Source organism: Enhydra lutris, unplaced genomic scaffold, assembly GCF_002288905.1.
Source record: "Enhydra lutris kenyoni isolate GAN:26980312 unplaced genomic scaffold, ASM228890v2 scaffoldscaffold35, whole genome shotgun sequence".
Classification (NCBI taxonomy): domain Eukaryota; kingdom Metazoa; phylum Chordata; class Mammalia; order Carnivora; family Mustelidae; genus Enhydra; species Enhydra lutris.
In genome coordinates this window covers 9,796,813-9,940,991 of record NW_019154119.1, presented here as the reverse complement: position 1 = coordinate 9,940,991, position 144,179 = coordinate 9,796,813, and the positions used below count along the sequence as shown (strand labels likewise).

At 39.3% G+C, this 144,179-nt stretch overlaps 3 protein-coding genes across 5 annotated transcripts in view; 2 read left to right on the top strand and 1 right to left on the bottom strand.

Annotated features, from left to right (window-relative positions):
* LOC111154133 (visinin like 1) overlaps nt 1-16,965 on the top strand; it is a 101,410-nt gene extending 84,445 nt beyond the window's left edge. The window contains exons 3-4 of one of the 2 annotated variants that reach the window (XM_022513541.1): nt 14,172-14,387; nt 15,976-16,965. In XM_022513541.1, the coding sequence (XP_022369249.1) occupies nt 14,172-14,387; nt 15,976-16,173 (414 nt within the window). In that variant the 3' untranslated portion in view covers nt 16,174-16,965. The remainder of the gene's footprint in view (nt 1-14,171; nt 14,388-15,975) is intronic. The other variant, XM_022513542.1, reaches the window with a different exon arrangement.
* A 7,596-nt stretch (nt 16,966-24,561) lies between these two features.
* On the bottom strand, nt 24,562-99,747 carry LOC111154051 (structural maintenance of chromosomes 6). Of its 2 annotated transcripts, none has more exons than XM_022513406.1 (27): nt 99,582-99,747; nt 91,396-91,538; nt 89,600-89,717; nt 87,174-87,279; nt 79,939-80,075; nt 79,261-79,322; nt 75,511-75,591; nt 73,961-74,062; nt 69,743-69,862; nt 69,546-69,644; nt 66,393-66,539; nt 66,027-66,115; nt 65,685-65,849; nt 65,088-65,266; nt 63,741-63,945; nt 60,154-60,268; nt 58,785-58,945; nt 54,082-54,217; nt 52,924-53,004; nt 51,670-51,840; nt 41,088-41,225; nt 40,013-40,158; nt 35,586-35,711; nt 32,367-32,472; nt 29,191-29,343; nt 25,842-25,939; nt 24,562-25,072 (listed from the first exon to the last, which is right to left on the bottom strand). In XM_022513406.1, exons 2-27 carry the CDS (start codon nt 91,531-91,533, stop codon nt 24,958-24,960), a joined length of 3,294 nt encoding a protein of 1,097 aa, XP_022369114.1. In that variant the 5' UTR covers nt 91,534-91,538; nt 99,582-99,747; the 3' UTR covers nt 24,562-24,957. The 2 variants fall into 2 exon arrangements, with proteins under 2 accessions (XP_022369114.1, XP_022369115.1); XM_022513407.1 differs by lacking the exon at nt 99,582-99,747 and adding an exon at nt 92,509-92,538 and having other exon boundaries at nt 24,693-25,072.
* Nucleotides 99,748-100,205: 458 nt separating this feature from the next.
* LOC111154107 (GEN1, Holliday junction 5' flap endonuclease) lies at nt 100,206-131,623 on the top strand. Its single transcript, XM_022513495.1, has 14 exons — nt 100,206-100,321; nt 107,698-107,873; nt 108,546-108,732; nt 112,842-113,018; nt 114,628-114,738; nt 117,000-117,073; nt 119,961-120,049; nt 121,946-122,096; nt 122,403-122,439; nt 122,531-122,611; nt 123,641-123,771; nt 125,286-125,347; nt 127,021-127,161; nt 127,901-131,623. Exons 2-14 carry the CDS (start codon nt 107,713-107,715, stop codon nt 129,220-129,222), a joined length of 2,724 nt encoding a protein of 907 aa, XP_022369203.1. The 5' UTR covers nt 100,206-100,321; nt 107,698-107,712; the 3' UTR covers nt 129,223-131,623.
* Nucleotides 131,624-144,179: the final 12,556 nt, after the last annotated feature.

Genomic DNA, 144,179 nt, shown 5'->3' with positions numbered 1-144,179 from the left:
GGCGGGACCAACAGTCCCAGCCCTGGCTGGTGGTGGCTTCCTGGGCTGCCTTGCATCGCTCATGAACCTTGGGCGTGCTTCTGTGTCTGCCACCCTAAGCTGGTGGAAATCTCGAGCTACAGTTTACACTTTTCTGCATCCTCTTCAACACCTAGCCCAGCACCCGGCGCGTAGTGGGTGCATACAATAGGTGATTATTGACTAATCAATCAATATATTTTTCCCAAGAAAGAATAAAAGAAAATCATTTCCTTTAAATGAATTTTTTTTAAGATTTTATTTATTTATTTGACAGAGATCACAAATAAGCAGAGAGGCAGGCAGAGAGAGAGGAGGAAGAAGGCTCCCCGCTAAGCAGAGAGCCCGATGCGGGGCTCCATCCCAGGACCCTGGGATCATGACCTGAGCCGAAGGCAGAGGCTTTAATCCACTGAGCCACCCAGGTGCCCCCAAAATCATTTCCTTTACTTGCATCTTTATAGTGTCCCTCAGTCTTCATAGTCTTGGTGCATGGAGAACACAGCCTTGCCACAACACAAAGTAGTAATAGCAGTAATAATATGGCATCTTTCATTAGCTGAGAGCCTACTATGTGCAGGAGTTATTACACACATAGCATCTTAATCCTAGAGCATCATTCGTGGGTCCATCCAGATAGAGAGTGCCCGCTGCTCCCAGAGGCTCCTCTCCTTTTTGGCGGAACTGGTAGCCCGTCCTGGGCATACTGGGCATCCTTTCCAGCCCAGCAACTATTCTCACCCCCAGCTCCTTCTTCATATGAATAAACTAAGGCTTTGAAAAAGATTACAAGCCGTCCCACATCTAGTAAACTGCAGAAGTGGTCTTCAATCCCAGGGCCCCCCCCACAAGCACAATCTCACACGCCAACACGGCCCCCACACTTCCCTACGCGATGTACTTCCTTTCTGTCTTGAGCCGCTGCACCCACACCTTTCCCTGTACCTCCAGTGGCAGAGATGGGAGTACATGGAACTGGCATAATTGGGAAGCAGTTATAGATACGGCAGTCCTGGGGGACAGTAACAAATTTGGGGAACCATCTCATAATAGGTTGGCAGATTTCTCCTTTCCAGGAAACGGAGGGCGCATCTTCTGAGGCAGTGGCCCAGAATGCGTTCATTTCTTACAAACTCCCGCTTCTGCGATAGAGCGCGTCCCTTGCTCAGGCTGCTCTTGCTGCCGCTCCCTGGGCTGTGGACGGCTCCCTCTCTAGTGGCCTCTGGCGTGCTGGTAGGGTTCTTATTAAGACAGCCTGGCTGAGCATTCGCGTCGTCACCACGACATTGCGAAGCGAGTCAGGTGGAGGGTAAAATGGGAATCGATTTTGAACAGATCACTTCATTCCGGGAGGAGTGGGAGAGATGAAACATCCAGTTTCACGACCAGTTGCAAAATCTGCTCTACTCATGTTAGTTGGAGTAATTGAAGGGATACCAGGCCAGGGGTGTCTTTCCAGTTTTCCCCCATATCAACCAGGCTTCCACCAAGCACCTGCAAAGATCCTCACCCCCCTTGTCTGGTTTCAAAAATGAGCTCCTTTTTAAATGGATAAAACAGTCTTCGCTCTCATCAAACGGATTGCCTTTAAATGGAAATTCATGACCATTCCCAGAGTGTAATTTACTATTGGTGACCTCCTATTTTGTAACACACGTTAATGGTGGACTGATTTATGTGGGTGGCTCAAGATTAATCAGCCAATGAAGTGCTGGAGGGAATCCCTGCCCCAAATCAAGATGTCATTGATCCAATTTGTAATGTGAATTGGGTATTGGACAGAAATAAAGAGTTCATTTGATTTTTTTAAAGTCTGAGTAACCAGTGAGTATCTGTCAGGCTCTATGAAACTTGCAATAGGAATAGAGATAGAAATATGATAAAGGGATAGAAATGGAGATAAATACAGAGATAAGGAGACAGAGCTACAGAGACAGAGATAGGGAGAGATGTTATAGAGATATAGGTTACCTATAGATATAGAGACAGACACAAGGAGGTAGTGATACAGATACATAGATATTGATACTGATGCATACATATATAGATGGAGATAATACTCGCCCTTCAAAGTTTGATCCTGTAATTAAGACATACCGACACAAGGGGGCGATATGATCAGCTCTTTAGTTGATAAATGAATGCCAAATAATGCAAGGATCGTCCACTTGTCAAGTTCATTATTAATTAATTCTTCTTCTTTTTTTTTTTTTGAGATTTCACTTCCAGAATCGGAAAAATAAATAAAATAGTATATCTAAAAGGAATTTTGAAGCTCATCTGATTTGTGCCCTCATTTTACATCATTTATAGGAAAATGGAAGTCTTAAGAAGCAAAAGGGCTTGACTTTAGTCACACACAGACACCTTGTCATTCAACCCAGCACGTTGCTTCCTTTATCCATCCAAAGCATTTATAGAGCACCTACAGTATTCCAGGTCCTAATTTGATATAATGAAATGCAAAGCATATTTCCCTTAAAGTAGAGATGATATAGGCTGTTGGTGATAATTCTAAAACAAAAGAGACCTAAAGATGAGTGAGGAGTCTGGATTTCTGCTGCTTGAGTGATGTTTTTCTATATATATATAAAAAAAAAGTGACAGAACTTCTCTAAGAGCTCATGACCTTCTTGTGGCCATGTAACAAGGTCAAAATGCACACAGAGAGACCTGGTCTAGGACATAAGCAAAAATTGCTTCCCCTACCCCAAGAGGCAGAAACCCCCTTCTCTAGAAATTTAGTTCAGGACGAATTTTCTTCTCAAATAGCTGTAGTTCTACAAGAACCAGGAGTTAATAGTGGTTGCCTTGTAGGAAAGTCTGGAGCCCCGAGGGAGAGAGCCAGGGGTGCAGAAAATTGATGTTGTTGCCCAACGGCTAGTGAAGAGTCAGCTCTGAGGGGGGCAGGGGGCATGGGGTGGGTGTGTTTGAGCCCCCCCACCCCAAGAGAGCCCCCATGTGGAAGGCAGCTCCGGCTCTGGGACAGAGACCAGCTCTTCTGTTTCACTCCGATTTTTTGTTGCCTCTCTTCACCCTCCCTCCTGCCCCCTCGGAGCTCAGCATAGAGCCTGACACCAACTAGGCTTTTGTGAGTATCTGTTCAATGAAGACGCTGGCAGAAAACAGCTTTTGGACTCCCCATTTCTAATTAAGAAGAAGCATCTCTCTCCTCTTCCTGTGCACGTGACAGGTACGTGCCCGGCTCCGGGATGATTCACACCGTCATGAATCACCAGCTAAAGTCTTAATGGCAGCGACAGGCCTTAAGGCCAAACGGCGAGCCTCCTTTAGCACAGCTGACTTCAGACAATCTTCAGAACACATTTCAGCCCTCTGACCGGTCACCGTGTGCGTTCACTGCTGTCTCCTCTGGCTTGAAAGACGCCTGCTGTGCTGAGTCGCTCGGTCGTCCGACAGACATTTACTGAGCAACTCCGGTGTGCCTGGCCCCATATGAGGCACCAGGGGTTTTAGTGGTGGGGAAAAGCAGGCCATTCCCTGCCCTGGTTAGCTTACAGTCCACAAGGGGAGAAAGGCATCAACCAAGCAGTCCCATGAACACAGAAGGATGGTCACCAAGGGCGGGACTCGGTGCTGTGCACGCCTGTAAGGGAGGGCTCCGACCTAGGCTCAGAGAAGGCTTTCCTGAGGAAGCAAAGATTGAATCAAGGTCTGAGAAGCAACAAGGGTTGACTAGGCGGGGGCAGGAAAGGAGCATTCCTGATGAAGGGAGTAAGGGGACTGCGGCCAGAGGGCACAGCAAGGCCCCAGGCAGAGGAAGGGTCAGGGAGCAGAGGACTGGACTGCACCTGGGAAGGCTCGGAGGCCTGGGGAGAATTTTGTTCCTTCTGAGAATGGTTAGACGGGACTGGTGGGTACGGGAAGTGGACACGAAGAAGCGGACGTGAGAGGTTCCCTCTGGAGCTATGGGGAGGAGGGACCGCAGAGCCCTGAGGGTGGGTGTGGGGGACAAAGAACGTGGGCCAGTGAGGAAACGGGGATCCTATTCCTGGTGAGGTTGCACAAGTGTGAAGAGTCTGAGGCTGAAACCAAGTACCAAGTTAATCCTCAGGGGCCCCAGCTTGGCCTGCAGCCCGAGATGTGTGTGCTGAGAGCCCATCACCTGGGTGGGGGGGGGGGTGCTGTACATCCGGGCTATGAGAGGCATCATGGTAGCCTTGGGGTAAGGGGAGGAGGGAGCCTCCAACACCCACTGTCCCAACCCCATGCGGCCTCAGGTACCTTCCACATCTGTCATCTCCAGTAAATCTCACAACAGTCCTTCATACTTGGAATTAATTCCTGTTGCCCCATTTGGTGGATGAGGAAACTAAGGCTCAGATGGGTTAACAGATTCAGCCACCACACAGGGTTTGCCTCCTGCCTCTGCCTCTCATTAGCCTCGGGGTTGTCCTTTCTTTCAGGGACCAAGTGGAGGTCCAGGAGGATTAATGGAAATCTTCGGGCTTGGCTGGCACCTCTCCCTCCCTCCACAGCAGCACCCGCCACAGAACCAGGCCCATAGCCACCATCGGCCTGCCCTGGGTGTGGCTCTGTTGGGCTGAGCAATCCCACCAGGGATCCCCATACTGGGAAGGCAGGGATGAGTGTGGACCTGTGTGAAGGCCCTGGTGGGGGTTCCACTTCCCACGGGCCTGCTGCGGCCCAGCCCGGCTGAAGAGAACAGAGATGGGAAGGCCGGGCTCCTGTGAACACAGCGCAAGGCAGGAGGAGCACTGTGTGGGGAGGAAGGGCCCACTCGACCGGTGAGGATTCCTCAGACAGAGCCTGTTTGCCTGGCCTGTCACAGGCCCCCGCCCTTAGTGGTTTAACCTTAGGCAGTTAGTGAACTCAGAGTAATGACCCTCGAGTCAACTTGTTGAAGCAGCAGCTGAGGGAGCACAGACAAAAGGCCTTCTTGGGGCTTTGCTCCCTGATAGACACTCATGAAGCGGGAGCTGCGGCATTAATGACAGGGCCTGAAGAGGGGGCCACTGAGCCAAGGTGTCCACAGGAGACTAGAAGCTTCTGGCCAGTTCCAGCAGAGGTGAGGGCAGAGAAACCCTGAGGTACAGTAGCCCTATTTCGGATGCCGGGGTAGGGGGGGAGATGAAGAAGACGCTATGCTTGGGGAGGGGATTGTGTTTGTGGGTTCATTAGCCAAAGAACATAGGCTTGACATTTGAGAACAAAGGTAAACAGAATTGATGTGAGTCAGGACGTTTTTAAAGGGACGGTGTTCTGTGAGGGATTGGATGGCAGACTTCTCCAAGCCCGTGAGCCATGGAGCCTCCAAGAATACTCTTCTGTTCTTTGATCCCATCATGAGCTCTATTTCAGGCAGACTAATGGGCACAAATCTATTCTGAGTTCTGAGGGCTGCTCAGCATCGGCTGGGAGCTGGGCCTTGGGCAAAGTGCTGGAGAGAGTCTGTCCTCCTGGGCAGCCTTGCCGTCACCCCTCTTGACCCAGCCCATCAGCTGTCACAGTGGGCCAAGGCCCTGCTGTGCAAACCTCCCTCAACCTGAAGGTCGGTTGGGGCAACCTCTAGGAGACCTGCAGCCTCCATTAACTTGAGGCAGGCCCCAGTGGCTGCGGCACGAGGGAGAGGTTCTCATGGGAAATGTTATAACGTTTTCTCTGCACTCGGTACAACTTCTGGAAGGATGAGACGTACAGGCAGCAAGATAGTGCAAAGGGCTGGAGCGGGAGGCGCAGAGGGAGGATTACATGAGGGGACGGAAGCACTGTGTCTTCAGGCCATTTCTTAACACAGCCACCGAACCACCGAACAGCCTTCTGTGCCAGGTGGGGCTCCGGGCTTGCAGAAGCCAATGACAACATGCCGAGTCAGCACGAGGTGTCTGGGGTTTATTCACCACATATTTAGAAAAAAAAAATAGTCGCAACTGAACAGGTTATTGAAAACATGGAAACGCAGAGCTTCAGCCCTCTATCTGTAGTGTAGGGAAAAGCTCCTGCTAGCTTTGGAACAAGCTGGTATATTGGTGCAAAGTCTCCTATTATCTTCCTGAGGAGAGACCAAGTCCTCAAGCTTTTCCTGGGGTTTTCTCTTGTATGTTGGATGATTCAGAGTAGGGATGGGTGGTGCAGTTGGATACAATCTAGGTGAAACCCCAGGAAGTTTCGGTCTCTGAGACCGTTCCTGAGCTATGATGAACAACAATGCATTGACAGGAGACGGCATATTAGGGTGCAGGGAGAGGAACACATGGAAAATTTCTGTTTAAGTTTCAAGCTCATCAGATCATCCCCATCACTCATTTGATACATAGTAACTGCTCAATAAACGTTGAGTTAAAGAATGAATGAGTCATAAAAAATATATATCCTTTTTAGCAATTTTTATGTAGTACATACATGCTGCCAGAAGGTGGCGATAAATGCCCACCACAGAAGACGGCGGACCTTGGAAGGCAGCAAAGAATTACATAACGTAACAAATACATTCACTTCATCAAATGTGGATTTAGGTTTATTGCCTCAGTTTGACAAAGAGAAACAGCGGGATGAAGCAGAAATGACCAGACAGATCCGTATGCAAATCCTACCTCTGTCACATTCTGCCAGGAACCTGGGGCAAATGCCTGGACATTTCAAGCTCGCTTCCTTGACCACAGTGCGTGGTTTAGGGTGGCCAGTGTTGCTATAAGAACTGAATGAATTAACACACATGAGAAGTACTAGGACTGAGCCCATTCTAGTGCTGTGTGATAATCATCAAAGCGTTCCAACAAATGCTGAGACAGATGAAAATCTGTCCCTAACTTTCTACCTTCTGTTTTGTATGTTCGTATTCTGAAAAGGAGTGTCCATTTCTCACTGCTCGTCTGCATAACCTTGCAGCAGACTGACACAGTGGGAAGAGAATTAACTTAAGGGTTTGCTGGACCTTTCCAAGTCCACATTTCCTTGTCTGTGAAATGGAGCTGAGGATGACTGCTTGACAAGGGTATTGTGAGAACTAACGACGTAGCATAGATCATAGAACTCCATACAGAAGCTGGTGTGTGCACGCGGTTTTCTAAATTGACAGGTTAATTAAACACTATTACAACATTCATTCTCTGGTTACACCAGTAACACTTCAAGGGTTACTTTCCCCACTGTCCTCAATGCTGTGTCTTTTAAAAATTTTATTCCCAGCACCTATGTCAGTGGTACCTACCTACAGTAGGTACTATTTTGAACAGGGTGGTTATTGAGTATCTTTATAATCACGAGAAGTTCTGGTGGACAGAGCTGGTTAGATTATGATACATGTCCAATGAGTGGGGTCTGTTTTCAGCAGCAGTGTTCGATCACCTCGTCACTCGGAACTTGGCACTGCAAGTGTCTCTCTCATGTGCTCACTCAACAAGGTCGTGTTTAGTCCCCGCCATCTGAGACCTGTGCTCTGTGTTATGGAAGCAATGGTGAGCAAACAAGGCTTTACCTTCCAGGAATTTACAGTTCAATAGCTGATGTTAAATAAATAATCCCCCTAAGAAATAGGAATGACAGATGGTGCTGAACCTCTGCCCTAAAAACCCGCCTCTCTATCACCAAGTCAAAGTGAAAGAGAACCAAACCATCTCTTTGGGTTGTCCTGGGCATTCTAGGAGATCGTGAATGCATAGTCAGTAGTAACTGTGCGGTACGGTTATTAGAAGGACAGTGCCAGAAAGAAATCGGTTCACTCGTTCATTCGCTAAGTCATTCCGGAGCACTTGCTATGTCGAGATTCGGTCAGAAATCAAATAGTGTAGCCGCCAAAGCTCTCTGTGCTCACAGAGTTTACATTTCTCACAGAGGAAGAAAGAGGATGAATAAATAATTGAAATATGTTGGATGGTCATCAGCTTTTTGGAGAAAAGTGAAGGGGGACAGGGAATTCTGGGAAAGGGAGAGCTGACATTTTAATGAGTCGGGTGCCATGGTTTTCATCACTGTTGAGTTGTGGAAACCCCTCTTCCCTCCCAGGCGCATGAAAGCATTTAGTTAATGCAGCAGCCCCATTCCACAGATGGAAGAGGGACACAAGGACAAATCCACAGATGGGGAGACCACAGACCCCGCGCTCGCTGGAGCCCTGCAGCTCCTCCTCGGGAGACGCTAAGCATAACTGTGGGGTGCAGGGGGAGCAAACCGTCCTTGTCCTCGCAGAACTCTCCTGCCAGGAGGGACACAGCAGGAACAGACCGACTGTGGTTGAAGGCAGACACCCCTGGGAACACAGTCGGGGCACAGAGGCAGAAAGCAAAGGAATGAGAGAGATGGACGTGCAGGTTGGGGCACTCACGAAGGGCCACGGACAGCAGGGTGAGAAGCTCAGACTTCAGCTTCACGAGCCTCTGGAGAGCTGGGCCCCAAGCAGGACACGAGTACCGAAGGCAGGTAGTGGGTCAGATACGGACGCTCTCAAAGAGCAAGCGAAGGAGTTCAGGTTTGATTCCACTGGGGGTTTCTGTAAGAGAAATGCGCAGTCTGAGCCATGTTAGGGGAAAGTCAGAGCTGCTCTGGGTGCTGGACCCAGAGGAGACCCGAGGCAGGAGGGAATTAGGGGACTGTAGCCAGGATCCCATGGGAGACGATCAGCCTCCGGCTGAGGCGGAAGAGAGAGAAGAGGGTAAGCTATATTTAATCCTCCCAAAGGAAAGTCGACTAGGGAGATCACGGGGGAGAGAAGAAGAGGAGGTCTTGACCCACTGGACTTCACGGAAGGGCCACCACAGTATGAGGAGAAGGAGATGTCGTCTGGGCCCGTGCTCCGTGGTGCCGGACGGGGCCCAGGGAGCTTCCCCGTGACACAGCTCTGAAGACAGACAGCCTTGCTGTCTCTGACTGGCCTCTGCTGAAAGCCCGAGGGAGGGGTCTGGTCTCCCCCCACCAGACCCTCAGGAAAAAGATGCAGCCCTTTGTTGCAGCAGCTCCCCACAATGTGATGGCCGGTACAAGGGCAGTCCTTGTTCCCAGGCTTCCCGGGAGGGAGAGTCAATAGGAAAGAAGATGTGCGGCCCAGAAAACCTATCTCAGGAGCTTCCAGAAATCAGTGCAGGCAAATTCCATGGGGCAGATGCACGCTTCTCCTGCTTGTCATTCAGCAGGAAGGGAGCAGGAATGGGGAGATTTTCCTGTGGGTCTCATGCTACACTCGGTGGGCCGGGTGCTCCCCCCACCACAGGCCAGCAACATGGAGAGCCCGTGTTCTCAGGACACAGCTGGGGCAAAGGATTGTCCCTATGATAAGGCAGGGACAGATTAAGGTGTAGTCTGGAGGTCAGAGTCTCACCAGCAGGCCAGAAGTAGCCAGGGGTAGAAGGCCCTTCCTGCCCCCACCTTCTGTCAGTCGCCCACTCCTAAGTTGGAGGCCCAAGTGTCAGAGCAAAAGGGCTGTGGGCTGACACAGGGGGAGTCCTAGACCTGAGGAAGGGGACTCCAGAGAACCCTGAAGAAACTGTCTCTGGTCAACCATCCCCCACACGGGAACCTGGGGGACCAGCCTGGTCATCTCCACCCGAGAGATGCCTTGTCCAACTGGGGCTGATGGTGCCATTGTCGCCCTTAGACTTGAGTCTAGGGTTCTGCTGGCCAGCCCCTGCCGCAGACTCCGCTCCACCCCCAAACCCTGCCCTCCGAAGCGGAGCCTTCTCCCAGGCACCCTCAGGAAGGCAGGCTGCCCCCAGGTGCCAAACCAGACAGATGTGGCCTCCAAGAGCCACCCGACCCGGTGCCACCAGTGCCAGAAGGACGTAGTACCTGGATTCAGTCAGCTGACCGTCTGCAGCTGCTTCCCAGGTGGCTTATTCCTGTCACTGGAGAAGCAGGATATACTGGATATAATAAAATTTTTCACCTAAAGTAGAAACACTAAGTGTGTATATACCTAGGCATAAAACAGAAACTAGAAATTTATCAAAGACTGGCTAAATTCAACCATCTAATACAGTTTCCAAAGTTTCTCACAATGAGGTGTATCTTCTTTCAAACAAATGGCTACGGAATGAATATTTGTGTCCCTCCCCAAATTCATATGTTGAAACTGTATCCCCAAGGTGATGGTTATTAGGAGATGGGACTGTGCAAGGAGTTAGGTCGTGAAGGTGGAGCCCTCATGAATGGGATTAGTGCCCTTAGACAAAAGACCCCACAGGGGCACCTGGGTGGCTTGGTCGGTTCAGCGTGTGATTCCTGATTTCGGTTCAGGTCATGATCTCAGGGTGGTGAGATCCAGCCTCACTGTCAGGCTCCGTGCTGGGCGCGGTGTCTGCTTAAGATCCTAGGGTTCTCTCCCCCTCTCTGCCTGACCTACCACCACCACCCCCCAAAAAAAGAAGGAATAAGGGACCCCATAGTTTCCTTGCTTTCTATGAGGACAAAGCAAGAATTTAGCAGTGTGCAACCCGAAAGAGGGCCTTCACCAGAGAGTGTCCCCGCTGATACCGTGATCCTGGACTTTATCCTCCAGAACTGTGGAAATAAACTTCTGTTTATAAACCACCCAGTCTGGGACACTTCGATACAGCAGGCTGGACGGACTAAGACACAAGTGGAATTATGTATCATAATTGTGTGTTATGTATTATGTATTATATAGACACACATAAATATATATATGACTTTTCAACCTCAAAGTTTTTTTTATTATATAGACTTATAGGTTATTAGTGCCACTGAGAATTATTTCCACATCAACATGTAATACAGTTATTCAAGCAACATACATTGAATTTAAAAAATAAAACAGTATACATTTCAAGCAACAATACGCAAAAAATACTTGTACTCCTCAGGGACTATCATAGTCCAGAAGTGAATAAGAGCTCAAGACCCTGATTTCTTCCAGAAGACACTGAAGAGTGTAGTTTCATTTTTCTGTGATGATCCATCCAGAGGTGAATCATTTCATCAAAAGAAGGGGTACTCCCCTGATTAGAAAAGCTCCTAGCTCTCAGAACATGACAGGGTGAGTTTTCTAAAGGGAACAAATCGCACCCCGCCCCCCCATATGTGAGGGCTCCTGAGCACACGCTCAGTTCTTCTGAGGTAAACATGTTGGCTATAAAAGTCAGTCAATAGCCCTTCCACAGGGCACATGTAACTTTTATAGCTCAATCGATTTTTTCCTCAAGAATTTTCAGATCTACATTAATTTTTAATATACTGGCCTAAAGTTCCCTGCTATTTTTAGATGAAACTATCTGACATCCCTTCCCTTTAAAGCTCCCTATGAGAAATAAAATAGTTAAAGCATTTCACAGCCAGAAACCCACCCAGATGGAGAAAAACACCCAGTGGTCTGAAGTCACTGTCTATAGCAAGCTTGGTGGACACAAGGCACTGAGAGATGGGAAGGTGCCGAGGGCTCCCTGTGCTGTGCTCGGAGGCCATTTCACCGCCCAAGACTCCTGACCAGGGGGCAGATGGCCACATCCGCAGAGAGGAGAAAGGGGTGAAGGACATTCGTGCACAAGGCACTTGGGATGTGGTGGTATAGTAAGAAATAAGTACTTGGTCTCGGCTCCCAGTTCCTGACACCGGAGCTTCTAAGACGCTTGGACTTTCTGGAAGGATAACAGTGCCTTCTGTATGCTAATGAGATGTCCCGTGGCTGGGGGCCCTTTGGTAGCTTCCGGATGGGAGCTGGTCAGAAGATAGAAGGAGGCATGGTTAGAGGACTGGAACTTGTAGCTCCACCCCCTGGCCTCTGGGGAGCGGAGAAGGGCTGGAGATGGAATTAAATCATCATTAGCCAGTGATTTAATCAACCATGGGTAAGTAATGAGACTTCTGATAAAACCCTTCAACTACAGGTTTGAGGAGCTCCCCAGTTGGGGGGTGCACACTGAGGTGCTGTTAGGGTGGTGATCCCAGAGAGGGCTCTGTGTACCCTCCCTGCGCCTTCCCCTGCACCCCGCCCTATCCGTCTTTTCCAATAGGCTGTTCTTGAGTTGTGTCCTTTAAAATAAACCGATAATAGTAAGTAAATTGTCTTCCTTAATTCTGTGAGTTCTTCTAGCAAATTACTGAAGAAAGGCCTTGTGGGTCCCCCCAACTTTCTATCAGGTCTATCAGAAATATCCAGGACTGGCCACTGGCATCTGAAGTGGGGGGCAGTCTTGTGGGACTGAGCCCTTTACCTGTAGGGGTCTGCACGGACTCCCCCCATTCAGAGTCACAATGGAACTGAATTCAGTTGGACCAGGTTAATGTCCAGAAAATCGGAGTTGTTAGGAAGGAATAATCAAAAACCAAACCCAATCAAAACAAACCCCACACATTTGGTGTCAGAAGTAGCGTAAGTTTAAAAACATTCAGGGCACATGTGAATCAAACTTACCTCTTCAGAAACTGTCAAGGTCAAAACTGTGCAGTTCAAAACTCAGCGCCTGCTAGCCTGTCCTCAGGTGCCCAAGGTTCTAATGTCATTACGGGGTGGGGTGGGGAAACAGGCTGAGCCAGTAGAAGAGGATGGGAGCCTTTCCCTCCTAATGTTCCATTTGAAACCAATCCCGCAGTCTTGAAGGGTGGGAACGTCTTGTCCCCTCCACCGTCCTAATTCTCATCAGTTCTGCCTTGGGTTCCCCCAATAACTGTGAATTCCTGGAGCCTGGGGACCATGAGGTGTTGATCTCTGGTTTCCCAGTACCGAAGATGGGGCCTGGCCCCAAAAAGTCCTCAGTGGATTTTGACCAATCATGAAAAATGAAGGATAGAAGTTAACATGCTCAGGGGATGAGGGAACAAAGGAGAAACTTGTCCTCCATAGCCTCAGAAAAATGTCATTCGATTAAAAGAGAAGTGGTTGTCAAATCCTTCTTTTCTGAGATTAGTGAAATAATTGTTGTCTCAAGCCACTCCGTTTTGGCGGGATTTTTTTTACCCAGCAATAGTAAGCACGACAGATCTTGGGGTCCAGAAGTGGGTGCTACTGAGATGCGGACCTCGGTCCGCTCCCCCCACTGCACGGCTTGTCCCTTCTCTGGCTCCCACTATGGGATCCGCAGGTGGAAACACGCATTTCATTTCTGCACAGAAATGTTCCACCTTCCATGGTGCTTCTAAGTATGGGAGGTGTGGGCAGCAAGGCCCAGGGCAGGAGGCACAGAGAGAAACGTGCGCTGAGGGCCCCCAGAGGGAGCGAGCCCCAGGTGGGCACGAAGCAGTCCCACTGTAGGGAGGCTGGCTGGCCTGTCCCAGCAACCAGGGACAAAACTTGGGAAGGAGCAGGGATACCCGTCACATCCTCAGACACCTGCTGTGGTCTTTGTATTTGCCCGATGGATTCTTCCAGAAACCTGTTCATCCCCTCTCTGCCTTAAAACAGCACGTGGTTTGTTTTTGCTTCTGGTTTGGGGTTTGAGGCTTGTTCGTTTTCTCCCCTCTACCTAGAGAATGTCCTTTAGCGTCTCTGGGGCAGCCGGAGGGGCAGCTGTGTGTGACGGGCCCAGACTCCCGTCCTGTTCGCAGGCAGAGCCACCGCCTCATTCTCTGCGGTCTCCTCCTCTAGGGTCTGCTCTTCCTTTTCCTCCGTGTCCATTCTTTGTCTCCAGCGGCACTCTGGCCAACTGTTGGCTCTGAAAAGAAACCTCTTTATAGCTCTCAGAAATAAACCCAGTCATGTTCTATTTTTAATGGGTTTTAAATGTCTGTTCTACAAAAGAAAAGTCCTTGTAGAAAAGAAGCGAGCCGCTGGAGCCTCACCCGGGGAGAGGAGTGTGGGCGGGCCATGGGGAGCCGGGGGCAGAGAAAACCAGATCTGGGCAACCTCGCGCTGGCCTCACCGGGCAGCGAACCTAGAGGTCCCAAGGGAGGCAGAGGAAACTCAGGGAGCACCACCCTGCCTGGGGATGGAAGTCGGCTACCTGCCTCAGTCCCTGTCCTTGTGGGAGAGGGGGCAGGGAAGCCCTGCCAACACGAAGGCCACATGTCCCCAGCCTCCTCCACAGGAAATAGCCCGATGGACGCCTGCCCTCGGCCTTGAGCACCGGCCACCCCGCTGTCCGGGCGGGAGGCCTGCGGGCCACACCTGCTTCCCCAGCTGCCTGGCTCCGCGGCACCGCGCAGAGGCCGTCCAGGCTTTCCCGGACCCCACCGGGCCCTGAGGTTTGGGGCCTCCCACCCCCTGAACCCGTGCCTTCTGCTTACAGTTCTTCCCTTACGGGGACGCCTCCAAGTTCGCCCAGCACGCCTTCCGAACCTTCGACAAGAACGGCGACGGCACCATAGACTTCCGAGAGTTCATCTGCGCCCTGTCCATCACCTCGAGGGGCAGCTTCGAGCAGAAGCTGAACTGGGCCTTCAACATGTACGACCTGGACGGCGACGGCAAGATCACGCGGGTGGAGATGCTGGAGATCATAGAGGTGGGGGGGGGGGGGGGGGGGGGGGGGGGGGGGGGGGCCCGGGGGCCGGGGGGGGGCCAGGACCCTGGGGGCTGGGGTTGAGGGGTGGGGGCGAGGGTGGGAGGCCTGGGCAGGGCACAGAGGAGGGGGTGAGTGGGGTGATCATGGGGGAACCTGGGTGGCAGGGGCGGGGAGGGGGATCCTTGGGGCGGGGTCGGGCCGACTGGGCTTCAGTGGACCTCGCGGTGTTGCTGGACTTCGGGACCAGGGCGGGACAGTTTGGGCTAGGACCAGGGCTGCAGGGCACAGAAGACAGACCCCCATGAGGAAGCTGGGGTGGGCCCTAGGCTGCGGCGACTTCTTTTCTTCCCTGCCTAGAGCCCAGGTAGTTGCGTGCCAGGCCTTGATTTCACCTCACCCCGGTCCCCCGTCCCCTGCCTCAGCGCCGCGCTGGGAAAAGTCACAGATCCAAGCCGCTGGGCCCTGACGCTGGGCGCAGAGGATATTGGCAGACTCAGTGCTTCTGCCCTTGACTTAGATCTGCTCTGCTGGGTGTTCCCCTCTTCCTCAAACAAGCTTTCCCCTGGTGGGCATCTTGGCTCCTCTAACAGGCATCTTAAAAAGCTTTATTGAGTTATAATTTGCAGACCATAAATTCACCCATTTTAATTGTAAAACTAAATGATTTTTAGTAAATTTACCAAAGTATGCAGTCATCACCATAATCCAATTTTGGAACATTTTCATTCCCCCAGGAAGGCCCCTCCTGCCACCTGCCAGTTCCTAATACAGACTCAGAAGAATCCACTCTTCTTTGTCTGTAGGGATTTGTGTCTCTGGACATATCATATAAACACAACCATACAATGTAAATATATGGTCTTTCTGTCTGGCTTTTTTTTTTTTTTAATTTTAGGATTTATCAGTATTTCATTCCTTTTTTCCCCTAAAATAGTATCCAGCTGCACAGATCTGGCTTATTGTTCACCTGCCTATCAGGTAGCGAGCGCTGGTGTTGCTTCCACTCCTTGGTCGTTCTTAATAATGCTGCTAGGAACGTTTTCCTACAGGCCTTGGTAGAGGTGGGCAATAGAAAGTTGTTTCTATTTAGGAAATTCCCACATTGAGAATTACTTGTTTATGGTTAATTGAACTGGATAGACGAATTCTTTAACTTACGAAAGAACAGAGTCCCTGATCCACAGATCTGCCCACACCATCTTCTTTCTGGGCTAAGTGTTACTGGTCCACCTTGCTTGATTGTCTTAGCCAACTGTAAGTTCATTACGACAGTTGGGACCCCATTTTCTGTTTTCCTAAATCCGCAAGGACCAGTGCACTTCAAACCCAGAATGTTTAAAACTGAGCTCATTTTCCTCCTGAATCTTCTCATCTATTACTCTTGCTCCTACCACTTTTCTCCCCACTCCCTCCAGTCAGAAGCTTGGGAGTCGGATGAAATTCTTTTATGCCCTATTAGTCACAAGACTCACACATATTTGGTCATATCACCATCTTATTTAAAATGATTTCGGAGTCCTTTGAAGTAAATTTAAATTCTTTATCAGATCGCGGGAGACCTTTATGCTCTGTTTCTGGTTTTCCCAAGGCTATCTATAAGATGGTAGGCACCGTGATCATGATGAAAATGAACGAGGACGGCCTCACCCCTGAACAGCGAGTAGACAAGATTTTCAGCAAGATGGATAAGAACAAAGATGACCAGATTACACTGGATGAATTCAAAGAAGCTGCAAAGAGCGACCCTTCCATTGTATTACTTCTGCAGTGCGACATTCAGAAATGAGCTGAGATCAGTGCTATGGACTGCACAGAAGTCTCAATGTTCCATTCAGTCTGCAGCTATACACACACACACACACACACACACACACACACATGCACACGCACACACGCACACAGATATTGCTTGGACTACCTATCAATGGACTTGCTTCTTGTGTTTGAAACACTTGTGTGCATGAGAATGTCATTTGCTAATGAATTTTAAAAGCATATATTATAAAACAACCTGCCACAATGTGATATGTGTAACATCATTTCCTAAAACCCCTTCTCCCCTCAAGCCTGGGCAGAAATGTGCTGCAAAGAGTTCTATGGTTTCTTGTTCATGTTTTGCTAATGCTCGTGTCTCCTTGATTACATGTTAGTAGCACTGAGCCCCCCATGGTAATGTAACTTAATATAGGCTGTGTCTCCATTCTCCCGTAAAATAGTACTGGACAGGCCCACGGCGGGGCCTCGGTTCCTCTGGGTGGTCCACACTCAAGAGCCTGTGTTACCAGTGAACATAAATGTGCTACATTTGCATGCCTTTTAGGTTTGCCTTAATTCTTACCTCATTTGCATTCTATCAATCTGGAAAGAGCTATGTTGGAATTAATGCAGTATAAAACTTAAAAATCCTGCTAACTGACTCATTAATTAAGTATATCTATCTCTATATACATATACACAAAGATATTATTTATTGAAAGTAAAAAAAAAAAAAAAGCTGGATGTGTATTGATTTCTGCTTGGATTTTCAAAGGCTTCCAAAGAGGTGGCAATAGATGTCCCAAATAAATTTATAACATTTGACTTTTTCCTTCAATTCTTATTTCATAATTCTAAATCTGAAAGGGACGTTCATAATTATCAAGGGTCAGCTAGCAATGACTTACCAAATTTACCTTGAAATACACATCTTTGGAATTCAGAGAATTAACCACCACAAAAGGGGAAAAAAAATACAACTTTCCAACTCTTCATCCTGGCCCTCAAAAGAGGGATAATTAACGTGGTATGTAAAGTTTCAATAAAATATAAAACTTGTTTGTTCTCAAAAAATGCTCATCGTATAAAATTAAGTTTCATCTCGATGTGCCTGGGTGCTAGAAACACGTCACCTTCTTCAGGGGCTGTGGAGGACATGCCGCCAGCTGAGATGTGTCCTCCCAAAGCACCTGTGGGAAAGAACACTTCTGTCTTTCCAAGTTAGAAGTATACTAGTTGTTTTAATTTTTTTTCTTTTTTTTAGAGAGAGAGTGGGGAGGGGCAGAGGGAGAGAGAGAATCTGAAGCAGACTCCATGCCGAGTCCCGAGCCCAACGTGGGGATCGATCTCATAACCCTGAGATCATGACCTGAGCCGAAACCAAGAGTTGGACACTTAACTGACTGAGCCACCCGGGCATCCTGCTAATTGTTATTTTTAATGATCGGACAAAATTCTGACCCTTTTGAGCCTGAGGAAGGCAGGCAGAAAAGATTCCCTCAAGAAGTCTAAGGACAGGTTGGTATTTTCAGAACACGTCTAGAGAAGCTCAGGTTTTTTCTACAGTGCTGTGCAACAGAACTTTCTATGATGATGGAAAGGTGTATGTCTGCACTAGCTATGTGTAGCTATTGAACACTTCAATATGGCTAGTGTGACTGAGGAACTGAATTTTTCATTTTAACAAATTAAAATTTAGGGCTCCTGGGTGGCTTAGTCGGTTTAATGTCCGACTCTAGATTACGGCTCAGGTCATGATCTCAGGGTCATGACAATGAGCCCCACGTTGGGCTCTGCACTTAGCAGGGAGTCTGCTTAAGATCCTCTCTCTCCCACTTCCTCTGCCCCTCCCCCACCCCCTAAAAATAATAAATGATAATTTTAATTTAACTTGTCACATGTAGCCAATAGCTATAGTATAGTATATATACTATATACATACTATATATGACTATACTATAGTATAGTCAGACAGGGCAGTGCTATCACTTTTTATTGAGTGTTTTTTTTTTTTTTTCCTAAATACTCTTCACTGTCTTAGGATCATTAACTAAGACCAGAGCCCAGGGCCTAATGATTCCATGCATCCACTCAACAAGAGGCTGGGAGCAAGCACATCTCCCTACAGACACTCAGGACACCGACGGTACCTGAATCACTGATGGAACTGTCCCAAGGGTACTAGAATGTCCTTCCCCCACCCCCACCCCCATGCTTGGTGAGTCCAACGTGGGGGCAGGGAGAGATGGGAGAGCTTCGGGGCCTCTGGATGTTCCCTGCCCCTAAGTGAGGCGGGTGGGGGGTGAGGAGCTAGGGAGGCTCCTTGGAGTGGTACTTAGTTAAGTCAGACTCTGACACTGCGTTCATAGCAGATCTTCACTGGTCACCTACTGGGCACCCAACACTGTCCTTATGGGGAAGACAGACAATAACCAAACATCACACACATACTACACACACACACACACACACACACACACACACACACACACGACCACCTGTGAGAACAGTGAAGAACCACAAGCTCAGAAGGATGGGGAGTGATGGGATGTAGCAGTGGCGATTTGTGATAGAGTGGTTAGATGGGATTTGAAGTAAGACCTGAATGAAGGAAGTGAGTATTGAGGGCAATTATGGGTCCAACAGACTGACTAGTTCTTCTTCCTTTTTTTTTTTTTTAAAGATAGATTTTATTTCAGAGAGAGAGAGAATGCACACGAGTGGGGTAAGGGACAGAAGGAGAGAGAATCTTCAAGCAGACTCCCCGTTGAGCTTGGAGCCTGAGAAGGGCTATTTCCCACAGCCCAGGAGATCCCAACCTAAGCTGAAGCCAAGAGTTGGATGCTCAACCAACTGAGCCTCCCAGTGCTGCTCCCCCCCGCCACTAGTTCTTTTCATAAATAAAATGTGAAGACTGGGCCAGCAGGTGAGCACAACACTGGTAGGATAGACGGGTACCAGGAGGCTGACGAGCTGTCCAGGCACTTGGCTAGAATAAGGGGGCATGTGCCCTGAGAGGCGGCACTCCCACTTCTGGGAATACTGCCCCAAAAGGCTTTCCCAGAGGGTCATGAGAGGATGAGTTCCAAGATGTCTGTGTCAGCTCTTTGTGGGAACTGCAGGCAATCTGGTGGTTCACTACTAGAGGACTAGGTAAGTACAACGTGGCCGTGAACCTTCTGTGTACTACACGCTAGCCAGAGGCAAGAGACTGACGCACACACAGCAACATGGACGTAACTTTTTATTTTTTTAAAGATTTTATTTATTTATTTGAGAGAGGGAGTGAGATAGAGAGAGAGAGAGAGAGCTTGAGAGAGGGGAGGGCCAGAGGGAGAGGGAGAAGCAGACTCCCTGCCGAGCCAGGAGCCCTACTCGGGACTTGACCCCAGGACCTGGAGATCATGACCTGAGCCGAAGGCCGACAGTTAACCGACTGAGCCACCCAGCGCCCCAGACAAAACTCTCTTAAATGCCGAACGGGGAAAATAGAAACAAAATCTTATGCACAGTATAATATATACAAATGAAAAACTCGTTCTCACAGGAAGAACACCAGAGTTGTGTAAAAGGAAAGGAACCGTCACATCAGAATCGTTTCTAGGGGTGGGTGGTGGAGTAATGGACGCGGTTCAGTTGCTGGTGCTCCACAGTAACTGCTCGCCAAAACGTCGTGGCTACAAACAGAAACAATCATTTTGTTACTTCCCTGGTCTCTGAGGGTCAGTAGTTTGTGAGCGGTTGGCGTGGGTGATTGTGGCTCCAGGTCTGGAGCAGCCGGGGTCTGGCCGGCCTCTTTCTTCCTGTGGTCTCAGGTCTCCTCCCCCCGGCCCAGTCTGTGCTTCTTCACAGGATGGTGGCCTTAGCATACACGACTTTTTTTTTTTTTTTTAAGATTTGACTGAGAGAGGAAGTGTGTGTGTGCACAAGCAGGGGGAGCAGCAGGCAGAGGGAGAGGGAGAAGCAGGCTCCCCGATGAACAGAAAGCCCTACACGGGGCTCCCGGATCCCAGGACACTGGCATCACAACCCGAGTGGAAGGCAGACCCCCAACCGGCTGAGCCACCCAGGCGCCCCGGCGCTCACGACGTTCACGGTGATTCAGACTCCGGCACAAGTACTCCAGCAGAGAGGTTGGAGTTCTCATAGATTTTTCTGACCTGACCTCAGAAGTCGGGAAGTATCACTTCCACAGCATTTTATTGATGGCAAGACAGTCACAGACCCATCCATATTCAAGGGAGTTAGATTCCAGTCTTGCTTTTTACAAGGGAATCCTATTGTTGGAAGACTTCGTATTTCCTGTAACTCACTCATTCAGGAGTCTCTGGATGTACAACGCGGAATTCTTTCTTAAAGAGGCCCGATGAGGGCGCCTGGGTGGCTCAGTGGGTTAAGCCGCTGCCTTCGGCTCAGGTCATGATCTCAGGGTCCTGGGATTGAGTCTCGCATCGGGCTCTCTGCTCAGCAGGGAGCCTGCTTCCCTCTCTCTCTCTCTGCCTGCCTCTCTGTCTACTTGTGATCTCTCTCTGTCAAATAAATAAATAAAATCTTAAAAAAAAATAAAAGAGGCCAGATGATTATTTCCTCCACTTGGCTGGAACGCACGTCAACAGGTAAAACACATGCTTAAACAGATGTCTTCAGAGAGCCTAAAGGCAAAGGATGGGTAGGGGAATAGCAAGAAACTGATAGTTAAAGAGCTCTAAATAAAATAACATGCGTTCCCTGAGGTCCTTTTTAAAAAATATTTTATTTATTTATTTGACAGACAGACATCACAAGTAGGCAGAGAGGCAGGCAGAGAGAGAGGAGGAAGCAGGTTCCCCGTGGAGCAGAGCCTAATGTGGGGCTTGATCCCAGGACCCTGGGATCATGACCTGAGCCGAAGGCAGAGGCTTAACTCACTGAGCCACCCAGGTGCCCCACTTTTTTTTGTTTTTTGTTTTTGTTTTTCCTTGTAAGCAATTAAGCTTCTCCAATATTTTGGGCACAGAATTCGGGTTTTCCCCAGCATCTTGCTGGTGAAATGTAGTTTCCAAATTCTTCAAGTCATGTTATTGTTTTCCATTCTTACACTCACCAGTGTGACGTTATGCACCAAGTACCAGTGCCCTTGCCCCCACCTCCGCATCTTCCCTGTGAACGGCACACTCATTCTTACACTTTTTGGGCCCCTAAACAATTACCCTTGATTTCTCCTCCCTCCTCCCTCCATAGTATTCCCAGCAAATCCCACTGCCTCATTTCCCACTTGAACGCTTCTACCTCCTTTACTTCGGCCCAAGTCACCATGACCTCTTACCTGGACCACTGCCAAAGCTTGCTCTCGTTGGTCAGACTCCAATCCTAACCTAGTCTCACAGCCCCCAGAGATTATTCGAGTGTGTTGACTAGACCAGGTCTGGAAAACTTACTAGATGTCAAATGATCCTGCTTCCTTCTGCCTGACTCTGCACCTCATCCCCTCTGCTCGCTGAGCTCTGCCAACATGGGCCTCACGACCCCTGGGCATGAAGTCCATTCTCACTTACGGCCTCCGTCCTCGTGTCCTCTGCTTGGAACCCTTGCCCAGGTCTTCCCACAGCTCGTTCTCTCGCTCATTTCAGCTCTGCTTAGATATTCACTTCTACAAAGTCTTCCCTCGACACTGCTGAGACACCATCCCCTCCGCTCAACTCCGCGCCCTGCTGTATCACACACAGCAATTACTGTTCTCGAGAATTATAGACAGTAGATGCTTCCCTGAACTAGACTGAGCTCCCCGAGGGCGGATTTGGTATTACTCACAGTAGTACTCCCCGTGCTTTAAACTGTTGCAAGGGCGAACATGGCAGGAACTTTCATCATTTTTGAATGAATTAATTATCTACATTCCTATACTTGAGAAAGTCAGGCAGCAACAGCTTTCTTAGGCGTGCTGATTGATGAATATTCTCAGGCCCCGTTAGTTTCTGTGGAATCTATCCAGATGCCTTAGCCAAAATGCAATACGTTAGGTGTCAACATTATAATGAAGAAAACATCATTTGCTGACTCAAAGAAATAGCTAATTTATATCCACATAACTTTACCACTCTCTAAAGAACAAAAGCTGTTCCTATTAAATAATATATTTTTTAAAGATTTTATTTATTTATTTGGCAGACAGAATTCACAGTAGGCAGAGAGGCAGAGAGAGAGGGGGAAGCAGGCTCCCCGCTGAGCAGAGAGCCCGATGCGGGGCTCGATCCCAGGACCCTGGAATCATGACCTGAGCCGAAGGCAGAGGCTTTAACCAGATACTGAGCCACCCAGGCGCCCTTAAATAATATTTTGATGTATCTTTCCGTACACAGTCACTTAGTTCAAGTCATGAGGTATCAGTTACTGTTTAAACTTTTAGAACTCTAAATTTCAAACCAATTCTCTGGAAAATCTGAGTTGGTCAAAGTATAGGCATCTTTGTTGATGTATATGAAACAGTCCTAAATCTAACCAGCTCGTCACAGACTCGGGTCATGATAACCCGGACTAATTCACGGGAAATCTGGATCACTTGGTCTCCAGCACGGCTGGCGACACTTCTGATCCAGCCCGAGTCCCAGACAAGTTACTTACCCAGAATTGAAGCATTTTGGTCTCTGGACATCTTGAAGACGTGTGAGGTGAAGTGGGGAAGGCAGGGGCGGGGGCGGGCAGGAAGCAGCACTTGAGGATGGGATGGAGAGAAGTGAAAATACTGAAGAAAAAAGAAGGCAGTGCCTGAATCTTTAGTGTTGATTAAAGGTTTGAGTAACTCTATTTCTATCTTGGTTTATTACAACTCATCACATTTGTCATTTTGAGAACGATCTTAATCATGTCCACCCCACGGATTTGGGAAGGTAGGACTGAAGAGGCCGAGGGAACAGGTGTCCCTTGTTTCCTGGGATCTCATCACTCAGCTCAGTCCTGACTAAACCAGGGGCCGGCAAACCCCTGCATGATGTCGTGAAGTCACTCAATACATACACATTTCAAGTTTTATTTCTAGAAGTTGCACATATTAAAAAAAAAAAAAAACAAGAAACCCTTTTCTTCTTTTACTCTAATTAGTGTTATTATTAATTAGAACATCAGTTGAAGATATTTTCACTTATGATAGTTGAAACCAAAACTTTGTGAGGCTAAAGCAATGAATCATCTTCGACTCTTCACAAAAGGTGTTCGGATACCTGAGGATTGTTATTTTCGATTCTGTATTCAGAATTGTAATGTTCAAAAACTATCACAAAGATTCAGACACTAAAATTACTTAGCTAATATGCATTTGGTATATTCTATTTCATTCTTTATTTGAAAAAGCACATGTATGCTAAATAATAGTTTTGATACAAATTATAAACATACCTTTACAAGGTCAGACTTCACATGGGTATGGGAGGTGTTTATTAACTTTCAGCATACATTACCTCTTTCTGTAAATTTTTAATTAGGAAAAGCACAGATTTTGGGGCTTCTCATTTGCCAACTGATCTCACTTTAAGGTTTATCAGATTCCCCTAGCCTACTAAAATAAAAAACAAAATCCGGTTTTTCTTAGTAACAATAGAAGTGCTGCTGCTTTTACAATACTGCTTTTTTTTTCTTAAAATGTTTCCTTTTCAATTACATAAATATTTATTGCTAGCAATGCAGGGAATGCTTCTTGGATAGCCAAGTCTGTCTTTTAAAAATTTAGCACTTACCCTAGTATCAAAGAGAACATAGGCGGGTGGGAGTCTTATTCATGCCTTCTTTAAAAAAAAAAAAAGTCAATAAATACCATTTCCTACAATATGCTATATTTTATCATTCTAAGAAGTACACTCAACTCTACAATCAGGATGTATCTTTAATGATACGGATGTCAGCTCACCATCAGCACGTTGGCCTCTGGCTCTGCGCTGCTTTCCCGCTCCAGGGGGAGCCCCAGTTTTCCCAGCCCTTCTCCACAGCCTGGGTCCTCTCAGCTGAGCCCGAGCTGAGCCAAGAGTGCTGGCCCATGAACAGGGGTTTGAAACTGGGCAAGCAGGTCAGGGTGTGGTGCTGTGTCACAATCCCACTGTGACAAGGGTTAGACGCTTAGTTGGGTGGACGCGAGTTAAAGGACTGAGAAAGGCTCCGGGTCAGAGCGCTGGTGCTCTGGTGCTCCTTCTGAGTGCCATAGAGACAGCATCCGAAATTTGAATGAAATATGATCATTAAAAGCACAGCCCAAATCCACAGTTGTATCTCTAATGATACGAAATGACCTGTGCAGGAATTCTGAGCTGTTTTATAGTCCTGTGCGGGTCCCTCATAATTATAAGCAAAACAGACAATAAATCCACTGCAGACTGGTCCCTGTCCATGACTACCTGTGCACCCCCCACCTGCAATGAGAATGTGATATTCTGGAAAACAAAACTAAATATAATCAGGTGCTCAAACTTTTATTGTAATTCTTACAAAATACCATAGAAATGAACCCAAACTCAACAGATATGTACATGTACATATGTACAAAATTTTACTTCTGAAAAGCAATCTATAAAAGTAGATGGTTAAAAAAAAACCAAACTTAAAAAAAGATTTAAAACCAGTACTATGAAATTAATTTCCTCAAAGTAAAGTAACAGAAATTCTAAATTGCTTGTTAGAGTAGCCTTTCTAGAATTATTTACACATTTTATTGGGGCCAGATATATAAAGGAGTTTCTTTTATTGCAGATTATCTCCAGTTTCATTTTATTTCATCAAATACTCCTGAATCTGTTTCCCTTTACAAATCCTTCAACATGAGGACATGGTGCAGGGCACAGGAAGTTACAGATCAACTTCGGTCTTCTTCTTCCTCTTGACCCACAGGTCGGAAGGGCAATGTAGTTTGTCCTCTTTCAGGGTCAGACATTCGAAGGATTCTAATCAGTTTGCTTGACGGAAGTGAACTAGAGGAAGCAAAATTAATTACTCAGATTACTAGGAAAATTTTTTCACATTAAAAAAATTCTACTGCTGACTATCTGGAGTTCTAGGAGAAATATAATTTGCAATAAAGAAATAATTTGTTTTCATTTTGAAAAATTAACTTCCTGCTAAATGCTGTGGGCTTTCAGTTTAGAAGAAAAAGAAAAAGAGATTTATACCCCAGCTATTTCTAATTCTTATTCTTGTCTAGCCAGGAAGCAGTTACCTCACTATTCTCCATCATTAACTTCATAAATTTCAATCCCCATGGGGTCAAGTGACCACATTAGAGGCAGTGACACAATGCCTGACACCTTGTACATCACATCCACAACCCCTGCTGACTGGCTACAGAACAGAGTTCTTTAGTTAGAAAGACTAGTAGCAGTAAGTCACCAGGAGAAGAGCCAAGACTAGGGAAATTATGAATTGTGTCTTTAGTCTAAACAGAATTACCAAAATTACTTTAATAGATGGTCATAACCACAAAGGAACAGAGTCAAATTAGAAATAGTAACAATTCAATAATCATATTCACATCAACTTGCTTCTGTTATGGAAGGGAGATAACACAAACAAAATTTTTAATATTTAAAAAGATAAAATTATCTTAAATCTCCTGACATTGGAACTGATTTTTCTTTCTATTGTTTTATATATTTGCCTTTAAAAACTTGAGATTACAAGAGATTTATTTCTTCCTCTTATATACTTGATTTATATATTCACAGAAGAATTTTCTGAAGTTACCTCATGCTCTGAGGGGTGAGCAAGATGAACTGTCTGAAACGCTGGGAATCTGCCATCTTGAGTATCATGTCCATCGCAATCCTCCGGTTGACCATGTCCTGTAGAACAAAGTTAGGATCGCTGCTGCATCAGTCATGTTCCTGCAAAAGCAGCGTTCTGCTCGCCACTCGACAAAACCCCCACACTTTTGTCCAGGATCGGGTACTACCTTACGTGGGATGCCAAACTATCCATCCAGGGAAAGATAATATCCAGAACTATTAGGGGAAAATAACTGAATGTACGTATCTTCCAGGTAATTTCTACAGTCAAGTTTATTTGTAGATACAGCTCCCTCCCTCAAATACACTTAGCAATTAAAATAACCTGCAAATATTCCAAAGACAAAATGTTAGAGAATGAATCTAATTTGTACAGTAATAATAATTAATCCCTCAGGAGAACAATATCAAGTGACAGCTATAAAGTTACTAAATTCTCTCAAAATTCCCCTCAACAATTAGGATGTTTTAAAACCTCTGTCCCTACCCCATCACTTCTACAATGCGTAGTGTGAACCTATTTATTTATTTATTTAAAGATTTCATTTATTTGACACGGAGAGAGAGAGAGAGAGCGCGTGCACAAGCACAAGCAGCAGGAGCGGCAGAGTGAGAGCGAGAAACAGGCTCCCAGCTGTGCAGGGAGCCCGACTCAGGGCTCGATCCCACGCCCCTGGGATCATGACCTGAGCTGAAGGCAGACGCTTAACGGACTGAGCCACCCAGGCGCCCTGAACCAATTTAAATTTATAAACCAGTTCCTCGACTCAATCTTTAAAGTAAGTTAAATAGCATTTTTTATCAGTGTATATAAAAACAATGCTTCATTGTAACAGGTTTTGAAAACTAAAACTGTGGGCTTAAGTCTTCTGAGTTTAAATAACAGTGAAAGAAAACAAATCAAAGTATCTTGAAAACAAAAAGTTGAAAACATAACCAAATGTGTTTACAGGCATATATTTTTAAAGGTCTGTTTGAAACTGTCTGTGGAGGACGGCATGGGCTTCAGGACACACGGTTTTGGAGGCAGACCAGCATCCTGGTTACACTGCTCAGTGGCTTGGATTACATAATTCCTTCCCTCCGGCATATCTGTAAAGCAATCTCACTTAAAGTTAACAAAAATAACGAGAGGTGGCACAAGCAGATGCTGTCCTTTCACAACATTGCCCTGGGGAGGCCTATCATTTAATAACAAAGCTGCCACACCACCAAAATATACGCATTTGTTTCTGATTGGTTTTCAGAACTTGGGTACATTTTTCTCAGTTAATTCCAGTGAGGCAAAATGCCATTCTGATTAAGAACCTCTAAGTTTCTGAAAGAGAAGGAAGTTATCAGAATTAAATCTGACAAATAAGATGGGTGATAAGACTGCAAAATGGCATTTCAAACAAAATGAGCGCCTGGTAAGAACAAGTCCTCTTCTGTGGTTTGTGGATTAGTTCTGAAACCAGTTCTCAGAGAATTTCTAACCAATTGCAGCAACGTTATCGCAGGGGAAAAATGACACTGAAGGATGGATTATACAAAAGTCAGAGGTATAAAGTCCATGAATGAGCACTTTATGAGTATTTATTATGGACTAGGCATCAGGCAGGTAGAAATATCATCAAGACATAGTTGGTAACGTCAGGATGAAAATGTGTAAGATACGTAATAGTAAAATGTATATAATATAAAATTATATAAAATTACATAATAATACATTTTATATTATAAAATATAAAAATAATAGTATGAATTGGTGTGGGGTGGTGCCAAGGGAGCTCTGAGAGGTTCTTAAATCCTGCCTGGTGGTCGCAGAGGCTGTATAAAGGTCACATCCGAACCAAGTCTGGAAAGAGGAGTGGGATTCTGACAAACACAAAGAAGGGCACAAAAGGCAGGGACACAGTGTTTGGAAAATCACAAGTAGCTCAGGATGGCCCCAGAAGTAGGGGCATGTAGCACCTCGGTTACCCAAAGAAGTAAACATTATTCATCCCAGATAAGATAATTCACCACCACAGAGTTCTAAACAAGCAAGTAACCATGATCAGATTCATTTTAGAAATATAAACCTGGAAAAACAGTGAGGGAGGGACCACAGAAGAAGGAAGATTAAAGTCTGGGAGTCTGGATAGGAGGCGGTAATGACAGACAGGGTGAGGAGACAGAGCCAAGCTAACGGGAAGGAGCAGAGACTTGGAAGGTCAGACATGATGGGCAAGTAAAAAGGAAGGAAGGATCACAGATACATCAGAGTTCTGGCAGTGAGAGGTAACCACGTAGGAAACAGCAATTTGCCAGCAATCAAAGTAGGGGATTCAGGAAAAGGAAGAGGCTCTGAGTGGAAGACTTGCAGAATTCTGAGGCACGGTTGTGCCTGATGATGTCTAGCAGTGGCTGGGCATATAGGTCTGGAGCGCAAGAGAGGTGTCAGGAGGAGACACTCAGATTTGCTGGTATCTAGATGTAGGTGGTAGTGTTGGAGACTCTGTGTGTGTGTTTAGTGTGTAGGCGTAGGTAGGGTATGGTATCCCGGAAAATGAACAACAGTATAAAAAACCGAGAGGACCTCACACATTTAAGGGGAATGGCATTTGGGGAGGCAGCTTGGAACACAAAAGACCAGAAAAGAGAAGAGCAGAAACTGGCAAGAAGACACATTATAGGAAATGGAGGATATGTCTCAGGTACCAAATACTTCAAAGAATTAAAATAATACTAAAAGTTCATTGATGATCCTCGCTAAGCAAGTTTTGCTGGAGTATCATAGTCTAAACCCAGATTACAGTGGGTTTAGGAAAGAATAAGTCATGAAGAAGTACACAGCACGGTTAAGAGCTGGCTGGTGAGGCCTCACGCTCCCTCCGCCATTGGAAGTGCATTTACACGTCAGACTGGAGCGTCTCACCGTAACGCTGTGAGATGGGAAAGATTAATGATGTTATTTTATGCATGAAGAAACTGAGGCCCAAAGTCCTCTGCAGAAGTTAGGTCTCAAACCTAGGTTTGTAATTTCCAGTTCAAATGTTTCTGCCCCTTGTGTGGTATCTGCTGCTCTTCTGGCCCAAGCAAGTGCAAGGAAATGCTTACCCCTGTGAAATGGAAGGTGGAGACAGGCTAGGGAAGAGCTGGAAGCCCAGGACGGGCTTTTGAGGACAGACGAAAATTCTTAGTTCTTCCCTACCACCTCTCATGGACTAAAGTGTCAGGGCAGGATCCCTTCTCTTAGTGGATAATACTAAAGAGAGAATTGCTTCCTTTCAAAATACACATTTCCAACAACAACAAAACTTGGAGAATTCAAAATGTAACACTACCATGTAGACATCAAACTCATCCAGGCATCTGAAAGGAGACTCAGCAATGGACCACAGAGAAAGAATGAAGCAAACTGTGGAAAAAGAACGTTCTCCTCCGGACAAGGCTCTCATATCGTTGAAAGCAGCTTTGTTTCCCTCTCCAGGCTGAACCTTGAATGAGTTAAAAAACAAAGTGGAGCAAAAGTCAGACTAAATTCTTTACAGAAAGGTTGGCTAGCATTAGAAAAGAATGGGTTTACGGTCAAAACAAAAACAAAAACAAATACAAAACAAAACAAAACAAAAAAACCCAAAATCATTTAGTGATTTGGGAATGACATGTATTTAACAATATTAATTAATTCTGACCCATGAATGTGGGCTATCTTCCCATTTATTTGTGTCTTCTTTAGTTTCCTTCATCAATGTCTTATGTTTCCAGTATACAGATCTTTCACCTCCTTGGTTAAATTTATTCCTAAGTATTTTATTATTTTCAATGCTACTGTGCAAGAGATTGCTTTCTTTCTTTAAGCATTTGCTACGGGCTAAGATAATCTTTTGTTACTTGAATTACAGTGACATCTAGTGGCTAAGCTGCTTTAAAGGTAATTACTGAACTTCAAGAAGACAACAGGACCAACTTAAAGAGGCTCTCACACTGGCCAGGAACATCAGCAGCAACTAACTGAAATATGTAAAATCTCTTTTAAAAATTCCTCTAAGTAAGGGCTCAGAGGGATAATGATAAAGTAATTAATAAAATTAATAACAAACTGTTTCACACAATATCCTGGGGAGACGGTATAAAATAACATTAGAAGGAATTCTATTTGGACAGAATTCCAGACATACATATATACCCATAAGGTGGAAAAATGGGGCACCATCAGCTTGTCCATCATGAAGTTTCACCATATGAGTTTTAGCAAACACATAGCTTCGCATACTTATCTCATCCACTATTTGAAAATCATATGCCTCTCAATTAGCATTCATTTATAAAAGGGTTATAAAAATATCTGAATTTAAACATACACAAATTTTAATTTATCATTCGTAAACCTGAATCTGTGAGAATCCAAATGAAAAAGCAACTCAGTAGTAAAAAGCCAAATCAAGCCAACCAACCAACCAACCAAACTACCCACATAAAAGCAAGAACTAAGTTAAAAGGATGTGGTCCTTTGCTCCAAAAATGCATTTTGTATCAATCTAATAAATGAAACCCTAGACTAATTGTGGAGATCTAAATTTTACCCTGATCTATTATTAACTTATCATGGGACTTTGGTCTCAGTTTTCTTATTTGTAAAATGAAGACCAGAGAATGAAAGGATCCTAAGAACAGTAATATTCTTTTTGAATAACGGGGTGATAATGTCAGAGGGGCTAACTTCAGTTGTCCTGTACAGTTAGCTCTGGGAATAAATTATCCAAACACTCCTAATATTTTCTCCTTTTTTTCATTTTTATTAGAGTATAATTTATATACAGTAAGGAAAATAAAGTTTAAGTTTTCAGCTCAGTTACCTGGGTAATTACTCAGATCAAGACAGAGAAACTTCTAGCATCCCAGCAGATTCCCTGTGTTCTCTTCCAGTCATTACAAATCCAAAAAGTAACAACTATTCTGACTTTATTTTTTACTTATTTAAATTTTTTTTATTTTTATTTTTTTATTTTATTAACATATAATGTATTATTTTTTAAATGTTTCATTTATTTATTTGACAGAGAGAGAGACACAGTGAGACAGGGAACACAAGCAGGGGGAGAAGGAGAGGGAGAAGCAGGCTTCTGGCCGAGCAGGGAGCCCGACGCAGGGCTCCACCCCAGGACCCTGGGATCATGACCTGAGCCAAAGGCAGACACTCAATGACTGAGCCACCCAGACGCCCGAACTATTCTGACTTTACTCATCACCATTTAATCAGGTGAATTTTTATCAGTTTTTGAAGAGTTCTGAAGAGTGGAATTGCTTTCATAAACACTGCCAGACAGGTCTCCAAATTAGTTCTATCAAATTCTACGCCTGCTGACAAGGTATGAGAGTTCCAAGTCCGCACCCTCACCAAAACAAGATGTTTGCAGCGTGGCTCTTTTTGGTCACACTGGTAGCAGTATGATAGACATTTATTATGGTGTAAGTTCGTACTTTTCTTTTTTCTTTCTTTTTTTTTTTACAGAGGGAGAGAGGGGAGAGGCTGAGGGAAAGGGAGAGAGAGAATCCTAAGCAGACTCCCTGCCGAGAGTGGAGCTTGATGTGGGGCTGGATCTCACCACCCTGAGCCGAAATCAAGAGTCAGATGTTTAACTGAGCCCCCCAGGTGGCCCAAATTCACATTTTTCGGATGAATAATGATAATGAATGCTTTTTCAGGCACTTATTCACCACTTGGACACTTTATGAAGTTCCTTTTTAAGCGTCTGGACCATTTTTAAATACATTATCATTCTTTAATTATTATTTCTTAAAAAATTATAGGAGTCTTGCATATATGTACTGTAAGTTATCATTTATTCTAACTATTAAAATGAAGTATAAAATTTACGGCAACTAAGAGCAGTAAGCAATTACTTCAAAATTTTGCCTCAATTACTTAGAGCGGTGGTTACTCCTGACCACTTGAATACATAATTTTTAATGTTGTCTCCCACACTCCCTCTTCCAACACATGTGCCCATGAAAGAATCCACAAACACAGTCCCTGCAAAGTTGCATATGGTGGCTTTGTTTTTCCAAAAGAGGCTGGATCTACAGACACCTTCGGAAGTAAGTGCAAAGACAATGACAAGGGGTAGAATGTTCTTCTGAGAAATCCTTTCTTGGTTTCCTATAGTGACTTCCAGAGTCCATGGACTTTCTATAACAGCCCACATAATTTAAAATGCTACATGAATTTTAAAAAGAAACCTGTGGAGTAGAAAGAGGGTTAATTAACATTTGTCACTGAAAATAAAATTCCTAGTCATTTTCTCGGTGGTTGTCTGAGGTGGGGAGGGGTACCAGGGCAGTGTTAGCTAGTGAGATGGATTTAATTTTCAACACTCTGGCAAACATTAGCCTTAACTTAAAAGTAAGTTCTTTTGTTTTCCAAACACAACAGATTAAAGCTTATCAATGTATTATCAAAAGAAATGCAGCAGTTAATTCTCTTAATAATTAGCATACAAAGAGTTAAGACACTTACTGATATGCTCAGAGTTTCATTCTTGTGGTCAAAATTCATCTTTCCACAATAAGCCCGCTGAGACAGTAGGTTGTCAAAGTACAATTTGCATCGTAAAGTCAAACACCTTGGAGTAAAGAAATGGGACACATTAAAAAGAATATAAATATATAAAAACTGTATATTCAGCATGATCTTTAAACCAGCATGTACGACCAGAGAGAAATATGCCAAAATGTTAACTCTCGTTACCCAGGTAATTGGTAGGATTTTAAGATTTTTTTCCCCTCATCTTTATATTTTGTGTCCCCACATTTTTACCACTTCATTTCCTTTTATAATAAACAAACATCATAGAACAAATAAAGATGCTATCTCATATTTAATAAATTCAATTACATTACAGCCAATCCATGCGAATATATCAATCAATTCAAGCAATTTATATGAGGCATTGCCCTGATACAGAGGACATAAATATTGTCCTTGAGAGAGTAAACTCTAGTAGTGTTAAGATAATAAATAAATGGCCTAATCATTTGCATATCTCCTCTCGATTTATGGAGATATTAAGGGTGAGGGCAAGTTCTTCATTGTTCTGTACCTATGATGCCTTATCCACAGCCTAGAACAATGCAAACTCCATTTATCACATGGCATTCCACTGTAACGAGCACCTTTCCCTTCTTCCTCAATTATTTATTTATTCACTTTTCTATGTATCAGGATGGAGTCACAGATTCTTATTTTATTCACAGGGTTACCAAGCATTCCTGCCTCAAACGGGCCCAGGTTTGACCAGTGGGAGCCTCCTGAGACTGCCTCTTAGGTCCTTGCATCATGACTCCCTGTTTCTTCGGAGCATTGACTTTCTGGCATAGCAAGAGGCTCATCTGTAACTTTCTCTGCCCAGCTCTGGAAGCAGCCATTTCTCCAAGGGGGGAATGGTATAGCAAATAAGATCTAGATAGAAGGAGACTTGGTATCTTTCTTAACATCTCTGCTCCTTAATGAGCCCAAGGTTCATTTCTTCAGAGTAACTATCATTTTATTATTATCCTCCTAATTTCCTTGCTAAACTACGTTGCATTTCCACGCCCAGAAAATATTGATAGCTTGAGTTTTCTTTTGTGACACAGCAACCACAGCTAGCTGGTTTTCAGAATTTTCTATAAACATTTCTTTCTTTCACTACTGATAAGTATTCTTTAATTGCTTCCAAACATGAGATGTCTAAGAGAGATTCATAAAATGGCAAGGTTCTCCTGTGTAAAGAGATAAACAATTTTTAAAAATTTGATCATTCTTATTCTACTCTTAAGACTGGGTAAAGAAGATAAAACATGTCACTGGTGAAGAAACATTATCAAGATAATAAACTATAAGATGAGTACTTTCACAGAAAATATTTTAAATATAAATTTTCTGGATAACAATATAAAAGCAAACCCTACTGCTTCTGAAAAAGATGGAGAAATAGGCATCAGATACAGTCCTAGCCTGACACGTCCAAAAACACTGGACAGAATAAATTAAACAAGTTTTCAGACTGAACATCACACAGTACAGGCAATTGCAGTCAGAATGGTCTCTAAAATACAGGAAACAAACAAATTGAGCCTTACAGATGTCCCACATCACTACTTACAAAAGGAGTAAAGGGGAGTGGAAACCCAGGCAGAGCCTGGAGGTCTCCCTATTAGAGAAGACAGAGCTGGGAGTCTGGGGAGGCCAAGCTGCTCTAGGTCTCAAAGCCTAGAGTGCAACACAGGGAGAACCCCAGCGCACAGACAGAGTCTCCAGCTGAGAACTCTCTCTGCATGTGGGAAGCTGGGGCAGCAAACATCCCAGTGCAGCAGAAGCAATCCCCACAGGTCACCTGGAGCCAGGAATAGTCCCAGTTCCCTCAGGCAAAAGCCTTCTAACTCACAAGGGTCCGTGGAGTACTCTGAAGGGCATTGCTTCACGGGTAGGAAAGAGCTGGTCCTGAACCAGCTGCTTAGGTCCCACCTAATGAGACTTAACAAGCAGCCTCAAAAGGATAAAAATAAATCCTATATAAGTGAAGTCCTGAAAACATGCTTACAAAACTGAAGCACACATTTCAAAAACCAACCAACAGTTTAGTTAAGGAATATGACGACACATGCAAAGCCTACTTCTCTTTATTGAATTAACTGAATTTCCTCATACGTATTAGATACATTTTTTAAAATTCTATAGTCTCAGGATTGTAGTTTTGGGTATAAAAGACGGGTAAAAAGCAGGTCACTGAGGGAATGCCACTGGGGAAAACAAAGGTTAAGTGCAAAGATTAGGACTGCCTTGACTCTAAGTGGGTCAAGGACCATCCCTACCTATAAACTGACCTCTGGTTTATTTCTGTTGTTTGTGATTTTCATTAGGGTCAATCTATCCCTGAGAATATGAAGATTTCTGGGTACATACAATATCCAGTTTCTCTGATCTTTTGTTCATTCTTTCCACCAATATCTATCAACTTTCTACTGTACTTCAGGCTCAGGAGCAGGTACTGGACACACAGCAGTTAACAAATCAGAGTCTACATCCATGGATCCATTTCATTAGATCCTAAACTGAGTCCCACCTCAACAGGTCTCATCAAAAACTTGTATCCCTTAAAAAAAAAAAAAACAACAACTTGTATCCCTTAACAACATGCAGCGTCCAAGAGTGCAACAGGCTGTTGCAAAGCCAGCGAGCTCCCATTCAAAGGACCAATGTGAGCAGAGATGGAACAGCTGTCTCTGAGTTACTTAGTAAAGGGTATCTAATGGAGTAGAAAATCTGGATAAGCTCCCTTTAAAAGTCCCTTCCACGGGGTGCCTGGGTGGCTCAGAGGGTTAAGCCTCTGCCTTTGGCTCAGGTGATGATCTCAGGGTCCTGCGATCAAGCCCCTGGCATTGGGCTCTCTGCTTCGCAGCAAGCCTGCTTCCTCCTCTCTTCCCCTTTGCCTGCCTCTCTGCCTACTTGTGATCTCTCTCTGTCGAATAAATAAATAAAATATTTTAAGAAATAAAAAAGTCCCTTCCAGTCCAGAATCTGCCGATTAAATGACAGGACCCTAAGTGCTGCCAATAAAGGAAGACCTGGCAATTTCTTCTTTAACTGAATCATGTAAAGTTCTTTCAATTTAATTTTATTATTTATAAGGGGTAAGTGAAAGCAAAGAAAATATGAACATGTAAAATATGTGGTAATATTTTTAAATGCACTTACCTTCTAAATTGTTGATATGTTTTGTATCTATGAGTCATTATTTCTTCCAGCAATTTAATAAACCTTTTTAAAGTCTTTACTTTATTATCCAGATCTAGGTAGGTTTCTCTTGCTTCTTGATACTGCCTGTTTTATGAGAAAAATATTAAGTCAGTGTCATTCAAAGAAACATAAAGAAAAGTAAAATCTCATATATTTAATGGGGAAGAAGGGAGAGTACACGGAGTGCCAAGGGGCCCATCAAGTGCAGGTGTCCTGTCTCCAGGCAAACTGTACTCCCAGAATGAGCATGTGCTGCCCCACAGCTGAAGAGGGCTGGGCAGGAGAAAAGTCCAGGTCCTGGAGAAGGCAGAGGAAGTAAGTGAGGAAAGTGCCGAGGTGGGGGGAGTAGCACGGGGCAGAGTGGCAGATCGTAGAAAATGCCAGCCAGTATACACCTTCTAAAAGCGAAGGGATCATACCAGAAGGCAAGAAATGTTTCCCTGAGTGACAGATGCCAGTGCAAGAACAGAGGAACACAGCTGGGCATTAAGCTCTGCCAACACCAGCAGGAACAAGACAAGGTCAAAGAGGCAGAGAAGGCAGGGTCCCTCAGAAGTGCTATTGCAGAGGGCAGCAGCTCACTGGAAGAGGAGAGGAGAGAAGGTTGTTGACCGAGTGTGAAAGGCAACCTTGGCCAAGGCTCCACAGCTCCCCACCACAAGCTCATTCAGATGCCCAGTCCAGGAAAGTCCACGTAAAAAATGAGTAACACAAAAGGCACAGGTACAGTCTCCACACACAGATATTAATGGAAATAGGCTTGGGAAAGAGCAGTACCACGGCCCCTACAGACAAAGAAAACTCAACAGAACAAGGCTGTTACAAAGCCGATGAAAACTGTAATTGAAAACCTCGAATTAGAACAGAATATGACGTAAGCTCTAGCAGGAAGAGACACCTCAAAACAGACATAAAAAACCTGAAAGAATAGAGAAATCAAAGTACTCAGAGAACAGGTAAACAACAGCAAGTGATAACCAAGTAAGAGGAGGCAGTGGGTGAGAACCTGTAGAACCCAAGCTGGGGGAGGGGAAGGGTTTGGACAAAAAAGAACAAGGATATGAAGACAGAGTGAGGAGATGATGCACGGGGGAAAAGCGACAACAAAGAAAACACTCACAGACACAGAGATCAGAAATGAGAAAAGCAAAAACATGGGGAAAAGGAGAACATGATGAGAAAAATTAGAAGACAAAGGACATACAACATGTGTGCAACAAAGGCCTATGCAAAACCAACTGAACGACAGCACAGCAAACACGTACCAGTAAAATACAAACAAGAAATTTTAAGAAATAAGGTAAATCTACAGATTAAAAAAACACAGTGTACACCAAGGAAAGGATGACAGAATCTGACATTCTGGACAAGTTACAGCTCTCATCATAAACAGATGGTCAGGAGAAAAAGAATGTTCTATCAGACTGAACTATCCCTTCAAATTCAAAACCTAAAGACACACAGTTCTGAACATGCCAAAACAAAATGCATTACTTCACATGGCCATTCTTAAGGATGCAATTAATTATAAGACAACCAAAATTTCAAATAGCTATGCAGCCCTTTGGAAAAAGACAAAATATATTCTTCACATCAAAAATACTGAAAGAAAAATGAAGTACATAAAAAGTTCACAGAAAAAGATATAAATAAATGGTCCTTAAGGCAGGAAAAGATGTTCAGACTCAGTATAAGTGAAACGGAAATTAAAATTACATTGAGCTATATTCTTCTTCTTCCTTTTTTTTTTTTTTAAGGAAATCTACCCATTGGCAAAAAAAAAAAAAAAAAAAAAAAAAAATCTAAGGTTATCACACAGTTTAGGCTGAAGGGAAACAAGCCCTCGGACATTCTGCCCTCAGAAGTGCCAACAAGCACAGTCCCTGGAAGGGAGTCTTCCAAAATGGAGTGAATCCTGTAAAAATACCCGAATACACAATCAGACACATGTACAAAATTATTTACTGTGACCACCATTTATAACAGCCAGGGATTAGATTAGAATTCGACTATCCATCAGTAGGAGATGATTCAATACCATGTAATTATAAAAAGCAATGAGAAAATACCTGTGTACTGATATAAAAAGATCTCTACAATGTATCATTAAATCAAAGAAAGCAATCTGTCCAAGTTTATTTACTGCGCTACCTCTTGTATCTGGCAACAACGAAGAATAACAAATATGCTCACATTACCTTGCATCTACATAAACGATAAAAACGTATTTAATAAATTTAATTAGGTAAAAAGAGAGAAAAGTGGTAGAGATGAGACTGGAGAGGGAAGCAGATAGCCTTCACGGGTCCTCACTTCCAAGATGACCAAGAAAAGAAGGAATAATACTGGACGTGCCACAAAGGGCCCTTCCATTGCCCCAGTCTCGCCTGTGGCGCAACCCGGGATAAGGCTATTAAGTTGCTTATTCATTCAGGACATTCATTTGCCGCGTCAGGGACACTGCCAAAGTGAGTGTCTTCCGCCGCTGGGTGCAAGCCTACAGGGCTGAGCGAGCCATGCTCTTCCCAGCAGGGCAGCCGGGCACCGCTCTCGGGAGGTACCACAAGACCCAACACCCGGGTCCCCGATGCGGGCCCATGGGCGCTGCCCATCGACCTCCAGTAAGTGTGGTGGAAGGAGCCAAGTTCCTAAGGACTGAAGAAAAACTTCTCTGGAAAAAAAACAAACTTGGAGATTATACTTTATTTGTGTGTATGTATGTTTACTTTAAAAAATTTTTTTTAAAATTTAAATCCAATTAATACATAGTGTATTGTTAGTTGCAGAGGAAGGGTTCAGTGATGCATCGGTCTTACCTAACACCCAGAGCTCACTACACCACCTGCCCTCAATGCCCCTCACCCAGTGACCCCGCCCCTGTACCCCGCCCCGCCCCCAGCAACCCTCAGTTTGTTTCCTATGACTAAGAGTCTCCTGTGGTTTGTGGAGATTATACTTTAAGAGCAAAACAAAACACATGAGGTATTAATCTATTGTAAAGAAAAACTACTCTTACTATGTTTGTGTTTCCTCCGATTGTTTTCCACTGTTTCTGTAAACAGAACTGAGAGCATTCCTGTTCCTGAACTTTATTATAAAAAGCTTTCCATAAAGTTAAACAGATGTAATTTTCTACTATAATTCAACCAGCGTCCTATAGTTGCACATAATTTCTAATTTTCCAGCTTTAAATAAATACTGCTACAATAAACATACCCAGGCACAAATAGCTTTTCTCGTTTTGGATTATAATAACAAAATTATTTGGCCAAATTGAAATTTTTGAAGGTGTTTTACATAAGCTGCCTTAATGCTTTTCAGAAAAACTTCAATAATAATCACAGCTAACTTTTTATGTATCCCAATATTGTTTATTAGGGACCAACTCATTTAATCCCTATAAGCACCCTACAGCTATAGTTTCCCTATCTTACAGACAAGCAAATTCAGGTTCAGAGATTAGGTAATTTGCAAAAGTCCCATAACTGGAAGTAAAACTGCACTTCAAACCAAGGTAGTCTTGCCTGAGAAACTGTGCTTTCACTACACTAACATAGCTTCCATTCTTTTTTTTTTTTTAATATTTTATTTATTTTTTGACAGAGATCACAAGTAGGCAGAGAGGCAGGCAGAGAGAGAGGAAGGGAAGCAGGCTTCCTGCTGAGCAGAGAGTCCAACATGGGGCTTGATCTCAGGACCCTCAGATCATGACCTGAGCCGAAGACAGACTTAAACCCACGGAGCCACCCAGGCGCCCCCAGAGCTTCCATTCTTACCACTAATCTAAAAATAGCCATTTCTCTGAAATCTCACTGACATGAGACTGACATGTTATTTTTCATCTTGACATATATGAAAATGGCTTCTAATGGTTCTGGTTTGGATTTCTTTTAATTGCTTGTGAAGTTGAACATTTTTCCTATATGAATCTTATAGGTATAAAAATGGCGTTTATGTTAAAATATCATTCCCTGATGAGTTTTCCTACAGTTCAGAAGAAAAACATGTCAATTATTTTTCTTAAAGATTTATTTAAAAAAAAAAAGATTTATTTATTTTAGAGAGAGAATGTGTGTGTTGAGGGGAAGGGTAGAGGGAGAGGGACAGCGAATCCTAAGTGGACTCCGCACTGAGCACAGAGCCCCATGTTGGGCTCTCTGGGTCTCACTCCCATAACCCATAAGGTCAAGCTGGACACTTCACCGACTGGGCCATCCAGGTGCCCCCATTAGTTTATTATGAATAACACACATATGAAAAACGAGCTTGTTATAACTATATGCCATAGCAATACTCAAACCAAACTTAAGATTTACATATAAACATTTATTTTTTATGTCTTAATATATATGAATAATAAAGCAGAAAAGTGACCAACCACTTACCTCATTATTTCCTCTCGATCTCCATGACTAGCATGTTCGGCTTGTATCTTTTGTCTTAATCTATTAATTTCTTTGTCCAGAATTGATGCAGATTTTTTTACTTCTATCCGTTCTGGGCAGATTTGTCTTGCTTGTGACGTTTTCTCCTAAGGTTATAGACGTTTAATATCTTTAAAACTTTTCTTTGACATAGTAATAAATTGTATTACTTGTGCCAACAAAAGCAAAGTAAAATTCTGAACTTAGGATCAGACTTTTACATGTATTTTAATTACTTTTACTATCAATGTTATTTAAGCCTTACATTGAGAGTTTAGACTATACATCTTCAAGAGAAAATTGCATTACTATGCACAACTTTAGTAATTTGTAAGATCTCCGTATCTTCCTAGTGAAACCAATTTCAAGTGGCAGTCATGAAAAGTGTGGCAGACAGCTTTCTATGTTTTAGAATGGCCTCTGAACACCAAATAGTACTGAACACATAAACAAAAAGACCCTCATATTCATAAAATATTAAAAAACTCAAAGCACCTTTACATATAGTACTTATTTTACATTCACAACATTCCACATAGTAAGTCATAAACAAGTGAGACAAGAGATCAGAGTTTAAAGGCTTTTCCTAAGAAAAGTTGGAATCTCTTCCAGTTAGACCAAGGTTGCCTTCAACTTCTCGTCTAAAAACAGGGCTGCTGCTGACAGCTGTTAAAAAAGGTGTGTAGGAAGCAGGAGCTGAATTTCAGCCCAGTCCACACCCGTGCTGCTCAGAGGAAGGGGTGCCTTTTTCTGACATAAAGTTGCTGTCCACTTGCCAAGCTGGGCATGTAAGGAGCTAAGTAGCTGAGAGCAAGTGTCACTTTCCAAATCACTCAGAGGCATGAGATTAAACTTGCTGTCTGACCCAGAGCCTTCTCTGTGGTGGGTCGTCTCGCTGATTCAAACAGCCGTCGCTATACGGAACAGATACTCATCAGACAATGTGTCTATATTTGGAAAGACAACATTAAGGAAAACACTTTAACAGCCCTGACTGAGGTGGTAAACAAAACATAAAAGAAAAATGCTAGATAACCTCTAGTTCTTTTTCTTTCATATCGAGTTCTCGTTTCTTTTTATTTAAAGTATCCAAGTGTTCCTTCTGTTTTTCCTCGTAATGCCGCTTCCCTCGTTTTTGGTTATCCACTTCAGAATCAGCAAGGTTTAATTCATCCTGTTTAAAGAAAGCCAAAATAATCTTTAAAGAAAAGATTGTTTTAAAAAACAATTACCAGCATAGGTACAAAACTAACTGATAACAAAGTGGACAGGGTTGTTAATGTTGCTTCCAGAGGCAAGTGTGAGTGCTCATATCCAGGCGTATGAATGGAAGTGAAGGGTTTCCGCAAATTAAGAAGTCACATTATTATATTCAAATCCTAACATGAAGTCTCCACATATTATGGTGCTTTCAACTATATTTTGGGAAATAAGATAGTTTTGTGGAAAGTCAAAAGTTTTAAGCCTGAAAAGACTTAAGACAATCCAAGTGCTGGATATTTAAAGAGTTGATCTGGCTTTTTAAAAAGGTGAGTCACCGTGGAAGAGAAAAGGATGCAAAGATACTTTTCATTGACCTATTTATCAGTCTGGAAACATAACTCACAATTTTAGCAGTTTTAAGATGCCATTAAAAATAAAGAATAGCAGACTATGATAAGGTAAAGATGCATATTACAAGGCACAACAGCCACTGGAAAAAGAAAAGAGTTATGGTTTAAAAATGAGCAGAAGAGATTAAAAAAGGAACACTAAAAATTACCAGGCTAACCCCAAAAGGAAAAAAGAGGAAACAGGAATAAACACACAGGAATTAAAGCACAAATAGCAGCTAACCTTTTTTTTAAAGATTAAATGCTTTCTTTTTAAGACCAAGTACAAGGCAAGGATCTAGTCCCATTCTACTCAACTCTGTATTGCAGGCCCATGCTAATTCAATGAAAATGTAAAAAGGAAAAAAAATGTAAAAAGGAAATAAAAAGCAAAGATATTGGAAAGGAAGAGTAAAACCACATTTAAAAAAGATGACTAGAGCGCCTGAGTGGTTCAGTCAGTTGAGTGTCCAGCTCTTGGTTTCAGCTCAGGTCATGACCTCAGGGTTGTGGAACTGAGCCCTGCGTTGGGCTCCATGCTGAGTATGGAGCCTGATTGGGATTCTCTTTCCCACTCTTTCTGTCCTAACCCCCCCAAATACATAAATATATAAATCTTAAAAAAAAAAAAAAAAAAGAGATGACTGTATGAAGAAATTCAAAGGAAAAGCTTTTAAATTAGTAAGTTTAGAGAACTCACTGGATACAAAACCAAAACAAAAATCAGTAATATTTCTACATGTTAGGAATGATTTAAAAATTACTTAAAATCTATAAAATTCACTATAGCATCAAAAACATCAAACATATACCCAGAATACATAAAGAACTCTTAAAACTCAAAAAGAAAAACACATAACACAAGTGAAAAAAGGGCAAAGCTTTGATCAGACATTTCTCCAAAGAAGAAACACACATGAGCAATATGAACACAATTTGTTCAACAGTATTAGACATAAGGAAAATGCAAATCAAAACCACAAAGAACATTTCATTCTTTGGGGCACCTGGGTGGCTCATTAAGCATCTGCCTTTGGTTCAGGTTACAAGCCCAGGGTCCTGAGGTGAAGCCCCATATCAGGCTCCCTGCTCACCCAGGAGTCTGCTTCTGTCTCTCCCCACCCCCACTTATGTTCTCTCTTGCTATCTCTCTCTCAAATAAAATCTTAAAAAAAAAAAATTCACACCAAACAATATGGTTAAAATAGAAAAGGCATACAATAACAAGGATGTGAAGGAACTGTGACACTCAAACATCACTGGAGGGAACATAAAGTGGTGCACTTTTGAAAATAATTTCAAAGTTTCTCAAAACAGCATAAGTGTGTGGCCCATCAATTCTACTTCTAGGTCTTTATTCAAAAGAAAGAAAAACATGTATATGAATGGTCACAGCAGTAGGACCTGAAGTACCATCAACTGATGAATGGATAATAAAATGTGATTCACAATAATAAAATGGCATATTACTAGGGCATACAAAGTTACAAACTGCTGATACATGCTACAACGGGGATGAAGGTTGAAAACATTATACCAAGTGAAAGAGTTTGGTCACAAAAGACCACATATTGTATGATTTCACTGACATGAAATTTCTAGAATAGGCAAATCTATAGAAACAGAAGTAGTGGTTGATTAAGTGTGTATTCTGTACACAAAATATAGGTCCCAAATATATTTTGTCAGATGTACATAGAAACACTTCTTTTGAGGAACTGTGAGAGGTGTTTAGTTTTAATTTCAGCATCTACATGTTCATATGCCAGTGTATCAAAGTGCAATTGGCTTTTGTTATGTTTATCTTGTATCCTGTGACTTTGCTGAACTTATTTTTTAGTTCTAGGAGTTTTCTCATAGACTCCATGAGGTTTTTTTTCCAAGTAGACAATCATGGCATATCAAATAGAGTTTTATTTCTTCCTTTACAATCTGTGTATTATTTCCTTTTCTTGTCATATTGCACTTGCTAGAACTTCCAATACTAACTACACTGAGTAAATAGAGCGAGACAAACATCTTTACCTTCTTCATGCTAACTAGGTTGTTTCTGGTCTTTAATGTGTCAGAACAAAATCTTTCTGTTTTTCCAAGGACTTTTTAAAAAAATCATGAATGGGTGAATGTTATCAAATATTTTTTCCTCACTGATTTATGATTTCTCTTCTTCAGCCTATTAATACGGTGGAAATAGTCTTGCATCTCCAGAATAAGTAAACCCCATGTGGTCACTGTGAATAATATATAATAAGGATATGTATTTTATATTGATATAGCTATAGATATAGATTTTAAGATTTTATTTATCTACTTGACAGAGAGAGAGAGATCACAAGCAGGCAGAGAGGCAGGCAGAAAGGGTGAAGCAGGCTCCCTGCCAAACAGAGAGCTTGATATGGGGCCCAATCCCAGGACCCTGAGATCATCACCTGAGCCAAAGGCAGACGCTTAACCGACTGAGCCACCCAGGTGTCCCTATATATTGTTTTTCTAATGAATTGTTCAGTGCTGTAAATTTCCCAAATCACCTTCAAAATTTCTCTCAATACTTCCTCGTTGGTCCCTGGGTTATTTAGAAGGATGATAAGTTTCACATATTTGGAAACTATCTATTAAAAGATTTTTAATTGATGATCTTTTAACTAAAGACTTCTAGTATGAATGCATTGTGATTAGGAAACACTCTGTTTAATTTCAGTTCTTTTAAATTGCTTTTTTTTTAATGGTCCAGGAGATAATCTATCTTGGTGTACATGCCACAGGCACTGGAAAATGAGGTGTATTCTGCTGGTGTTGGTAATCTTCTCTAAGTACTTCTCTAAGTACTAGATCCTGTACGCTAATGGTGCTGTTCAATTTTCTAAATCCTTACTGATTTTCTGTCCTATCAATTATTGAGGGAGTTTCGTCATATTTTGCAGGTTATATGTTTGGTGCAGCTGTGCTGTTCTGGTGCACACATTTACAATTGGTATCTATTCTTGGTGGATTAACCCTTTTGTCATATAATGTCCTTCTCTGCCTCTGGTAATTTTATTTTGAAGTGTACCTTACAGATTTTAATACAGTTACCCCTGCTTTCAATCTGCTTATATCTGTCTTTTTTTTAAGATTCTATTTATTTATTTATTCAAGAGCTAGAGAGAGAGAAAGAGTAAAACCTGCTGGTGGGGGGAAGGGGTAGAGGAAGACGGAGAGACAGAGTCTCTGCACTGAGCATGGGAGACTGATGCAGGGCTTGACCTCATGACCTGAGCCAAAACCAAGAGTCAGATGTTTAACCAACTGAGTCCTGTGCCTATATCTGTCTTTCAATTATTTATTTAGACTACTTACATTTAATATAATTATTCATATAATTAGGGCTTAAGTCTGTCATTTGTTTTGCCTTTTTATCTTCTTTTTCCTGCTTCATGTGGGTTAAACATTTTTTTAGAATTCCACTTTGATTTGTCCATATATAGTACTTTTGAGTGTATCTCTCTGAATAGCTTTTTTGTGGTTGCTCCAGGTATTATATATATATTTTATATATTTAACAACATAGTCTACTGGTCATAATTTTTACCAGCTTGATTATAAATACACAAGTCTTACCTCCCGTTCTAGCCCTTTATGCTTCCTTATTTTTTAGCATAATTGTCTTAAAATATTTCCTCTACATATTTTAGAACCATCTCAGACTCAGACATTATTAAAATTTTATTTGGTTTTAAACATCATTTTAAAAACTTGAGAAGGAAAGTCTGCTGCATTTACATATATGTTTAACTTGTTTTTTTTCCTTCCTGATGTTCCAAAATTCCTTCTATTTTTTTCTATTTAGAGAACTTTTAGCCATTCTGTTAGAACAAGTCTGTTGGCAACAAGTTCTCCAAGTTTTCGTTCATCTGAAAATATTTCAATTTTTCCTTTACTGCTTAAAGATATTTATGTTGCAATTAGATTATGGGTTGGCTGGTCTTCTCTTTCAGCACTGGAAAAATGTGCGACTTCCATGTGGTCTCCATAGTTTCTGATGAGAAACTGGCTATCATTCAAATTTTGTGTTTGTTTCCCATAGAGGTAAGGTTTCTTACTTAGTTCTTTTAAGACTTTAGCTTTCAGAAGTTTGACTATGATGTGTCTTATTGTGGATTATCTTGGGTTTATCCTGTTTGGTGTTCACTCACTTTCTTAATATGTAAATTCAGACTCTTTGCCAAATTTGGAAAGGATGCAGCTATTATTTCTTGGAGTACGTTTTTAGCCCTGTCCTCTTTCTCCTCTCTTTTGAGGACTCCAATGATACCAATGTCAGATCTTTGGTTATATAGTCTCACAAGTCCTTAAAGTGTTATTCATTTTTTTTCAGACTTTTTTCTTTTCTTTTTCTTTCTTTTTTTTTCTTTTGCTTGGTTCAGTCTATTTTCTCTCTGTTGTTCAGTTTAATAAGGGACAATAAAGAAAAATTATGAACTACATGTTTAATACATATGAAAAATGTCAATGAAACAACACAATCCCTAAGAAGAAAACTTAAATAGTTCAGTATCAACTAAAGAAAATGAATTCATAGAGAAACCATAGGCCACAAAAAAAATTATAGGCCAAGATAGCTTTGCTGGTATATTCCATATGTAAAAAAGAAATAATTCCAAATCTGCAAAAAGTTTCAGAAAAGGGAAGGGGAAACACTTCCAAACTTATTTTATAAGGCCAATACACCCATAATTAAAAAAAAAAATCAAACACATCACAAGAGAATCAAAGACCAATGAATAAACACAGGTCAAAAATCTTTAAGAGGATGTAGTATACACACACACACACACACATGCACGCACACACACACACAATGGAATGTTAGCCACAGAAGAGAAAGAAATCCTGATGTTTGCAACAACATGGATGGAACTAGAGAGTATTATTCTAAGTGAAATAAGCCAGAGAAAGACAAATACTACATAATTTCACTCATATGTGGAATTTAAGAAACAAAACAAAGGGGAAAAAGAGGGAGAGGCAAACCAAGAAACAGACTCTAAACTACAGAGAACTGATAGTCACCAGAAAGGAGGGGGTGGGGAGATGGGTGAAATAGGTGATGGGGATTAAGAGGTGCACTTGTGATGCGCACAGGATGTTGTATGAAGTGTTGAATCACTATGTTGTACATCTGAAATTAATCTTGCACTGTATGTTAACTGGAATTAAAATAAAAACTTAAAAAAAAGTCTTCACTAAAATTTTGATGGATTTAAGAACCACCAAAAGGTTTAGACTGGAAGATAGTTTGTTCATTTACTGTGATATACAAAGACTTGTACACTAACGGTCAAGGCAGCTTTATTTATAAAGCCCCCAATATAAATATTCAATTTATAATAGCCCCCAAACTGGAAACCTGTATGTCCCTCAATAGGTAAATGAATAAACAAACTGTGACATAGCAAATATAATGGAACACTATTCAGCAACAAAAAGGAATGAAGGACTGATTCAAGTAAAAATATAGGTGAATATCAAAATCAAAAAGAGTAACTTTTATTCTATTCACTTTCAAAATATAGTGTGGACGTATGTGCTAGACAACATGTTATATCCTGAAGAAGGTCAAACCAAAAAACAGTTAAGAGTACATAATTTGTGATTCCATTATATATAATTCTAGAAAGTGTGTAGACTATAGTTAATAGCAAGAAGATTGGTAATTAGGGACACGGAGTGGGGTGAGGACAGAGAGATTACAAGGGACATGGGGAAACTTTTGAGTGTGAAGAACACATTCCATTCTCTGTGGTTTCACAGTTTATACATGTCAATACCTATCAAACTGTGTACTTTCATGTGTATTCACTACCCATCAATTGTCTCAATAAAACTGTTTTAATTCAAAAGTGTCCTGATTTGGGGTGCCTGGGTGGCTCAGTTGGTTAAGTGTATGCCTTTGGCTCAGGTCATGATCCCAGGGGCCTGGGCTCAAGCCCCACATCAGCCTCTCCCTCTCTTGCTCCCCCTCTCTGTCAAATAAATAAATATTTAAAAATCATAAAAAAAAAAAAAAAAGTCTCCTGATTTAAGGACCACCAAATTAAATTTTACTCAGTGTGTTGGTTTGTTTTTTGGACCTAGCACTAGCCATACACACTGTGATGATCATGGTCAGCCTCAGGAGCTACAGTCAGAAACAGAGAAAGAAATAAACACCAACCAAAACAGTCAAAACAGACTCAAGAAAGACAGAATATTTGGAAGTAACCCAAAAGGAAAAGAACTTGTGAGGTATCTAAAAACTGAAAATATTTACCTCATATAACACAGGATATAGGCTATCTTCTACTTTAAGACTACAATTTATTGCACCTTGTTCATACTGCTAAAAATAAACTATCCCCCAATCAGAGAAAGACAATTATCATATGATCTCACCGATATGAGGAATCTGAGAAATAAGACAGAGGATCATGGGGGAAGGGAGGGAAAAATGAAATAATATGAATGCAGAGAGGGAGACAAGCCACAAGAGACCCTTAATCTCAGGAAACAAACTGAGGGTTGCTGGAGGGGAGGGAGGTGGGAGGAATGGGGAGGCTGGGTGATGGACACTGGGGAGAGTATGTGCTATGGTGAGTGCTGTGAATTGTGTAAGACTGATGAATCATAGATCTGTAGCCCTGAAACAAATAATACAGTATATGTTAATAAAAAACAAACAAAACCCAAAAAACTATTCCCCATGGTAAATACCTGATTATAAAAGGGTTCTATGAAAACTAAAAACATTGTTACATCGATGGAGAAAAGCTGTTCCTTTACTTCAAACAGAATTTTTAAAAGTGGGTGCAACTGATGTAGTAGAAGACATTACAGTTAGAAAATTGAGTAATTTATGAAATAGTATGTGTGAATCATTTGTGGTAAGAACTTTCACACTGAATATGCCCACGTTTGTTTCAGGGAGCCAAAGAGTAAAGTGTTTCAGGCCACATTTGTGCCGGTAAATCTTCCCTCCCAGCAACCGTGGAAATGTACAGACTTCACTTGTGAAATAGGATGAAAAGAACCTGATCTGGTCGCTACCCCTTCCTCCACATTTACCATGACTGTTTGATCTGTTCTTGTGCACTTCATAAATGTATGTCAAATTTAAAACCAAAAGTGAAGCAAGAGGGTATTTTATTTCATTTCATCCTATCGATGGAATGAAGGGCTACCGATATGAACAGCCAGTTAACGACACCCATCCTGGGTTAGGTGAGGATTATGAGGGATTAGGTCTAAAATTCAAGTCTGATGTAGTAGCCCTAAACCAGTAGCATTTCTAACCTTTAAGAAGTTACAGCCTTTAAAAAATAGGCTGGGATGGTAGAAGGAACATAATCATTAAAAAATGTTACTATCTTAGATGCCTATGAAAACCAGAAAACCAGTTTTACTCCGTGACATTAGATAAATTGCTACAGTGTTATTACTGGCACTTGTTTCATATAAACCTATATCAAGTATGAGGTTTTAAAAAACTATAAAACATTACCTTGGAATTATTAAAAGCACATGATCACCCATCATCCAAACAAGCTATCAGAAACTGAGAGGGCAGGGCACCTGGGTGGCTCAGTGGGTTAAAGCCTCTGCCTTCAGCTCAGGTCATGATCCCAGGGTCCTGGGATTGAGCCTCGCATTAGGCTCTCTGCTCAGGGGGGGCCTGCTTCCTTCTCTTTCTCTGCCTGCCTCTCTGCCTACTTGTGATCTCTGTCTGTCAAATAAATAAATAAAATCTTTAAAAAAGAAACTGAGAGGGCTTCCTATTCTAATAATGTAGCCCATCTCTTCTAGTAGGCTCAATATGGGTCATGTTCCCCGTCCAACAAATTCAACTTGCAACTAAAACTACAGCATTAAGTTTGCAGTATAAATCTAAACAATCTGTTCAAAGTGAGGAAAATATTCCCCATACCAAAATTTCAATGACTATATATCTAAACAGAGCCCTTTAACCCTCACCACCCCCAACACAACATGAACAGTTGTCCTAAAAGCAAACAGATCACATCTAAAAGCTGCTAATGTATCATGACGGCAGTGTCTCAGGAATTAAATTATTTTGTTAGCCTGTTGGTCCTGCTGTTATTGATGGGCTAGTGCGACACGACACTGGGGAGGAAAAGCCTCTGGGCTGCTGGCTGACTGTAGGCAAGTTCACTGAAGGAATCACCTCCTGGCTTCCAGTTATTTGCAGCCAAGGCAAAGAGCTAAGATCAAGAACCCTCACTGCCCTCTGCCCATATTTTCTGCTCTTACACTTTTTCAAACTCCCAATTCCAGGAGTTGCGTTAGCCTAGAGGTCCCTAAAAGAACAGAACAGAGCTCTTCATCATTTCTTGTTTTGAATTTTAAATTGTCTGGGATGAGTAATTTAGGTGCTGATCTTTCCTTTCCTATGTTGTTTTAACATATCTCATCATTTTGATTTTAAGTCACCCTGTTCTGTCCCTTACCCATTTAAAATATTTTTTTATCCTACCTTTATTGTGACTTCACTGCTCTAATTACTGAGTGCTGAATTCTACCTTGTCTATTTCTGATGATTTTTAATATTTATCTTACTCTGTCTTACTTTGTTTTCTTTTAAAAACTAGTCTTGTCTTTTTTATTGTAGACTTTTTGCCTTTTTCTTATTTCCTGTAACAAATGCTTTCATAATTATTTTTCTCAATATTACCTTCAATACATTCTCCTTCCTCACTATTTTAATATTGAAACATTATATTTTTGTGGGTGCCTGGGGGCTCAGTTGGTTAAGCATCTGCCTCAGGTCATGATCATAGGGGTCCTGGGATCGAATCCCATGTTGGGCTCTCTGCTCAGCAGAGAGTCTGTTTCTCCTTCTAGCTCTACCTAATGCTCCCCCTGCTTCTGTGCTCTCTCTCTGTCAAATACATAAATGAAATCTTAAAAAAAAAACCAACAAACCAAAAAACTTTATTATTAAGTTTCTCAATCTCCTTAATCAGCTAACTTATCAGTCTGTTTTCCCATTTTTTATTCTTATCACAAATAAAAAGGAGTTAAGTTGCTCTGGGTTACACATCAGGCAGGACCCCAGGCCCTGGACAGCAGTTCGAGAGACGCCACAGCAAACCATTTTTCTAGGCAGCACATCTGGCACCTTCCTTTAATATTCTCCTGTAAGTCAGGCTTTCTAAAATTTTCAGTGGACACAAGTATAGTAAAAGTTATATGCACAATTCTTTAAAGCTATTAAAATATCTAAAACCATTTTGATTCAAAGGGAGTTTTCCTGCCCAAAAAAGGGGGTTTATGTTGAAATTGCATCATCAACATATCCCTCTCAGACTCTTAAAATACACTATTCATGCTTCTCAGTCTTGTAAAAAAATTTAAAGTTCTGAGAATAATTGAACTATTCATAAAAATGATAATGACAATAAGCTATTGATAATTAAGCTAATAAAAAAACACAGGGAAATGTACACATTTAATTGTTAAATAATTTTATTTTCCTAAATTTGGTTTCAAAAAGCATGTGCTTAAAAAAAGGAAAAGAACAGTTTAATTGAGGCTGGAACATTAACAGAGACATATCAATAAATAAGAATTCAGTGGTATTTTATTTCAAGTTGGCTTTTATATCTAATCCATAACTCTATTTTTATATAACTAATCCCTGAATGACTGAAGGAACGCAAGGAGGGACAATGGAATAGGTGAGCACAGAAAGAGAACAGATGGATAAGATATCCGTGCTTCTGGTTCTAAAAAAAGAAGAAAATCACAAAACAAAGAGGGAACCAAATTGTAATCTTCTGGGGGAACAATTTTGGCAATTTATGATCCTAAAGAGATGAACAGAAATGTTTAATTCTAACTGACCTACTGACGAAAATTTGGTTTATATCCCATTTTATGTGGTTATATTCACATTTGACCATGAATTCTATTAAGGAATTATCTAGCAAGTACAGCACGGATACACAACTGAAACATAAAATACGCATATAACAGAATAACAATAACATATACCTTAAGTGGTTCTGCTAGGTCTGAGAGCTGATTAATTTTCTGTTTAATTGCATCATACTTGTTTTCTGCTTCTATTTTCAGACTTTTAAGATGTTCCATATTTTTTTTTTGTTGTTCCATATTTTTCTCAACCATTTTCATTTTGATTTTATTTTCTTGCGCTTCATCTTCCTGGTTACATTTACAGAGCACAGGGAGTTAATTAAAATACTTAAGTTATGAAATAGAAAAACAGTACGAAATTCAGAGAGAGGAGACACTACAGGCTCCAGGCAATCTGATAAAAGACAAATACAAAAAACACTAGTATATTTTCATACCCTTAGTTGTTAATCAGGAAGTACAAGAAAATGACTCAACAAAAAGATGGACATTTGGGAGACAAGTTAAACTATACTTTGCTTGAGGTCATCAACAAAGAAAAGAACTTTTATTTTATCTAGTTACACTGTCTTTCAAAATGCAGTGTACTGAACTAGCCCCAGCAAAAGTTAGATGCTGAGGAAACAAAAATGACCAAGACATAGCCCATACCTTTAAGAAATCTAAGGAATTAAAGCAGAACAATAAACAGTGGAGAACAAAATTACTGATAACAAATGAAGACAAATTCTCATTCCCAGAAAGCTCCCACACACTTTATGTCTTGTTCTCTGTGATATCTCTCAGCACTTAATATGGTGCCTGGTGCAGAGTGGATACTTAATAAATAATTATTCACTTTAACCAGACCCAATCTACCTAATGCACTGCTTACTGTAACTCAGAGAAGCTAAGCTGAATGTCATACACAGTTCCTTGGAGGGGGGAAAAAAAAAAGAGTAACAAATGTGTGATAAATTAAAATGAAAACCAGTTTCTAGCAGAAAAAAAACCCAACAATATGGAGCACAGCTACAACTGACTAAGAGATATCCCTTAATACTAATACTGATTAACTGTGAAATATACTATGCTAGGCAGTTTGGTTTAAAAGGCCACTGTTCAGAAACATACTGTTTAAGCTTTGATAGTTTTATTACATGTAGTAGAAGACAAAATCAATTATTATGCACGCAAGTTACATATACAAAACACTAAGGAACTTAAATGCCAGAAGCCAGGTAGTTTCTACCTTATTCGTAAATGAAGACAGCAATCATAAAAACTAGCTCCAATTAAAAGGATTAAAAAAAGGCTGAGAGAAGGTGCTATTAACATAAATGACAGTTTTGTCCTTTAACACTACATTTAAACTGAGGAAAAGACTCTTACCAACGTTGCAATATCTACAGACTGGTGTTCTTCTATATTCTCAAGCTCCCGAATTTCAGACATACTTTCTGTTATTTTTACCTGAAAGAAAAGTATTTCAACTTTAGTAACATAAAATAAATTAAAGGGGTGCCTGGCTGGCTCAGTCAGTAGAGCATGTGACTCTTGATCTCAGGGTTGTGAGTTTGAGCCCCACGCTGGGTGTAGAGTTAGTTAAAAAAATAAAATCTTCATAAATAATTAATTAAAAACAAACAAAACAAAACCCCAGAAAGGATATATTAATCCACAAAGTTCTTATTTGCTTTTGTTACAGAGGGGGTTCTGTAGCTAATGAAAGAGACGCATTAGTATTAAATGAACAAAAGGAAGTTGTGTATAAAGTCTGCCGCTATCACCCTTATGACTAATCCACTCCCATGGAAAAAAAGATGGAAGAATTCCATCTTAGCATTTAAAATGATGACAGTGTTGGATTCATCAAGAAAATCTTTTTCTGAAACACCCAGATTGAGGTTACGGCAAGATTACTCCAACACAGTGCTTCACAAAGTATGACCCAGCACGCCCTGGTGCTTCTGAAACTCTTTCAAGGGGTCATGAGGTCAAAACTATTTTTCATAAAAACACTAAGACACTATGCACCCTTTTTTATCATTTATAAAAATACAAAAATATCAATTTTCTAATTTTTGGTTTTAGAAAAATATCCATAGAAATGTTATTTTTGTTAACACATGAGTTTTTGTTAAGTACACCAATAAATATTCTTAAAGTTGTTTTTTTTTTTTTTTTAGGTTTTATTTATTTGAGAGAGAGAGAGAGGGAGAGCAGGAGCATGAGTAAAGAGAAGAGCAGAGGGAGCAGACTCCCCACTGAGCTAGAACCCAGTAGAGAGGGGCTCGATCCCAGGACCCTGACATCATGACCTGAGCAGAAGGCAGCTGCTTAACCAACTGAGCCAATCAGGCGTCCCTTAATTTTTAATAATTAGGTAAAACCCACACACATGAAAGCTCTTTTAAGACTGTAAAGGGGCTTGAGGCCAAAAGTCTGAGAACTGCTCCTCTAAAACTAAATGAATGGTAGGAAATTGAAAATAACTGCGAAGTAGTAAGTTGAGAAAAACAAAAGGACCTTTTTTTTTTTTTTTTTTACCTTTAACTCTCTATAATGTATTTGGCGCCTTCTAAGAAATTCCTCATTGCGCTTAATATCCTTTTCAAGGGCAGACAAATGTTGCTGAAGATTTAATATCTGGGCCTTTTTATTTTCAACTTCATTCTCCAAGTCACTGGGCAGAGAGAAGAGGATAAAAAACACCTTAAATCTATTTCTGAAAATTACAAATACTTTAGATCTTTACAAGGAAGAGCTTATTTGTGATAGCTTATTTGCAACTCTGTTCAGTTAAACCAGTTCTATATTCCTACCGAGTAATTAACATGAAAATATAGAGATTTCAGGAGAATCTAAACAGAGTCATAGTTGACTCATTTCATTAAGAAATATTTATGATTTCTCTGTGACAGGCATCATGCGCAGTGACAGGCAGAGGTGGAAACAGAAGGATTCAAACAAAAGGAAAAAAAAAACCCCTAGGAAATAAACTGTAACGTTAAAATGTCAGCATGACACTTTATATCCTCAGAACTACAGGAACCTAGGAGTGAGCCTGGGAGAAGTGACAACTAAACTGTGTTCTTAAAGGTTCCCTCAACTGGACCAACTAAGGGACACAGAAAGACAGACACTGAAGCACAGAGAAGTGAAACAGAGAAACTCGACAGATCAACATGGGCTGTCGCTAGGTAAATGCTCCAAACATGAGGGAGTGGGAGGGATGGAGAGAGAGACAATGAAAAGAGATGGAAGAAAAAGCCAGCGGATGCCAAAGCCATAAAGTGTCTCTGTGACAGCAGTCATTGTCTTCAGAAGTCACCTGTTCCTGCCTCACTGACCCAAGCACCTGTCTCCCAAAGTCGTGTGCCTGGTGGGAGAGAACCACCTTTGCAGTTAAAAACTTGTCTCTAATTGCCAGTACTGGCCACATTTTAGTAAGATGCATATTTTCCCACATTTTAACATCTCTGAAATCATCTTCCAGTTCATGGCTCAATTAGCAGCATTTTTTTCTTTTTTAATAACAGGGCAGCTAAAAATTGATGAAATACTCTGTTACCTTGCCAGAACCCTCAAAATCAGAAAAAGACTCAAGAAATGTCAGCTGAATGAATGATAAACATGAGGAAAGGAGGAAAAGAGTTGTGGTATTTCTGGTAAAAATGGGGCCAGATACAAGAACTTAAGATGGCTCCTCAAGATGTAATAAGAAATATTTGAATTACTTGAATTGCCATATATACATCTATGCCTATACTAACAAATGGTAATTTCACTAAAAACAATAGAATATTTACCAAGTAAACTTTGAAACCCAGAGCCTAAACCAAAAACCAGTGAGATAAGCACAAACAATATTCTGTTTTACTATTTCCCGAAAACTGCTAAATTGTACAACTTCCTTTTTGCTGGCTAGGATGAATTCTTTCACACACTTTCTTTTTTTTTTTTTTTAATTTTATTTATTTGAGAATAAGACAGAGAGAGCAGCAGAGACAGCGAGAGAAGGCACAAGCCTGCTTTTCCCTCTGCTCCCCGCTGAGGATGTGAGGCTCGATCCTAGGACCCTGAGATCACGACCTGATGGTTAACCAACTGAGCCACTCAGGTGTCCCTGTCACACACTTTCATATAGTGTTCCTCCTTAGTTTTTAAATAACTTTCACAGGGAGCAAGAACCTTTGCTACCAATGAAATAGGTACAACAACTGAACTAAGTGTGTGTACGCCGTTTGCATGGAATGAACACACGCTCCAGAGCTGCCCATCCAGGTAGTACACTCCTCTGTCTCCAGCCCTTATTCTGCTACGTCTGTCTCCACAGCCCTTGACTGAGTTAGCATTCGTTTACAGTCTCCGCCCACCTTCTTAATATAAGCTCCGGGATGAGGAATTTTTTGTACTTTATTTTGTGCAGCGTTTTGTGCCCAGATCAGGACTGGCACATCAAGTACTCATTCAATATGTGTTTTATAGAACAAATGCAAGAATAAATTTGAAAAACACACTTTGGAAAATTACATTAAATATGTTACAGTAGTTTAACAATTCAAAAATCCACAGGTAAACTTTTTTTTTCTGATATTGTATGTAAGCGGTAACTGCACTGAAATTACTCTGAGAGCTACCTTAGACATTTTTCTCGCACCTTCTGTGTACTTTCATCATGGGAAACCACACTGGGATAATTCCACTATTAAGAACGTAAGATCTGCACACTTCTAAAACTATGCTGAGATGCATGTATGTGTGTTCTCACTGCAGCACTGTTGTAAGAGGAAACGGTGAACAACTCCTACGTCCATCAACAGGGAACCGGAGAAGCAGCGTATTGATACCGCTCATAATCTGCTTGGGTGGCTCAGATCATGATCCCAGGGTCTTGGGATGGAGACCTGCCTAGGGCTCCCGTTCAGGGGGAGCCTGCTTCTCCGTCTCCTCCCTGCCTATGCTCTCTCTCACTATCCGTCTCTCTCAAATAAGTGAAATCTTTAACAACAACTGTAACAAAGTGATGAGAACAGTTCATTCCGTATACTTTCCTACACTGTTCGAACTTTCTCGCCATATGCATATATTCCTTTTAATTATTTTTTTAAATGTCAACAAGGACTATGGAAAAACAGGATAATGAGCTACTTTTGTTTCCTGATTTGTACTTTTCTGCATTTAAAAAAACTAGTGAATTTTTCTAAACTTCAAAGTATCAGGCAACTATCACAACTGGTTCAGGTCAAAACAGATGACACGAAAGTCATTTAAAATACCATTAAACTTGGTGTATTCTTTCTTTCACTTTTTTAAATTTGTTTTTATTTTTTGCTGAAAATCCAGAAATTTTATTTCTCTCAGTGCCTTCATCTCCTTCCTATATTTTTTCAGATGTGGCTTTTTTAGTTATTAGCCTTTTTCTTTCTCTCTTTTTAACTGAGGTGCAGTTTACATATAATATTACATTAGTTTCAGGTGTACAAGACAGTGATTCAAAATTTATATATATTATGAAGCAGCCATCACAATAAATCTAGCAGCTTTCAGTCACCAAAGTTGTTAAAATATTAATAATCATTAATATTAATTATATTCCCTATGCTGTAGATTATATTTCTAAGATTTACTTATTTTCCAATTGGAAATCTGTACCTTTTAATCCCCTTCATCTCATTCAGCCATCCCCTCATCCCTCTCTCCTCTGGAGAGAGACTGTTCAACCATCAGATTGTTCTCCTTATCTAGGAGTCGGTTTCTGTTTTAGTTGTTCATTTGTTTTGTTTTTTAAATTCCACATGTAACTGAAATCATACAGTATTTGTCTTTCTCTGTCTGACTTAAATTAACATAATACCCAGAACAGCATATTCACAATTAATAAAGTTTATCAATGTGGGAAACAATTTTTTAAAAAACCAGTGTTCAACAGCCTTTTGAAACAAAAGATGTGTCCCCTACATATTAATATGAATACTATTAGCTAAAAAATGAAGCCATGTATCAACTTGAAATGTTTATTTCTTAAATGTTGCAATCAGAGACCCCAACTCACTATTGGGGTTTATTTACAATCTTTTCCAATAATGCCATACTTCTTTTTTTAAGACTCGGGACACAAATACACGAGGCAATTTTTGTTCAAAGGAACGTGTGAGCAACATAGCGTAACACGACCATATTTTTATACATTTGCACTCATGTCTGCTTGGATACCATATAAGTTAGTCTTACCCAGTTAAGAATTAGGAAGACTGGATTTAAATGTCATGGCACAATGGAGAAAACCTACCACTTTACAGGTCACTTTTATACAGCATATTCATACATCTATCCTCTAAGACTCAGCGTCAACGTAAAATGTGTGCTTTGTGCCATGACACCAAGTTGCTAGTCATTCAACTTTTTTCTGTTGCTAAATAAGAAGTTTTACCAAACTTTCTGATATCCATTATGGCTATTGTTCTTCATGCTGCTCTCAAAGTCACACAAAAATGACTAATATTATTTGAAAACAAGAGATATATATCAACAAAACTCTCATTTCTCCTACATATCTAAGTCATTTAGAATATTTTCACTTTTACTCAGTTTTCTTAGATATTTATTTTACTTAAGTTCTGAGTTCTTCTATTAAAGGTCTTACAGAGATCACTAATTTAGTTCCAACTCATCAATCTGTCAACTGAATTTGTTTGGTTAGAAAATCATGGTTTTTTTGGTACCAAAAATCCTTTCCGCAATGCTTGTGAATCTCATTAAATACACTTACTAGTTTTTTGTTCAACTTCTCACTTTGTCTCCTCTGGCAGCTCTGTTTTTCCTAGATATGTGTTCTAATTATGCCAAATGATCTTTTTAGAACAGTGCAACTCAAAATACAGTCAGAGACAGAATATGAACTTGAGCCAGAATGTAAACCAGCACACTTGTACTCTCACTGAGCGAAGTCAAAACTAAATGACGGGATAGTGGTGTAGCTGACGTACGTTCTGAGTTCAGCTCCTATGTCCTTGTAGATCAGCTGGTCAAGGAAACACAATTGGTGCTCTTAGCACAGAATACTGTTGTCGAAGTGATGATGGGAAACAACCATCAACCCAGAATTCTACATCCAGCTAAATGATTTTTTAAGTCCAAAGCGATTACTCACAATCCTTCCCTGAAAGAACTACAATAGAGCAATACAAAGGGAACCAAACCCTACAGGAAGCAGCAGGATACCAGAGCAATGCTACACTGACACTAACCTTATCTCAGAATCCACATCTTTGCTTAGGAATTTAGGTCTTGTATTTTCAGACGAATAGTAACGTCCTGCAAAGACTTGATCACCATCAGCAGTAAAAGCTTCTCTACAGTTCTTGGGTGGTTTTTGAGACTGCATTACTGCACGAGCTACAGAATTATTCTAAAAAAATAGAGGGGGGGGAAGACATTTTTTAAGTTATGCCATAGCACTCCTGATACACAATTTCAAAATGTTACCTATCATTATTTTAAGATTCAAGTATTTTTACTTAAACATTTAAACTTAAGTAAAATAGTTCCAGAGGTTAAAAAAAGAACTTCAAAAACAACTTTCATTAATTCAACGAATTAAAACTGACAACCTTTAGAACAACAAAGTAAGCAAGGCTTTATGATAAAGAGATTTAAGTTCTAATGCTGCTCTCAATTAGAGTGAAAATTTTAAGTACATTTTCACATGAAAATATTTACTTTAGACCAGAGTTCATGCAAATCTTACTTTTTCTAAATGACTTTCACAGCCTGAAAAGAAAGATGTGAGTGAACAGCAAATGGCAAGAAAAGATAAGATACTGAATTATGTGGAGGAAAGCCTGGAAATAAGCCCTAAAAGAAGTAAAATAGGCATCAGGCTTTATGGAGGCCTCGCCAACCTCTGAGGACAGACAAGAGAACTTCATTATTTCTTTTCAAGGATCCTTCTAAAATATGACTGAGCAAAGACCACAAATAATTACAATATGACCTTGCAACACATGCACTGTATATACATTTAAATTACTGATACCATTATTTCTCAGTTTCCGTTAATGAGAAAAACAAACTCTATTATGTTTGTTTTGATTAGATCTATTTTGAATTTTCTTGTTCCTTCTCAACAAATTTATGCCAATGACGATCTAATCCAACAAGTTCATAAAAATACATAAGTAGATGAAAAGTAAATACTGATTTATTTTATAATACATTTAAAGTTTTAAGATAATAACTCATAAAATATCAAGTAGAGTATTTGTTTAAAAATTAGGATAATAATACACTTATCTATAAGGGTAAATAAAAAATGGATTTGGCAGCCAATCAAGAAAGAATGAGTAACAAAAAAATTATAGCATCATTCACCAAAATAATATGTATTTGTGAATACACTTGTACTGAGGAATAGCCAAAAATATAAGAGTTCCCTCAGGCAGAAAACGCAAAAACCAGTTCTGTATTATTCTGTAGCTTCCTATGAGGTAAAAGTACAGTGGTAAAACATATTAACAACTTCATAATATAGACTAGACGGGAAGCAGAATTTATAGAACCAACTTCAGTTTTGGAAATTTAAAAGTAATACAAAGTTGAGCAAGCATCTTATCTTACTTTGATCAGAAGCACTGTCTCTATGCTTCTCATGTCAATCAGGCTGTTTGCAACCACTGCATTATCAATTTCTAAAGCTGTCAGGACTGTTGGAAACTCTGGATGATAAGCAGCTCTAGGAGACAAAAATATGTAAGTACTAAAAAATTACATATCAATTTTAATTAATTAATTAATTAATTAATTCAAACTTTAATTTTCTATACATCTGTCTTTTTAATGCGTGACTATAGATAAGACAACAGAAAATAACTGATAACATTTGAAAACATCTGTAAGAGGTGAATTTTATTTAAATAGTGAGCATTTATATTATGTGCTAGGCAGTCTAAGAATATTATAAATAATATCAGCTCATTGAATCCTCATAATAACCATGAGATTGATAATAATATTCTCTAATTTAAAGGAGTTTGTTCTTAAGATGGGGGAGGCAAACCACTGGCCTAGGATGCTTAAAATGGAGAGAAGTCAATGGAGTAGGAAAGTTTAAGGTTCAGGACAGAGGTGAAATAATTAAAAAAAGCAGTCCAACAAACCAGGTAAGAAAGCATGCAATTCAGAGCCTATGTAGAATAAAGAGCTTCTGAGAGAAATAGCATCTCTTCTGCAGAGCAGGACAGGACGTACAGACGCAGACACGGTTATGGGTGGCTAGCAGGCTGAGCACTTCGGCAGCCTGTACTTCAGAGGGAACAAAGCCATCTTTTTTTTTTTTTTTTTTATTTGACAGACGGAGATCACAAGTAGGCAGAGAAGCACGCAGAGAGAGGGGAGGAAGCAGGCTCCCTGCTGAGCAGAGAGCCCGATGCAGGGGCTCGATCCCAGGACTCTGGGATCATGACCTGAGCCGAAGGCAGAGGCTTTAACCCACTGAGCCACCCAGGTGCCCCGGAAACAAAGCCATCTTAATAGGAAAGGAAACTATTTCCAGATCTCCTGGGGAGCTACGCACTCCCCCAGGCTCCTCTGCTGAGGTTCTCTAATGTGAGCCTGATATACCAGATTCATTCTAAATGTTCCAAGGGTGTTTTCCTGCTCTTTTCCACATTAAAATAACATACCCAATTTTAAAATTTAGTGCTGGAATCACAATATATACCGATAAAGTTCTTCACCAAAAATCACCCCTCCAAAACATCTGTAAAGGCAGCTGAAGTTGAGAGAATATTAAACGTACCCGACCTGTCAATATTCTGTCAACATCCGACTTCCTCTACTACGCCGCCAACTTGAACTTCAGCGTAATTGCAAACTACTCTGAAGGGTGAATGCCCTGGAGCTGCGCCATGGACCTCCGACTTCCCGCTGTCACCAGGAGCCCACCGCAGCCCTCCCGGCTTTCCGCACCTGTTCAACCTGCTCTCTGCCTGTAGCCGGCAGATCTCTAGAGCTGCTCCCACGCCTCACAGTCCTCCCTCTCCAGCTACGCCTCACCGCCACTGAATGAATGAACTTTCCCAGCAGCACTTTCTCAACTGCTTCCCTGTTCTTCTGTAAGAACCACCCGCTCTAACAAATCCAAATGGAGTATTAGTCCAACAGTACACATTCTCTCCTCAAACTTACTAAAAAGGTAATAGTCCCGCAGCCACCATGGGTGTTTGAATGCTGAGCGGATGTTGGCTCTGCTTCCTCTCTCACTCTCCCAAACCTACCCAATGGCTGAGGCCCTCGTCCTCAGCACACGGATTCCCCTATTTCCAAGCAGTGACCTCATGCTGCACAAATGGAGCTCACCCCGCAACCCTCCACGGAATGACACACTAGCAGGAGACAGGGAAACACGGCGTGCCAGGAGGGTCATGCCAGGCGTGCCTACTCATGGGAGTCTGTGCAGCGGGTCACGGAGCAGGCTCCGCAGCTGTTCAGGACCCCTGTCCCCGGTGCCCGAAGCCCAGTGCCAGTGGAGAGGATACTCCTCACAGGAGCCAGTCTCTCCCAGCAATATCCCAGGGAGAGTTTCCAAGGTCCCCGCAGGGAAACCTACGAGTCAGCATACTGGCCTTCTACCAGCTGTTCAGAGGTCTCTCACTCTAGATGCCGCTAGCCCATCAGGGGACATCTTTACCATAAGCAACGCTGTCTGGCAGCACAACCGAAATGTCACTTTTATCAGGTTTTAGAAATCAGGAACCAGAGCCAGAAATGTTGGGGTCATATTTTCAGGCAGACAGGGAAAACAGTTTACCTTGAACTACCAAATCCTCATTTCTAGCCTAAAAGTTCAAAATTGGCAATTCTACAACAGGACTCATCCACTTCTGACAAATCCACTTTTTCCTTATACTTCTCCTAAACCAGTTACGAGCATACCTGCTCAGTAGTCGCTCCAGCCAGAGACCTAGCAGTCATCCTCAATTCCTACATTCTCTTACATTCAAGTAACAAGTTCTATTGATTTTGTCCTAAATAGTGCTTTCATTTTTATTATTTTCTTAAGGATTTATTTATTTATTTGAGAGAGAGAGAGAGAGAGAGAGAGCACATGCGCAAGCAGAATGAGGGGCAGAGAGAGGAGGAGAGGGTCCCAAGCAGAGTCCCTGCTGAGCGTGGAGCCCCAGATGGGGCTTGATCTCATGACCTTGAGATCATGACCTGAGCCAAAATCATGAGTCGGACACACAACCAGGTGAGCCACGCAGGTGCCCTCTAAATAGCACTTCTAACCTGCCCCTTCCTGTCTATAATAATAATAATAATTATAATTAATTATAATTAATTAATTATAATTATAATTATTATTCCTGTCTATAATAATAATTATAATTAATTATAATTAATTAATTATAATAATAATTATAATTAATAATAAATAATAATAGCAAACGCTATTGTTTTGCAGAATAATTTATGATGCCTTCTCACTATGCGTCTTGCACATAGAATTCTCTTGCTTAGAAGGCACTTAACCCTTCTCCGTCACTTGACAAATTCATCAGGTTAGAAGACTGATCATTTGTCCTCTTTTCTCTACCTTCTTTGCCAATCTGCCCACTAATGTAGAACATAATTAAACTCTCTCATTTGAACTACATCTGCAGTTTGTGATCCAATCTGATCAAAGCTGACGAAGAATAAACTGGAAAATATGTATTATACTTCAAAGTAAAGTGACCGGCCAATCAGCAGTCAGCAAAGAGGCCAGTTTAAATACCGTGCCCTTGAGAAGGTTTGTTGGGGTTATCAAAGAAAACCACCACAGCTCTTTATGGAATCTGCAAAGCACCTTGAGAGTTGAACTGTGAGTGCTGAGTGCCAAAGCTCTTCCTTAGTACCCCAACCCCACATACCCCTTAATTTGCCGTGGTCTGTATCACTTCCCTCAGTATAACTTCTATGCCACACCACATCTCTTCCCCTCTCCTGACTCCCATTAATAGACCTCGTTTAAGGAGTTCAAGGGCAGGGAGCATGTCTTATTTATCTATGTGTCTCCAATGCCTAGACTGAAGTTAAAGAAGTGGCTTGATGAAATTTCATCAATTAGTACTACAGATTTGGTTGACGTAAATATGTCTTAATTCTTTCTGATTTTGGACATGATTAACCAAACCAGAAATGGCATTTAGCTACCAATGCCTCACCTGTGTCTTACATCATACATCTCATTCCGAAACTCAGAAACTATTATCTGTGGCCGTGAGGTCCCCCGTGAATAAAACCTTTCCATCAGGGCCTGAAGAACTCTTTCATCGGCATGGTTATGGCAACAGTAGGCCTGCAGAAGTCCTTTCAAGCAAGATTCGATAGCCAAAGCAAGTTCGGGGTCACGAAGATGAATGCAAGCTCCTAAAGGCAAGAGAAAATTATTAAAAAGCCCATAAATACTTATTTTGAAATATTAATGTTACTATCTTCTTATAACAGTTCATAAATGACTTCAAAATATTTTCACATAAAGAAGCTTAAATGACATTACAGATCTTATGTTAACTATATGGGAGATCCCCACATATCCACTGGATACACTGGGGCGAAAACCCTTCAAATCCTGCGAAAAGAACTGCCCCAGTAACTCCAGTGTAAACCGACAGAGGTTTTTCGGTTCAAGTGTATACTACTCGAGCCTCCGAATGGCACTTTGGAAAGTAAACCAAAAGGTTTACAGATTCTTTATTATTTTCTGTAAAACTGAATAACACTGGTATTTTTGGATGAGGAAAATACCAGGAACTGGTATTTCAGGAATGGATGAGGAAATGCCTCATCCACTGAAACAGATCCTGGTATAGAGGTACATATCATTTATATGAACAGACTTTACCATAATACTTAATACTGCGTGTAATGCTGTACTAACACAGTAAGACAATACTTTAACAACAAAGCATTTTTATGTTGACAGCATCATTTTCACTTAAGGATATTACACAATTAGAGATAACTCCTCAGGAGAATTCAACAGATACATATATTTTTTAATCTCATCTATAATAGGGATAATTCAATAAACCCAGGATTTATACTTGAAAAAGGACTTAGAAATAATGTTGTCCAACCTAAACAGAAACTAAGAAGATAAGTCATTTAATAAAGGTTACATAAAACTCAGGTGGTGAGGGGCCTTCTGATTATATTACTGCCACTGGATTTTCTGACTAACCAATTATTTTCAAATTAGTTCATTTGTTTATTCATTCATTCAGGAAAAAAAATTAGATCAGATTATTCAACTCAATAGTTTTTTTTTTTCCTTTTCCTAAGTTCTCTTGCTTTTTTTTTCCTAAGTTCTTATGCTTTAAAAATGCAAAAGGGAAATTATAAAGTTTAAAGTGATTTTTATCCCTGTATCCTAAAATATATACAATTAAAATCCACATACAATTATGTTCCTTTTTGATAAGTTTTAAAACTAGATTCAATAGACCCTTTCTGAAAATAAAACCTTATTTTTAATGTTTCTTCTACCCTGACCAAATGCTGACAAATACCTAAAGGGCCCACGGGTTTACATGTAAAAAGCCCACGTCTATAGGCATCATCTATTGCTTCAAGAAGGGCTGGAACATGAGGGCCAAATCTTTTCAGTCGATCAGTTTTACTATCTTTTAATTCTTTCAGTTGCCTCTGATTATAGCTCAGTGTATGCTTGACATCTAATTCTTCTCCCCTAAAAAATAAAAGTGAAAAACAGAAGAGATATGAGATATAGTTACACAGAAATATCCAGCCTCTCCCCCCAACACCTGCATATCAGTGAATGACTCAGCTACCCTAAAGAGTAAAGTCAGATTTCTTTATTTGAAAATGATGGTGTTACTAGAGAAAAATAATCTCAAGTCCTTAAAACTTAGCACAAAAAAAGAAATGATGCCATGGGAATGAGGACGAGAAATCCCAGAAATGGCCCAGCTCTACAAGTGTTAGAAAAGTCTAGGAAAAGTGGTTTAAAAAAAAAAAATCTTGTATCTTATTCAATACAAGAAACAACAATCACAATAAAACATGTTTTTTCTCTTCATATAAAGACCAAACCATCTGATTTTTAAGTCCCTGAAAAAAATCATCCTAAGGATACTGAAACTTACTTAATTCTGATCCGTTCTTCTTTGTCCTTTTCTATGGCTTGCTGAAACTGTTCGATCTCTTGATTGATTGAGCTTTCTTGATCCTGCAAGGCCTTTACTCTGTCTTTTAACCAAGATATTTTTTTTTGCCTTTCCAATCGTTCAGGTTCCAAAGATTGATCGGTACTAACAATAAATAATCCAAAATGGAAAATGTTAAGTGAAAAACTTAACATTTAAAAAATACAAAGCTATGTGATAAAATTCCTTTAGAAATAATAAGGAAAATATAATATTCCACTTTGCAACTTGGCTGTATTACAAAATGAGGCAATGATGAACATGGCAAAGTAACCATCTTACCTTTTCTTTAGTTCTTCAATTTTTTTGCAAAGCTGCTCATCATCTTTCATTAATGCTCTATACTCGTTTAGAGAACGATTATATAAAACCTGACAAAACATTAGACACAGTTTGGTAAGATAAAAAAATATATTAATCCCATTCAAATCCACTTTTGCCAAATCTTCATATCGGAGGCTAAATATATGCAAAAATATATTTTTAAAACAAAGTACATAAATGGCCATATGAAACCATTACTTTTTAAAGTCTGAAAGCAGCACAGATTTCTATTTAATTGCAATAACTCTACTTTTAAAAGTAAATGAACAGTATTTGTGTTTGATATGCAGCATTTAATATTCCAGGCTGGAAAATTTCTCTCACCTCAGCTTCATTATAGACCCTTTTCTTAGCAGTAACATCTGTTTTCAACGCCATACATTCTGGTGCTCTTGCATTTGTCTCTTGACTAATCTCTTCCAGTTTATCTTGAATATCTTTGTACTTTTTTTCTGCTTCATTAAGTCTAACCTTTAAGAAAATAATATCATTGGAGTGTTTTTCTACTTTTCTTCAATAAACAGAAAAAAAATTTTAAACTTAGTTTCACTCTAAATAATCTCAAGATATCAGGTAAGCAAACTTAATGACATAAAATACTAAAATACAATTTTTAATTCTACATTTAGTTATCCAACAAATGTGCTATCTTTTGGGGATACAAAGAGTAACAATGGTTTGCAGGTAACACAACCAAACAGAGACAGACAAAATTTAGCAGAACAGACTGCTTAAATTGATCATAGTTTGGATATAATAATGCTTAAGTTGGCTATGTCTATAATTGTGGAAGCCCAGGGAAAGAATCCAGAGGTCTGCCAGAAAAAGTCAAGAATGCCTTCAAGGCAGAAGTAGCATTAGAGATGAGACTTGAAAGATTAATCCATATGTACCAGGAGAAAGGCTGGGGAAAGGTGTTAGAGGCAGATGGGAAAGCATGCAAAAAGGCACTAATACAATTTTCAGCAATGAAAATATTTGGAGCTTAAACTGAGAGGGTAGTGGTAGGAACTGAGCCAAAAGCATGGAAGGGCCCAGAATTTCCTAACAATCAGCTTACAACTTAACCCTCCAGACCACAGGGAGACAAGACATGACCAAATCTGTACGTCAAGTCATTTTGGAAGCACATGCAGGGTGGAGGGAAAATTAAAAGAAATAATATCAGTAAAGAGGTAACATTCCAGAGCAAAATGAATCAGAAACCAAAACGGGGCACTGACAATAGGAATGGATTAGAAGAAACAAATATGAGAACTGTCTGGATCAGGGATTAGCAAACTTTTTAAAGAGTCAGATAGTGTAGCGGACACTATTTCTTCATATCCCTTCCACTTAATAGTCATTCTGTACTTGGGACGCCTGGATGGCTCAGTTGGTTAAGCAGCTGCCTTTGGCTCAGGTCATGATCCCAGCGTCCTGGGATCGAGTCCCACATCGGGCTCCTTGCTTGGCGGGGAGCCTGCTTCTCCCTCTGCCTCTGCCTGCCATTCTGTCTGCCTGTGCTCACTCTCTCTCCCTCTCTCTCTGACAAATAAATAAAATTAAAAAAAAAAATAGTCATTCTGTACTCAACTACTATGCAAAAGACTACAGGAAAGGTTTTATGTAAGACATGGTAGGAAGATAGAAATATAAAACAAGACAGTTCTTACCCTCCAGAAATTTACCATTTACTACAGAGTGCCCAAATGCTTAAGTGGGCCAAAGGCCTGTAGAACTGAAGTATCACCCAGCCTCAAGATCCTCCTTTTCTCATTTGAAAAACCGTGAACATTTATTACATTTAATTCAGACTGGATTCCACTTTAATTACTTTTTAATTTTTTACTTTTTTTAAAGACATTTTATTTTGAAGTAATCTTTACACCCGACATGGGGCTCAAACTTAACAACTCCACAATCAAGAGTCATATGCTCTACTGACTGAGCCAGGAAGGTGCCCCAGATTCCATTTTTAGGTTGGAGATTATCTAAAGAGAAAAATAAGTTAAGATCCTCCTCTATGACAGTTAAGAAATGAGGATAAGAAAAATTTGGTGGGAAAAAAAATTTCAGAATATTCTCAGAGAAATGAAAAGCTGAAGTGAGAAAAAGTGAGTGGGGCTGAACTTCCATTTGCTACCTGAAGAGGGAATAAGAAATTCAGCCTATTTCTGTTATTTTTACATATTTATTTCTTACTTTTGATGGATGAACAACACTTAAAGGGAAGAAAATGCATCTGCTTACTATAAAAAAGCAATGTGTGCAACATTACATTCTATATTATAAACTAAGCTTGGGGGCCCAAAACACTTAAGTAGAACAAAATACTAACAGGTTAAGTCAGCCACACTGAGTTAAGTAGAGCTTCTATAAAAATGAAAAGCCTACGAGTTCTACTTCTAGCATGACAAAATGCAAGGAATTCTGCACTGCGGGCTACATACCCTTGTGAAATACTAAAAGACCACTCAAGTGCAAATTTTAACCTGATGAATTACATGGTGTATGAATTATATTTCAATAAAGCTGTTAAACAAAGAATGAAAAGGCGAATATGAAGAGTGCATCGGCTATATGATAAAAGGTCCCTGTGGACAGCCCTAACAGAGTATCACTGCTTTTATTTACCATCCAACCAACTTCTACCTCTATCCCAAGTGGAAGACTCTTGAATCATATATAAATAGCATAGCTTCTCCCTGGGATCTTAAATCTCAGGTTGAAATTAACCTTAACAGACCTAACCACTTGTCCCACACGTGCTCCGCCTACATGAAATCCTCTGATGGTTCTGGGCCCTAAAACTTTAGTTCCCTCGAATTTCTGGTAGCAGTCTCTGGGCACTGTGCTTAGTTTTGAAGTGTTAACTTCATGATACTTAGCTTTCTAATTGACTATTATCCTAGCACCTCAAGACTTTTTATATGTTGATACGCCCAATGAACACAAGAGTAAAAGCTTCATATTGTAGCATCGCTGGTTGATAAGGAAGTACCATTGTCCACATGCATGAGTTTAGGGTGTTTTATCACCTGGCTCAGCTAGCTAATCATGTCCAAACACAATACTCCTTTCAGAAAAGAGTTGCTGGGGAACCTGGGTGGCTCAGTTGGTTGGGCATCTGCCTCTTGAATTTGGCTCAGGTCATGATCTTGGGGCTGTGAGATGGACTGTGTTAGGCTTGACGCTCAGTTCAGAGTTTACTTGAGATTCTTGCTTCCTCTTCCTCTGGCCCTCCCCCTGCTTATGCTGCCCAACCCCCACCCCCCACCAGATAAAAAAATTAAATGTAAAAAAAAATAAATAAGTAAAAAAGAGTTGCCACTTTAGTACTTGAGCAAAAGTTTATGTTAGTTTCATTTAAGTAATAAATTCAAGCAGATAAATATATAGGTTGAAACTGCTCTTTTTGTAGGTCTTTTAAAATGGTCTAATATCAGTAATCTCATATGATTTAACCTGCTAAATCTGTATTAAAAAAACAATTACCTGCTGTTCTTCCATCTTCCTGTCAAGTCTAGCAGCACGATCTTCCCCAATTTTGATATTATCTCTGATAGCATTCAATTGTTTTTCAATTTCATTGACCTAAAAAGAAATTATAGTGTAAATCACATCTAAGAGTGACTGTAACCAAATATTTTCTACATATTAAAAGCGTAAGTGAATAATAGAGAAAAAATTACCACTGCCCAAGCCATTTCATGTTTCAAGTATTCTAAATTAGTCTTCATTGTACTTAAACCCGCAATACTTTGAAAACGTTCTTCTTTCTCCAAACACTGGCGTTTTAGTTCAGTTAGTCGCTTTAAAAAAGAAAAAAAGGATTTGTTTCTTATCAACGTTGAAAAGACAAGACTTTTTAACAATTACATATTTTTTGAATGCACCCCCTTAACAAGTATTAAAAACAATATACAAGGGAATGACTTCCTCAAGGTAAAAATAAAAAGTACCTTTGGTTCTTTGGTATATTTTTATTAGGTGTAATTATTTTCTTAATTTCTGCATTATAAAAATGGCCAAATACTCTTCAAACGAAGATCAAAGGAATAAAAGGTTTAAGACGAGTATAGACAAATCACAAAACTCAGTTTCCCATTTCTCTCAACTCTTTATCCGACAGAGAGACTAGTATGTTCTTCTGGTCAAAGTATGCCCAGTACTCACTCCAAAGATAATGGAAGACTCATAAGAAACTTATTTCTAAAAGCCAAATAAGTTATAATTATTTACTTATTTACTTTCTTTTTAAATAGGCTCCACATCTAGTGTGAAGCCCAACATAGGGCCCAAACTCAGAACTTTGAGACCAAGACTGAGCTGAAATTGAGTTGGACACCCAATCAATTGAGCCAGACATCCCAATTTATAATTTTTTTAAATATAAGCTCTCCTTAATAAATAAAATCATCAGGGCACCTGGGTGGCTCAGTGGGTTAAATTTCCAGCTCTTGATTTTGGCTCAGGTCATGATCTCAGGGTCATGAGACTGAGCTGCTGCCACCCCATCTCCCTGGGCTCTGTGCTGGGTAGAGACTGCTTAAGATTCTCTCTCTTTGTCTCTATTCCTCTGCCCCTTCCCCGCTTGCTTGGAAGCACACACATGCTCTCCAAAAATTAAATTAATAGTATAAATCATCAAACACGTGTCAAATATAATGACATTAAAACAGCTTCTGAGGTGGTTTAGATTCTGTACACCTGGGTAGATGGCCTCCCCACTTCATCCATACTTACGATCTTCAACTAGGGCCTCACACTGTGTATCTAATACGTCCCTATCAGTCACTTTCCCAATTCTCCAGAATTATTTCAATCCATTATCACTCTCTTCAAGCCTCATACTCCCCCATCACCCTAATTCCTCACTCATTCTCACTGCCTCCTACTTCAGAGAACTTAGTGGCCATGGGAGGAAACTCTCTCCAACTTCCACCAACCTCATTTACAAATCTAAAGCAGGAGGAGGTGGCTTCCTGACACTGAAGTCCAGCCCCCATTTCCTACCTACATATTTTGGATCCGACCACCAGCTTCTGCCTTCTCAGGAGGCCTGAATTAGTTCATTTTTCATGCCTATCTTTTCATCTTTGTTTCCACTTGGACCTCTTCACTGACTTCCTTCTGTTATCATGTTTAGTCTTTACTCACTTATCTTTCCCATTTACAAACAAAACCGCCACTACCCATGCTTGGGCACCTCCTTCTCCTCTCCTCCTCTAAGTTTTCTGAAAGTTATCTCTCTTCCATTTCCTCATATTTTCAGCCCCACAAATCTGGCTTCTGTTTTCACCACTACTGAAACTTCTCTAGTCACAGGCCTCTCTGCAGATTATGTCACTAAATACAGGGAGCATCTGTCAAATCTTGTGGTGCTTGCCACTGACCACTGTCTTCTCAAATTCTCTTCTCTTGGCCTCTGTGGCTTCCATGAGTGTTTTTCATGGCTCAGGCCTGGACCCACTTTCCTCTCCTCCTCAGCAAGCTAAGTCATTCCTGCAGCTTGCACACCAACAATACATTAATGAGTCTCAAATTTCAGAAGCCAGACTTCTGAATTCCTCACTCATATGTCCAATTGGATGTTTTGTAAGCACCTCAAAACTAATGTGTTCAAAATGAAATTCATTTTTCTAAAAAGAAAGAAAAGAAAAAATGGCTCCTCTTTCCAAGATTCCTATCTTAAGCAACAGCCTACTGCTCAGGTCATCCACCTGGAGGTCATTCAGTCACCCTTGATATCTCTTCTGTCTCAACTTCACTCCTCCTTGTCCCACAATCACATCTGCTCAAATCATTTCAAAACTCCCCTCCACTAACCTGCTACTACTACTCTTACGTCATCATTATCTCTATGGACAATGATAACTCTTTATTGATCTCTCTACATTAGTTCTTTCCTTACAGCAATTCACTCTCTTCCACAGCAGATTACAAATATTCATTTAGTCAATCATCCATTTCACTTGTTTTACAGCTCTTAGGTTTACAAGGTCCTCTATAGTTTGGCCTCTTCATTCTCACCCTTGTGCACTCTGGCCAATCTGGAAATCTTTCAGCTTTCTGAAAGCACCGTATACTCTCTTGCCCAAGATGCTGCCACACTCTTACCCCCAGGAACCACACCCTTCCTTACTCTCTCCATCCCTTGCCTGGCATTGTTCATCCTTCAGTTCTCACCCTGGATATCATCCTTAACAATGACACCCCTCCCATGTCTCTACCCCCACTGCTGATACCTTCTTAAATGCTTTTGTACAAATCTAATCACAAGTCCTTTAGTAGGGCCCACCATACTGGTATTTACTATATGTTTCCTGCTGAACAGTTAGGTTTCTGACCCGAGAACCCAGATATGTATTTGCCGTCATATGGCCATGGACCACACACAATGCCAGGAGGCACGTGCTGGAACTTGGTTTTTGTTGACTGAACACCTTCTAGTTTCTCTCTAACCTTCACATACTATTTCCTACAGATTTAAATATTCAAGTCCAGAGCTTATTTTGAGAATATACGACATTAATTAATTAGAAAAAAAGCTCTTATTATGGGCATATTATATATAAGGAATTCTGCTACATGATATAGGGAAACGCTTCTTAAACTTCATAATCAAAACACCTTTAGTAGTTGATAACAAAGTATACCATAGAGAAAGTGGGTGTTCAACCCCCAGCTGTCTGAAGCAAATACATTTTTTCAATGTCCTGATTTATTATTTTTAAAATAATAAGTAAAACATATGCTATCATTTTTTAAAATATACAAATATTTCCTCTTCCCAATAACACCAATACACCAAGAAATTGTGTTGTACTAATTCTGTGGTTTATAGTTTATAGTGTGCCTCCTGGCACACTACCACTACCCTGGGTTTGAAGGGATAATGTGAGGAATAAAAAGAAATATACCCATCCTTGCTGTTAAGAGTTTTCATACACCCACAGACCTAACTTTAAATATGCAATCCTGAAAACCTAAAGTAAAAGGGTCACTGTAGCACCAAATAAAGCTGACCTGGGTCAATCATTAGCACAATTCTGTGTCAAAAGAACAAGCTAGGAACTAGCTGAAAGCTCCCCTGATTCTAGAAAACTGATTAGGTAACTAAAGAATGAGATACAGAATCACAATAATTGGTGAGAGTCAATGTACAGGATAAAAAGCTGAAATGTAAGCCTTATGATTTTGAGGTCCTTGATTAGCATAGAGAAGGTTGGATCTTCAGGAATCTGATGATAGTACAATAAGAAAATATAGCAGATGTAAAACCAATTTTAAGAAAGTCACACTGGCTTGAGTAATTTCAGATTCCACAAGTATACACAGCTTCCAAGCTGGTGAGTACTGATGTGACAGGTGCTACCTAGTTATCAGTGCTCCGTGAATGTTAACAGTGCCCCAGTGGGAGGAAAGAGTTATCCACCACAGATGATGACAAATGCATATTATGCTTTTTATCAGCTTGAGGCATGTGCTTATTTTGCATTCGAAAGAAATATTATAGTTTTATATTATATTATTTATATTATAATATAATATATTATATTATATATTATTTTATATAAATATTATAGTGGGAATTAGTGATACTTTACTGTAATACCAACTAGTCATATATCAAGGCTTAAGCATGTAAAATACTGCTCTGTCCTCTAGTTTATGGCCTAACAGAGGAAAACGTGTACATACCCATTATGCCAAAACAAAAAAGTAAAGGCTGATAAATACCCTGAATATAAAAACCACATGTCCTATATTTCATAGAGTGTATGAAAGTGTCATTAGTTTTATACAGATACACACCTACAGACAGGTATACAATTATACAGTACCACTTATAAGTACTACAGGAATTTGACTGATCTCAAAACTATTTGCATTAAGTATTTACAAACCTCTTCTCCTTGATTTATCTGCTCCTTTGTTCTTTCTTTTGTTTCCATAATATATGAATAATCTTCTTTCATCTGTTCAAGTTGGGTTGCTTTCATAAAAAACTGTATCAATAAGAAAAACACAATTAGGAGTTTGTAAATTTCCACAGAACTGAAAAAAATCTGTTGGTCTCCAAAAATATTTGAACAATTATATATTAAAAACACACTCAAGTTTTCACACCCAAAATTTACTTAATATACTCTGTTCATATCTATACATTCGTTTGCAATAGCTCCTAAAAACCCACGTTAAGAAAACACTTCTGGTGTAAGAGATAATACCATCTTGAAAACTCATTGTCACTGATTCTTTCATTCTTTAAACAAATATGAATAAAAAGAAAACATCTCTATTCTTGATCTTGGTACATCTTGAATTTTTAGAAAAGGAAATAATGAAACCCATTCAAAAGTTATAGCCTAAGTAGTAGTCAAATATTTTGTAAGCTTTCTAAATAATTTACAGTTTAAAGGTTATTATGTATGGCCAATCATTCCCTTGAATTTCCTTAAAGATTAATTTTAAAAGAACCCATTCTCTGGCAAAGACCGAGAAGGCAAGAAACAAGAAATGCTGGAGAAATTGTGGAGAAAGGGGAAGCGTCTTACACTGTTGGTGGGAATGCAAGTTGCTGCAGCCACTTTGGAATACAGTGAGGAGGTTCCTTAAAAAACTAAAAACAGACCCTATAACCCAGCAATTGCACTACTGGGTATTTACCCCAAAGATACAGATGTAGTGAAAAGAAGGGCCACGTACACCCCAGTGTTCATAGCAGCAATGTCCACAAAAGCCAAAACATGGAAAGAGCCAAGATGCCCTTCAACAGATGAATGGATAAAGAAGATGTGGTCCATATACACAAAGGAATATTACTCAGTCATCAGAAAGGATGAATACCCAACTTTTGCATCAACACGGATGGGACTGGAGAAATGCTGAAGTAATGTGAAATAAGTCAGAGAAAATCAGTTATCATATGGTTTCACTTATTTGTGGAACATAAGGAATAGCATGGAGGACATTAGGAGAAGGAAGGGAAAAATGAAGGGGGAGAAATTGGAGTGGGAGGCAAATCATGAGAGATTATGGACTCCAGGAAAGTTGGGTGAGCCTAGTGATGGGTATTAAGGAGGGCACAGATTGCATGGAGCCGTGGGTGTCATACGCAGATAACGAATCATGGAACACCACATCAAAAACTAACGATGTACTGTGTGGTGACTAACATAACATAATAAAAAAAAAATAATAACTTAAAAGAAAGAATAATCCATCTCTCTCAGAATTAAAAGTCAAAAAGTGAAAACAAGAATTTACCAAAAAAATTATACTTCCATCATATTTAGACCTTCCCTAAATTAGTTCTACAGTATTACTGTAAACAGGCGGCTTTAAAAACCCAACTCAATATTTATTATGTGAGCAAGAGTTACGTTCGGTATATATGGCTTATCTATAAATGTATTCTTTTTGATAAATTCCTATCTCCTTTGGCAGTCCTTACTTTGTATTTGTCTCCCTCATTTTTAGACTGCAAGAACTGCTTGCTCATCTCTTGTGTTAAAACAGAAACAGGATTGTCCACCTGAAACAAACAAGAGAGGTTATTTTTGAATATTTCATTTTAATACCTTAAAAATAAATGAACTGAAATACAGCATACAATTCACCAACGGTGTCATCAAGAAGGCTAAGGTTAGAGTATTTAGGTAAATATACAAAGAAAAATATTAGAACTTCTTAATGTGAAGAAAATGTTTCATTACTTCATGATACTAAAATAAATACCATATACAAAATTATTCTGCCACTCAGTGAGGGCACAGGCATATTCTTTTACCTGTTTTATAGAATTTCACTCCTATGCTACTGGTTAGTAATCAGACAACAGTGAGTAAAGCCCTCAGCTGCCTTGGGTTTTTGTGTTTCATGGCCCTATGTAGCCCTGGGCAAGTCAGTTTCTCCAACTGAATATAGAAAGTCCAACTAATTTCTAATCAGAATTATGATGCCAAATAGTGTTTATTTTTCTTAAAGCAGTTCTTTAGATTTTCCATTTGTTATTATTTCTTCATGATTATAAAACAAACAGATATGCTGAAGTCATTTCTACCTTTTGGGGAAGGAATCACTTTAAATAAGCCATTGCTTGAACTGCACTACCTATAACTAACAAGCTGAAGTATAGTCATATAACGGTCAGGTACAGTAACCAACCAAAGCACAGGGGAGAAAGTTTAAAACATATATATATGAAACTTGTTTCAGAAAGATTCAAGATCATTACTCATTGGTATCTTTAGTATTAGTAAGAAAGTAATTTGTGTATTAGAAAATAATCCCATTTGCAAGTTACAGAATATGTAGGACCAGTAAAAATGAAAAAAAAATTATTTTTTTTTTCAGGTTTTATATATTTGAGGGACAGAGAGCATGAGCGGGGTGTGGGGCGGGAGAGGCGGAGGGAGTGGGAAAAGCAGACTCCCTACTGAGCAGGGAGCCCAATGTGGGGTTTGATCCCAGTACCTTGAAATCACGACCCAAAATGAAGGCAGATATTTAACTACTGAGCCATCCAGTGCCCCTAAATAAAAAAATTTAAACGTCTTCATTTTGCCATCTGTAAGATGCTAAATGTACTTTGTTAGCATAACAATGGTTTAAAATCGTCCCTTTTAAATAAAATTTTGTGCTCGCTTCAGTAGCACAAATACTTTTTAAGTAAAATTTTGGGTGTCCTCTTCTAAGATAACAAAAACATTTATAGGGTGATAAAGAAACCTCTACGTTACTTTATTATTATCATTATATAGGTAGACCAGACTGCCACGTGTTTTTGCTGTATCTTAATTTCACATTCCGTCTGACTTCTTAAAAATAAGGCCTAATGCACTAGCTTTACCGACAGAGATTTTAACCAACTTTGAATTAGTAGCTTCACCAAAATTTATATTCTTTTATCTACATCTTTCTGATTGTTCCTGAAATGGGGTTCCTAGTTCCTAATAGTCTAGGGATTATGTAAGAATCTTGCAGCTTTACCTGTTAAGACTAGAGCAAGCAAAAGGCAAGCACAAACAGGTAAACTTCAGAGAAAGGATAAGAAGGGGAAGCACAGGGGCGCCTGGGTGGCTCAGTGGGTTGAGCCTCTGCCTTCAGCTCAGGTCATGATCTCAGGGTCCTGGGATGGAGCTTTCTGCTCAGCAGGGAGCCTGCTTCCCCCATTCTCTCTCTGCCTACTTGTGATCTCTCTCTCGGTGTCAAATAAATAAATAAAATCTTTAAAAAAAAAAAAAAAAAGAAGAAGAAGAAGGGGACAGTGGACAAATAAAATCAGGTACTTAAAGACATTAAATATCCTCCTCCCTCTGGGTTATTTTATTCTAGGTCATCATTGTCCAATAGATACATAATGCAAATCACACAGATAATTTTAAATTTTCTAGTAGCTACATTAAAAATATAAAAAGAAATGGGTAAAACTGGGGTACCTGGTGGGCGCAGTCGGTTAAGCATCTGTCTTTGGCTTGGGTCATGATCTTGGGGTCCTAGGATTGAGCCCTGCATAGGGCTCCCTGCTCAGCACGGAGTCTGCTTCTCCCTCTCCCTCTACCTTTCCTCCCTGCTCATGCTCTCTCTCTCTCTCTCTCTCTAGCTCTGCGCTCTAATAAATAAATAAAAATCTTAAAAAAAAAAAGAACAGATAAAATAATTCTAATCTAAAATATTATCATTTTAACATATACCTATATAAAAATGAGATTATTCCTTTGCATTAAGTCTTCAAAATCTAGTGTGTATCTCACACGACAGTGCATGTCAGTTTGGACCACCCACATTCAAGTGCTCAATACCCACATGTGGCGAATGGTTACTGTACAGGTTAGTGTAGCTCTAGGCCTTCCCCTATGTTGATCAATGAACCCGAACCTTTGGTTTGCTGCATCCTACCAGAAAAGGACTAACAATCTTCAAATATTTCAAAAGAAATAAGCATATTTTTATATTCCCCAAGGAAGTGGGAGCTTAGAGAAACAGGCTTTATTCAACTTTTCCATAATAAAAACTTCCTGATAGAGCTGTCCTCAGAAGGACTCAGAAGTCTCAGGCACAAGTGATTTCTCCACCACAATCCACTTAAGCACTTGCTGGAGGGACAGGGGGGTAAATCTGGACAGTGAGAACTCTACTGGATGCCCTTCAAGATGCTCCCAAACACCTGATTCCATACACTTTTGGTTTGTTTGATTCTGCTTAAAAATTGTCCTGCATTCTAGTCTCAAATTTATTGGACGCATCTGCTTTTCTCTAGATTTTAATAATTATTTTTCTAACCTCCTGTTGCCTGATATACAAGCTACTACCCACATGTAGTTTTTTTTATACTTAGTTAAGTCAAATCAAACACTTGATTTCTTAGTCCTACATTTCAGGTGCTCAAGAGCAATATACTAGCGGCTGACCCATTGAGCAGCATCATACAGAATATTTCTACCCTCAGAGAAAGATCTTCTGGATAGCTTTGTTCTAAACGAAACTGGAAAAAAGACCTAGATTCGTAATTATTCTTTGTCCTTGGTGACTAGTCTTGGTGTTCTTCATCCTGGAGTAACTAAGGCAGGGTGGTACATTAGAATGGAACAGGATGCACAGATCCCCAGCCAGGCTCTACCAGCAACCATGCCTAGACCACTGTAGGGGTAAATTTACTTTTTCTAGTTCTATTATCACCTACAAAATAAAAGTGAATTAGATGACCTCCAAAGACAATTCCAGCACTAATAAGACTACATGCTCTACTTCTAATTATTCGAAGTATCTTAGCAGAAAGTACTGGAGCCCGATCTCCTTAGGTATGATCAGGAACTCCAAAATTATACATAAAGAATGCTTTATGTTTCTAGAATAAATTTTTTTCTACAAAAATTTAGCATTGCGTTTAGAAAGCTATGATGCTATTCTGACTAGGATCGCAGAAAGCAAAAAAACTTTATAGCCTTTATTAACATCTATTTTAGCCTGTACCAGTATAGACTAGACGTTCTTGACTCCTCTTCCAAATCACAGGTGTTCTACTAGGCACTGAAAATTCCTGCTGAATTAGTAAATTTTAAGCAACTTTGCTAACAATAGTTGTACACGTTTGTCCTCTAGTTAGTTTACTCACAGGAGCCCATTTTAATTCTTTCAACACTACAAATGAAATCATATGAGAAAGTGACCAGTTAATCTCAAACGAAAATTTAGCAATTACCTGTATGTTAAAATGATCAAGAATCGCAATCAGCTCTTCTTTTCTAGTAGAAACCACGGTGCCTGGTTAAGAGAAACACATAAAATGACCAGACTGTTTCTAGGGTAAAAATACAGAGAAAAAAATAAGCACTCATTGCAAATACAAATATTCACTATTTTGTTATGTCCTTAAGAACAGGCACACAGGGGAGAGAGCCGCAGGCTGCCGGCGTCCAGAGCCAGGCACACGGCGGAGGAAGCAGCAGACTCAGGGACAGTGCTCCTCTTCTCCCTGCAGCGAAACACTTGCTTTTCCTTCTCATCTACGTCTTCGCTTCTTCTTCCTTCCTGTCGTTTTCCACCCTTGGCTAAGCCCCCTTTCCATGTGTGATAAAAACTACAGGGGTGGAAGGAGGCCCGCAGGTGAGAACAAAGCAGCGCAGCCCGTTTCAAGGGGACCCAGGCTCTGGTAACCGTGGTCCTGCCGTACGTGTCCTGGGGTCAAAGAACGGTGGGTGCGTGTCCGTACAGCATCCCGTGTACGTCATACATGCAGCCGACTGATCACATGACGAGAGAGAGGTTTCAAGAGTTTGGGAGGAAATTCCCTTTCAATGAATACCTGAGCAATCACTTTGCTCTGTCTAGCTGAATATTTACTTGCATTTTATATGAAATGGAAAGACTCATAACAAACCTGTTTCACTTTTTAGTTTGTAAGACCGACTTCCATCCATGCTGATGTGCTGCTGCACGACTATAGAGTTGCCGTACACATTTGCTCGATAGGCATCGTCTCCTCTGTTCCGTAATGTTATTGAGATATCTGCTGAGCTGAAGCAAGAGGGTTAAGCTAAGTCACATGAAGGTACAGTGCAATTTCAATACTAGGTTACTATAATTTTCAAAACCTCCAAAGTATTTTGCCTAATTCATTTGTGAAGTAGCTTTACACAAGCCACTGATGGCTGACAGGCGATAAAGAACAACGTTGAAGATACCACACCTAACAAAAAAGTGAAGTTGAGAATAAGGCACAAAAACATTGACTACCTTATCTATAATAGAAATACCACATTCACATAAAAACCGCTTTTTAAAATATTTTATTTATTTATTTGAGAGTGAAAGAGAGAGCACGAATGGGGGAAGGAGCAGAGAGAAGGAGAGGGACAAGCAGACTACCCAAGAAGCAGGGAGCCCCATGTGGGGCTCAATTCCAGGACCCTGAGCTGAAGTCAAACACTTAACCGACTGAGCCACCCAGGTGCCCTAAAACCATTTAAGTTTGGTTGTTTCAAGTCATGTAGATAAGTTATACATTTTCCTATGAGCAATGTGTATTACTATACCGCCTGACTACTCTGAATTACATAACAAAGCATTACACTGACAGCAGACCTTTAAGAATGATTAAGTAACAATTATGGTGAAATAATAACATTTTCTAAGAGCATCGGCATCAAAGAAAGCAACTTTATTCTTTCAAATACTTGGCAATAAAAAAAATGAAAAGTATTGGTATCAAGAAACAAATGATTGAAGTTTTATCAGATTACAGAAAAATTATTTTTGAAGTTTTAAAGAAGTACATATTTTAATACATTATGGGAAAAAATATCAATCTTTATTTTTCTACTTTTGTTAAAGTAAGATTAGTAGAAAGACAATGTTAACGAGATACATTACTAAATATATTAAAACTTCCTTAAACATAAAAGCAGACAATTCTTTTTTTCCTGGCTCATACGAACATCTGTCAAAATCCTAAAGTCCCTTAATGTGAAACTACTTCAACTGGCAATTAAATGAAATCTTTAATAGTATTTGTTTTCATGAATTTGTAATCATATTCCCAAAGTGCTCCCATTTGTAGGAATTGCAGAAAAACATACTCAAAATAAACTTTACTGTAAGCTGGTATTACAGTAGGCACACTGAAAGGTTTCATCTTCTCACTCTCTTCTCCAGGAGTGCTCAAGCAGAAAGACAGGGCTCAGCAGCCATGAGTCCCCACCCTGACTCCCAGGGACTGAACTAAGTACAGAAATCTGACACAAACTGAAACAGATTCTCTTCTTTAAGAATTCAAATTAAGAAGAACTGGTAAAACCCAAATAAGGTCTATAGGTTCCTCAGTAATACCAAGGTGAACCGTATAGCTTTGATAAAAGTAACTTTGTTACTTAAGCTGTCAATATTAAGGAAAATTAGATGAAAGTCATACAGGAAACTATACAATCTTTGCAACACTTCCATAAATCTAGATTACTTCATAGTGAAAAGTTTTATCAACAAACCCAAATAAAGGCGCAACCAAGTCAAGAGCTGGTGATTCCTTGAGGCCTCTGAGGACCAGAGAAACCAGTTTGGGACATTACCCCCTGACCAAGGGAGAGCAGCAGAAGCATACAATGGAGAAGCTCCTGGGAAACCCAGACAGACAGAAAGACACACCCACAGACATTGGCATTGAATCTGAGACAAAGAGAATGTAAGAGCACTTCCTTACACACACTGCCCCACAGACAAGGGCAGTAAGAGGTCAATGAGCGCACACACGAGGACAGAGTAACAAAGACCTGGATAAGTTATAAGGAAGAGAACACATACTCCAGAGATGAGAGAAACACATTTACAAACCCACACGCTTGTCATAAGGAGAAAGAGGGAAGGGAATGAAACACAGCATAGCCCATTAAGTAAGGGGGTGAGGCGGGGTGGTATAGCAGAAGGGTTGCAGCATGGATCTAAAAGAAGGGAGTGGCAGACAGAGGCCTACAGACAAAGACACAGAAAAGCAGAGATACACAACAGAAAGGCCCAGAGCAGGTAATACTTGGTTCTGAGGTCTCTCAGTTCCAGTCACTCATGAGACCCAACTGTACTTCTTTCCTGCAGGTTCTAAGACACATATCTCTGAATCTTTATAATAAATCACCTTTTCTCAACTACTCTAAGCTGGGGTGTGTGTGTTTAAATCAGAAATACATAATTAGGGGACGCCTGGGTGGCTCAGTTGGTTAAGCAGCTGCCTTCGGCTCAGGTCATGATCCTCGCGTCCTGGGATCGAGTCCCACATCGGGCTCCTTGCTCATCAGGGAGCCTGCTTCTCCCTCTGCCTCTGTCTGCCATTCTGTCTGCCTGTGCTCGCTCTCTCTCCCTCTCTCTCTCTGACAAATAAATAAATAAAATCTTAAAAAAAAAAATTAAAAAAAAAAAAAAAAAAGAAATACATAATTAGGACAGATATGCTCCTGAAAAATTGTAATTAATAGGATTTTTAAAAGCTCCTGAGTTGGTTTTAATGAACAGTCAAGGCTGAAAACCATTAACTGAAGTATAGCAGGGGAAGGGCAACTGGCCTACCGTAAGGAGAAAAAATATTTTATTTCACTAGCTAGTATGATTACCTAGTATTAAGTGAATGCACCTCATGAAAACATTTAAAAAATAAAGTGAGTACAGAGAAACAAAAGCAAAAATGAACTATGGGGAAGTCATCAGGATAAAAAGCTTTTGCATAGCAAAGGAAACAGTCAACAATACTAAAAGGTAACCTACAGAATGGGAGGAGGTATTTGCAAATGTCTTATCAGATAAAGGGCTACTATCCAAAATCTACAAAGAACTTATCAAACTCAACACCCAAAAAACAAAAAATCCAGTCAAGAAATGGGCACAAGACATGAACAGACGTTTCTCCAAAGAAGACATACAAATGGGCCAACAGACCCATGAAAACATGCTCAATATCACTTGACATCAGGGAAATACAAATCAAAACCACAATGGGATACCACCTCACACCAGTCAGAATGGCTAAAATTAACAACTCAGGAAAACAGATGTTGGTGAAGATGCAGAGAAAGAGGGGACCATCTCACACTGTTGGTGGAATGCAAGCTGGTGCAGCCACTCTGGAAAATAGTATGGAGGTTCCTCAAAAAGTTGAAAATAGAGCTACCCTATGACCCAGTAATTGCACTACTAGGTATTTATCCAAAGGCTACGAACACAGTGGTTTGAAGGGGCACCTGCACCCCAGTGTTTACAGCAGCAATGCCCATACTACCCAAAATAGGGAAAGAGCCCAGATACCCACTGACAGATGAAGAGATGAAGAAGTGGTGTATATATGCATTGGAATATTACTCAGCCATCAAAAAGAATGAAATCTTGCCATTTGCAATGACATGGACAGAACCAGAGGATGTTATGCTAAGTGAAAAAAGTTAGAAAAAGACAAATATCGTATGATTTCACTCATATGTGGAATTTAAGAAACAAAACAGATAAACACAGGGGAAGGGAAGGAAAAATAAAATGGAAACAGAGAGGGAGATAAACCATAAGAGACTCTTAACAATAGAGACAAACTGAGGGTTGCTGGAGGGGAGGTGGGTGGGAGGATGGGGTTAACTAGCTGATGGACATTAAGGAGGGCAATTAATGGAATGAGCACTAGGTTTTATATGCAACTGATGAATCACTAAATTCTACCTTTGAAACTAAGAAACTATATGTTAATTAAGTTAAACTTAAATAGAAAATTAAATAAAAATAAAGTGACTATGTATATTTCCTCTCTGATCATTAAACACCTCTCTTGATCTACAGCAAACATCTACTTTATTCTTTTCATTCCTAGCTACTCCTTGTATTTACATACCTTTAGTATTGTTAGAACTTTGGAGGCACTGGTAGCCCGTTGTGAAGAATTTGAATAAAGAAAGGCAAGTTTTTAAAAAAAAACTATGGCTGAGGAGAAAAGCTCCATAATAACTGCTCAAAACACCTGTACAAGGAGAGACACGGACAACTTTACTGGGCCCTAACTGCTGTCTCCTCACCATCCTGATGTAGCTCATCCTGAATTGGGGTTAAGAGCCATGGAGCCCAATGTCTGTAAATATGGGAGACCCTTAAGTGAAGAGACTATAGATGGGAGTTCTTTCAGAATGACAACAGAAACAAGTAGTGCCACAGAAAGAATGTGGCTTCTTTCTCAACTCGCGAAAAAAATCAATCTGCACAGAGGTATCTGGCAGCAGCAGACCAACAGGAACAAGGAACAAGGAACAAGCTGTGTAAAACTATGATGCATCTGCTCTGTCCCTGAGTAGCCAGCTCATCTGCAGGAAGTTCTGCAGCCTTGACTGAATCAATCAGAAATGCAGAGTAGGAAAGTATGAGTTTTCGTCCCTCCTTAACCCACTCCCAACGGCACAACTGATGTCAGAAATGGGACTGCTGCAAAGATCCCAAAGCCACCAGGACTAGTATTCGGAAGGCCAGGGGAGGGAGCCGTGAACTAAACATGTTCAAGAAGAACCTGAATAACAAGGGTCATGAGACCTTGGATCGCTGAAAGAGGTTTCCATGGAGGAGCTGCATTAGGCCCCAGGACCACTGTAAAGGGTTGGTGGCTGACAGAGGGCTGACTCCCAGGTAAAGTACCTCAGGGCACAGTTCTCTGAACCTCACTGGGCAAGCATTGCTACAGAGAGCTGAAACCCCCAACAACTGAGAGCCCAGGTGCTATCAAAGGGGAGTGTAATGTTGGGGGGCGGGGGGGGGGAGCGGTGGGGAGGAGAGTCCCAAGGACTCTCCTGAACCTGAGCCAAACCAACAGACCTTCTTCAGGCAAAGTGGGACAGCCACGATTTTAGATACAGAATCGACTAAGACTAGAACTGAAAAGCTCCATGAGCTAATTCTGTAAAAAAGTGATAACAGAACCAGAGACTATAAAATAAGAAATTCACAGATACTGAATATTTTAATCATTTATTTTAAAATGACTTATTTGTGAGAGAGAGAGAGCACGCACGCTCAGAAGTGAGGTTTAAAGGGGGCGGGGCGAGAAGCGGAATCCCCAATGATCGTGGAGCCCATTATGGGGCTGGATGGATCCCACAACCCTGAGATCATCCCACAACCCCTGGGCCGAAATCAAGAGTCAGACCCTCAAATGACTGAGCCAACAAGGCGCACCATGAAATTCACAGATATCAAACATTTTAAATGAAGAAGGGATGACTAGAAGAATAGTAATGGGTTTGAAAAAGCTGTTTTTAAGATACTTTTTCAGACAAGGTCAGTAAAAAGGAGATTGAGCTCAGGAAAAGCTTTTAACTGTTATTAACTGTTTAAAATACATTAATATTCCTATCTCCAGGCAGCTATATCCTTGAAAGTTGGTGATTTATGTAAGCTGGACTTTTCCTTATTTAAGTGATATTCTGAGGACAAGTCTCAGAAAGAAGTTTCTGCTTTGGTCCAGATATTTCCCAAGTGGCTAAAAACAAACAAACAAAAAATATATATTTAACTGAAACATAAAACATTCAGTGGTATAGAAAAAAAGGTTTTTTTCCCCTCAAAGTTCCTATTTGAAAGAGCAATGTGTTATCTGGCTAGGCAGACCATGTGATTGTTTGGACAACTAAGAAATGTATAGTTAAGTATAGTGAATTGAAACAGAGCTGGGACCATTAAAAATGTTGAAATAACTTGTATTTGACCTCAGATATTATTTGGTTGGGGACTACCGAGAGGAGAAGACCTTGCTGGGCTGGGACCCAAATAAGATAAGGAGAGACAGAAAATATGCTGGAGAATTGTTACCAAGTAGTTCGTTTCCAAGGCCATACAGCATGGGAAATTATTTTCTGTGTATCTTCACCCCTTCTCCTGTGTCCACTTGGAAGTCTGGCTTAGGGTTAAGATTCCCATGGTTTTCTGAGAGATACATGAGAAAACTGCAGTCCTGGTTTACATCCCATCCCTCATCTATATAGAAGCAGAAGGAAAGTCTATTATACGAAAAAAGATCACTTAATTATCAAAGTTCCAGAGGTTCTAGGCATGGGGTATGCAAGAGAGAAATGAGAGTCGCAAGCAGCCTCGCTCTGAGAGCTAATATAACAGAGTTTTGGGCTTCCAGCTTTTTGGAGACACAAGGATCCCTTCAGAGTTACTTGAAGCTGTATTAAGAAGAAAAGGAGATCAGCCTGAAGAGTGCTCTTAATGGGCAAAAGGACCTAAGTCTAAGACAATGCAAACTAGGGAATTAAGATAAAGTTACATGAAGGCAAGTTACATCAAAAAGAATTACAAATGGGTCACCTGGGTGGTTCAGTCAGTTAAGCGTCTCTTGATTTCAGCTCGGGTCATAATTTCAGGTCTGTGGGATTGAGCCCCACACTGGGCTCCGTGCTCACGTGGAGCCGGGTTTATCCCTCTGCTCCCCCCACTCTTGTGCGCTCTCTTTCAAATAAATAAATAAAATCTTAAAAAAAAATAATAAAGTAAAGAAAGAAAGAAATGTAAGCATAGAGCCAATAAGAGTAGTTACGTGACCATTCTCCAAGGGTCAAGGTAGACCACAAATAGATGTGCAGATGTGGTCCTCAAATCGAAATCACTGGCAAAGCACCTGAGTAAAGGACGTAAAATCAAAGACAGAGAGCAGAATACTTTTTTGGAATTCTTAGGGACTGGAGGCAGAAATTTTGCAGGGACCCTTCGCTGGTCATGGACTCTCTTTTGCCTGTATCATACCAATATGGACTTAGTGAAGTTTGGGTCAAGAGCCAGGAAAGTCCATTATTTATAAATATTCCTTTAAACAGAAATAATGCAGATTTATCGCTGTTAGTTCCTTCTTCCAAAAAGTAACAGAAACAAGAGTATTAGTGGGCAGGCACATGGTAATACCTTACACAAGCTTTCTGTCTGGAGAGAGTAATAGACAACAGAGGCCATGCAGGCAACAGGGACCAAGAGAAAGAAATGGAAAAAGAGGACTGTTCTGCTCTAGTTCTGGAAGTCAATTCATTTCCTACCATGTTTATACAAACTACAAATCTACAGTAAGCTGCTTCTTACTAAAGAATTGAAAAATCCATGTAGAACGCAAACACTTACTTCTGTCCATCTTTCACAAAACCTTTCAAAGAAGAGCCTCTATTAGTAGCAACAGCTTTTCCTCCAAGGCCGACGATGAGAGCTGTGAGTACTGCACTCTTCCCACCTAAAGAGACAGGTGTTGAAAAAAAAATCACACTCATTAAAGAGAGAGTAATGAAAAGGCTGACTCCTACCATTTGATGTACAAAGATTTCTGAATGAAAATGTAAATTAGTCCCAACCCTGAAATGAAGTGTTACACTTCCATTATCATTTTCTTTCAGCGAACTTAAAAAAGTTATACCTATCATGAGACATTTAGCTGCCGCTATTAGAAAAAAATTAGTACGTTTCAGGTATCAAATTTTTGGCACTAACAGGGAAATGGAAAAAATGGTTGCTATTTTTCCAACTTACAAGTCTCATTGTTGCATCCTGGTCCATCAGCCTATTAAAAACGAGTCTATCTTTCTAATTACACATGTATACTTGATTCACCTGATTTTTATTACATTCTAATTTAGGCATAATTTACTTTTTCTATAAATTCAGAGAAGTCAGAAACTATTTTTAACAACCCTTGAAAGCAAACAAGCCCCATAGGGACAGGGATGTTGTTTGTTTTCTTCAATGCTGTATCTCCAAGAGCAGCCCATCATAGGCACTCTGGTATTTAACAAATGAATGAACTTAAATATGAAAAAATCATCAGTCATACAGATGAATGTTTCTGTGTAATATTTTGACAATTATTATTCATAATTTGAAAATTATTCATCTCCTAGCTCTCTGAAAAGTACACTTCTTTTTATGCCAACAGATATAAAATATCACAAGCTGAAATTTTAAAATCTAAACAATTACCCAGGATATGTTATCATTTTCTGAACTCCACAATCAACCAATTAAATCAACTCTTACGAGGCCATCATTTTTCACAATATAACCCAAATTAACCCAAATATACCACTGGTTAATCTGATTTAGTTCCTGGAATGCCTTTGAGTCTCTAATCTCTGCTTGTTCATTTCCAAATTCAATGCCTCCACTATTTACATTATTTCTTCTCTCAGTTTTATTAATAAAATCACTGCTTCAAAATTAAAAACAAAAACAAAGAAAAGACCTAATTGCAGAACCCATCAGTCTTTCCTTATTTCTTATCCTGTGGGACCTCCCAGTAGCACTGATCCCTCTGTCCATTCTCTCCTTCTTATAACATTTTCCTCTTGACTGAATATAGCACAGGAGAAACAAAGAACACCTACTGAGGGGCACCTGGGTGGCTCAGTAGGTTAAAGCCTCTGCCTTCGGCTCAGGTCATGATCCCAGGGTCCTGGGATCGAGCCCCACATCAGGCTCTCTGCTCGGCGGGGAGCCTGCCTCCCCCTCTCTCTCTGCCTGCCTCTCTGCCTACTTGTGATCTCTGTCTATCAAATAAATTGATAAAATCTTAAAAAAAAAAAAAAAGAACACCTACTGAACACTCAATAGAATTCAGAGCTGCACTCACCTAAGGCCCTTCTAGCACACCACCAGCTGCAGGCTCTGACAAGCCTCCTCTCTGTGTATGGCTCAATTAAGTTGTCAACTGCTCAGGCCTGGCTGGTCCATCACAAAAGCTGCCTAACAGGTCTTTTTAACCCCTGTGTCTCTCCCCTTCTAATCCATTCTCCACAACGTGGCCACTTTGTTTCATAAATCTTGACCATGTCATCCCTTACTCATAAACTTTAACTGGTTCTCCACTGACTTTTGAACATAACACCAAAATCTTTATCATGGCATTGAAGATTCTCACCAATATCACCTACAACAGGACTCTCCGGTGTCACCTTCTACCCCTCCCTATCATGTGGTATATGACAAAGCCATATAAGGTTGTTCACCACTGTCCATGCACGTCTATTTCTACTCCTTTGAACCTGTGCTGATGAGCAATCTTTGCCTGAAACATCTCAGCCTCTTCTTCCCCAGTGAGATCTGCACAATCTGTCATTTTCATTCCAGTACCACCACAAATACCACCTCCTCTCCAAGTTTCATTGGCCACGGTGAGAATTAGTTTCTTTCATGTTTGGATTCTCATGGCACTCTGTTTAGGCTCTATCGTAACATTTAATAGATGTAAGATGAAAGGCTGCCTCAATCATAATGAGGGTAGTTTGTCCACTCTTCTAGGGTATGAATTTCAAAACAAATGGATTAAAAAAAAATAAGCAGGAAATGTTTATTCCTACTACATAAATAATAAACCTACAGTTAACTCCTAATTTTCTTAAAGTGTAGACTGACAGCAAATAGTGAAAATATTCATGACTGTAAGTTTATAGATCTAAAACTTAGATTTATCAGCATTCAGTCACCTATTTTACAAAAGTTAATGCATTCTAACTGTAAAGTACTGCTCAAAGTCAAATAAGGAGGAGGACAAAAGCACTTACTTCCATTGTTACCAACAACAAAGTTGACATTAGAACCAAATTTAAAGGGTCCAAGCATCGAATGACACATAAAGTTTCTTAGCTGAATACTCTCAATTATTCCAACTTCTGCTGCGGTCTATTGACCCCAAAAAAAAGGGGGGGAGGGGAGAGAGAAAACAATTAATCTAATAAACTCACTATAACCATCTAAACATTTGGAGAAAGTTCAGTGGTGTAATTAATGAAAAAAGTTATAATAAGTGATTAATGAGTAAGATGAAATTAAATGGGAACCTTCTATGAGTAATCACTCATTCTAAAGTCCTTCAAGGATCTAATAATTGTTATCACATAGTTTCTTAATAGGACAATGCTAATGTTTTGAGTCAAATAATTTTTTTGTTGGCGGGGGGCTGCCTGGTGCATTTTGAGAATTTTAGCAACATCCCTACCTTCTACCCACGAGATGCTAGTAGCACACATCTAACCCCAAGTTATGACAACCAAAAACATATCCGGACATTGTTAAATGTCCCCACAAGTGGCGGGAGGTTGCGAAATCCCCCTTTGAATGAGAACTACTGGTACAGTAAATTTTTTAAATCTTTTTTAACAGTGTGTTTAAAAACTCCTGGTTTCTCTTTTCTGGACACCATCTTATTAAAAAGCAGAAACACTTAAATCCTTGTATGAGCAGAATATTGGAAATTATGGTTGAAGACTTTTTAAAGTAAATTTTTATTCTGATCTAACTGTAGATACAGTTTCAAGAATAGAGGGATCCTGTGAATTCTCTACTCAGTTTCCGCCCATGGTAAATCTTACAAACCGTAGTACAGTATCACAACAGGGATACTGACATTGATCCAGTCGAGATGTAGAACATTTCCAACACCACAAGGATTCCTCACGTTGCCCCTTTTATAGCCAAGCCACATCCCACCCAATCTACCTCCATCTTAACTCCTGGTCCACTAATCTGTTCTCAATTTCTGTAACACTGTCACTTCACAAATGGTATAGAAATGTCTATTGTTGCCTACACCGAGGGTTCACTGCTAAGTAGTTTTTCATGGTATGAATGTACCACAGTGTTTAACTGTTCACTCACTAAATGACACCTGGGTTGTTTCAGTTTTGGGCTATTATAAATAAAGCTGCTATAAATATTCATGTATAGATTTTTGTGTGAAGGTATATCTTCATTTCTCTGGGATAAATGCTGGATTTTATGGTAGGCTGTTGTTGCATGTTAAATAAAAAAATAAAATAAAATAAAATAAAAACGGCCAAACTATTTTTCAGAGTAGCTGTATCATTTTACATTCCCACCAACAATCAATGAATGATCTCTGCATCTTTGCCAGCATTTGAACTTGTCACTGCTGTCATGTTTAATTTCAGTCATTCTGATGGGTGTGTAGTGATATCTCACTGTGGTCTTAATTTGCACTTCCTCAATAACAAATGATTTTGAACATCATGTCATGTCACATCCCTTACTGTCCTTCTGAAACCTTCTAAAGGGTTGATGTTACAGGTTTGTTCCTGTTACCAGTAATTTGTGCCTTTCTTCTTCCGTTTGGTGGCTTTATTAGAGGTTTGTCAAACTTATTGATCATTCCAAAGAACAAGCTCTTTGTTTTCTTTACCAATTGTTTCTAATAGTTAACATAAACGTCAAGAAAAGTCGTATTATTTCACCTTAGTTGGTTTTTTTTTAATCATACTGCCTTCCCTGATATTGAATTATCAAGAATATGACATATAAACGAGATGCAAGAACCACGCCAGGCCCCAAATTTTGCACTTACCAAAGTAGAGGTACCATTAGTGAAAGAAACTGTACATTCATCTTCATCACCGTCTTTGTCAAAGTCATCTAACTCTTCTTGTCTTGGTCTTTTGGCATTTTCAGGAGAGAAGAAATTTTCTTCCTTTCTTTTGGCCATCAGGTCTGAACATGTATTAGAGCAACAATGAAGTAAATCAAGAAATCCATATGATTGTTCCATACATATTAAACTTAACAAAATAAAGGAGACAAAACTTAAATTTTAAGTACTATGTCCATTAGTTTTTACTTTTAAGAAAGTAAAAATATCATCTGTAGAGGAGGAGGAGGCCATAAGACAAAAAACACCAGTGGCTACTAGAGACTGGAAAGGCAACAAAATAGATTTTCCCCTCAGGTCTTCAGAAAGAAACACAGCCTGACCGCCACCTCAATTTTAGCCCCAGGAGTCATGTCAGACTTCTAACCTGCAGAAGTATAAGGTAATAAATGTATGTTTATTAAATCATGTGCATCTTCTTAAATCATGTGCATATGCTACTCTAGCTGATTTTACTTCAGAGTTATTCATGGCCAAGATTTTATTGATATGGGCCTACCTGAATGTTCTGACTCCTCAACTGACAAATGGTAAAAGATTTTGTGGAACTATGGTTTCTAGTTTCCTAGATCTAACAGAGATGTCATAATACCTTCTGAAATTATCCCACAGCAATCATTCAATTTTTCAGATAAAACTATTAGTAGTTTCCCTTAATCATTCCCTAAAGAAATAGTCCATGCTGTCTTTTTTTTAACCAATGTACTATGAAATTTATGCCTAGAAAACTAATGTATTTAAAATTACACAAGATTTTCTGAACATATGAAAACCGCACCTCAAGTCAAACCTGACAGTCTGTGATTAAAATTAAATGTTATGCCTACTGATAGCTGCTTTTACTTTTCTCTATAAAATACAGTTTAGACTTACGGTATGTACTTAATAATTATTTGCTGAGTAAATGGAGAGAAAAATACACAATATAGGTAATCAAAATGTCTCAGATACAGGGAAAGAACAAGAAGAATAGCTCTAGTCTTGATCCATTTAAGTCCTTCAAGTACTATACCATAGCAACAAGGTCTGTACCAGGTACTGGGCAGCAAGAGAGCAACTGAGGTTTTCTCTCTCTTGATTTTGGACTGATGAACTCCAGTTAGTCCTCACTAGATACGACAGCCCTATGTGATGATATGCGCACAGGGCAACAAAGCCAGTCTTAGTGTATGTGTGTCCAAAGAGTGTATGTGTGGAGTGGTGTTCCAAGAGATGTGCAGGAACCCAAATGGGGCCTCTAGAGAAGAAAAGTGAGCAAGAAAAGGAGGTTGAGAGAGGAAGAGAAATCCAAACAGTGTTTAATTTTTTAACCCACTGCTCTCCAAACTTACATCGATATAAACAATCTTGCAGAAATATCTGTGCCTATTTGGGGAACTATCTCTGCCAGGCTTGGATATCTTTTTTAAAATTTATTTATTTGACACATAGACAGAGAGAAAGAGCAAGCACAAGCAGGGGAAGTGGCAGGAAGAGGAGAAACAGACTCCCCACTGAGCAAGGAGCCCGATGCTGCAGGACTTGATCCCAGGACCCTGGGATCATGACCCGAGCCAAAAGCAGCCACTTAACCAACTGAGTCACCCAGGCACCCCAAGGCTTGGTTATTTTCACAATGCATGTCTCATTAAATGAACTGAGTGGTTTTCCCATCCTTTTAAGGCTCTGAAATCACTTCATGACACATTAAATGTTTTTTCAAAGACAGAAAGAAATAGAATTAAAACTATTCAAAGTGGAGACTGCTTAAAAGTTAACTTTATAAAATCACTTAAATTTCTTTCTTGTACACCAGTTTTCACAGGTTCACTATATCCTCCTGAATCAATTTTTCTGTAATTTTATTTTGCAAAACCTCACAGTTACTACACAAGATTACCTTATGTTTTGTAAAATCCTCAACTATAGTCATGACTCCTTCATGTAAGTTCTATTTAATTAAACTTGGAAATATTTTCTTCAAAAACTAGATCTTTATCAAATCTAGATTTTCCTTAATGGGAATATTTTAATGTTTATTCATATTTTTTATACAACAAATATAAAGGATATGCAGTGGGTCTAGAGTTCAATCTTTTATTCTTTCTCTCGAACCGCAAGTTAAAACAGCAATCAGAGGCTTCCACTTCTAGGAAAATGGAATAGATATACTTCTCCCTATTCCTCTTCCTAGGTAAAACTAAAAACTTTGGAAATTATGTATATAACAAACATAAGACAACTCTGAGTGAGAAGGAGATGGATTGGCCAGGGACCTTAGGACACAAGGAATGACATCATGATGAGTTCCCTGAGTTTTTGTTTTGCCTCAAATACACCAGACTTGAAGACAGCAACTGGGGGAAACACCAACAAGTGCAGGGGAAAAAAGGGCTAATGAAAGCTTGCTCTCTCTAGCCGAAGGACCAGAAAAAGGGCATCCTAACAAGACAGAAAACTTTTAGACAGTAATTGTTCTACTCCAACCAAATACCACAAAACAAAAACCAAACCAAAACAAATGAACAACAAAAAAAAACACCTGTGCTGCTCCTTCTACTCTCCCAACAACACACACACTAGCAAAAGCCAAGCAGGTAGCCTGGACTTCCACCTTTTAAGGCCCCAAGGAGCCCAACTGGGCTAGTGTCAGAGAAGGCTAAGTAGCCCAAATAGAGAGCCATGATAATGGTGTCAGTGGGGCCCACCTGGGAAGCCTACATGTCTATCCTGATCAGGCAGTTACAGGGTGCTACTTACTCCCATTTTCCTTTGGGTAGTATTACATGAGACCTTTTACCACTGCCCAGAGAGGTAAAGTACACAGAAGCCATGTGGAACGCCAAAATTCCCACTCATCCCATGTGTCACTGAGGCTAAGGAAGGAGCTCTGGTAAAGTTCTAGACCTGAGTCTTTGCATCTACAGCCTAATACCATAGGCAGCAGTTCTCAAAGGTTGTGGCTGATCTCTTCTTAAACAGTACTCAGGACTTCAAAGAGCTTTTTGTTTATACCTATCAATATCTACAAAACTGCCAATTAAAACTGAGAAACTTTTTTTTACTTTTAAGATTTTATTTATTTATTTGACAGAGAAAGACACTGAGAGAGAAGGAACACAAGCAGGGGGAGTGGGAGAGGAAGGAGGAAGCAGGGAGCCGATGCTGGGCTTGATCGCAGGACCCTGAGATCATGACCTGAGCGGAAAGCTGAGAGGCTAACGACTGAGCCACTCAGGCACCTCAAACTGAGGAACTTTTAAAACAAAGAACACACATGTACACATTCTATCAATCCTCAGAGCAGTGACCTCATCAAGTCTCGTAACCTCTGGAAAACTCCATTCTCTCATAAGTGAATGAGTGAAAAAGGCAAATAACATCTGACTGTCAGTATGCACTGTTTGACTTTGTAGACCCTACGAAAGAGTCCTGGACCACACACCAGATACTCTGGTGCGGTGGATACCATACGCAAGTCCATGACATGGTGCCATAAATTAAAGGTATAGCAAGAAAGCAAGCAATTAAGTTAGAGCAGCAGAGAAGAAGCTAATCATATAATGACTTATAGACTTTATATTCAAATATGGTCCAAGGACCAGCAAGTAGCATCTACATTTCCTGGGAATGTATTAGAAATCCAGAATCTCAGGCCCCTTCCTAAACCAAATGAATCAGAATCTTCATCTTCAGCAAGATCTCAGGAGATTCCTAAGTGCATTAAAGTTTAAGAAAAACTGTTGTAAACAACATTTAAAAACTTGGACTTTATCCTATCCTGAAGGCAATGAAGAGCCTAATCATGATGAAACAAATACCGTCTAAAAGGTATTTATTAGATCAAATCTGAAGAACATTTAACCTAAACAAATGCCTGAGACAGTATCAGCATTACAGTCACAATTACATAATATTCAACATCTGTTCTTTTAACAAATAATCGAATGTTAATTTTGAATCTCTTAAACTAGTCAAACAAAACTTGAAAAATCCAACCTAGTTCTCAAACTATTTAACAAGAGTCAATGTAGGGCGCTTGAGTGGCTCAGTGGGTTAAGGCCTCTGCCTTCGGCTCAGGTCATGATCTTGGGGTCCTGGGATCAAGTCCCGCATTCGGCTCTCTGCTTGGCAGGGAGCCTGCTTCCCCCCAACCCTGCCCCGCCTGCCCCTTTGCCTACTTGTGATCTCTGTCTGTCAAATAAATAAATAAATAAAATCTTTAAAAAAGCCAAAAAACAAAACAAAAGTCGATGTATATTAGTTTGTTGTTGCTTGTTGCTAACTTAAATTCCCTGGACTACCACCATGCCATTATTTTCCCCAAAATACTTTCTCTCCCACCCATTCTCTATTTCCTTCTCAATTACTGAGCAGTAATTTATTTATTGTAGGAAAGCAGAGAGGACAAATTACCATTTGGTTTTCCCCACATTAAATTCCTTTTTAGATACAGTTTTCATTAATGCCCAATAATGATCTTGTAATTAGCAGGCACTCAGACATCAGCTGACTGATTTTAGTATTTTACCATTAAAACATGGTAGTTTTTCAAGTAAAACTGGGGGAAGAAAGTGCATGTAGATAAATGTGGTTAAGCTTCTTACAGTGAATGTGAGATTCTGTACTACACAGAAGATGGTGTGCTACGTGATGACGATGTTTTTTATTTGCTGTGTTTGGCCTGGGATTTGCAGTTTGCTACTAGGTTGCCACGGTAACATGCATCTGACAGATACTGAAGGATCCTACTTTTTAAAATACAAATCACTCTGTAATTTAATGATAATGGATTTTTAAAAACACATACGAATGTCCTGAGAGTTAGACACAAGTTAATACAGTAAAATTGTCTCCAAAAGGCTAAAGAGACACATTAATAGATGCAAGGAAAAATACCTCTAATATTCTGAAATACAAAAGGGAAAAAAATCTCCTCTGGGATTTTCAATACATTATTTTCAATACATCCATAAAGCTCTTCATTTGTTTATTTACAATAAAAAAGTCAGAATTAAGGAATACATCTCTCTCATAGGAAGCAAATCAGAGCAGAATAGTAACATATATGTAACTATCAATAAAAAATAAGTTCAAGAAGGAAAATCGGTAACCAATTCATTACAGCAAGTAAGTGAATAGGAAATTTGATAGATCAAATACACTTCAACAGGATTATAAATGCCTAAATTTTAAATTTTATCGTGAGCCATCTAATAATTCATACTTCTCATTAATATCCAAGAAGGAACTAAGAGCAGTCAGAACAGATGTAACAGAACTGTATAAACAGTAGGAAATAATGGTGCAAAATAAAGGCAACGTGCTGCCACATCTGAAGCTGCTGTGGACTGTGTTTACGGCATCTCCAACTCTGCCCCTCCCACCACCACCGACACACTCAGTTCTGCATATTAAACTACCTCATTTTTAATGTAGTGAACTAATTAAGCACATTGCTTGGGATATACCATAAAATCACAAGATGCAATACATACTAAATAATAGAGTTAAGTGAAAAAAATTTCAAAAGTCCATCTATCAAACAATTCTAGATCAGCAAAACTGGGAAGCACTAAGCACAACATTCCAGATAATAAAATCTGAACACTCGGATTTGTGTTTTAATAACATTCCTGTGGCCTCAACCTAGAGGACAGATAAAACAGGGTGAGTGTGAATAGGGCCAAAAGAGCCCAGCTATTAAGGGTGAGGGGGCACTGAAGGAAAGCAGTGACAGTATCAGGGATGAGAGGAACAGAAGAAACCAAGAGATTTAAAAGTATGGGTGAAATGGGAATAGAATTAACATTTGTTAAATATCTACTTATTACATGCTTAGCTCCTGAGATAAACACTTTATCTCCTTTAATCCTCAACATCCTTGTAAGTACTGTCCTTATTTTACAAAAGGGGATATTGAGACTCAAGAAGACATTTTGCCCAGACACAAGTAGCTGTAACTTAGCAGAACTCATATCTAAACCCAGGTTTGTCAAAATCCAAAGTCAAACCTCTTCAACGCCCAGGTTCCTCCAGGCATGAACAACTAAGTTTGTTTATAGGCAGTGAAATTGGCTATTAATTTATTCGTCTTCTTATCTATCTTTTGTTAATGTATAAAACTACAATAAGGATTGTATTGTGATGTGTCCTTCTAATATTAGTATTTGAGCCAATTAAAACTTGGGGCTTTAAAAAACTTCATTTTGTGTTTCATTTTTAGAAACAATCTTCACACAACGTTAAATGCCATAGTAAGTACACAGTGCAGGCTTGGAAAGAAAAGGGGTAAATAATACATTTATTTTGCCTCGAAACACTGAGTTGGAAGTGATTCTAGGATACTGAGACGGAGAGGTTAATAGGCAGTAAGGGTAGATTTGGGAGTGGTGCTGAGAAAGCTACAGAAATTATTTTGAATTTGGTCACCAGGGAAAGTATGTTAAATGAGAAAAGATGTATCTCATTAACTAGTGAATCAAAATGCTAACATTAACAGAAGTGACTATAGTTGACTCTCAGTCACCTGGACTTACTAATGTGTGTGTATACAGAACTGTGAAATGTAACTAATTATGCCTTAAATATAATGCATACCATTATGGTAAAATTTTGAGTTTCTTTTTTATTGATTCCTGAAAGTCAAATACAGCTTTGATTAATTTGTCTAACTTAGTTCTAAAAAATGGTAAGTCAACATTTAGGTAGGTTTTATATAAAATTCTACGTCTAGACATTCAGTAAAATAAACCTTTAGGGAATTTGTACTTACTTTTGTTGCCAACCTCAATACTAAATGCTTTATATTTATTATAGATAAAGATAGGGCTATAAATATTCTCCTCCCACCATACACACATATTTAAGCATCCTGCTGTTAGGTATTACAGCTATTTTCCTCCAATTACAGAAAAAGAACTAAAACTTAAAGAGGTGATACCAAAGAGTTCTGGATCACATAACAGTTGTTCTCTCACAAAAAAACATGTTTTACAAGCAATATTCTAGTGATCTCCAAATCTGATCTCCAGTCAGAAAAAGAAATTTCGAATACATATTTCAACATAAAATTATCACTCTGTGTATTTCACACAGTACTAGAATGAGACAAAGTAAATCAAAGTAGAAGTTCTAATATGTTCCCTTCCACCCACACACCCAAGTAACTACTTACTACCTAACACCTGCAGGCCAATGCATACGCTATTGAATTTATCTTTTTTTTTGTTATTGAATATTCTAAAAGACTATACATACAGTAGTTACCTAAAAGTTACGGAGTTTGGACTTTTTTTTTTTTTTTTGCTTTGAATATACATTCCGAAATAGCTTGTCTTAAAACACCCGCTTTTAATCTCCTACTCATGAAATATACACGGAGTAATAAGCGCTCGCGTAAATTCTGCCTTCAGGGTTTATACACAAAATCGTTACTCTTTCCAGGAATCATCACAGTATTATCTCAAGTCTTATTGGTCCCACAGCCGTTTCTCTATCCTAGTCTTGCGTTCCGCAATTCCCAATCGGGATTCCTCCTCAGTTCATTTCCACAAGAAAAGAGGGAACAGAAATGCCATCACAAAACCTCCAAACATTACAAACATTACAATTTAATTTTCCTACATAATACAATCTGCGTTGTCATGACGCTGGGGTTTAACAACAAATCTAATTAAAGTGCTATTTGCATACATTCGTAAACAGACTAAGTTGCTGCTGGTGAGGTATCAGATTCGCTCTACGCGCCGGAGGTCCGAGCCCACTCTCCCCGCCCAGGACCGCATCCCCTCAAGCTATTCCTCTAAGCCGAGGGCCGGTAGGGGCCGGGCGCCGGGTCCCACAGCCCGAGCCGGATTTGCCAGCCCCGCCGGCGGAGCCCGAGGAGGGCCCCAGTTGCCACGGGCAAGTTTCCCGCGGTTGAGGAGACCTGTGTCGCCCGCAGAGAAAGCCCGAAGATCCCCACCGGACGGCTGGCCCGCTCGGCCCAGCGGGTACACCCTGGACACCGCCGCAGCTCCGGTGACCGAGCCGCCACCAGGTAGGCTGGAGGGCTCCGGCTAAGGGGGGCAGCGAGGGGACTGATCCGGAGCAAGGGAGAGCGACAGCGCGCGCCCTCACCTTACCTCGAACAAGTCCAAGTCTCCCCAAGGAACCCGATCGGGGCTGCTGTCTTGGGCAGCGGGGCGCAAAGGGCACCCTGGGACGTCTCGGTCTCGGCTAGCCGCCGTTGGCCCGCGGGGAACCGCGCGCCCGCGGTGGGAGAATGCAGGAGGCTGGCTGCCCGGGTGCCCACCGCCGGACACTCCGCGCCTGCGCCCCGCTCCCCCTCCCGCTGGGGCTCAGCCCGCGCGTGCGCGGTTCGGAGTTTTCGCGCCTCTAGAGTCTAAGAGGAGGGGCCGGAAGTGCCCCTCAGCCGACGGGGAAGCTGGTAGGCTCGCAGGGCTCTCGTCGGCGGGACGCGCGGGGCCGGGTGATTTGCCTAAGTGAAAGGGAAGAGAACTCGGAGCACCCTGGTAACAGTTCCAAGCATGCGTAGAGCCGAGCGTCTGGAAGCCCGGAAAGCCTAGTGAGAGACTGCGGTCGCGGGAAGGGGACGGTTACTTCCCGGAAGAGGCGGGGCCACGAGGGAGGGGGCGCGGAATTAGAAGTGCTCCGGAGACTTCCCGCATCCGGGTGCTGCAATCCAAGCGTTAGTCTTTGCTTAGGGAAAAAGGAAAGAGCACTTTTCTTTTCTTTCGCTTAATTTTTTTTTTTTCTTGAAGAGAAAATTTGTAAACTTGGAGGCAGCAGTAGTTAAGATTCAGGCCAAACTGGTAAAAGACGGAGGGGCGTCTTCCAAAACCGAGGAGAAAGGGGTGTCCGGGTAAGTCCGGCGGACCGTGGAGAGGCGGCCCCGACCCGTCCTTCCTCTGGCTCCTTTGAAAGGCTGGGTTGGGGCGCTCCTCCGAACCCCGGTCAGCGGCTCGGCTGGGAGTACGGTGGGAGAGCCGTCTGGCTGCGATTCGGCCGTGCTTGCTTGACCCCCGGCCGCCCCGCGCTCGCTCCTCTCCGCCGAGGCAGATGGATGTTCTCCCGGGCACCCTGTAGGAGAACGCCCACGCCCCGTTCCAGGCCCAAGCAGGCGTAGTCTAACCGGGGTGTTCCTTTTTCAGTGTTGTGCTCTGGAAATGCTTCCACGATAGCCGTTCCCTTAAGGCGTTGTGGTTATTTACAGTCTTTTCTCCGCACCGGCCTATACTGTAAATCCCTCCCCCCTCAATATATACCGGAACTAACGAAGTTTTAAGTTTCTTGGCGTAGCTTTCAGTGCTGTTCTTACCCAGACATTAACCGACCTCTTAGGTCTTTACACAACTTTTTAACTGAGTACGTTGATCGTGTCAAATACTCAATTTCCTGTATTCCACAGTCTTCCCTTGTAGATGGGGAAAAGTGGCATTTACCGCTACGCTGCTTCACCCCCAAATAGATGACAATTGTCAGGGCTCCAATAATGAATTCCTTCTATGGAAGTGACCTTCTGCTTCTAAAGAGAATCAAATGTATCTTATTCCCATGGTGGCCCTTGCCATGGCACAATGAAAAGTAGGACCTGGTCAAAATAGACTAAAACAGTACCACATCTAGTCTTAAGTGGTCCTTGTTGGTAAACAGTGGGGAACAGTTGGGTGGTTTCTGGTCAATGTCACTTCCTTTAGGAAGCCCCTCCTTGATGCTCAATATTAGGTAAGGTATTTATTTACTCCTGTAGCTTACGTTAACTTCGCCTGTCCTTGTCACGTTGTTGTAATTCTCTTTCCATCTCTAGTCTCACCCTAATAAAGTCCTTAAATGCAGGGCTTCATCTCTCATTATTGTATCTAGCATCTAGAGTTCCTGGTACATAATAGGTATTTAATAAACACTTAACTATAAGTCTGGCGTATATTATGCTTCAAAGTTTATGCTAAATTCATATGAAAATAAAACTGAAGAAAGAATAAAAAACCAGCATTAATTAGTGAAATTAGGTGGAAATCCCATACAATCCAATCTTGAACTGAAATAAACCATTTACCTATCTTAATGTGAAAATAGTCTTGTAAGTGGGAACTGGGAAACTTAAAATATTTCTCGTTTTGTTGTTAAAGAGTTTTTTCCTAATGTTTTTGCTTAAACTGAAATAAAATTGGAAAACTGTTGGTTTAATAAAATGTGTATTTTTGCATAAATCAAACCACTGACCTCTTTTTATGTTCTTTAAAATTTGATTCATTAGTGGAATTAGCAAGGCTCTGTGCTTTTCTCACTTCATTCAGTTTTATAATTAACCAATAAAAGCTTATTAGCTTTTAAGGTAGTTTTAGGAGCATAAATTGATTTATGGGCACCATATGGTTACATCAAAGGGTTTGTTTTATTTTAACTGTAGTGAATTCTTGAGGGCTTTTTTAAACTAGAAATTTGTGTTCTTTCTGTCAAGCAGTAGTATCTAGAATAGACTGGTTTTATTTTAGTGCAAGCTACCAAAATTGATCAGGAGGTTCAAAGAATATCAGAATCCTATAGTTCATTTGGTTTAGTACCTCCCATTTTGTAGATGGGTTAAACGTCTTCCCAAGGTCATACAGCTTCAGTATTATATCCAAGACCAAAATCCTAGGTTTCTAATTCCAAGTCTAATGCTTTTTCAGTAAACTAAATAAATTGAAGTCATTAATAGGTTATAAAGTTATTTACTGTGGGTTGTTATGACTTTGCTGATTCATATGAATATTCTTGTGTCACATTAATTCTTAAGAATTGTTAATATGTTAAGGAGACTTCTTTTTATATGTAATAATACACTGATGGAGCGAGCAGATTGATGTCAGTAAAAGTACCACATTATGAAGATGGGAGTAGAGACCACATCCCACACCACGATTTTTTCAAATTGTATCTTATTGAAAAATAAGAGAAAATTTTACGTAGCTGTGAGAGACTTTGATATATGTTGTGTTTAATGCTGAGCTATTTTCAAGTAACCTCATCAAGTAACCTCAGGCTGATGATCATGACCTCATTCAAAAACCATCTGTTCTATCTTCCAGTGTAGTTGTACTTGAATATCTTAAAAGCTGTGGCATTCTGTCCCTTTTTGGAACATTATATGCTTTTACAATGTTACTGTTGAAGCTTAATGTACAGAGGAAGCACTGAAGCAAAGAAAATGTCAAGGAATGAAAAACAATAGATCCCAGGAATAGACATTTAGGATTAACTGCATTCTTAGAACATGATGTTATTTTTCATAAAATATACATTTTACATAATTTTGCCCTTTCTGGACTATTGGGTATTTTTAATATATTCTGTTCTTAGGAATGATTTTCAAAAGGAACATGCATTCTAAACTTAACTGATTTAGATCATAGATCTAATGAAGATAATCCTAAAATAGTATTTTAAAATAATGTATTACATGTAGAACACTTACGTAATTTTACGTATTTTTTTTGTTTTTGTTTTATAACTGGCTCTAAGATAGCACCATAAATAAAGAAGTAAATTAATGTAATAAACAGAAGGAATAGATGCACATGTGACAAACAGGCAGATGATGATCGTAGTATGTTTTAGGTTTTTAAACAGGATTTTAGGCTTCTAGAAGGAGAATGATTGTGTAGGAGAGAAGGGTAGTAAAAAGTGGAAGCAGAGAGGCGATTTGGAAGACTGTTAAAGTTTGTCTATAGGCAACGCCAGAGTTCTATCACTAGAAGTGGGGATTTCGGGTATATCTTAAAGGTAGAGGATTTGCTGATGGAGAGGGCATTGGAGAGCTGAGTAAAGAGAAGAATCGAGGACTGCTAGGTTTATGGCCTAAGCGACTGGAAGTAAAACAGTTTGGAGGTGAGGGGGTGGAATCAAGAGTTAAATGCATATTATGCATCCACATGAAGGTAAAGTAGGGAATTTGGTATTCTAGTTAACAGCCCAGGGGAGATGTCAGGTAAGTGGGATAAGTAATATGAGGGAGACTGGAGAAGAGCTCATTATAGAGTCTTCAAAGGAGACTCAGCAAAAATGTTCTTTCCAGTGTAGTCTGCCTCTGCCTCTAAAAATATTCTTCCTCAAATCTTCCTGCTCACTTTGCAATTCCCGTGCCCACTCCCAACCCTTTTAATATGTTGCTTGGCATAGTTCTAATTCGTTATTTTTTAGTTAAAAACAGTGAAGGCTTTATAAAATCTTGTAATTCAAGAAGGTCTAACAAGTTCATTAATGGAAAGTTAGAGAAAAAAGATTTTGGGGGGCATGTCATAGAAGCTAGTTCCTATTAAAATGTTCCCTTGATTCCTATCATTCAGAGAAAAAAGTGAGGAAAAAACTATTTCACAGTATCAGGAATTCTCCGATGATGCTAATGAAAGAAACTGAGCCAAGCATTACTCTTCTATAGGTATGTGTTTGGGGAGCACAAAGAGACTCTCCTCTTTGAAATCCATTTCAGTAGCTGCATGGGGACTGTGGGGTAAGGTATCAAAGTCTTTTTAAAAGATTTGAGATAGATTTTAAAACATGGTGACCAAAAAGATTGGCAATGAAAGAGACAGTTTTCTGGAAAATACCATATAACTTAGGAAAAATGGAAAAGAAAACACTTTAGTTCAGAGATAGTAACTCAAATTTTGCTTTCTGGGAACCAACAGATAATTCTGTTGTTCTGTTTGCCTACATGGTTCATAACAGTTGTGTTTAAGTAACTGCGCTTACAACTTTGTAGCCTTCTCTCACATTTTAATAAAGGAAGAGCCAAAATGGGTATCCTAGGTAGACATTACTGATAACTGTTCAGTTACCAGTGCTAGTGGCTCTGTAACCTAACTGTGGATGCTCGTTCTTTAAACCAGGTTTATGCTGACAAAAGAAAATAAAATGGCATGAAGAATTAAGTTTTAAATGTAATAATTATGTTATATTAAAAATATTATTGGGTTGCCTGGGTGGCTTAGTGGGTTAAACATCTGCCTTTGGCTCAGGTCACCTCTCCCAGGGGCTTGCAATAGAGCCTCTAATCTGGCTCCCTGCTGAGCAGGGAGTCTGCTTCTCCTACTGCTCTCCTCCTGCTCTTGTTCCCTCTCCCCCTGCCCCAATAAATAAATAAAATCTTTAAAAAACATTATTTATGGGCGTAGTTGAAAGCCCTCTTGGTCTTGCTTAAAGGATCCAATCTGTGGAATTTTGATGTTTTAATAGAATCAGTTGTAGTCTTATTTTTTCTCATGCTTGGCTGCCCTAGTGAATAATATTTCATTAAATTCTTTAAAAAATGTTCCTAATATGCTTGAAATATTTAGAGGACTACAGTTTGTAAAATCAAGACTCTACCCTATCAACGGCTCTAATTTTTTTTCTACAACCTTCAGAAGGAATATAATATGCATTGTAGTCCTTTACATAAATGTGTGTTTATCTGTGCCATCATAAACAACACTGCACTAGATGGGAATCTTGAGTCATTATTACTTACTTAGATATGTGTAGTCAACTCATGTAATGAAGCATTAGAGATAAGACTGGAAGGAAGGAACCTGTGAGCAGGAAAGGCCAGAGGGAAAAATGAGCCTTGTTTAAGTCCACATGACTAGCTCCTAGAGAGTCTGAAGAAAACAAGAGAATGTGAATCACTTATCCCTAGAAGAGCCATACTCAAGTCAGATTTGATACGAGGTACTTACAAATTTGCAGAACCTTGCTTTTTAATTTGACCCATAAACTATAGTCATATTTGATCTCTTAATATTTAGGCAAGAAATAAACCACCTAAAGATTTCTAGTTTTATTTCCCCAACCTTTATAGATTTTTTTTAAGATTTTATTTATTTATTTGACAGAGATCACAAGTAGGCAGACAGGCGGGCAGAGAGAGGGGGAAACAGGCTCCCCACTGAGCAGAGAGCCCCATGCGGGGCTCAATCCCAGGACCCCGAGATCATGACCTGAGCAGAAGGCAGAGGCTTAACCCACTGAGCCACCCAGTTGCCCCTATTTCCCCAACCTTTTACAGATACGTTTTTTTGAACTTTTTTTTTTAATTTGAAAAATAATGCATATGATTATTAAGAAAACAAAGGTGTGTACTTTGAAGAGTAATTCTTCCCCTTCCTAAACTATAGTCATCCCTGATACATAACCTATTTTCTACCTGTTTTCATTTGAAAACTTGGAGACTATACTAGTAGATCTATCCCATTTATTTTTTCTGTTCTTTTTGAACATGCCATAATTTATTAAGGTACTCCTTGATGGACATTTGTTTCTTCTTATTGTTTTACTATTATAAACAATGCTACAGTTGATACCCTTTTATATAAATCTCACAGCTAAGAGCGTATCTTAAATTCCTGGGAGAGCTTTTGCTAATCAGAAGATAGCCTGCATTTAAAGTTTTGACAGCTAGAGTCAGTCACATTTAAATGAAATATGATAACATTCCTCCAGAGAGAGAAATTGCAGAATTTCCTTCAGTAACAATCCATTCTGGTATACTCCACTTGAATCACAAATAAAAGGAAAGCAAAACTGTCAACAAAAATGTCCCTCCCAAACTTTCTACTTCTGAATTTTATACATTCTGATATTTAAGATTGTGAAAGTCTTATTTCCTTTCATAATAACTTAGAAAATACATGTGTCTCCACTCTGTCCAGAATTAACTACAACTTTTCACATTAACAGAGATAAAACCTTATCTTCGAATCAATGCCACAATGCAACATTGAACCAGTGGGGCTGCTTATGTGAAATAGACTACCTAATTCTTTATACTTTGCATTTAACAATGTGTATTTTTTCTTTGTAAAGTGACATATCAGCAAATATTGGATCAGTTCTTCATTAAAAAAATTAATACATAAAATACTACTAAAAGTGGCCCTGGCCATAATATAAAGTTAAGATTCAGAAAAGTACAGAGAAAATAACAACAGCCCAGCGTTTGTTTTCTTTGCAACTATGTATAATTTGAGAAAATTTGCTTTTGCTGTGGAATCTGTTAAAGGAACAGACAACACAGTATTTTTTATTTAGAATGGGTTTGCATTGGTTTGTGTTTTGCATAGTGATAGGCTTTTGTAGTATTTTTTGTATGCTACCTAGAATGAATTAAGGTCATTATTCAGAGGATGATAATCTCAGTTATGTTTGTAGAGTGAGATTGAATCATCATTGCAAATACTACATAATACGCTCATCAAATAATAACAAAGTAAGAGAAAAACAGATATAGGTGTTTAATAAGGAAAAAATAGACTATAGAAAATACAAAAGCAGGTTAGAATAGCAGAGTTTAAGTCAATTTTGTTTTTAAAATGCCTTGTAAAACTGAAGAGTTTAACAGTTTTCTTTGAATAGTGGCAGTATAGGTGATTTAAAATTTTTTGTTCTTCCAAAGATTTCTTTTTAAATTTTCCACGATAAGCACGTATGACTTTGCAATTTGAAAAGCCAACTTTTTAAAAAGATAATTTCATATGCCTCCAACTCCATTTTATGCCCCCCCATTTTCCATTGACCTCCTAGTGTTTTTGCCTTAGTTTACTTATTTGCATGCTTCTTTGCTTTTGTTTTCTTGTATTTCCTGATAATGATAGAAAACTAGTCCTATTCTTGCTTTAGGTATGTAAATCAAGGAGTGAATTCTCGAGAAGACAAATATGATTTACAGCATCATCGCTGGTACCCATCTCTGCATTTGTTATTGCTTGTTAACAGCTGGAACAAAGCCAATTACTACCATTTGGGTTTTTTTTCCCTTTTATCTTCTAAATTTCATGCAATCTTAATATAACCATGTAGGAAACATTATTCTCAACCACTGCTGAAGAGAACATAGACAAGAAGAGAGAATGAGAAGGGATAAGACCATTGACATTTGGGTTCCATTAATTTTAAAAATAACGTTATTTTTCAGTACTCCAAAGAAACACGTATTTGGTGAGGAGTGGATTTTTAAGGACTAATCCAGCATGGTACCATTTGCAAATAACTTAATCCATTAGTTGCATCAGTATTTTTGTAGCTAGTAGGGAAATTACCACCACTGTTAAGGTTTCAGATGTTCTCGAAGCATTCCAAAAAGCTGCCTAATGAAGGAAATAAGGAGAGTTCTCTATTTGTGAATTATCCTAAACAAACATAGAATATATTGTGTGAATTTCTGTTCTGAGCTCCTGCGTCTTTAACAGTCCATATTATGAAGTGTGTTTCAAATAACAGCAGGCGATCACCAGAATGGGCGTGAATGACTTGTGGCCAATTTTGGAGCCTGTAAAGCAGCACCTCCAGTTGCATAATCTCTGTGGGAAAACCATTGCAGTTGATCTGAGTCTCTGGGTATGTGAAGCACAGACGGTCAAAAAAATGATTGGAACCGTCATGAAGCCCCACCTCAGGTACAGTAAATGTTCTTAGGACATAGATGTATGATTGCATAAGCAGGTCATGTCTTGGTTTTGCTTCCACTTTGTTTCTTTGTTGTTGCTGTCCATTTTGGGATTTTAAAATATGTTACTAACATGTCGGTCTCTGCCATCTCTAATAAATTGATGACTCACACATTTGAGCTCCAGAGTCACAGACCCAGCTGCCTACTTCCCATATCCACTAGGATGCTTTGGTGACTAGAAGCCAGAAATTTGGGAGCCATTCTCTGTTTGGCCCCGCCTTGCATCCAGTCTATCAGGGAGTCTTGTCAGTTCTACTTCCAGAATATTCCTTGTGTTCAGAAACTTGTGTCAACGTCCAGAGGCAGGACCTCAGTGTGTGACACCATCATCTCTCATCTGTACTGAAATGTCTTTCATGAGTTTTCCTTCCTCAGCTCCTGGCCTCCTCCTCCTCTAAACTGTTTTCCATGTAGCACTGAGAACCATCATAAATCTCTCCCGCTTAAAAACATTCAGTGGTTTCTCAGTTCACTGAAAACAGAATATGAATACATAAAATGTGATTGCATGTAACCTTTTTGGTACTCATCTGATGTTCTTGCCATTATGTCATATTGCTGTGTTGACTTTTGCCATCAGCATCTGATTATTAATGGGTTACTGATTTTTATATTTAAGGAACTTATTTTTTCGTATCTCCTGTTTAACACTGATGGATGTAAAACTGGTGTTCGTTATGGAAGGGGAGCCCCCAAAGCTGAAAGCTGATGTCATAAGCAGGAGGAATCAGATTCGATATGGGCCTTCGGGAAAAACATGGTCTCAGAGAACAGGGAGATCACATTTTAAATCAGTTTTAAAAGAGGTGAGTGTTTAGATACGATTTAATAATTCTGATTTGAGTTAGAGAATGCATTTTATTCTGATAAAGGTTGTTATATCATAATCTTTAATACTCACTAAACTTACTGTAACTAGAAGGCCAGTGGGGATATAGAAGAGAGTTTATATTCTGTAGTGAAACTCACCCAAGTTCAAGCCTGGCTCTGGCATATGGAAATTCTGAGATGTTGAGCAAGGTTTTTTAATTATATCTGCTTTACTTCCTAACCTGTGCAATGAGGATAGTAACACTTTGCAGGAATGTGGTGAAAATTAAAAAAAAAAAAAAAAATCCAATATCTAACTCAACTACTACATAGTAGAGAGTTGATACAGGTTACCCGTTAGGACATCTTCAGCACTTAAAGAATTTCCTAGAGTAGAGATCTAATGAGCTCATACTTCACTCATTCATTGAAGGGGGGGACTCCAGAGGGAGAGTCTGGAGGGAGAGAATTTTTTTTTTTTTAGATTTTATTTATCTTTTTGACAGAGATCACAAGTAGGCAGAGAGAGAGGAAGGGAAGCAGGCTCCCCACTGAGCAGAGAGCCCGATGCAGGTCTCGATCACAGGACCCTGGGATCATGACCTGAGCCAAAGGCAGAGGCTTTAACCCACTGAGCCACCCAGGTGCCCCAAGAGAGGGAATCATCAGGTGGCTTCCTGTCCATCACGAAGCCCACAACCCTGAGATCATGACCTGCGCTGAGAGCAAAAGTCTGACACTTAATTGACTGAGCCACCCAGGTGTCCTCACACGTGGTTTTTTTTTTTTTTTTTTTTTTTTTTTTTTTTTTTTTTTTAAGATTTTATTTATTTATTTGACAGAGAGAGATCACAAGTAGACAGGCAGGCAGAGAGAGAGAGAGAGAGAGAGAGGGAAGCAGGCTCCCTGCCGAGCAGAGAGCCCGATGCGGGACTCGATCCCAGGACCCTGAGATCATGACCTGAGCCGAAGGCAGCTGCTTAACCCACTGAGCCACCCAGGCGCCCCTCACACGTGGTTTTTATCTTAGAATTTTAACTTAACATATAGTACCCATATTTCCCTTTTGCCACATTCTTTCCAAGTCTATAACTTGTAATGGTTGTGTAACATGTATGAAATACTACAGAATGCTATGAAATCATTCCCCCATGATTGCATATATGTTGCTTTTCATTCTCTATTATTTGTGAAATTATGATGACGATTTTTTTATGTACATAGTTTTTTCTTGTGACTTGGGTGGTTAAGATAAATTGCCCAAAGTGGGATGGATAGACCAAAGTTAGGGAATGATTTTATAGTTCTCGCCAATCACTTTGACCAGCACAGATCTGAGATGTGCAATTTCAGTGTGCCTGAAGAACATTGGGTGCTAGGATGCTTATCTTTGTATTATTTAGTATACAAAAACAAAGATATTTGTTTATGTAATACATATAAATACATATAATACATACTTAATGTGTATTGGACTTTTAGGTTAAGGTTAAACATTTTAGTTTTTAGTGTCTCAGTTGATAAAGGGCCATTGTCCTTGCCTGATGAATCTTTTGAGGTTTTAATTTGTTGTTGTTATTTATGTTCTTTATGTTAAAGATATATACTTCTATTATATTTGCTTTTAACTCATATCTCCATTTTTCTTTTCTTTCTTTCTTTTTTTAAAAGATTTTATTTATTTGACAGGGGGAGAGAGGGGGAGAGCACAAGCAGGGGGAGTAGCAGGCAGAGGAAGAGAGAGAAGCAAGCTCCCAGCCGAGCAGGGAGCCTGATGCAGGGCTTGAACCCAGGACCCTGGGATCATGACCTGAACCAAAGGCAGATGCTTAGCCAACTGAACCACCCAGGCGTCCCGTTTTTCTTTTTAATTGTGGTTAAAATTTTCATTTCTTTTAAAAGATATTACATAAAATAATAATCATTTTTCTCTTGAAATTTTATTTTCTATTTGTAATGTGATCTTAAAAAATAGTTTCCAATTAGTGATCTTTCCACCATAATGGCTATCAGTAGCTGAAGAGAATATCTGTACTAGATTCTAATTATTTCTTACATTTTCTGTTCCTGGAAATATCTATGGTCCACATACTGAGGGCATGAAATAGCCCGTATAAAGTAACAAGATGTTCATCTCTTCTTGAGAAAATTGCTCCGTTTCTATTTCTTTATTGTAGTAATTGTAGTAATTGTGGTGTTCCTAAGCATTTTGTGTCGTTGTTCAGTGTTGCCTGAATGAATAAAAAATTCATTTTCATTTATCTGTACTCTTAGTTACTAGGCCCTACTTCTTGCTAACCCACTGCCATCTTTTAGGTATAAGGATGAAACACAAATTGGTTTTCCTCTAATACCGCCCCACATGATAGACTTAGGGTAGGGAAATTTATAACCAGCCTCATCACAAATTCTGTGCTGGTTTTTGAAGAGTTGGAATGACAAATAATGCAGGAATCTGAAATAAGTTCCAAATTCTCTTGTTTATTATGAAAGGATCTTTCTTACTTCCTTGCTTTCTTTCTTCTTTAAGATTTTATTTATTTATTTAAGAATGAGAGAGAGAAGGATCTCAAACTGGGGAGAGGCAGAGAGGGAGGGAGAAGTAGACTCCTCGCTGAGCAGGGAGCTGGACATAAGGCTTGATCCTGAGTTGAAGGCAGATGCTTAACCAGCTGAGCCACCAGGTGCCCCTGGAAGGATATTTCTTATCTAGAGGAAGGCAGAAGTATCAAGACTGTCTCCCTAAAGTCACCCAGCCAGAAACCTGGAAAGTACCTTTTTTTTTTCCCCCCACCATAGTACTTAGTCTTTTTGAACCCTGTCTGCCTTGGGCAACATCTGGCAGAGGTTTTTATTATGTAATAATCATGCAAGCAGTCAGTTAAAGCAAAACATGATATTTACAGCATCAGTCTCTAGAAACTACGGTTAAAAGCCTCTTTTCCTCGCCATTCCCAGTATTTCTCATTGTAAAGTGCATGAGTGACAAGAAAGAGTGCCTTAGGCTGTAAGGCTAGACTACAGGCTATTCATCTGGGTTCAACTCCTTACACAAAGGAAACTCACTGAGGATTATTTATAAATCAGCCCATGGCTAGAACCACCCTGCATAGACATTTGACTTCAGGGAACAAATCAACAACTGGTCCCTATGTGCTTTCCCACAACACGAGAGTTTCATTGTATGGACATGGTAGAGGAAAAGAAGAAAACTGTAAGGTCTCAAATAAAATTTGATAACAGCATCTTCTTTGGAAGAGCTCATATTAAGTTGACCATCATGTAAGAGGAATTTTTGTAGTTTTGCAGATGTAAATCTTAATGTAATTAATAATCATTTAAAGATTTCTTTTAAATCTTGAGATAACATTGAACAAAACAGTGAAAATTGAATATTTAATGCTTTTTCTAAAATGTAGCTTTTTAAAAAGATTTTATTTATTAGAGAGAATGAGTGGGGGTGGATGCAGGGAGCAAAGGGGGAGGGAGAAGCAGACTCTCTGCTAAGCAGAAAACCCACCTTGGGGCTCAATTCCAGGACCCTGAGATCCTGACCTGAGCTGAAGACAGATACTTAACCAACTGAATCTCCCGGGCATCCCCAAAATGTAATTTTTAAATTAATTTTTAATTGAATGTGGATTGCTTTTTAATTGACATTTTTAAAACTTTCGTTATGGAAAATTTTAAATCAATATAAAAGTAACCCATCATCAATCTTGACCAATTAGCAGCTCTTAGCCAATCTTGGTTTATCTGTGTCCCCACTCACTCCCTACTCCCATGTCATTCTGAAGCAAGTCCCACACATAATATTGCCTCAGTTTCGGTATTTCAATATCTATGTCAAAAAATAAGGACTCTTTAAAAATAAATAAAAACATAACCAAACTACATTTCTTATTATTACACCTAAAGTTTAGCATTCTTTAATGCCATAAAGTATTCAGTATTCAGATTTCCAATCATTTCTTAAATATCACAATTTGTAAAACACCTGTTGTTAACAATTAATATTTATAACACAGAAGTCATTTACTAACACCGGAAAAAATAGCAATAAAATGGTGTTCTTAGATTTCTTGCATCTGTGTTTTCTTTTCAGTGTCTCGATATGCTGGATTGCTTAGGAATTCCCTGGGTTCAAGCTGCTGGGGAAGCGGAAGCCATGTGTGCTTATCTTAATGCCAGTGGTTACGTTGACGGCTGCCTCACTGATGATGGGGATGCTTTCCTCTATGGCGCCCAGACTGTTTATAGGAATTTCACTATGAATACCAAGGTACTTTTCTTTCTCATTTTCAGCATTTGTTCCACCGAGTACCTTTTGAAAAGCGATTATTAAATGGTGTAAAATACTTACCATAATGCCTGGCACATAACAGTTGCAAAATGAAATGAAATGTGGTTACAAATATTGACACATAGTTCATTTTCTCTGAAAAGTGGATTTCTCTTTTAAGGGCTTAATTTGTTTCACATGATTTAATTCTAAGTTTCAATAATGTATTATAAAAATGCATATGAAATGTCTTGCTTTGACCCAGAATTTCCATTTTTTTAGTAATTTATCCTCAAAAACACCTGTAAATATGCAAGGAGAGATGTACAAGGGTGTTAATTACACAGCATTGTTAGTAAGTACAGAAATGAGGCAAACAACCCGAGTACCCATTTTTTTTTTAAGATTTTATTTATTTATTTGAGAGATAGAGCATGCGCATGAGCAGGGGGAAGAGCTGAGCCCAGAACCTGACACTGGGCTTGATCCTAGGACCCTGAGATCATGGCCTAAGCTGAGGTCAGGTGCTTAACTGACTGAGCCACTCAGGCACTCCTCAAATGCCCATTTCTAGGGAATGATTAAACACAGCCGTGGTTCTCAGTCAGAGAGGTATTGCCAGGGGAAATTTTGGTTGTAACTATTCAAAGTTGGGCAAGGGAGATTATATTGACATTTGGTAGATTGGAGCCAGGAAAGCTAAACCTCTTGCCAGATGATTCTCTTATCTCTCTGAAAATGCTAATAGTGTTCCCACTGAGAGACATTGCCTCAGAGTCCATTTTATTAGTAGCAAGCAGTCATTAAAAAGATAGTATTGGAGCACCTGGGTGACTGAGTTGGTTAAGCAGCTGACTCTTGATCCCAGCTCAGGTCTTGATCTTTAAAAAAGTAAATAAACAGATATGTATTACTGATATTAAAATGTATTAGTGAGCAAAAAATGTTACAAAATAGTACTTTTATATAATTCTAAATACAGCCAATAATAATAAATATTTGTACATATATGTCAAAATGTTTTTTGGAAGAATATGCATGAGAGGGAGGCAAACCATAAGAGACACTGAACTCTAGGAAACAAACTGAGATTTACTGGAGGGGAGGTGGGTGGGGGAAAGGGGTAGTTGGGTGATGGGCATTATGGAGGGCACTTGATGGAATGAGCACTGGGTGTTATATGCAACTGATGAATCACTAAATTCTACCTCTGAACTAATAAAAAAAAAGAATATGCACTATACTATTAATAAGAGTATAATGGTTAACTTTAGGTGTTGCAATTACAGAGAATGTTTACTTTTTACAATATTCACTTTACAGTGTCTAATTCTGTAAGACGAAAATCTTTTGTAAACATCAAAGAATAATGAAGAGGAAAATTTTGACTCTTATAGTTTATTTTTCAAGCCAGGTTTTGAAACTATGACTTCATTTCCAGACATTGAAGTGTTATATTCTGTGAAGATTCTGGTGATCAGGATAATTTTTTTTTCCTATTTTAGATTTTAGGAATAATTAAGCATTTAGAGACAAATTCTTTTTTGTAATGTTTAATCTACAAATGTTTACTTATTGAAGATTAAACTAAATCTGTACTTTTTTCTAGGATCCACATGTTGATTGTTATACAATGTCATCTATTGAGAGTAAACTAGGTTTAGATAGAGATGCTCTGGTTGGACTAGCCATACTACTGGGCTGTGATTATCTTCCGAAGGTATGCTTAGATTGTTGTATTTACTTACTAGTCATAATGTGTCTTTTTTGATACCTTACATGCTGTATAAATATAAAAATAATATAGCTATCTGATTAAGAACCTAATTTAGAGTATAATTTTCGGCATAATAAACAATTTACTAAAGAAAATAATCAGCATTTCAAGTGACATTTAAAAAACTGGCTCATTGTGACACTGAATGTATAAATAAGAATGGAATAATAACTAGGCCCACGGCTTGCATGTCAGTAAACCATTACTCTAAACTAAGAGATTGACATTCAAGTTTTACTACCATTTTAAAAAAATACAGGAATTATTCTTTTCTTGTGTCATGCCAGTATTAATTTCTATCACTGTTTTGTCTGTTTTTTGGTTTTCAATCTTCCTTGCAGCTTTCCAGCTGTGCACATGCTCAGTATTATTACTGTTGCTAGGCAACATGATTATTGGGGTAAACCATTCATCCTTCCTTGCCTCTTAGCATTGAATTGAGTTTTGTTCATGAAAACATTTTATTTAAGATGCAAAGTAAAGTACCCTGTAACAAATAGGTATGCTAATAGGTGAGTGATAAATTAAAAATTACAAGGAGAGGTGGGTGGGAGGGATGGGGTGACTGGATGATGGACACTGGGAAGGGTATGTTCTATAGTGAGTGCTATGAAATGTGTAAGACTGATGAATCACAGACCTGTACCCCTGAAACAAATAGTACATTATATGTAAAAAAAAATTATAAGGCAAACCCCATTCTTAAATATATTTAAAAATATGGAATGCCTTGAATTGTAGTTCTTACTATGTCGTCCCATCATTAGGTCCCTACTGATCATCTCTATGTTCTTATTAAATCCTTCATTATACTATTATTCTATCCCCAGGAGAAGTCTAACAAGGATGACATCTCTATATTTTTTCATCAGAGTTTAGGAGAGAGGAAAAAATAGCAGGATAGTAAAATTATTAGCCATCATTTCTAACTTATGTCATCAGTGACCAGAGGGAGAAATCACTTTTTTTAGCTAATAAGAAAAGGAAGCACAGGAGGAGGGAAACCTTTAAATAAAGCAAAAGTAATTATTTTATTATAATGCTTATTCTGAAATAGAAGATTCTTATTTCCCATATGTAATTATATCATAATTAAAGTTTAGAAACAGCCAAATGTTAAATGTAAGAAAAAACTTGCAAAATTAAACTCACAGAAGCCAATTTTAGCTACAGTGATGTTACATTATGTATTAACCTTAGCTATTTTGACATTTTCTATCCTTTGTAATGAAACTGGTATCTGTTTATTTTGTTCTACTTAAAGATTTTACCACTTATGGACTAACATGATTTACCTTTAAAAACTTAACATGTAGCCAAATGCTAATATAAGAAGGGTGATATACAAAATGTCTAGCAATGTGTATGCCTAAAACATAGGCTGTAGCCATGAAACAAGACTTCTGGGAACCACTGTCACACCAGGTGCTACCCTGTTGGTAGCTGATCCTGAGTGTATGGGGATTGGGAAGGGGATTCAGCCTGGAGGAAGATCCCTTTGCCAGCAAGCCCTTAGGATGCTTGTGCAGTGACTTTCCTAACCAATTTGGAAATACTTTAACACTAGTATGTCTGTCCCAGTACATATTGGCTAAATAATATCCCTGCTTGTACGGATATATTCATAAACTAGAAGACTCAAACCAGAAATTGTCATGCAAATACACATGCATTAACATTTGTGTGTGTGTGTGTTGGCAACTTAACACTTGTTTTCATTTTTCTTAAGTTATTAATTTCAAGAGTTAACTTGGAACTCTTCTTTGTTCTCCTTTGATGTCTGGCTGTATATTAAGTGTTCATCTAAGTGAATGAACGTGCTTTTTCTGATTACAAATATAACCTGAAGTTAGGTCAAATTAAAAGACTATCAAAATAATTAATGTAAAAAGTGAAAGCCCTTTAAAGTTCTGTTCCTCCCTCCCTTAAAATAAACACTGTCAGTGATTTAGTATATAATCCTGTGACTTTTGGATTTGCACAGATTAACAATATCATAGTCATTTTACTTACAAATCTATTTGGTGGGCTATTCTGCAATTATTATTTTACATGTGGCAAGGTATCTTACACATCTTTTTTCTGTGACTACATAGTTGTCTTATTCTGTCAGCTGCACAACCTCCCATTGAATGGACATGTCATGCTTTATTTCTCCATTCCCTAGTGACTAAAATTTGCATTTCTTTTCTGCTTTCTGAAAGGGAGTCCCTGGAGTTGGCAAAGAGCGAGCATTAAAACTTATACAGACTTTGAAAGGGCAAAGTTTACTTCAAAGGTAACTAAAAATGACTCTCTTCTTGTGACATTAGACATTTATTTTTGTTGAACTGAATAGTGACTATTACAAAAAGTATTAAACAAAAAGTATTATATTACAAAAAGTATATATATTCAACTCAGTTGTATTATATGATTTTTTATTTTTATTTATATTTTTTGAGGGGGGGAAGAGGGAGAGAGAATCCTAAGCAGGCTCTGTGCCCAGAGCAGAGCCCCACATGGGACTTGATCTTACAACCCCAAGATCATGACCTGAGCCCACATCAAGAGTCGTGTGCTTAACCAGTTGAGCCACCCAGGCACATCCTAGGTTTTATATTTTTAAACTGCTCTATATTTTCATTTAAAGTCGCTGATTTTTTTTTAAATATTATTTATTTATTTGTTTATTTATTTATTTATTTATTTGAGAGAGAACACATGTGTCAGCATGAGTGGTGGGAGGGGCAGAAAGAGAGAGAGAAACAGAGTATCAAGCAGACTCCACTCTGAGCACAGAGCCTGACATGGGGCTTCATCTCACTACCCTGAGATCATGACCTAAGCCAAAACCAGGAGCTATTGCTCAACTAAGCCATTCAGGCGCCCCGAAAATCACTGATTTTGAGGATGGCTGACTGGCTTAGTCAGTGAAGCATGCTTTGATTTTGGAGTTGTGGGCTTGAGCCTCATGTTGGGTGTAGAGATTACTTAAAATCTTTAAAAAATAGCTTTTTTAAAGATTTTTTATTTATTATATATTTTAGAGAGAGAGTGTGTGGAAGTCGGGGGGGGGCAGAGGGAGAGAGGGAGAGAATCTCAAGCAGACTCCCCACTGAGTATGGCGCTCCACCTGGGGCTCAGTCTCACAACCCTGAGATCATGTCCTGAGCCAAAGTCAAGAGTCGGAGGTTTAGCCAACTAAGCTACCCAGGCACCCCCCCTCAAAATAAAATCTTTAAAATAAATAATAACAATAAAATAAAAACTTTTTTTTTAATTATGAGATTTCCAAAGAAAAGATAAGAATATACATCCTAAACCGTATTTTTTTTCACTATTAGGTCACTACATACAGAAGTAGTAAGACGCCAAATGTGTTTTTTATAACCATGTGCTTTTACCACAGGCTATTTTAGATTGTTTTACCACCAAGGTAAATATAACCGTAAAATAATTTTATATTTAAAATTATTTTTGATATAAAATATTTTGATACCATATTTATTCTCTATAAGTGAAATGCCTGACATATTGCAAGTATTTAAATACATATAACACTTGATCACAATTTTTACTTGAATGCCCTTTGTTCTGTAGCCATGTATTTAGTAATATATTCTAATTAATTTAGACTTTGCAATTTGAGGATTCAAAAAGGTAAGGTACGGAATATATGGAAGTTTACCAACTGCGCTATTTAGTTTTGAAAGCATGTGAAGTATATTTACTTAATGAAAGCAATGGTTTATGTTAATGTTAATTATGAATTAATATTAATGATAATAAAGTATGAAGTGAATAAGAAGGAGCTCTTTCAGATATAAAGCTACTGATAGATCTAAGACTTTAATGAATATGTTGCTGGTATTAGTGAGTGCTGTGCCAAAGCAGGAAAAAAAGCTATACTTTGTCATGGAATCATTTGGGAATCGTGAAGAATAATGTGAAGAATGAAAAGAAGGTATGGGACTTGGCTGACTACAAATCATCCTTATTGACGTGGTGTCAGCAAATATGTGCTTTTGGCAACATTTTATGAAATGTTTGAACATTTGAAAAGAATAAAATTACCTTTCTTATTATCATTATGTATCATTTTAATTTTAATATAGACTGACTTTCCCCTCTTTTTCTTCCACATTTAAAGTTCTATTTGTTTATCCAGCATCTAGTAATGCTTCATTTTTAGCAAGCTCATACTTGATGTTTGTAGTAAATGGGACAGAAATTCCAAAAGCCAAATAATAACTCCTAGTACCAGACACTGCACAATGAACTGAAGAGATAATTTAGTTTTTTGTTAGACCTTTAACTTTTGTAAGTAGAGAAACATAATTCAGAGCACTTGTTTTTATGAGGAATACTTGGTGATTATCCCCTTAATTATCCCCTTAATTATCCCCTTGGTGGCTTTATGTTGCCTCGAACTTTAGCCAAAAATAAAATTAACCTTTATTTAGTAGAAACCTTAACAGATACACATTTTCCTTAAAATCATTCGTTAAACAGGCAGTGTTTTGCAGTTTACATAAGAGATTAAGGAAATGATAATTTCAGATGATCTAGATTTTTTAAAGTTTTTACTTAGAAACTTAATGTTCTATTTAGTTTTATAGTTTACCCTTCACCCCTATTCCTGATACGGGAAAATGTTCACGTACATCATTCTATTTGTTTTGTACTCACACAGAAAAGAGATCAAAAACACAAATATACAAGTCATTCTCCTTATATCTTGCTGCCTAACTTAAGATTCTCTAAAAAGAAAACACCCCCAAACTGAATGAATATATGAATATATACGTATGAGTACATGAATATATGAGTACATATTCTTTTTCTCTTCTTCTCCTTATCCCTCCCTCTCCTTCCCTCCTTCTCTTTCCTCCTCCCTTCCCTTCCACTCCTCCGTCTTCCTTCTTTTCTCCTCTGTAATCATCTGATTCTCTCTTCCCCCTGTTGCAATTCTGTTATCCCTGGGGCCACATTTTTAAATTGAGGTACATAGATTGAGGGTTTTCCCAGGCTGGGCCAGTGACTTTATCATCAAAGAGAAAACAAATGGGCAGGTAAGGAAGGGAAGAGAATAGCCTGGCATTTGAGAGCATGGCATTTTGGTGACCTTGGTTTTGTTATGTGTCATTTTTCCTTTTAACATCTTTTTTTTTTTTTTTTTGCAGATTTACTCAGTGGAATGAAGAATCATCCTCTGATCCACAACCACTAGCTATTAAAACACCGGCCCATTGTTCTGTGTGTTCCCATCCAGGTAAGCAGACATAGGGAATGAAAACTCTAGAACATTACTGTCTGATACCCACATTGTCATCCTGTTCTTATAATACTTGTTACATACTCTTCCTCAGTAGATTGAAAATCCTCAGTATCAGGAGTTGTGTCTCATATGCACAATAGACTCTCAATAGATGTTATTTGAATGAAATAATATGATGTAAACAATAAGCACAGGGCAAGTGCAATTTCAAACTATGATACCAAATTATGTAGATGTTAAAATTATGTTTTCAATATAGAAATCCATTTAAACAAAGAAATGTCATAATGCTAAATCTTAGGGGGAAATCAAACTAAAACCATTTATTTTTATTTGCATAAAAAAAGTGACTTAAAACTAATTTCTAGGGTGTCTGGGTGGCTCAGTTGGTTAAGCGCCTGCCTTCAGCTCAGGTCATGATCCTGGGGGCCCGGAATGAGTCTTACGTCAGGCATTCTACTCAGCAGGGAGTCTGCTTCTCCCTCTACCCTCCCCACTGCTCGTGATCTCTCTCCTCCGTGAATAAATAAAATCTTTAAAAATAACACTACTAATTTCTAATATATGTTTATTATTATTGAAAATAACTTGGTTCCTCTTCACTAGTCTTGGTAAAAAAAAAAAAAAAAGTCATTAGCTTGTACTAGATCAGAAGCACATTTCACTCTCAGGAGAAAGTAGGAGATCTTATTAGCTCATCCTTTAAAAGAAATTTTTGGGGTTTCTGGGTGGCTCAGATGGTTAAGCATCTATCTGCCTTTGGCTCAGGTCATGATCTCAGGGTCCTGGAATTGAGCTCCATGTCAGGCTTCCCACCCACGGGGAGTCTGCTTCTCTCTCTCCCTCTACCTCCTCTCCCCTCAGTCCGTGCTCTTTCTAACTCTCAAATAAATAAGACCTTTAAAAAATAACAATAAAAATTAAAAATAAAAGAAATTCTTTGTCTATTTGTCTTAGTATATGTTCGTAAGCATTATTAAATTACAGATGAAATCATTGACGATATAAATGTTTTTATAGGATACTTTATAGAATTCAATTCTGTAGTTTTTTGATACTTTATAAATGACAGTTTTAGTTCCTATCAATTATGTGTGCTCTTCTGTATTCTCAAAACAATGTTAAAGGTGGTCATGCTTTCCTTCAAAAGGGAACTAGGGCCCTACGCCTGTGCCATAGTCATAATTCATTCATGTTCCAACCACAGTTTAAAAGTAGCTGTGAAGTTTACTGAGGGCTAGATACTAGCAGAGGTAATTAACTGTTATATTCTTTAAATATTCTCATTAAAGAAACCATTTCATGAATTATTCTGTTAAGTAAAGAATCTTTTTCTTTTATGATTGTATTTATTTATTTATTTGAGAGAGGTGAGGATAAGCACAGAGGGAGAGTTAGGGGGAGAAGCAGACTCCCTGCTGAGCAGAAAACCCAATGTGGGGCTCGATCCCAGGACCCTGGGGCTATGACCTGAGCTGAAGGCAGATACTCAACCAACTGAGCCACCCAGGCATCCCATAAATAATCCTTTTTAATGTTAGTGATTACATCCTACTTTTCTTGCATGTAGTTACCAAATACACCACAAAGTTTTCTATTGTTGATTATTGTAAAATTATAATTTCTAGTTACAAATTAACAGTTTCAGATAGAAGAATATGCTATAGAAACAACAAAAAAGTGTCATGTAAGAGCTCAGGATCTACGTTGTCTTAAGAATTATTACAGTATGCATTCATTCAACCTAAATGTAGTGGAACCTTTCTATATGCTAAGGACTTCACTACACCATGTTCATTTTTAAAAATTTGGATAGGGCAAAAAAATAAAGTGATATAGAAGGTAAATCAAAAAGCAGTGAAAATCATACTTCTTTGTGTTTCCATAAAGGTTCATCTAAGGATCATGTACGTAATGGATGCAAACTCTGTAAAACTAATCAGTATTGTAAGCCGCATGATTATGAATACTGTTGTCCTTGTGAGTGGCACCGTACAGGGCATGGCAGACAACTGAGCGCCATCGAGAACAGCATTAAGAAGTAAGTTCTTTCTTTTGACTCCTTTTTTTCTGTCCTGACCTATTTATACACCTCTAGTTGAATTATTTCCGCATACCCTTCCCCCATGTCTAGATTGGTAACATTTCACAAAATCTGTTTTTTGATTCGGTTCAGACTTTAGGCAGTCTCAGAAGACAGTGATTTAGTAGTTATTCAAAGAGAAGTTTGATGATTGGGATATTGTCCAAAGGCATTTTTCATTAAATCAGCAGAGGTTGGATGAACTGAATTTACAATCTAAAATTGCCTGATGATATTAACAACATGTATATAATTTATTTTCAGAAAAGCTTGCAGTTGTGAGGGATTCCCATTCCATGAGGTAATAGCTAATAATTCAAATGTATGTCTTATTTCAGAAGTTCTTTTAAAAAGTTTGAAGTCTGAATTTCTATTTTATTTTCTCTTGCTAGGTTATTCAAGAATTCCTTCTGAACAAGGATAAATTGGTGAAAGTAATCAGGTACCAAAGACCTGATTTATTGTTGTTTCAGGTATGGGAAAATAAAACTTACTTTATGCTATGTAGTTGTATACTAGGAAGATAAGAAGGGATAATCACTTTGGTCTGAGAGGAGATTTAAAACAGCTCTGACTCTTTGACTGCACATGTATTTTTCAGCATTTATTTCTAATCTTCATTCCTTTGCCACATAAGAACCATACTTTGCAGACCACAAGACAAACCATAATTATGCCCTTTAGAAGACACCTTATGTACCATGTAGAGATTCATTGTATTTAGGAAGATTTTGGGGGCAGGCATAATACCCAGAGAATGTGAGAAATAAATTTGTTGTTATAAAAGTTTACAAGGGCAATGGAATTTTTTTTTTTTTTTTTTGTATAGTTGACACACAAGATTACATTAGTCTCAGGTGTACAACTTGGTGGTTTGATAAGTTTATACATTATGCTATGTCGGCATTGGGATTTTTAATCAGTGAACTAACTTTAAGTTTGGACCGTCTATCACTTACTATGTGACCTTGTATATGTGTTATCCTCAAAAGAGAAATAATACTACTTTATGAAGTCACTATGAAGATTAAATGAGATTATTTATAGTAACCCTTAGTATAGTGGCTAGGGAAACAGAGTAGTTCAATAAATTGAAAGTACTTGTTGCCTATCCCTACCAACAACAGTAATACTAATGCAACCAGTATTTATTGAACATTAAAATTAGCTATCATATTTAACACGTTACATGTAACCTCACTTAATCTTTATAATCTCTGAGTTGGGCTATATGTTATGATGGAAATCCTGAGGCTAAAAGAAATTAAGTAATTTACCCAGCATCTTGGAAATAATCATACTGGGGTTCAAACGGACAAGTCTCACACTTACTCTTTATGCAACATTGCCTCCTTAGGAGGCTTATTGTTCTTTCTGGGAATACGCTCATTGATACTATTTTAACTAATGTTAATTCTGTAAGAAAAAAATGATATTACCTGAGAGGGCTGTTTGTCTCTAAGAGATAACAAAATCTCGTTTTATTTGTTTTATATTTACAGAGATTTACTCTTGAAAAAATGGAATGGCCCAATCACTATGCTTGTGAGAAATTGTTAGTGCTTTTGACCCACTATGACATGATAGAAAGAAAGCTTGGTAGAAGGAATTCTAATCAACTACAGCCAATTCGGTAATATGAAGAATTGTACAAAGAAGTCTCTGTGTTTCCATTTAAGTATCTTATGATCTATATAATAATCTAATTAATACCTTTAATAATCTTAATACTCTTAGTAGTGGGATATATAGCTCTTTGTTATATAAAAATGGAGTAAAGGTCTAGTATGAAATATTCAAAGTTTATTCATGGTTTACATTCAAGATAACAGTAAGTTCGTGTCTTCACATACTTTTCTGCTTCAAATAGTAATAATAACAGATTATTAAAAGAAATAAATATAAAATGATATAGCCAAGCTTAACCATAGAACTATTTCAATGAACCAGAAAGGGAACAAAAATCTAAAGTGGAGGCACAGGAACTGGGAATTTGTAAAACTCAGCAAAAGGTATATGAGTATTCATTGTGCCATTCTTGAAACTTTTCTAAAGACTTAAAAACTTACAAACTAAAAGTTGGGGAGGAAGTATCAAAGAAAAATGATAAAGTACAAAGGAATGACAATCTGATAGCATACATTTTTCATGACAGAATGCTAGAGTCACGTTTCAAAGCTTTGAGTAAAAATAATTGGCAGCCTAAACATCATTTAAGCCTTGTTTACTGGTTGGTGAATAAATCACGGATCCTCATTAAAAGCACTCTTAAAGGGGGTACCTAAGCCAGAAGAAAAATGAACCCAGAGGGATGATGTAGATAACAAAAAACAGTAGTCAACCAATAAAGAGAAATTAATAAATGTATTTAGCTCATTTAATAAACTAACTGGAAAAACACATATATAAATAGCTGTATAATGCTTGGTGATTAATATACAATGATGATAATAAACTAAAACTTCCAGAGTATGCATGTAATCAATGAACAGTAACCACTAAAACACCAGAAGGGCAATCTCTATCTTTCAAACCAATACATAAAGTAGAAAGTAAGACTGTCAAACTAAAAGAGTACAGGAAGGAGGAAGGGGGACATAGCAAAGAAAAAGTTGGGTGACAGAAAACACAAAATAAATTGTATAAAAGCATCCAGCAAGATCAGTGATCAACAATAAATATAAGTGGATTAAACTCATCTATTAAAAGGCATTATATAGGACAAACAGAATTCATCAGTATTCTGCTACGTATAGGGCATGTGCAGAATAAAACTACACAAAATTTGAAAATAAAAAGATTTAAAAGATTACCGTGTAAATATTTACCAAAGTGATATAGCAAAATTAACAGAAACAAAATAGACTTTAGAAGAAAAATTATTATTATGGAGGAAAGGAACGCTGATTAATAATGAAATCTACTGATAGGATATCACCATTATCAACTCTCTGCACAGAGTTGTGCAACAAATTATCTTTTGAATAAACTATTCAAAAGAATAACTGTGCCATAATTCTTTAAGTATCTTTAGAATATTATGAAAATAGAACAAAAGTCAATGAAAAGTTAATAATTCAGTCTACAAATTGAAAATTTCAAAATAACTCCTGCAGTTAGACCTCATTGGAAGAATTTGTTTTTCAGAATCGTTAAAACGCGGAAAAGAAATGGAATTCATTGCTTTGAAATAGAATGGGAAAGGCCTGGTATGTATTTACTCTAAGCAAAGTTTGTAACATTTAACCACATATGTTTAGCAAATATGGTATACATATGTAAAACATGTTGGTAACTTTATTCTCTTCGTGAGGGAGGGAAAGAGACATATCACATGCACTGAGGATTGATTTTGTAGTTTACCTGTGCTATTTAAATAAGTTTTGACTAATAGTAAATATTAAAAACTTTAATTTTATCTTAATATCTTACATTGACATTTCTATTGTAATTAATGTTTAAGAATGTAATATGGAAGTAGTTTTGGTCCATATTTCTGAAGAAAATGCTGCTGCAAATGTTCTCCTTTCTTTACTCTGTTTCATTTTCATGAGAATTTATAGTTGTCAAATTACTCTTATTTTGCTGCCGGCAAAAATGCAGTGAACTCTGAATTAGCTCCCAAACTGAAGGCAAGGAAAGCACAGATCATTTAAAATGGAAAGTAATTCCAAATTCATTTTTATTTGCCTTTGAAATTAGATTGTGTGATTATAAGTGAATGAGTGAGGCTGTAGATTTGTCAAAGTTTAAGTTATAGGTAATTTTGAAGAATGAAATTATATGGAATTAGATAAACCATTCTAAGCAATACTAAGAAAACAGAAAGCTGAAGAATTTTGAGGATGTTTAGCAACAGTTCCACCAACTGTAGTATATTTTCAGGAAAGAAAATCGCATTAACTCAGTTTGGTAGTGCATCTCCGTTCAGAACTGAGCATTGTCAGGGGCGCCAGGGTGGCTCAGTTGGGTAAGCGTCTGCCTTTGGGTCAGGTCATGATTTCCTGGGGTCCTAGATCAAGCCCCGTGTCAGGCTCCCTCCTCAGTGGGGAGCCTCCTTCCCCCTCTCCCTCTGCTACTTCTCTCTCTCTCTGTGTCAAATTAAAATATAAAATTTATTAGAAAAAGAAGAGAGCATTGTCCTTTGTGGGTGCTATTTCTTAAGGAAGAAAATGTACTCCTAGCCAGTTTAACTACAAAACACTGTAAGTTAATCTGTTTCCATTTTTTGTACTTTAAACTCATTCACTAATATTTCATTATAGTGTAGCTTCTCATGCGATTTTTCCCATATGTAGGAAAAACATAAGGATCTAGTCTATTTATATATCACATTATAAATTTACATGCAAGCATTCTCATTTTCATTTAGTAGCTGCTTATGAATCCAGCGAACCTGGATGTATCCTCAATTCTGTTCTTTTGAGGAACCATCAGTAAAGAAAGTTAATGTTGGAGTTCTAAGAAACTGTTTATTCCCAATCTTTATCTGGAATTTTAATACTCATTATACTAAATTAAAAGCAACCAACCTTATCTAAGCAAAGTGTTCTATCCTGTAGGTACCATCTTTAGATCAAGAGAATTTAAAGTTCTCATTTTGAAAGGAATCTTTTTCCAGGTCTTGCCAGGCAGAAGAAAATCAATTCTATACTAGTATCAACTAGTATTAAAACAGTGAACCTAGTATCAACTAGTATTATCTAGCATTATCAACTAGTATCAACTAGTATTAAAACAGAGATGTTGTAAAGCAAGATCTGTAATGAATTATCAATTTGCACATGACTTTGCTTACTTGGTAAACTTAATTTTACCTAGAAAAATTGAAATTTACAAATCTGCAATTAATGCTGTTTTTGTTGTATTTTTGATCTTTTAGAACATTATGCTATGGAGGATAAACATGGAGAATTGGTTCTACAAACAATAGAAGAAGAATCATTGTTTGAAGCAGCTTATCCTGAGATTGTTGCTGTTTATCAAAAACAAAACTTAGCCCTAAAAGGGAAGAAACAAAAAAGTAAGTGTCGCATTTGCTAGCTATTTATACCACAGCCAAATGTCAAAGAAGAGTTACCTATTCTATTGGAATCTTCTCTTGCCCAAATTTTGCTGAAAGTTCTATAAAATCAAGAGTTAGGAATTCCCTCTTGCTTCTTTGTCTTTTTCAAGCCACAAGTAAACCGTTCTGCTCTGTGTCTGCTAACTTAACCAAGTGTTAATAGTAACTTTACTATTGCTTGTTGAGCAACTAGTATGCATGACATGTTTTGAATTATAAACACATTTTCTTTATTTCCTAGAACTTGATGAGGAAAACAAATTCAATTATAACATTGTTTCCAAAAGAAAATATTTTATAATATTTTATTAAGAATTATGTTGTTAGAGGCGCCTGGGTGGCTCAGTGGGTTAACCGCTGCCTTCGGCTCAGGTCATGATCTCAGGGTCCTGGGATCGAGTCCCGCATCGGGCTCTCTGCTCAGCAGGGAGCCTGCTTCCCTCTCTCTCTCTCTCTCTCTCTCTGCCTGCCTCTCTGTCTACTTGCGATCTCTCTGTCAAATAAATAAATAAAATCTTTAAAAAAAAAAAAAAGAATTATGTTGTTATAACAGTTTCCAGGAATGCACTGAGACAAGAAAGACAAAAATAAAAATTACTCACACAGAAGATTTCTGATCTGGACTCTTTTTTATTTGTTTACACAAGTTAAGGAAAATAAACTAGATTTTAATAGTATTGTCTTTTTTTCTTTTCAGGCACGAAAATTAAGTCTAAAGAAAACAGTTGGCCAGAATCAGATAATGTGATGAGTTTCCAGTCACAGATGACTTTAAACCCCGAATGTGAAGTCTTTTCTATGCAGAATTCCAAGTTTAATTTGGAAATTACCCCTGATTGTGCATTACCCCAGAAATCTATTTCTGCATCATTGAATAGCTTGATTTTACCTGAAGATACTCCCTGTTTGAATACACAAGAGCATTTAATGTCTTCTCCAAGACCTTTGGCTATGCAGCAAGTTACAGCTGTCAGTAAGTCTCTAATTCCAGAAGCTAGTCAACCTAGTACCTCATCCCATAACGTATCAGCGATTGCTGATCTACAATTAAGCACCATTGACTGGGAAGGTACTTCTTTCAGTAATTCATCAGCTATTCCAAGGAGCAGTTCCCCTCATGGTTTAAAATCAGAACTTGAAACAGCCATCCCTGAAAATTTTAAAAATTTCCCAGAAGAATTATCATGTAAATCAGAATGGGGTACCACAAACATTAATAAAGTGTTGGATCAGGATCTTCAAAAGACTAATCCTGAAGAGCATCTACTTTCTGGCATTACTCATTTACATCTTCAGGATTTGCCTTTAAAGGAACGAATACGTATAAAATCATCCTATCCTCAGGATATTGCACATCCAAATGTTGACCTGAAAACTCCATCCCTAGGTACCACAAAAGAATCTTTTATTGCTAAGAGTGGTTCTGATTGTCCATCACATCCTTCAAAGGATCTTCTAGGAATTCATTTGCAAAATGAATCTAGACAATCTAAAGTTATAAAAGGAGATCAGCTATTTCAAGAAAACTATAAAGTGAATACTTCTAAATCTTACTCTGTCAACAACCCAATAGTAAAGACCTCCAGTGTTGGAGTTGGACCATCAAATACTGCTTTAGATCATAGTAGAAAAGGTGATGTGCAAACCACTCAGAAAAGTGTAATGAAGAAAAGCGTTTGCCTTGACAGACATTCCTCTGATGAAGAGAGTGTCCCAGTGTTTGAGAAAGCTAAAAACACAACTCAGAAAATGAAGCCTAGTTCTCAGCAGCATAACCTAGCCCCATTCAAGAAAGATGATGCCAACAAGTTGAATAACTCTAAAATATATATTGAAGAAACTGAACAGTGTGTCCAGGCTTATAAAACAGCTGGAAATGAAGAGGACTGTTTCTCAGATGCAGCTAAAGCTTCTCTGAATTTTCTACAGTGTCATAAGGACAGAGGTGACTCTGGAACTTCTCTGGATAGTCTTCTTCCTTTAAGGCAAAGATTAAAACTAAGGTTCCAAAATTCTTGAAATGGAATTAAAAATATTTAAGTATAACTTAGTATTTTAGGACCATCAGCACTAGCAGAGGCAGAATCTCTACATTTGGCATAAAAATGTAATGTGGTTCTGTGTATCATGAGACACCTTTTCCATTTTAATTAAATTTATAATTAAAAATGTCTAAAACTTTGGTTTTAAAAGGTGATCCTTGTGTTTAAAACTTAGGATAATGTATATTTTTAAAACATACTTTTGCCATTTTTTATATCTTTATTAATTTTTCTTTAAAGTTTTAAAATGTTAGTACAGTACTAGAGTAAATGTTTCATCCATTTGCTCACTTTTGTTCATTCCTTCCACAAACCTCTAAAGTTTTCATTTATAGTTAAGCTTGTTACCATGAGGATAATTCTTCGTAATTGCCTACACTCCCTCAGTGTCTTCTGTTGTGCCTTTCCTGAGAGTTTTATTTTCTCTCAATATGAAGATACAGTTAGTGTGCTCTTCCAGTGTTGGTAACCTTATTCTCTTTGTGAAGGGCAAAAATAGAAAAGGAGGAAGATTCTCAGTATAATCAGTAAAAATTATAGTTGTAATGGCTGAAAAACTTGAGGAAAGCTATTTCTTACATAACCCCAGGAATCACAGGTATGCCAAATGGAAGATTTTCAATATAGAATATAGAATGATAAGAGACTTAGAAATTTGCTCAGGATCACACAACTAATTAATAATGGTGTGGGAACCAGAATTCTTGCCCCCTAATTTTTTGGCTTTTCTGTTTTCCTTTTTTTCCATAGCACTTTTTTTCTTTTCTTTTTAAAAGAGTTTTGTACTATGTGGACTTCAATAACTCTAAATATTAAATTGTGCATTAGTTTATTTGACATTCAAAAAGTCTAGGGTAACCAGACTGGAAAGTAAAAAGTAAAACTTGCTATTTGCAGATGACAAGGTATTTATATACAAAATTCTAACAAACCCACTAGAAACTATGAGAACTAATAAATGATTCAGCAAGATTGCAGGTTACAAGATCAATATACAAACATCAATTATATTTCTTACATCTACAATGAATAATACTAAATGAAATTAAGAAAATTCTGTTCACAATAGCATCAAAAAGGATAAAATACTTTGGAACGAGTTTAATGAAAGAAGTGCAAAATGTACACTCTGAAAACTACAAAATATTGTTGAAAGAAAGAAAACCTAAATAAATGAAAAGACATCCCATGTTCCTGGATCAAACAACTTGATATTAAGATATTTCCCAAACTAATTTATAGAGTCAAGGCCGTCTACATCAATTTTAGCTGATTTCTTTGCACAAATGGACAAGCTGATTCTAAAATGATTATGGAAATTTAAGGGACAGAAAATAGGCAAAACAATTAAAAAAAATTATGGGAGGACTTGCCTCTCCTGATTCCGATTTCAAAACTTACTACAAGTTTTCAGTAAAGAAGAATATGTTGTAGTGGCATCAAGATACACATATAGATCAATGGGATAGACTTGAGGGAAAAGATATATCCTCTAACATTTATGTACAATTGATTTTCAACCAGAGTACCAACACAACTCAATGGGGAAACAGTATTCTTTCATCAAATTCTACTGGTACTACTGGATATTTATATGCAAAAGGATGAATTTTGAACACTATCTTGTACAATATGCAGAATTAACTCAAAATGGATCAAAGATCTGGTTGCAAACTATAAATTCTTAGAAGAAAACATGGGCATAAATCTTTGTGACTTTGGATTAAGCAATAATTTCTTAGGTAAGACACCGAAAGCTTAGACAACAAAAGTAAATACATTGTACTTCATCGAAACTAACAACTTTTGTGTTTCAGAGGATACTGTCAGAATGAAGAGACAACCATTAAAGAGTAGAAAATATTTTTAAATGATGAATGTGATAATGGACTCTTGAATAGAGACACATGTCTAAAAAGCTCTTACAACACAATAATAAGACAAAAGTGAATAAAATATCGGAGTAAACATTTCTCCAGAGAAGATGTACAAAGGGCCGATAAACACATGAAAAAAACTCAAATTCATTATTTATCAGAAAAATACAAATCAAAATCACAATGAGATACTACTTTACACCCAATAGGACAGCCAGACAGAGTCATAAAGACAAGTGTTGGTGAGGGTCTGGAGAAATTTGCATTCCTACCAGAAATAACCTACTGATTGGAATGTAAAATGGGGCACCCATCTTGGAAATAGGTGATTCCTCAAATAGTTAAACATAGTTAGCATATGATCCAGCAGATCCACTCCCAAAAGTACACCCAAGAGAAATGAAGACATATATCCATCCAAAAACTTTACACAAATAGTCATAGCCCCGAAGTGGAAACAATCCAAATGTCCATCAACTGGTGAATGAATAAGCAAAATGGGATATATCAATACAATGGAATATTGGCAATAAAAAGAAAAGGAAGTACTGATAACCTGTTACAATATGAACCTTGAAAGCATGCTAAGTGAGAGGCCAGTTGGAAAAGATTACATATATGATTCAATTTATGTAAAAAGTTCCAAATAAGTAAATTTATATAGAAGCAGAAAGTAGACTCAGGGTTGCCAAGGACTATGGGACTTGGGGTAGAGGAGGGGAGGTTGAGGAGGGAGAAGGGAAAATGACTGCTAATGGGATAGTTTTTTGGGTTTTTTGGGGGGAGTGGGTGGATGAGGAAAATTTCTCGAGTTGATTTTGTTGATGGTTGCAAAACTGCAATTTACTAAAACTGTTGAATTGTGCGATTTAAATAGATAAATTCTATGGTATGTGAATTATATCACAATAAAACTTTTAAAAATAAAAAAAAATTACAGAGAATTTTATCTGTCCAAACTCCTTAGTATCTAAAATGTTTATACTCCCACCTCTCCCACATATGCAGTGCTATTATTATTTTATTGTTTTATAGAAAACAAGTCCAGAGTAGTGAAGAGATTTTTCCAAGATTGGCTATGAAACTTTGGTTTCTAGCATTTATTACATTATGCCATATTTTAAAGATTTTATTTATTTATTTGGCAGAGATCACAAGCAGACAGAGAGAGAGGAGGAGGGGGCAGGCTCCCCACGGAGCAGAGAGCCAGATGTGGGGCTTGATCCCAGGACACTGGGATCATGACCTGAGCTGAAGGCAGAGGCTTTAACCCACTGAGCTACCCAGGCACCCCCAACGTTATGCCATATTTTATAATTAGATTTAAATTAGAAATATTTTGGAATTTTTGTGCTTTTTCTGAAGTTATAATTTTGGTTTTTCAACATTTCACTAAAAACAAAACGCTTTGAATCAAGTTGAACTTTTAGAGAAGTGTCATGTTTGTGGAACACTTATTATATATAAATTTCTAGGCAAGGGGAACCGTAAATAAATGCAATCAGTCCTCTCAAGGATCCCACCTGCCCTAATTAAGTGATACATCTATCTCACATATATTTGATATGTTTAAATCAGTGGTTATTCTTAAGTTACTTATTTTTTAAGGTAGGATTTTCATGTAGTTAATAAAAAAGGTAAACTAGTACAAAAAACATAGAGAATGAAAAAGTCAATGTCCTTTCTATTTCTAATCACCAAGCACAATTCTTGCATCTAGAGGCAAGCACAGTGTCTAATTTCCTGTAGATCCTTCCAGAGGTGTTCTGTATCAAAATATTAATGTATTTTAAAAATTACTCCATATCAATAAATACGGTCTGTTTTTAATGACTCCAGTGTCACCTCATGTATATCTTTGCACAGTCGCCTAGTGGTTTGTAATGGATATGAACACCGTGGTAGATTTTGACTGTTGAGACATTTTTGATTCCCTAAGGCCACCTAAACTATGTAATGTGAGCTAAATCATTTGAGTGTCTCTTAAACACATTTGATTTTGTTGTAAGCTTCCTTTTAAGAATCCCCTAAATGTCCTTAAATAGCTTAGAATGATTATATATGACACAAATTTACATATGAAAATAGTACATTTGCTTCGAAGATCTTACATTAGAAAAACTTGACAATATGTCTACCAAGAATGGCATTTCTTTTTTTTTTTTAAGATTTTATTTATTTATTTGACAGAGATCACAAGTAGGCAGAGAGGCAGGCAGAGAAAGAAGAGGGGAAGCAGGCTCTCTGCTCAGTGGGGCTCGATCCCAGGACACTGGGATCATGACCTAAGCCAAAGGCAGAGGCTTTAACCCACTGAGCCACCCAGGCGCCCCAAGAATGGCATTTCTTTGGGGGAAAAAAAAAGAGTTTCAAGTTTAAGCTAGCACTCACATAGTTCAGTAATCTCAATTTTAAGTGCCCATAAAATGTACATTTTTTGAAGTTTTATTTATTTAATGCACAGGAGCTTGAACTCAACGACCCCCAAATCAAGAGTCAGATGCTCCTCTGACTGAATCAGCCAGGCGCCTCATATGCCCATGCAATGAACTTTCAAATTTTTTTTGAAGGAACTACATTTTGACCTTATTGCACAGATGTGTGTACAGCTCTAAGTTCTGTTAACAGTTGCACAACCTGGTACTACACACTAGATGAGGGTAAGATTTTACTCTGGAGTAATCGGTTTTATTCTGGACTGCTCACTTGATCCCACACACTATGCTAAATATCTTGATTATGTCCTCAGAAATATAGCTAAGGACTCAATTCCTTTTTAACTTTACTTTTTTTTCCCTTTATTGAAGTATAGTTTACATATAATAAAATCCACTCCTTGTAAGTGTAAAAGGTGAATTTCATAATTGTGTATAGCTGTATAAACTCTACCGTAATCAAGATATAGAAAAGTCCCTTCACCCTCAAGTTTCCTTATGTTCCTTTGCAATTAACCCTCTCAGATTACCTTGATCCCAGACAACAGCTGACAGACCTCCCTTCATGATGTCTTTGCCTTTTCTAGAATTTCTATAAATGGGACCATTCAGTATGGAGTCTTTGTGTTGACTTTCTACCTAGCACATGTTTTTAGGACTTATTTATGTTGTGTATATTAATACTCTGTTCCTTTTCATTGCAGAATAGTATGACATAGTATTAATATACTGTAATTCTTTTTTGATCAGTTGATGAAAAATAAGATTGTTTTTACATTTTGGTTATATGAAAATATAACCATGAATACTTAGACACAGGCCTTCAGGTGGACATACATTTTCATTTCTCTTGGATAGATGTTTATCCAAGGTTGCTGGTTCATATAGTCAGCATGTGTTTAATTTTTTCACATACTGCCACACTCTTTTCCAAGGGCATAGAATCATTTTGTGTTCCCACCAGCAGTATGTGGAGGTTCTAATTACCTTACATCATCACCAAAACATAATATTGTCAGTCTTTTTTATTTTAGCCATTCTAGTAGACATGCAGTGATATCTTCTTGTGGCTTTATTTGCATTTTCCTGAAAGCGTGAAGAATCTTATGTGCATATGGGCCATTCATATATCCTCTTTTGTGAAATTCCAGTTTTTTCTGGCCAAATTTAATTGGGTTGTTTATCTTCATGTTATTAAATTATAAGTGTTCTTTATTTTTTCCAGCTATAAGCTCCTTGTTAGATGTTTTACAAATCTTTGCCTGACTCTGACTTATCTTTTCATTTGAACTGTTTCAAAGAGTGAAATGTTTTAAATTTTGATGTTTATTTTATTAATTTTTGTTTCCAGTGGCATATTTAAGATATCTTTGTCTAACCTAGTGACCCAAATAATTTTCCTGTTTTCTTCTACAAGTTTAATATTTTTTTTTTACCTCTTATATTTTGGTCTGTGATTCATTTCAAGTTAACTTTTGCATATGATATGAGGTAATGATTGAGGAACATTTTTCCCCCATACAGATAACCAGGTGTGCCACCACAATTTGTTACAAAAATATATCTTTTCCCTCATGAATTTCCTTGGTGCCTTTGTTGAAAGTCAATCATGTCGGTCTATTGTTAAGCTCTCTTCTTTCCACTAATCTATCATTGCAATATCATATTACTATAGCTTTAGAGTAAACCTTGAAATCAGGTAGTTTATCTTTGTTCATTGTTTATATTTTCCTGTCAAAGTCATCAATTTGGCCTCCATGTTACTAAAGCTAATAACTTCTAGTCTTAAATTTACCTATCTGCAGAAAAGTTTCTACGGAACTTCCCTCTTTCTTGAAAGTTTCTGTTCTCTTGTTTTCCATATCAACACTGGCTCTTTATGGTTTATGTACCCCTTCTTGGCTACAATTTTATTTTATTATTTTTTATTTTTTATTTATTTTTAAAAAGATTTTATTTATTTATTTTTTCAGAGAGGGAGACAGCACAAGCAGGGGAAATGACCCAGCAGGCTCCCCCTGAGCAAGGAACCTGATTCGGGACTCGATCCCAGGACCCTGGGATAATGACCTGACCCAAAGGCAAAGGCTTAATGACTGAGCCACCCAGGCATCCCTTGGCTATAATTTTTAAACTCATAGGCTTAAATATTCATGCTTCTTAAATACTGGTATCCTAGTTCTCTCTCTTCTCTTACTCTCTATACAGTCTAGATATTTTCTACTCTCATGACTTCAACTCTATGCATTTCTGACTCAGATGCAGATCTTTAGCTAAAACGTCCCTCCTAATCTATAGATTTGCTTATTTAACCAATTCCTGACATCCCTGGGGTTAAGAGTATGGCAATAAGATGGTAGAGGCTCCAAGGTGCCTGACACGTTTAACCTTTGATGTTGTTCCAAGCCTTGCTGTACCTGGTTCCTGGTTCCAAGCAAAGTCATTTGGATGGTGCGCATTGATTGATGCCAGAGCTATTTATTGACGGTCAACTGAGTAAGTATTACATGCATCGAATGCCAAGGACTGCCAGGAAATACAAAGTAGTGTAAAACCCAACTTCTACTTGCAAGGAATTGACAGTCTAGAGCAATATAGGGAAGTGTGGCATATTTACACACAGGAATAAATTATATTGGCTAGCACAGAATTAATCGTTTGATGGAAGGACATGGAACCCAGGACGAGGTTGGACATGCCTGTGGAATAGTAAACAATCAGTTTCAACCGTAGAGTCTTACTTGGAACCAGTCTCCAGGGAACAAATGCCTCTGCAGGCAAAGAAACTGCCAAGGATGGAGGAGAGGCGATGACGAATCCGGAGCAGAAAGCGAGCTAAGGTATCTTGGGGCAAAGGAGAAAATAGATAGGACAAAATGTAGCAGAGAACCTGACCAGGGTGCTAAAGGATTCTGACTGAATAAGCCACATGTAATAGTTCGTATGTGAGCTCATCAATTCACACACCCAAACTGCTCGTAGAGGAGGAGGAAGATACTGGATTTAAAATTGCTGGGCAAGAAGGGAAAGGAACATGCCTTGAGTACCTACTATGTGCAAACTAGGCTCTTCACAAGCTGTTTAATCCTCTCAACAACTCTGTAAGGGCTATATTGCAGTGGGTTGAATCTTGAGAAGCAAAAGTAATCCGTATTAAAACATTACTCAAAAGCAAAACAAAACAAAACCCCCATATTCCTCTAGGGATCTGCTTATCTTGACTGTTCATTCTGGGCATCTACAGGTGTTCTTAACTAGGGATTTTATGAGACGGAAACAAAATGAGTTGGGAGTGACTGAGCTGGGTACATTTTACCCCATCCATATCGAATATAGGCATGAATAGATGAACTCTGATGTCAATTTTTGGTTTCTCCTCCTGAAGGATTTCTCTTCTTTCATTGTCCAGGTTATACTTTTTTGTTTTTAAGCCTCCTATGTTGTTCCTGTTCCTTGCTGATTTGGTCTATGATGTCACTTTACAAGTAATACAGAATTCTATCCTACAATACTGCTTATGTACATGCTTGTCACGTCATTGACTGTCTTGCTTTACTCCAAAATGCTCTTCAAAGATCTGCCTCTAAGCTACCAGAATCCCAGAACTGGTTTCTCCCTGTTGGCTTCAGACAAAGGCCCTGTTCTGTCCTAACTCCTCTGAGCTTTGTATGATCAGTCTTAAGGTTTGGGGTTTTCTTCCAGATTTCATAATAAGGAAGACCCTACATTTGTGTGTGAGTGGGAGGTAACATGGGTCATGTTCTTGGACGTTCTTATTTTCAAATTCTTTTCTGTAGATTTTCTATGTGAACTTGGGGACATTTTCTGACCTTTTTGAGACTCATTTATTCAAATACTTATGTAACATCTATTATGTGATAAACACTATGCTGGGTCCTGGAGATACAGTGGTAAATGGTACTCGATAAGGTTGTTTTAATGTCTGTAAAGTGGCTGCTACCACTGAGACATTATAGGCTCCCAGTTAATGGTATCTGTGTCAGCTACAGTCATTTGGAAGGAGAGCAAACTTTCAGACTTGGTTTTAAGCTGAATGTAGCCAAGCTCAGCCCTTTGGGTAAGAAAATGTGGACATCGTAACATTCTAGTAGGGAGCCGTGTGAGGGTGAGAGAGGTGTTTTCAGAAAAAGGAAGCTGTCTCTAGGTTAGCATCATCAGAAAAGAGATCGTAAAAGGTATGGCATTTGAGCTAAGGTTACAATACTGGAAACAGAATAATGTGCTTTTTCAGATGTAATTGGTAATTAATATTGATCAGTCACCTAACATATTTACTGAGGACCTACTTTGTGCAGACCTCCTATGCCTTTCTGTGTCTTAACAGTGGGATAAAGTCTATGGAGTTTAATATAGTTTTCCCAAAACCCCCAGTTGGAAAGAGCTTCAGCTGGCACACATAATCTTGATGATGGCAGGGACTGAATCCTTTTCGTTCACAGATTCTGAAACGGCGCTCCATACAGTAACTTCTAGCCATATGAATGATCTCCCCACTGTGCCAAGCATGGCTGCACAGTTCTTGCAAAATAGCATCTTGGAACTCCAGCATGGCTCATGAGGCTGGGGCAGTCTGGCCCCAACCCATCTCTCTAGCTTCAGCTTGGACATTCCCAGCCATGAACCTTGGCTCTAGCTGCCTAAGACCACTTGTTATTCCTTGAACAGATGCTTGTCTTTGCTCATGAGTTGCTCACTACCCCAAAACCTTGCTCCTTCCCTGTGAGCTAGACAACTCCTCTTCGTCCATCAAGGACCTATTCAAATGTCATAACTTCTCTCTAATTCCAACTAGAATCAGTTGCTCTATTTGTGCTCCCAGAGAAATTGTGGGTCCCTCCATGAGAGTATTTATCACATTTCATTCATTCATTTATTCATTCATTCATTCATTCATTCATTCAACAAATACTAGTTGGGTGCCTTGCAGTCAGAAGGCACAATATCCTTCTTGATAACTGTTATCTATCTTTTCCTAAGTCAAGACTGAGAACTCTTCCAGGGATCAAATCTTATATATTTTTGTATCCCTCAGAACTCTGTCCAAAATTTGATTTTCTGCTTCACAAACTCTTGCTAACCCATCAAGACTCATTATGAGTATGGTTTTCTTTCAGAAGGTTTATCTAGCTTCTTATGGTTCCCTCCTATTTCCAACAGACTTTTAAGTTATTACCTGTATATAGTTTTGTGTTGATTCATTAGTGTTTCTGTCTCTGGCACCAGCCACAACCATCTTGTCCATCTGGATGAGGCACCTGGGAGAGGAGCTGGTACAGGAAGCTTCTGTGAATGGGTGCAGATTGCCTGGTGGTGAATTCAGGGTCTTAGTTCTTCCATTCTCCATGGAGAAAGAGCAAATCTGGTTGGATGCCTCCCTCCATCAGCTTGATCCCTGGCACCCCTTAGTCCTTTCAAGATGCCAGGGCGAGAAGACTTGCCTTCTGAAGGTGGAGAAGCTGAACCAGCTGCTGACGGTTTCTATTGCGTTGGTAGCACTTGGGGTCAAACAGTATAAATAATATCACTGAAGGCAACCTCCTTTCATCTGCAGATTAACCCGCCATGTTTATCACCTTCTTTGCCAGGAAAAGCTTTTATCAAGCTCAGCTAACAGCTTGAGTCAGCCTCTTACAAGGACTTGCCACATTGCCTTCAAACTGACACGCTGTAGAGTCAGCCCCGGTAAGAGTCCAAAAAAGTGGAATCCTTTCCGATGATGGTCAGAACGGCTGGCTTCTTTATCCAGAGAAATTCAATAAATTGCCTGTTTGGCAACGGAGGGGAGGGTCCTCAGCAAAGTAGGCTGACCCTTATGTAAGCAGCCCGACTTTGAATATTTTGCTAATGTTTGGAAGAGTTCTTCTTGTAAGCACTGAGGAAGAACTTCTTTAATAGAGATTAAGTATCTGGACTTCCTCAGCATTATTCTGTGCCAAGACCTGAAAAAGTAAATGTTGACCCTCCCCTCTCAAATGGGAAAAACTGCCTGCGTGGTTAGAGTTCTTTGATCAGAGCCCTAATGGAAGAATTCTATAGTGTTTGCCTCATCATGACATCGATCTCTTCTTCCTCCACCACTCAGCAGCTCTGAGCAAAGTTGGGAAGGGCTGTCTACACTATGAATCTGGAAATGAGAATGAGTGATTTATTCCATGTCCATGGGAAGGTAGGGTTCACACCCTTTCCCTTTTTGTTTTGTTTTGTTTTCAAGTAATCCCTATTGCAGTAACTGCTCCAATGTGGTCATTATTGCTAAAATCATTTAGATCACTATTAAGCTGAGAGTGTTCTCTCTGCAGAAGACTTATTTTACAGGTTGTCCAAACACTGGCGTCTCCGGTCCAGGCCCTGTGAAGCCTCCACGACTTCACAGCTGGCATAGTTCTATGGGAGGTGTCAAAGGACTCAGTACGACCTGGCCTACATCCTGTGAAACAGACCAAAGGACCCTCTTTAGCCTCGGAGGCAGTGGCTGAATAATTGTCCTAGTTCCGAAGAGACTAGCTGTCTTCCTGGCCTCGCCTGTTTCTCCTCATAGCGAGAGAATGATACTTCCTCCTTTCTTCACACTCATTTACATATTGGGGATGAACAGACTCTTGAAAGACATACATTATTAGCGTTACTGATTCTGGTATGCTAAATCCATTGATGAACCACAAGGGATGCCTTTAAAATGTGTTCCATTATAATGTCTATGGTTTTTTGAAATGGTAATTATCTCTAGTTTATGTAGGAAGACAAGACAGAGTATAAAGGGCAATAAAGAGTTTGAGTAGATTCATACAGTTTCAAAAGTTTTTTTGATTTTTTGGTGTTTTTTTTTTGTTGTTGTGTTTTGTTGTTGTTGCTTTTGTTTTCCAGTTTCAAAAGTCTCTTATGCAAGATTAAGCATCTACCTTCACCTCAGGTCATGAACTTGGAGTCCTGGGATTGATCTCCAAGTCTGGCTTCCTGTTCAGTGGGGAGTCTGCTTCTTCCTCTCTCTCTGTCCCTCCTCCCTGCTCATGCTCCCTCTGTCTCTCAAATAAATAAAATCTTTTTTTTTAAAGTCTCTTATGCAAAACATTAGTGGATCTCGGTAGAAGAGAAATAACAGAGATTGTGTGTTTACTATTATGTCCACCCACTTTACTAAGTCTTCAAATTCCTCATATATGTCCCACAAAAACTCTGAAAGGCAGACACTTGTATCCCCTATGTATATACTAAGCTAAGGGAGGCTGAGGAACTTAGCCAAGGTCAACAACTAGTAAGCGGCAGGAGGAGGACTGGAGCCCAGAGCTGGTCTATCTCCAAAGATTTTTTGGTAAAAATTAAGCTTCTATCTACTCTGCATTTATCTAAGGCTATGGTACTCTTCAAGAAACAATCTCACACATCAGTGAGATGGAATGACCTGTACTGATTTGATGTATAGAAATCTGGCCACTAAATCAGAGTGGTTCAGATTCCCAGAAAAGGAGTATTGTGGATATTCAAGAAATGATCATGAAAGTTACTAGAATTTTCAGAATTAAAAAATAACCACCAAAGTCAACCCTTGCGGAGATTAGGGGATTTGGGTGTGTGAGGAAAGAGGAGGATGTAAGGGACAGCAGGACACTGAATCTCCCAGAGCTTTGTCCCTTCCTGCCAAGCTCTAACCACCAGGGCCAAACATCTTCAAGACATTTCAAGTCACCCACAAGTTCCCAGGGAAGCATTAGTTAAGACTCTCTCCTCTTCAGCAGTCGTTTCTGACCTTAATAACCTTTGGGCAGGGCCTACGATGGGCCAGGCCTTGTCACAATCAACTAAATGCATGGTTTACTAATCTTGAAAGCAACCAAGGGAAGTAAAGCGACACGCCTGTGGTCACACAGGACATACATTTCCTTCCAACGGTATTGTACCTACAAAGGGCGGGTACTGGCAGCCCTTGTGTGAACCATGAAATGACTTTCAAGTTGATCTCCTTACTTCAAAAAACTGAGCCCTTCCCAGAACACACGTCAGCCAAATATACTGAAATTGCAAATCACGTCCTAACAGCCCCCCAATGCACACCTGTGTACAAACTTCCCATCATGCTCTGCATAAATTCCTAAGTCCCAGGCAGAGCCTATAAGGTCCACCATGGCTGACCCCTGTCTATCTCCCTGACCTTCTTTCCAACCTCTTCCCCCTTATCGATTGCCTTGCTCTAATGATGCTGGTTTTCTTTCATTTCCTTAAGCACGTCAAACTCTGGCTCTTGAACTTGCTGTTCCCTCTGCCTGGACTTCTCACAGATCTCTGGACAGTAAGCTCCTTATCACCCTTCACCTGGTATTTTTGAAAGAATCCTAGCTAAGTAGCTACCTCCACTGCTTAGACACACACTTCCCCACACTTGCCTCTTACTCTGCATTATTTTCTTCACAAATCATGAGACTTTTTTGTTCATTTGGCTTTTACCGCTGGAATAGCAACACAAGAGGAGAAACTTCATTTTGTTCTTTGTTATATTCCCAGAGCTTTCAATAGTGTCTAACATGTGCCGCTGTTAACACACCTTTGTTGAATGAATGAATGGATGAAGTTAACCTCTGAACCCAAATCCACCTGAAGCCAAAGCCCATGGTTTGACCACCAATATGCTGCCATTTTTCGAATTCTTAAGATGGATTTAGTACTGCGTGAGGCATGTTGCAGGGTACACACGGATAATATCTAGTCCCTCCCTTCAGGATGTTTCGAATTTAGTTGTAATATCAAAGTCATATGTTCTTGGGATAACAATGCCACTGAGTGCTGTGTAGAGGTAGTGGTGTCTGAGGGCATCAGAATGCAGAAGAGAGTGGTCAGTGAGGACCCAGACAGTTCTCAGAGGTTTTCTAGGGGTGAGTGATTGGTAGGAGGCTTGCCTGGTGGATGCAATTTAGAGTTAGGGGGAGGAAGACTCTCAAGTCCTTGGATAAGACTTAGCATCAGTGAGTTTATCCAGGATAGATGTGTTTTTGGTGACGTGTTTTAGGTCATCCAAGATTGGGGACATTTGTAAGAGACGTTTTGGAAAAACCCCACTCCCATTATATACAAGTACATTTTCACAAGGAAACAAGGCCAGCAAGGAAAGAGGAGGGAAGAAAGGAACTGATGCTCCATGCTTCTGACTTGTGATGGGGTGTGGTGAGGAAGATGGACCTGGCACACAGTGAGTGACAGATAATTATTGGCTCTCTTACCCTCGAAGTTCCTTTTTGTGGATTTCACCTGGAATTCTATGCTTTCTTAAAATATAAGCTACCAACAGTGGGGACTCATAGGAAGAAGCCACCTCTTTGGGGCAAGTTGTAGGGCAAAGCTGCTCTGAAGTGTCATAAACCCCCAGGCATGGGGCTGCCCTGGCCACTGGAGATACCATCCAAGAGTTTGTCAGAGAGCCACAGCTGACCCTCAGAGGAGGTTCCCCCACCTTCAATCATGGCTCCCAGTGAAGTGTAGAGCAAGGGGATCCTTGAGAACTAGGTCATCAACTAGTGAAGATAACTTACTATGCTCAGAATAAACATCCATCCATCCATCCATCCATCCATCCATCCAACCAACAAGTAGGTACTCTATGCCAAGTATCTTGTAAATTGCAGGGGCTACAGTAAGGGTGAGACAACTTCCTTGAGAACTCGTGGTCTATCCACAAAGAAACCCATAAGCAATGGTGTCTTAACTTGCTACTCATGCTTCCAGGTTTGGGTTGAATGGAAACATTTATCCCATATCCCGACTTGGCCACAAAATCACACCAAGCCAAACCAAACTACTCCATGAAGGGAAAGACTATGCTTAACCACCCCCCCCACACCCCACCTCTGGAGCTCTTCCCAGAAAGGTGATAATGGAAGATTTGGTCCCAACAGGGCCACAGGCAAGGGATTTGCATTTTAAAGTTTGACAGATATTTATAGGCCTTTTGATGTCCTTTTTCCCCTCTACCACCCACCCCCAACCTTGCCTGCCTCCTCCCCCACCCAGTTCTCTGCATTGTACCAGGTACAAATCTAAGAAATGATGGTCCCAGGTCCAGAGGACCCTGGTGCCCTGGTGTGGAGTGCTCATGGTCACAAACTGAGTATTGAATATCAACATGTTGAGTATCAACTATCTATCAAGTACTTTTCTTAATTTCAAACGAGCACCATCCCCCTGCAAGGTTCGTTTATGGTTTGCCTTTTGTTGTTGTTGTTAAGGGAGGAGGAACATGAGGCTGGGAGGGGTTCAATAACCTGCCTGAAGTCACTGAGAAATGGTAGAGACAGAATCAAAACCCAGGTCTGTGTGTCCCAGTCTGAACTTTTCATTAAGCCGGGCAAATGCCAGCAGACAAGGCTGGTTCTCGCAGGCTGCTTAGCTAAGTTTCTTCTCGGAAAGGATTATCCTGCATTCCAGTTTTGCTGGTGTTATTCTGGAAATAGCCCAATAAATGTCACAATTTGATTTACTTGGGACAAACCTGCAGCTGCCTTTTCCTTTGCGGCTCTTCTCGGGCTCAGAGCTTTCCCTGTGCTTCGACTCCTCATTTGCACAGATCCCTACCGTCTGACAGCTGCAAGGCTCGGGTCAGCCCTTCAGGTTTGCTG

Bases quoted from the DNA above. Each gene is read 5' to 3' on its own strand.
- LOC111154051 (XM_022513406.1), bottom strand. From the start codon at position 91,533: ATGGCCAAAAGAAAGGAAGAAAATTTCTTCTCTCCTGAAAATGCCAAA. The intron at 79,323-79,938 runs GTTTGTTATGAG...TCTCTTAACCAG, and splicing joins CAAACTAAAAAGTGAAACAG to GCACCGTGGTTTCTACTAGA. The intron at 53,005-54,081 runs GTAAAAAAAAAA...CTTTTCTTTCAG, and splicing joins TACATTATAGAGAGTTAAAG to GTAAAAATAACAGAAAGTAT.
- LOC111154107 (XM_022513495.1), top strand. From the start codon at position 107,713: ATGGGCGTGAATGACTTGTGGCCAATTTTGGAGCCTGTAAAGCAGCAC. The intron at 107,874-108,545 runs GTACAGTAAATG...TTTATATTTAAG, and splicing joins GTCATGAAGCCCCACCTCAG to GAACTTATTTTTTCGTATCT. The intron at 120,050-121,945 runs GTAAGCAGACAT...GTTTCCATAAAG, and splicing joins TTCTGTGTGTTCCCATCCAG to GTTCATCTAAGGATCATGTA.